Below are 144,179 nucleotides of genomic sequence, written 5' to 3'. Positions count from 1 at the left end.
TCCTGTTGGGGAACCATGTATTGTGATGTTTCCTTTGGATAAGAACCTAATTGTTGTTTTATATATCTGGATTTTTTCTCTCACAAAAGATTGTTAATTTTAGTGTGTTTTTGAATTTTGTAAAATGTGAATGAAATGTTAAATTTGATAAAAGTTGAGTTTCTCAGCTAAATTCAATATAAAAATAATAATAATAATGCTCGATTTCCTTAGTTCCTTAAAGTTGCACTATTAGGGCCATGCCTCTGCGAAATGTTACTGGAGCGGCATGACTCTAGTAGCAAACTAATGATGCTCATCAGTATCACAAGTTCAGGGTATATGACACATTTGACCAATTGTTACAACTTATTCACTTTTCCTGTTCTTTTCATTTTCCGCAGAGTCAAAGCTGACTGTGGGTGTAATGCTACTCTCTGGTTCAAGTGATTGTTCAAGTGATTTTGTGCAATTTATTATGTGCCTACAGAATTTCTCCCTTCCCCTCCTGCTGAAAATATTGTGTTATAGTTTATAAATAAATGTGTTGCCATAGTTCATTGAAGTTCCAGCTTAAAAACGTCCATGTTACCTGCTTCTGAAACCTCCTTCATCCAGAAGTCCTTGTTAGTGGTTGGCACTCTTGTTTATAAGTGTATACTTGCTGTACGCACATAGTCACATATTAAAAGTTTACTCCAAAACTGAGCGTGAAAAGCATATAGCTGTCTCTGTTTTGTAGTTCTACATATGCAGCTATGTTTATTTTGGGCCAACAACAAACCACCTTTGCATTCAGGGTCTTGTAGTCCTTTGCCCTGATATGTAGTGTACACCGTGTGTTAATGCATGCATCTACGCAGGGGTTTGTGCACACGCAAAAGTCATATTGTTTGTTAATTGTACAATTAATTCAATAAGATTGAATAACAGTGACACACAATTGTGCTACATAAGATGCAAATCTGTGGGTAACAACAATGTTGGCAGGAAGGCAGAATTGGGGCTCTATTGGGCTATTTGGTAGGTGTTTTAAAGTGTGTCCTTGCATCTGTTCCTCACACTGAATTCCTGTACAAATCAAGCATTAGCAGATGCAACCGTTGTGACACTTGGTGAGGCTTTAGATAGGCGCTAACCAGGCTCTGCCATCATATGCCCAGGTACTGACACCCTTAGCCAGCTGTTGCTGTCATGTGGCCAGGTAGTGCGGTTATGTACTGACTGGTAGCAAATGCCCATCCAAAACCTAAACAAAAGCCACATGTGTGGGCTTGTCAATACTTGTTTGCTGTTTGTTTTCTACTCTGGATGTTTCATTCTGTACAATTACCTTTGTAGAATGGAAGCATGGAGGCATTTTGCCACCCTTCTGAACATGAAGTTGGTACTGACCATCAACAGTGCTTGGTAATGTACTCTCAGCTTTCAAGAGGAAGCTGGCCGCATTTATTCTTAATTAGTGTGACAGTTGCTACACATGGTCAAGTACGCTGGCAGGATGTGCTAAAAAGAACTTTAGAAATTGTGAAATACTTTTCTTCAAAGGCCATGGCATTTCAAAGGGATAATTAGCATACAGAATCACAACAGCACAGACATTGTTTTCGGGATTGTGGAGTTGCTCAGGCGGTTTCATCCCTTCATTGGTGAGCACATAGAAAACACAAACATGCTGCCAATGGGAGCCCCTGATATCTTTCCCTAAATATTTGTGAAGAATCTATCACATTCATATGCATATCCAGACTCGTTTGACTGGGGTGGCCCAAGTGGGGCAGTGACCTATGCAGGGGTGGCATGAAGTACAAGCCCACACACACATAATGATCATAGTTTAGGATAATGGGGTGGCACCTGGGATGGCCAATCAGATTCCAGGGCTAGCACGTGCCACCCCAGGCCGCTCCCTAGATTCGTCACTGGTGCATTTCTCTTCAGATGTGTGGCATAGTAGAGTGCCATAGCGCAGGATGGATCAGCATCAAAGCGCTTCCTGGAGTGCCTCCCCATGCATGGTGACATGTTGCAGCCAAATCCCTGCAATGGGCAAGTATTCCCTCTAAGATGTCTGTGGCTCTCTTAGGATAACGCATCCAGTATGGCAGGGCAATACTCAGGCTTGCCTGGAAGGCTAAAAGGGACAGCACATGTTTGGTTTACGTTCCACGTCATTCCTAGTACCCGGTCGGTGTCAAAGTTGCTGAGTGCAAGCTGCCGGTAGTTTTTATTTGTTTTAATTGTAATGTATTTATTATTTGTTCACACCTTTTGCTGGGACTCACTGTGGGGATGCCTTGACTTCTTCTGAAGGCAGAGATCGCTTGAGTGTGAACTGCGTGTCTGACACTTGACTCTTTCAATGATGCTGTGTGTGATGTCTATGCAAGGAGCCAAGCTTTTCTTCCGCCACCGAGCCATGATAACACACAATGCGATGACACCACGTGTGATGCTCTAAGCCATATTACACAATGGACAGGTTAGAAAGCTTTGTTTTTTTTTCTTACCACTGTTTGTTGTAACATTCTGTTGCACTTCAGTGAAAGACGCACAGCTGCCTGAAAAGAAGATGCCGGGCTGCCTGCTGCATTTCACATCATCCAGTCTTGGAAGACAGCAGTGCTGGGAGCGATAAACCAATGTGATGACTGTAAGTGCAAGGCACGTGCAAGAGCTCCAGGGGCTGGCTACAGTGAGGACAGGGAGCTATTGCTGGCACTGGGCTCCCAGGGCTGGGGCACTTCACATAGAAACATAAGCGCCAATCATGTGTTCATCTGGTCATGGGTGGGTTACAGAGAAGAAGTGAACCGTGCAAAGAAACCAATACTCCGTGTGCCTTCTGCGTGAATCTGGGTAACCTGCGTGTCTCAGAAAGCGAGGCAGGGAGCCTTGCGAAAAGCTTCCTCTGCGTTATTGCAAAGACCTAAAGAGAAAGCCAACCTCACCACTGAATGCCAACAGTGTGTCCCTTGCACATTTGACTAAATGAAACATGTTGCTAAAATAAACACTGATATCACACGAGTTCATGCTCCTCAATGTTAGCAATGCATCCAGAAAAGACAATGGGGCACAGGAAAAAAGTAATGTATGCTGCAAGCCCAGCTGAATTCTATGGTTCTCTTAAGTGCTGAGTCTGAAAAGGGGCCGGGGATATAATGTTCCCGTATGATTGTTACCTTTGCATCATGCATATCCACAAAACGCATAGTGTAAGGGCAGAATCCAAAGTTAGTCAACAACTTCAGGCCTACAGTGAATCTCATCGGCTCCTGCACGACCAAAAACAATCAGGCGCCAGCTCAGCCTGAAACCCCACTGTGCCAGAGAAACAAGGCCCTGAAGTCCTCAGACAACAACACTCCTGCCATCCTCATCCTCTTTCACCTCAGAGTCAGCACTCCTTCCTGCTTGGCCGACCGCACGGAAGGCACTAGTCTTATATGTATGTCTTTCTTTATCTCCGACAGGAAAATTCAAGTTAGTTCTGGACACTTTCATAAGCCAAGTGGTGTTCAGCAAAGAGCAATAATCTCAATGCAGCTGTGCGACCTCAATATCCACAGCTCTGGTAGATTTTCGCACATGTGACAATGATATGCAGATTGCATTTAACCTGCAAGGCCCCACCATCAATCATCATTGCATCTCTGTGTGCCTCCTCGGGACACATGACCGGATGTCTCAAGGCATCAAAACCAGAAATCATCTTTTTCACCTCCTCCATTCTGCCTGAGCTGTTGTCTTTCTGTCAGCCCTCTCCGGGGATGCCACCTTCCTCAACTCACTGTGCTGAAAACCTTGAAGCCATCCTCACCAACATTCTGATCTTCACTCCTCAAATCCAGGAGATCAGAAGGAGATCCCATTTCCGGTTACCTGGCATTAAGAGCATCCTCTGCCTCCTAAATCTATCACAAAGAATGTGAGTGTCAACAGCTATCGTGCTATAACGCCTTGATTGTTGCAATGCCCTGTTCCGATGACTTCCCATATGTCTTCAACATTTGCTGGAAGTTGTACAGAGTAAGGTGTCCACACAGATGTTGGGCCTGAAACCTCATGATCACATCACATTGGGCCTTATTACGACCCTGGAGGAAGACCATGGTGCTATTAGCACCATGGTCCATGCCGGTTAGTTTCCGACTCTGCCATGGAGAAAGGGGCAATTACCACCCCATTACAAGGTTGACGGGCCGGTAATTCCCCCTTCCTCCATGGCCCTTCCCCATTCCCATTTTTGCCCCATAGGGCTCAATGGGAATGGGGAAGGCGCTAAGTACAGTGCCGCAAATTGCGGCACCGCAATTAGCACCAAGGTCCCTTTGCGGGTCCCTACTTTAATGGCTGGTCTACACCAGCCATTAAGGTCGGGTCCCGCAAAGGGACCTCGTAATTAGGCGCTAATTGGTTAACGGCGTCGCAGCCTTTTACAGCGCCATTAACCCATTAGCGCCTGGGTCGTAATGAGGCCCATTGTCCGTGATTCTTCTCCACTGGCTTCATGTTGCCACCTGCGTTAACTTCAAGTTTCGGTGCACCACTAGCAAAAGCTTTTGGGCTGCTGAAGCAACATACCTCCGGTGGGAGAGCAAGATCTACTCTACAGCTAGGCTACCCAGGTCTTCTAGAGCCAAAAAGATTGTCTTCCCTCGCTTCAGGAGGAAGAGGACCAGAGGTATAATACTGAAAGTTGTGTGCGAGGAGTGCACTTTGGAATGCCCCCAGAGTAAGGGTGAAATAAAATCACATACACTTCAGGATGTGGCTGAAGCCTTTTCTCTTTAAAAATGCCTTTTGACCCTGCACTTAGTCATGAGCCCTTGTCTTAAGTTAGATCCAGTTCTGCCTTCCACACTCAATCTTGGCATCTCTTGCTTTGCTCTCATGTCCTTGCCTTTTGCCCCTTTTGCCCATCTTTGATGTGACTAGGATCCTGATAGTTTCCGCCCTTGTGGTTGAGCCACCTACTACTTGCACTTCCTCCATTTGCGCTTGTGCTCTCCCATCTTCTATTGTACTTGTCCTTTGCCCTCACCTACAATCCTAGCCCATCTCTTGGACGCTGCACTTACTGATCTGAATTGCTTAGAAGATCTTCAGTCTGTTCCATCTTCGCTCACCTTAAAGGTGGCTTGAAGGGGCTGTGACAGTAGTCAGCGCCATACAAATCACCAATAAATAAATAAATAGCGTCCACTGCCTCAGACATAGACCAGTTCCCCTCAGGGCACAGTGACGTGCTTCTCTGTTGTACCTGAATAGACTAGTGTGCTACAGACAGACATGTACATTTCTGTGCAAACTGAAAGAACGTTGTACAAAACCTGTCCTCACAGTTAAGGTCGAACCGTTAAGGTGTCGTTATTTCAAACTAAATAGTTGTTTTTAAGTCAATGTTTTCTTTATTCACTTTGTTTCAATGTAAATACATTGTCTAAAAAATATAGGGCCTGATTCGCCAAACGTTTTCCTATGGAATTGCGCCATTATAAAATACGTCTATCAATCAGGCCCATAATGTCAAAATGCCCCCCCCCCCTGAAGAATCTTTTCCCAGCTCTAAAATCTCCTAAAGTAAATAGCTCATATTGGTATGTAATTTCCACAACGTATTAGAGTTGAAATGTTAAGAATGTATTATTTTTTTTAAAAAAAACCTTTTATTTATTTAGCTTGGCAGCACAGGAACAGGTAAGCAACATACAAGGCAGGTACAATACAGTAACAGTATGGATAATACAGGTACACAGAGTCAGCTTACAATTTGATCATTCACTTGGAGGGTATATACAGAGTGGGTGCGGGACTGGAGAGACAGCAGTTCAGGAGGGGGAACTGAGAGGAGGAGGGGAAGGAGCTGGAGATGTAGTGCCTGATGCAGTATCCATAGAGGATATATAGGATTGGAATTTTAGCCACATATCTCTGGGTCTTGAGTGAGTTGGCTGTAGCAAGGTTCAGGATTCTTCGGTGTCCAAGGCCCAAGTGACAACACTGAGCCACTGCGCATGAGTGGGTGGTGTAGGCCGAAGCCAGCAGAGTAAAATGGATCGTACTGCGAGTAACATGCAGAGGCCGGCAAGTTTTTTGGAATCTCGGCGGAGTTCAGGGAAGTCGTGAAAAAGACATCTCATTGGGGATGGAGTGATAGGATGTTCAAGAATAGTTGACATGGTAGAGCATACCAAGTTCCAGAATTGGGAGGGGCAGGACCAGATCATGTGAATATAGTCAGCGATATCATAGCCACATCTGGGACATCTTGGGGAGTGGTCATTAAGCATGTGATGGAGTCTGCTCGGGGTATAGTGATATCTATGGAACACCTTAAACTGAATTAGCTTGAAGCAGGAGTTGAAGGATACCCTGTGTATGCGTGTACACATATGGGCCCAGCGTTCGTCGGTCATTTCCAACCCAAGGTCGTTTTCCCATGCGTGTTTCAGTTTGGTGAATGCAGGGATAGATCTAGTTTGAACCATGGTATAGAGTCTGGATACTTTACCCCTCGTGGGCGTGGGGGAGGTTAGCTCTGCAATTGCGGGATCATCTGGTGGTATCGCTGGGAAAGTAGGGTATTTGTGTTTAAGGGTTTTCCGGAGAGACGAGTCCTGGGACCATATAGACGTTCTCCGTCTTAGGGACAATGGGAGGTCCGGCCACTCAATGAAGTTGCCCTGTTCAAGGATGTCTCGGATCAACTCATATCCCGCCTCGGCCCAATGGCGCACTATGAGAGGTGATACATGTGGGACCCCTGGGAGGAAGTTCCAAAGTGGGAGGTTGCCATGGAAGGGGTGGGCGGTACCTAGTAATTTCCATGCTTTAGTTAGGGCCAGGGACGTGCAAGCCACCGGGTTGAGTGAGTCCAGGACTGTCGGCATGGGTTCAACAACTAGGAAACGAATGTCCCGGTCGCGAACTGTCTGTTTTTCAAGCTTGATATGTGGAGGGGGGTCAGATGTGTTGAACCAATGTGGCGTGAATTGGACCTGCGCTACCAGCCAGTTTTTGAGGAAGTCAGGTGCACCGAAGCCGCCACCGTCCATTGGGGGTGGCCATGGTCCTGAGTTTAAGACAGACCACACCTGAGTGCCACAAAAAGGTGTTAATCGTGCGAGTCAACAATCGGTAAAACCCTTCACCTGGCCATAAAGGTATGTTGGTGAATCTGTAAAGAAGTATGGGGCAGCACTATCATCTTTAGTATCCCTAGCCTGACTGCAAGAGAAATTGGTAGTTTACTCCAGCCTAGTGCTCTTGTTGCAAGGTTCATAAGGTATTTTTGATAGTTTTCTTCAAAGACCAATTCGAAGTGGCGAGCTATTTCTATTCTGAGATAGGTGAATTTTGACTGAGCCCATGTAAACCCCAAAGTATCAAGGGGGAGGACGTGTGCAGTCTGTGAGCGGGAAGAGGTTGCATTTAGAGCAATTCAATTTGAGACCACAAATGTGTCCGAAGTGGATAACGTCTTCCAATATCGGAGCCAAATTGGTGGAAGGGGAGCGGATGAAGAGAAGTGCCTCATCGGCATACAAGGATACTATAACAGACTGGCCTGCAGTTTGTACGCCTCTGTGTGCATGGGATTGGCGTAGCATGTCCGCAAATGGTTCCATCACTATGGCGAAGATCAGGGGAGAGAATGGGCAGCTCTGCCTCGTCCCCCTGGCAATTTGAAAAAGGGGAGAGCAACGGTCCTCAGTGCGGACCCTGGCTACTGGGTCGGAGTATAGCAGTCTCACCCAGGAGAGAAAGGAGGGGCCAAACTTGCAGAGTTCAAGAACCCGCCAGAGGTACTTCCATGACACAGAGTCGAACGCTTTTTGCATATCGAGTGTGGCGGCTACTGCGTGAACGTTTGGGTTTATTCTGCTAATTATGTTGAAGAGGCGCCTCAGGTTCAAGGAGGTGGAGCGTCCTGGAATAATGCCTTCTTGGTCAGGATGAATAATGTGCGGCATGTAGGGGGCCAGGCGTAGGGCTAATAGTTTGGCATAGATTTTGACATCGCAGTTAATGAGCGAGAGTGGACGGTACGAGCCGCATTGTGTGGCGGGTTCGCCAGGTTTGAGTAAGACAGTTATTGTGGCTTCACAGAGAGAAGGGGGAAATTTGCCTGCCTCCACTGATTCCTCCCAGAGGGCTATCAGGTGGGGAAGGAGGAGTGATTTGTAGCATTTATAAAATTCAATTGGGATGTCATCAGAGCCTGGGGATTTCCCTGAGGAGAGTGAGTCTATGGCATCTGAGAATTCCTCAGGGGTAAATGGGGAATTGAGAGAGCCAATGGTTTCCGGGGAGAGTACCGAGAGGGGGAGGGCATCGAGGTAGGAGTTAATCTCCGGTATCAGGGCACTGTTTGCATTGGTATATGGGGATTCATAAAAGGAGAGGAATTCGGAGGTGATATCCTGTGATGAGGTGGCTAGGGACCCGTCGGGTCTTTCCACCCCAGGGATGTGTGGGGCACCAAGCTCACGACGGAGAAGCCTAGCCAGGAGGCGACCAGGACGTTCACCCTCACCATACTTCCTAGCGAGGCTAGGGCTGTCCAAGAATTTCAGCTCGCGGTCCGCCAGGGAGCGAAACGTGTCAAGTTCCGCGCCTATGGATGCTAAGGATTCGGGGGTTTGGTGTAGTGAGCATTGGGACTCCAGGGTCGATAGTGTGGACTCACTTTCTGCGATACTCTTTCGAATTGTTTTAAGGATACCATTTTCCTTGGAGAATGCTATGCCTCTAATGTAAGCTTTAAAAGATTCCCAGAGGGTGGCCTGCGAAGATACCGAGAAGTGTCAAAGAACTCTTCGATGGCCGTCTCCAATTCGGAGCTAAATACAGGGTCAAGGAGAGAGTGAGGTTTCATTCTCCAGTGTCTAGTCCGATCGCGGTCTGGGCCCCAGCAAAGGGTAATAGTCACTGGTGAATGGTCAGACAAGGTTCTGGGAAGGATTGTTAGGCAAGTCACGTTTTTTATCAGTATGTCAGACACTAGCCACCTATAGATTTGGGAGTAGGAGTCATGTACCGAGGAGTAGAAGGAATAGGAGCGGGAGTCGGGATAGAAAAGCCTCCATGCATCGACCAGTGCAAGTCGGGGCAGAGATGACAATGTAGTATAGGCTGCTTTGGTAAGTTGGCGGGGTCTGGAACCGGATCTATCAAGGTCCACATCGAATATTGTGTTAAAGTCCCCCCCCAGAGGATTGGTATTAGAGGGAAGCTATCAAGGAGGGATGTGAGATATACATAGAATTCTGGATCATCATTGTTGGGACCATAGATATTTAGCAGGACCACCTCCCTGTTCTGAAGGGAGCCATGGAGTAGCACATATCTGCCCTGGGGGTCGACCTGTGAGGATATGGGATTAAACTTAAGGCTCTTGTGAATTAGGGTCATGACCCCAAGCTTTGGGTAGAGTAATTAGTGAAGTATCTTTGAGGGCCCCACATTTTGGCTAATTTTTCACATTGTTCAGTACAGGCATGCGTCTCCTGCAGGAAAAGGATTCTGACCCTGCGACGTTCAGCCTGAAGTTGGAGTTGTCTCATTTTCTTGTAATTACCCATACCCCGCACATTCCAACTCATAAAAGTTAAGTTATCTTTGCTTAACAGTGTGGAAATATTCGTTGAGGATCAATGTTTGTCGCAGCGGTGACCCCGGTGGCTGACGGATCGGTCTAGCAGCCCTGCAGTACCGTCGGTTCAATATTGCCTCATACCCAACCCCCTCTGTGGACGCCAAGCCTTTTATAACATAACACCCAACATAACCCACCCCCACCCGCATCCCTCCCCCAACAAGAGAAATGATAACCCCATACTCCATTAACCAAATCCAAACCAATGGCATCAACGCCGGGGGGCCTGTGAACCGGCCTGGTGGCGATGCTCCGGACCAAGGGGCAATTTAAGGATAAACATGGTGCCTAACAGTAACGTCATGCGTAACTTGGAGAGGATTTTGTATGAATGGACATGGCACGGTCGTACAATGGTGAACCAATTTGTTCATGTTTGAGAGGAATAGTCTCACAGGTTGCTGACACAGAGTGGTAACTGGCTTTGGTAACCTCTCAACAGAGTGACGTATCAGTCGAAGTCGTGTAAAGAGAGATTTAACAAGGGAAGTGTTCATCGATTAACCTGGAGGCCTCTTCTGGGATTGTGAAGAAAAACACCTGGTTAGAGTGTTCAATTCTGAGCTTAGCGGGGTATAGCATGGAGTAATTAACTCCCTGGTCTCTCAGTCTCTTCTTTACCACCAAGAAAGTCTTGCGTTCCCGTTGAACAGCCACCGAAAAATCAGGGTATAGATGAATTCTTGCCCCCAACAGCAGTTCGCCCTTAGCTCTAGCAGGCCTGAGAAGGGTATCTCGATCACGGAAATTCAGGACCCTGGCTATGATGGGCCGTGGAGGTGCACCCGGTTTAGGTTTAGCTGTTAGAGCGCAGTGGGCCCTCTCTATCACGAACTGCGGGGAGAGTTTTGGAGAATCAACGAGTAACAGCAATGTGCGTTCGACATAATCCTCCATCGGCTCGTTGATGCTGTCCTCAAGAACACCAATAATGCAAAGGTTATTTCGCCTCGAGCGCGATTCAAGGTCCTCATTCTCCTTCTCGACTTCAAGGACTCGGCTGGAGAGCGAGGAGACTCTGCACGGAGGGAGCCTAGGTCGTCCTCAGTGGTGCTCACTGTCGTCTCAATCGCAGCCACTCGGCCATCGGTTCTCTCGATATGAGCCTTGATATGGTACCATTCATGTCATCCAGTTTACTATGGAGCGTGGTGAATCCCTCCCGAATGTATTCCATCATTTTCTGAGAGTCTATAGGATCCGAGGATGCCGAGCTGGACGGCTCCTGCTCGTGCGGATCCCCCACCGACTTTGACGGGGTCTCCGTGAACATGTTGATTGGACACTGCTTCTTTCCCACTCTCTTAGTCATGTTGCCAGATGCAGGGTGAGCACTGAGGCCCTGGGAGACAGTAGCGGTGTGGGAGCAGGTCGAAAGGGGAGAGTCACAGGAGGTGATCTGAAGGGCCAGCTGAAAAGATCCGGTCGCCCAGGGACCTCGGGATGACAGTAGAGTGCAGATTTGTAGTAGATGGTGGGGTCAATAGGTTAACATGGGCCGTCAGGGCACGAAGCCAGGGGAGTCACCCCAGTCAGCGGCAGTATGGACGCCCCAAGCGCTCAGTGGGTGGATGCCCCGGTGCAGACCGTCCCAGTGGAGGAGGGTAAAGAACAAAAGCCAAAGGACTATGATCCACAGCGGGGGTAAAGGAAGCAGTGTGCTCAGGGCATGATGCAGTTCAGTGAGATAGGGAGGTCACCCCTTGTACCGAAGGACAGTAGGGCCAGATGACCAAGGCCAAAAGTTGTAGATCGGTGAGAGGAGGAAGGGCACCCCAGATCAGGTGGTAGGAGGGCGGCGAGGGCCAGGAGCCACGAGTCACCAGACACTTAGGTGGAGCGGATGTTCCAGGTATCACATGTCGTGGTGGGGGGGCCAATCCAGCGCACCGCCGCCAACACGTTGTGAGGTTGTGGGCCGCGGGCCCTCGGTAGATGTATGTCGCAGGGAGCAGAGGGCGTGGGCCCACAAGGATGATTACTGTCCGGGTGATATGGGAATGGATGTTGTATCCCAGGCCATGGGCTGTGTAGGTTTCAGACTTCCAGACAAGTTCCGGGTGTGAAGTGCCCTTGTCAATTGGCGCACAACATGAATGGGCCCGTAGCCCGGGGGCCCTATGCCTCCGTAGCGGTGCCCGCTGAGCTGTGTTGAGGACGGGAGCCCCAAGCACCAAAGATGCTGGGGGAATGGGGGAGTGTGGCCCAATGGCGCAGGCGCCAGCAGGATTGGGCAAAAAATGCCGGCTGTGTCTCCAGAAGGGTGGCAGTCAATGGAGAAGTAGATGGCCCCCCCAGCAGAGTGGCCGTGGCCCCAGGGACTCACCGCAATTCCCACGGAGCGGGAGTGGCTTCCAGGTGTTGTACGACGCACAAGCCGCGAGAGGTCCTATGTCCAGAGTCCGCAAGGCGCAGGACAGCAGCACGCCACCCAGGAGGGGCAGCAGAGCAGACCGCTCTACACTCGGGGCGGACCTCCGGGTCCAGGGAAGGATGTGGGTATGGGTGTTAAGCTGGCACCTCCGCCCAGGGCACGACAATCTCTGTGGGAGAGGGGGAGAGGAGAGCGCCGTGCGAGCACGGCGCCCCTCCCCCACAGCAGGCATCTAATCCCCGGCGCTGGCGCCAAAGTCTGTGGAAGTGAGGGGCGGGGCGGGAAAGTGCCAGCTCATGGTCCGGCTTCTCGAGGGCTGGATATCAGCGAGGAGGCAAATTCGCAGCCTGGGGACCGGCCCAGTGTACGCTCGGGCACTTCAGCAGTGTGTACCCGTGGTCCAAGCAGGATATAGTGACGCACCACAAGAAGATTTGAGTAGAAAGGTGCCTCTCAGAACAGAGCTCTCGGTTCAGACGGCCATCTTACACGAGTGCAACAGCGCCCCTAGATTTTATTTTTAAACCAAAACGTACTTTACATTTCCAAATAAAGCAATGATGTATCTGAAGCATAGATGAATCTCTACTCAATTTGACAAGCGACGCTCCCAATCCTTTTATATTTTTGGTGGAGAGCCCAAGTGCATATGTGTAGAGAAAACCAAAATTCCTTACAATGGCCCTGATCATTAGGTTCTGTGACAGCCTGGGCGCAACAGGTGACACAACGCTAAGATCAATTGTTCAAAGGTTTATTCAAGAAACAGAAAACTAAGAAAGTAGTTGTGGCCAATGTCAATCACAATCTGTGTTTTAACGATACTAGCGACAGCAAAGCATCCCTGCCCGCTGAAGCCTTACAAGAGATGAACTTCGCACAGTAAGTCAGTTCTCCTACTTACCATAAGGAACGGTTCCTTGAGTTGATTCTCCCCAACAACATTACCCTGGAAATCTCCCCCATCTACCCAGTAACAGGGTATAATCATTTACTTATTGAATTTTTAATCCCGCACTCCATCCCTCCAGCTACTTCTGCTCCTACACCCAGTCCGATTTTGGTCTGCAACTCTCGCAAAGTAATGCATGAGCTGCTCAATCTCACCCTCTCCTCCCTTCTCAACTGAACTCTATCAGCTGACAATAGCCCAGAAGCTTTAGCCAACCTCTATCGGCAGAGCTTCTTCTGCATGATGGGTCAATATGCCCCTCTGAATCCCAAAGCTCCCAAACCACAAAAACCCACCAACCTCTGGTTCTCTGACAGACTTGTCCCACTGCATAGAAACAAGAGATCCCTTGAGCACCTCCATCAAAGAAAAACCTTCCCAAGTCAACTACTCCAACTTTGCTGAAGCCACTAAGAACTACAAAGAAGTGTTTTGTTCCCATGAGGCTAACTCATACAACACCAGAATTCCTAATGCCAATTCTAACTCCAAAGAACTGTTTTCCATCCTGCAAGAGTTTGGAAACCCTGCCAGTTCCAACACTCACACTAGGACTGACAAAAATGGTGCACGACCATTCAGGATACCCTTGCCAACAAAATCGATTTAATTTGAATCAAAATTAACGCTAGAAAAATCCAACTTGCCTTCAAAGCTTCCACATCAACCACCTCACTATCATCAAATCCCTTTAAACTCACTAAAACAAACCCTTTTTCCTTCTCTCAAGTCTATGAAGTCTATGGGCCTCATTACAAGGTTCGCGGAACGGGTTTAACGGGCTCCGCTAATGGAGGCGGACCCGTTGAACCCGTTCCGCAAAATTACGAGGTCCCCTCGTGGGACCCAGTAACGATGCCTGGTAAAACCAGGCGCCGCTACCGGATCCCGCGAGGGGAAGAGGGAGCTCACAACGGGCCGGTCGTAATAAGTGCGTTATTAGCTCCCTCTCCCATTCTCATTGAGCCCTATGGGAGCTCAGGTGGGAATGGGGAAGGTCCGTGCCCGGGTTCTCAGAGGGAGGAATTACCGGGCCCTCCAAACTCGGAATGGCCCGGTAATTCCTCATTCTGGGAACCCGGTAATGGAGCCGGGTTTGGTGGCAGCCATGGAGCTAATAGCTCTATGGCTGCCGCAAAACTCGTAATGAGGCCCAATGTCTTGGAAACCATGCAGGCCCTCAAACCCTCAAACTGCAAGGGTGACTCCGGTCCACTGCATATTGTCATGCTATGCGTGCCGCCAGTGTCACCAAGCATAACAGACTTTGTGAATACCTCCTTTAAGACCTGCATTGCTCACAACATCATTGAGTCTTCTTGGTTTACTCCACTCCTTAAAAAACCTTCTCTCAATACCTCCCTACCTACCAAATACCATCCCATCAACTCTGTCCCCTTTCTTCTCAAAATACTTGACCCTATCGCCTATTCACAAGTCCAACACTTCCTTGAATCACAGCAACTTCTAGGATCAAGACAATCTGGTTTCTGACCTATCCAAAGCACAGAAACAGTCCTGTTGGACCTTAAAATTCATTTGGACAGCATCCATGATGCAGGAAACCTTGCCATTCTCCTCCTACTTAACCTATCTGCTTCATTTGACTTGGTTGACCACGATACTCTCTGCCAACACCTCGGCTCTCACTTTCTATTCTCTCCTGGCGCTATTGCCTTGGTTAAATCCTTCCTTGGAGATCGCACTTCAAGAATCTGCATTGGGAATTCTAGAGCTGACCCCATCCCAGCGCTGCTGGGCGTCCCCCTAGGGCCCCACCTGCCCCCCCCCTCTATAACACATACACTAAGCCTTTATTTAACACCCTTGACTTGCTTGAAATCATTTAGACTAACTTTGCTGATGATACACAAATCCTCATCCCCAACACTGGAAACCACTCTGGAGGACACCATTAGCATTATCAAGATTTACTCCACCGTCCAGAATTGGATGGCCACTCAATCTCTGTCTTAAAGATGATAAAACTGAGTTGTTGATTTTGGGTTCCCCGTTTGCCTCAGCAAGCTTGCCACTGCCTGTTCCTCTTTCTCCATTGAGGGCACCTCCATCTCAGTCCTCAGACAAGTTAAAAACCTGGGGGTCCATCTGGACGCTGAACTGAACATGACCAAGCACATCAACGCCCTGGCCTCCTCTGCAGTGTACACTGAAAATCTAATTTCCCTGAGCAGGCAACTATTGTCCCCAACAAACTGTCTCACTCTTGCAAGAGCTATTATCATCAGCGAACTTGACTATTGCAATGATCTGCCCAAGGGCACCGCTGCAGCTAACTTAGCTAGTTTGCAACTCCTCCAAAACAAAGCTCCTTGTGTAGCCCAGTGTCTGTGCTGGTTTGACTATATTGCCGCCTCCTGGCATGAAGACAACTGGTTACCTATTAAAGTTTGCATTGAGTTTAAAACTTTGACACTAGCACATATTCCACCTACAATGTCACCCCGACGTACTTGAATAAGAGCATTTCTCAGAAACACTAGTCATGTGTTCTCCGATCTTCCAACAGTTGTGGGATGTTTCAACCCACTAGTCCAGGCCATGCAACCTTACTGTGCATTGCTTGCAGCAGAAACATCAGAATGGCCGCCGGAAAGCATGCTGCTCGCTAAAAATCACCAGAAATTGCGCAGTGAAAATCTGAAAAATAGGTCGCCATCCACTTTTGCCCATGCCAGGCGTAACACAGGAGACCACTGCCAAAACCCATCATTTGGCTGCCCACAGAGCAAAATCATTGCAAAGAAACACAGAACTGTTTTTAAAAAAAATCAATTTTTCCCTGGTTATCAAAATTGCAAAAATCATGGCTCACAAACCACACAAAATGATCCTACCTCCTTGTTGGGTGTTCCACATCATTCTACTGCAAGAATCCACATCAATACAATGTCAGCAAGAATCATATGTTATCAGAACAAAATCCACTTTTGGAGATACTTGATGGAAAGAAATCTGTCAAAAATGGGTGCAGTACCGTTACTCGCCACCGACAGGCGCTAGCGATCTCTAAATCTGACAGGAGAAACTTGTGTTTTCAAAGCTAAACATGTCAAAGAAGGGATTTCCATCAAAGGCACATAGAGTGCCACACATTGATTTCATGTTGAAAAAGAATGGAATTAAAGATATGTGTGCTTATTTTAAATTTATAAATGTAATTTTTTCACAAGGAACTATGTTACAATTGACCAAAAGGTAACCTGATTTAGCTAAAACTCCCAAGAGGCTTTCTTTCCCTGAGAATCTCCCACCTTGTTCATTCCCACCAAAAGGAGATGATTTCGCATTGGCATGTTAATCAGAAGGGGAGGAGATTTCCTCTGCTGCCCTGAGCTAGAAACAATGGGTTCCTTGAACTGAATAGGAATGCTAATTCGGGTGTGACTGACAACAACTACTCTGGCAGGAAGACAAGCCATGTGACCCTCTGACTCAGCCCATCTTTGGAGGCGGGCCAGACTGGAAATGTGGATTGAAGTTGAAGTAAATGTATGTTATAGAAAAATGCTTATAACAAATTGTACTGAACTGACAAAAATATGAAACTTATAGGTTGTTTAAAACTAATTTGGAATCTGTGCGATGTTCTGAGACTGAACGCCGGAAATTATTCATATTGTAGCCATTGTGTTTATGTTAAGAACATGAAAAATTACAGGAATATGTCCAGATGGGATGTGTAATCATGTATAAAAATTGGTGCAGAACTAACATTGAGAATCCCACCAAAAGTGCGAAAAAACTGTCATTTGTGAACTGAAACCCGTAGGAACATTGGACTTGAACAGAGACTTCCCTTAATTAATCTGTGATGTGTATATGTAATATTAACAAGTTGTGCATCTTGGAAATATGTTTTTTGGGGAAAATAGATTTCCTAAGTAAAAGCAAAGGGGACGGATTTCCTTTGGACCATAAACACAGTGTCACTCTGACACATATGACACACTGCTCCTGTCTCAAATCAGGAGAGGGGAAATTCTCTGACCTATCAGATCCTTAGAGGGTTGGGCATAGATAATCAGACTCCCCACCCACTTTGGAAATGGATGAATAGGGACTGTTGAGGACCCACAGACACACACTTTCCACTCATCAACTGATTCCTTGGCGAAGCACCCTGCAGGAAGATCCAGACTCCAGATCCAGACTCTAGAACCAGACCCAGAATCCAGACTCTAGAACTTTGAAGCAGAAAGGCCCAATCCAAAAAGCTGAACCCTTTTCAGCAGGCCTTCAGAATCTTTTGAAACCTGATTTTAACCCCTAAACTTCCAAGGGGCGCCAGAAAATCCAACAGCCTGGCTTAGCTGTTTTGCTGTTCTAGCTAAGAACCTCGTGCTAGAACCAAGATTGAGACCCATAGAGCAGAGCTGTACCCAGAACCAACCCGTCAGATCCAGTCCAAGAGGCTGCGCAGACCAGAGGGCCTTGCTGAGAGCAGAACCCAGTGCCTGAGTCCTGTCCGGTAGCGAGTGAAGTCCAAACCTTTGACCAGATCTTTGACGGGCCCATTCCAAAGCCATAGGAGTGAGTATTTAGTATGGAACTGTCCATAGTCATCTCTTAGTTTAAAGTAATCCCATTCAATCCATCTCAACCTATCCAGAACTGCATTATAGAATCTTGTGCCTATCCTGAATCCTTCTCATTATATAGTCTGTGATAATTGTGGCAATAATCATCTGTGCACTGATATTTTCTGAAGAAAGTCAAGTGTCCTGGCGCACAACAATCAGAGTGGAAGGCGCCCTGTTCAGGTGGTTGTCCCGTTGGGTATCTTGTACTTTCATAGCTCCTTAGTATTAGTCCATCTTGGTTCTAAATCTTTAAAGCGCATCTTTCATTTTGAATCTTGACTCTGAAATATCAAGTTTTATTTCTGTGTTGCACTTCTTCCTATCATTGCCATTTCTTGAACACATACAACGTATTCTCTGCTGGATTATTCTTCCTATTCCTACTCCTAATTGATTTAAGAGATTGTTGATATTGTAATATTACCCATTGCTGATCATTGTTCCTATTCATAAGTGTGATATTCAGATATTATTCATATTCATAAAAGTGTAATATATATATTGTTCAATTCTTCAAATAAATCTTTTAATTTGCAAAACAAACCTATTTCTTGGTTCAGTGAGACGGGGGAATTCAAAGAGAGGGGCGTTATATAAGGGTACATCATCCATAATTAAACGAGCTATTGACATAAAAATATATAAATAAGGGTTTCCAGTAGGCATCCCATACTAGGCATTGACTTAGTTGGAGTGCTGGATTGAAATCACTTACACACCACAGCTCTTATTACCCCACAGTTCAAAAAGGCTAGAGCAGGTGGTGTTAGCTTTGATGTTACCTCCCCCTCACTCTGGAACTCTTTACCCCACTCATCGGAGATGAAACCTCCTTCCACTATCCAGGAGTGGTGTGATGCCAACGATCTCTGCCTTAATGCCAGTAAGACTGAGCTACTCCTCATCGACACACCTGCTCCCTCCTTTCCTCTCGCTCTCTGGCGGGCCTCTGTTGGCCCTCTTCCTTCTCCCACCTGTGATACTAAAAGCCTCGGGGTCATCTTCGACTCCACTCTCTCCTTCTCTCCTCACATCTCTGAAGAATCTAAGAAGTCACACTACCAGCTGCACCTCCTTATAGGTATTCTTCCTTTCCTCTCCTTCCCCAGAAGCTCACTGTCACCAGAGCTCTGGTTCTCTGTAGTCAGGACTACTGCAACATCCTCTTTCTAAATCTGCCTGCTTCTACTCTCTGTCCTCTGCAACTCATCCAGAACAGGACTGCGAGACTTGTCCTTGGCCTCAAGCCCAGGGATTGTATCTCTCCAGGACTGAAATCTCTGCACTGGCTCCCAGTGGCTGTGAGGATTAAGTTCAACACCTTCTGAATTGTCCACAAGGCCTTCAGGGCCTGGACCCTTAATACCTCCAACTCTCTTTTCCTAAATATCTTCCTTCTCTAGCTCTGCCCTCATCCGCCTCCAACTCCTTTAGGGTCAGTTGCTTCTCCAAGCAACGAGTTGGTGGTAGATCTCTTTCTTCGGCTGGGGCCTCCCTCTCAAACAGCCTCCCTGCCTCCCTGAATCTTGAGGAAAACCATCTCCAGTTCCATAAGCACCTGAAGACCTTCCTCTTTGCTTGTGCTTTCTCTCCTCCTCTCCCCTGCTGAGCTTGTGACTGAAACTACACTGGCCACCTAGCTACCCTCTGATCTCAGGCCCAGGTCCCCTCCCCCACCAGCTGCACATCTGCACTGCCTCCTGGGCAACCCCTGCACTTGAGGGCTGTTTCTGTATCCACACAGTCCACACCAGTTCTTGTCACTTGGTGTCTGCACTTACTCCTGCACTTGCCACTAGCAGGCCACAGTTTTGCCTATTGTTTTATTTATTTTATTCATTCTTTACTGTTGATCCTATGTTTTGCACTGCCCCCTCCACTTTCCCCGCTCCCCTGCACTTGCGCGATCTCAATGTAACCTGGCCTAGTAAGTTCTTTGTCTTCCCTCTGTTCCCCCTACTTTGCCTCGTTGCGCCTTGAAACACATGTGTAAAGGTGCAATATAAATGTCATATCATATCACATCATCATATACTGTATTCAGGAGGTTGGTGAAAACCTGTCTCTTCAATAAATATGAATAATGACTCTTACCTTCTATCTACACTTACCTGCCACTACCATGCCTGTCACATATGGCTGTTACTTTGTTTTTAACCTGCCTTTTCTGTAACAAACGCTGTGATAACCTTGGGTTTGGAAGTTACAAAAATGTTATAAATATATAAATACAATTATCAGAACACAGCAAATCAACCTTCTCTGCAGGACCCGGATCTTTATTCCTTTCCTGTCACCTTAGGCTTCATCTCACTGGTGGGAAACACAAAGGTCATTCATAGAGTCTTTGGGCTTTTAAGTGCTCTGCACTTCTTTCTTGGCCGTTGAAATTGCTTGCTTGGCTTTCAAAGATGTTAGCAAGATGTCCCTCTGTCTTATGTTCCTCTTTGACTCCTTTACCTTCTCTCATCCCTTTTCCTATGATTTTCACACCTCTTCCACTCTGCTCCTTTGTAATTCATTCAACTCTCCCGCAGTGGTCGAAGTGTACAACAAGAAGCACTGGAACTCTGTTCCCAGTTGGACCTGCCCACACTCCCCACGAACCTCATCACTACACCCCTTGCCACGCACAATCCAAACCCACAAACAAACGCACCTGCTGTTTAAGGGAATGTTCACTGCAGTGGACTAAAAGTGCAAGTTTCTACTTCTTCCCACACTTTTATTTTAAAACGAAACCACTGTGGAATGGTTTATTTTTAAAATAAAAGTATAGGAGCAGTAAAAAAGTAGAGGAGCAGCGCTCCCACCCACTTCGACCACTGCTCTCCCCTCTCTCGTTCCCTGATTGTCTCTGCTACTCCTCCTCCTCTTGCCTCTTCTGTATCACCTTATCACCTTATACACCTGGGGGCTGGCACACAGTGGCAGTCCATACTTGCGCAGCCACATGCAAGCACTGACTGTGGCAGAATGCCTCCTCGTAAACCAGTCCTCTATAAAAGTGTCCTATGGTCAACGGACCACTCCTGGGGTGAGTCCATTCTCCACCATGGACGACATACCCGATTCCTATTATTTTCAACTGTATGAAGTTCTATATTGTCTTCTTGCATATTTTTATTTCATGATACTTAATCAGTACAACCACATCAAATGTTAACCAGCTGCAACATTTAAAACAGTTAGTGATTATAAAACCATTCTCACATTTCCTTGATCAATCGTAGTTACCAATTCTGCCCAAATTAATTAGGAATCATCAACAAAGTGTTCATCAGATCCCTTTGGTGCTTTAACTCCCCACTCTTAGACAGAAGAGCTCCAAATGTCCTAACATGTTCTAATACAACGGTATCTTTCGAGCGTAAGTGCAAATGGTTTTATCAACTCATGGAGGTCTAAGATCAGACGGCTACTTCAATTGAGTCAGTATTTCAACCCACTGGGAGTGAAGGCTTTCGGCTCCTGCCCTAGTAGCTCTCTGTACCTGTAAACGCCTTTCGGCCATAGACCATCTTATCAAGTCTCTATCCCAGTCTTTAAGTACCAGGGCAGTGTGGTTTTTCCACTTCATTGCAATCCGGCACTCCAGCAAAAACCAATCCTAGTCCTATACAGTTCCTGATTATTTTCCCATTCTCCAGCCTTGGGATTTTGCCCAGCAAACACACTTTGGGTTCTGTTGTCAACTCCATTCTGTAGTGTCTGTGAGTTCCCTCACTGCAGTCAGACATAAATATCGAATTGTTGGCCAGTCCCATACCATGTGTAGGTAGTTGGCTGGTTGCCCCGAACATCTAGGGCATTCAATAGGTCATTCATGGATGAACTTGTGCAGTCGCTCTGGTGTCAGATATACTCTGTGTACATATTTATACTGTACGAGTTTCAACCTGGCTTTAGTAGACACCTCCCTGACATATTGACAAATACGTTTCCACTTAGTGTCTTCTATGGTTGTGCCCAATTCTGTTTCCCATTTGTCCCCAGCCTTCATTATTTCTGGAGCATGTTCTGCTGGCAGCAATCTGTGCAGAGTAGTGACCCGCTTCCTCCATCCTCTAAAGCCTTGATCTTTGTCTCTATGCCCTGTCTGGGGTTTTTTCTGAGGAGGTTTCACCATAGTTCTGGGATAACAGTCATTGTTGAACGTATGAAAGAAATTGCATCCTCTGTATACTCCTTTTCACACAAAAATCTTGAAACGCCAGCACCTTACCGTCTTCGTATAGGTCGCCCACCGTCTTGCACCCCCTTTCGCCCCATATCATATGGGCTTGGCTTGTTGGCCCTTTGAATATGTAGTTCACCAGAGCAGTATTTCGTATGCTATTACGTGAATATTCTTCCTGCCTGTGTCCAATTTGGGCCAGATATCATGTATTACTCATACCGCATGACATTCTACGTTTTTATCAACAAATTCATTCTGCATTGAAACAATGGAATTTCTCCTAGTGAGTTTTCTCTGGCTATGGTTGGGACCTCCTTGAGCAAAGCAGACCTTAATCCTCCTCTCACATACATAAGGAGCCTTCTTACTAGTGTCTCAGGGGCTTGCCTGGGCTGCTGAGGGATCACTCTAGCAGGGGGTTCTCCCTGCTGGATTGGGATCCTGTAACTTGCATGCTTCCATTCTGGGATACCAGCTGGTGTTACGACAGGTAGTGGTGGCTGCCTGTCTGTGCAGATTTGTGACGTGCTCCCCTCTTTGTAGCTGGGCCACTTTAGGGCCTGATAATTTGGCAAGTTAATCTTCAAGTATTATTTCCTCGTCCCTACCAACTTCTTAGGCTGGCCATACTAGAACACCCAGGGGTTTCCAAGGTACTAGAAGGGGCCAATTATCCTAGACTGCGAAAACTGAGTAACCTCCACTCACAGGGCCTAAATCATGGAGTAGGTGATGCAACTTGCAACTTGGCCCCCATGGCCTCAACCAACAACATGGGATCTTCTCACAGTTTATTTATTTTATTGTGCATTTTTTAACTACTTATACAGTAAGTCAATTCTGTTTCAAAGTGACTACAGGGCAACAGGGAGGCAACATGGGATTGAAACAATAATACAGTGGAGGATAAAGACAAACCTACTATGCCTTGTGAGTATTTAGAATGTGCAAGTGCAGAGAGAACAGGGATAGTGGTAGAGGGGGTATTTGCTGGAATGACCATGCTTATGGGTGAGCAGGAGAAGAAGTGCATAGTATGGTAAGTGCTATGCTGCCTGATGCTGCATTGGGTAGATTAGTGCAAGCCTACAGGATGAAGGCTGGTGGGTGCCTAGGCAAGTGCTGCGAGGTAGGCAGAGGGTGGGGCAATTGGCTGCAGAAGGCCAGACCACGAAGGATACATAAGTGCCCTCGTCGCCAATCACAGCGACTGTGAGATTAGCAGAGGAGGGAAGAAGGGAAGGAGGAAGTGAAGGGGAATGTCTTGAGGAGTTTCCGAAATTTAAGGAAGTCCTGTTCAAGACATAGAGGAAGAGGGAGACTGTTCCAGAGGAGGGAGCCCACGAGATCGGCCTCGGACCCTCTGTTTAGATAAATGCTTTACACACAGAGAATTGGTGCCAGAGGAACTAGAGGGAGAGTATTTAGTAAGAGAAAGGTGCAGATACCATGTTCTCTGGCCACAGACAGCCCTGTGGATGATGTAGAGGGATTTTAATTGTATCTGTACAGCAACCAAGAGCTGGTGAAGACTATTTAGTGAAAGAGAGATGCAGTGCTTCGTAGGGAAGCATATGGCGCAGTCCGGGGCTTCAACCGCCACAGGCACTATGGATCTAAATGAGGCCAGAATTAGTACTTCGCTTGTGTAAAAAAGCAGGACTCAAATCAAGGGTACACGTGGGTGATCAGACTCCCGCCAATTTTTTCAGAGAGCAGAAGCCGCCCCCCAAGGAATTTTATAGGCGTGTGGACAACAGAAGCCTTGATTGTTTTTCTTACACTGATTTCTAGAACCATAGTCCCCAGGGTCACTGGCCAGGCTCTTCAACACTTCACCATATCACCTGATGCTACAGAGCACACAACTAAAGGTGACATGTCATATTACAGGACTGCATGTTCCAGGAAAAACATTGGTTTCTGTTCTTGGAGTTTAAAACATGCACACCTTTTAACATTTTCAAAAACATGCACATCTTTTAAAGTTTTCAAAAGACTATCATACAGACCAACCCTCCCGATTTAGGCAGGAGACTCCCGATTTTCCAGTGAAAAATATTGCTATTTTTCACAGTCTCCCACCTAAAATAAATGCAGCCACAGTGACTTTCTATAGGAAAATGTTGGTCTCCCGATTTCCCTGACAAAATCTCCCTCCCATGTGTGTCTGACTGTTGGCATGTATGGACTATTAAGAGAAAATATCCTCCCTTCGTTTTTTGTGTGTGTTGATTTTATGAAAGGCTAATTATATTTTTCCTGTGCAGTTTGTATGGTTATGCAAAGTCAAATGAATGAAGGATAGCACAGGGGCAACACTTTGTTCTGTAAGCGAAACCATGCAAAGCAACAGAGGTTTGAATCCTGATCAGTGCTTAGAAACCCAACTAAATAATGGTATTTGGCGTGTTATAAAAACACAATTAAATTAAATGAATTTTGCATATTTCACCTAGATATGCTATTTTCTGGTGACGGTGACTCCACATTCCATTGTTATTTTAATGAATCCCACACTTTTTTTAGGACTTGCCCCCTGGTAAAAAGGTACAGGACATGGAACTCCAGGGCCTAATGTACAGGTCTTTGATGAAACAAATAAAATGACACAGGTAGGGCTGTAGAGACATACAATTATTGGCCACAGTCCTCTGCGTGTATAGACTGCACCCAAAAAACCCTGCTACAGATTTTTTTAACCATATTCGTGAGCTTTAGAGCCCTTTGTGAAACACGCATGCAGTGGATGGGATGTAGATGACACCAAATAGTCAAACCAACTCAGGAAGATGGCAAAGCATTTCTGTTTTAATATCAATTGTCTAAAACAGGGAGTTACAATGGACATCAATGGAGGTTTGCTCCAGTCTCTCATACATTTCATTAAAAATTACAGTTATATAGCAAACATTTGTCATACATGATGTCATACTACGTGGCAAATATGAGAAACCTATGACAAGTTGTGATAGGTTCAAGGGGAACTTCTAAGTATACTTTCTATAAGGGGTTGGGTTGTGATTGGGTCTCTACTGTCAGGTGGACATCTTGTGCCCACCTCTAGTGCAAGCCATCTTCAACTTTATTAAGGACACGGTATATCATTGGCACTCAAACTATCAGGTCCTTCGTTATATGGGGCTTTACAATTGGTTAGCACGCTCGTGCCAGTCTGGACCGTTCGGCTCACTAGCAGCATGTAAGCTCATAACCCTGGTGCTAGGAGGTGGACTTGACTGCACCTCCCCACCCAATTAGGCCAACATCTCTCACCACCCATGCCTTCTGCAATGAATATTGTCTTTGAAATTGGCTTTGCAGTGTATTCTTGACTCTGTGTGAGCACTCACTATTGCTTGTTCTAGAACTCCTCGCCCAACTCTTTTTCCATCTTTGGCTCATGTGACAAAAGACTACGATATGGACTATTTTGCTGCATTTTGCTGCATTTAATTATCTTAAATGAATAAAACTTGGTACACATGGTGTTCTTTCATTTCACCTTAACAAGGAATGATTCAGCTTTGCTGCATTTAATTATCTTAAATGAATAAAACTTGGTACACATGGTGTTCTTTCATTGCACCTTAACAAGGAATGATTCAGCTTTGCACGTTCACCGCCTTCAAGAATAGATAACCAGTCTTGGCTGCTCCAGCCTTGACACCAGGTCTGACAGCTTCACTATTCATTTTCATGATCCCAGCTAATTCTTTGCTGCGACACAGCTCTTGATCCTTCTTTATCCGTGAGTCTGGGCTTATTAATTCATGACACCAATGTACAGTTTCTATACATTGGCAGATTCACCTGCAGTCTATTCACTACTTATAGCCAGCTTCTAAGATTCCTTGATCTGCTTGCATTGCTGCACTGTACAATTATTAAATGGCTTGTATTTTCTGCAGTGCTCTTCACATGTACAATTGTCTTTTCACATATGAACCTTTACTTGATTCTTTATCTCGTCGTCAGTTTCTATAAGGATCATGTATCTTCTTCAGCCAGTGTTCTCTGTGCGTCACACTTCGCTTCTTGTGACGTCACCAGCTCCATTTCTTATTCTTTTCAATATTCCTTTGGAGATTTCCTCCATTAGATTGTCATCTTTTCGGGAGTACATCTGTTAGGGTTTTCTTAATGGATACATTTTTTCAAAGATTTGCCACGGAATGGTCACAACTGCTGGTGCCAATCATGGCACAATCTCAGGCCTCCAACATACAAGTGGGAAGGGGCGGGACTTCCTGCAGAGGCATTCGGCTGCTCCTCTACATTTGCACATCTCTTTCATCCAATTTTCAGTTGTATCTCTGTGCTGTGTATTCACACCTGCTTTCTATTTGTCCTCTGGTTATTAAGAGTTCCAGTCCCTCTGATCCCTACAGTCTTTTGCATCTAAGAAAACTCTTAAAGACCATTGTCAAGTTTTTGAGCAAAAGCAATGGCAGCACAGTATGTGGAATTTCTACCCTCAGTTCTCGAGTGGGAATGAATGGTACGGTTCGCGAATGCAACGTTTTCCCAAGCATGTGTATTCAGGTACTTGCTCAACGAGATTCTTCGTGTCTCTGAAGACCCCTTTCAACTTCCATTATCGGGAAGAGGGGTGCCAACAATGCAGCAGTTCAGGCTGGGGAACAACAGACCGCTAAACGGACACCACTTTCAGAAAGCATGGTGCAAACTTGTACTCTTCTGCATCAGAATCCTGATCTGCAGTGCCTGCTCTCCAGTGTGGCAGAACAGGTCCAGAGGTAAAAGGTGGCCTGTTTGACAGCTTCTGTGACAGCAAAGTCAGTGCAGAGGCTGCCTTTAAGTTTGCCCCTTCTTTCCAAAACCAGAGTAATTAGAATAAAGAATCACCTGGTGGCAGGATAATATGTAAATATAATCCCTAAATAGGTATTACTATGGTGGATGATGGTTCTCGTAGTTATCAAAGTCACATATGTTTTGTACCATACCAGGTAATGTGGATTCCAGGAACCTGACTGTCTACATTCCAGTGAGAGGGACAAAAGACAAGATGCCTGCCTCTGTGGACTCTCTTAGCGGAAGGTGACTCCTTTCTGCCAGGTCCATCAGCTCACAATTGGAGATCCCCTGGGAGCCTGGTTTCAAATAGGGAATTTAATATCAAATGTTGGCACACAATAGGGGGTTGCACATCAGAGATCCTTTGAAGCTGCAAGCTAGAGAAGGGGTCTGGTTTAAGGCAGTCAGAAGAGACCCAGTGGGTTTGAGAAAGTGTTCTTCTATATTGCTTTTCTCTGGGCTTGGCTCTCCTTCTTGTCCCCACCACTTCATGCAACTTGGCATTTGGGGTATGACAACAGGAGGCAATGGTTACTTGTCTAGAGGATTGGGATTGGACCACTTAATGCAGGCTTACTTTCCTCCAATCCCCTGTTGCCTTTTACCTATAAAATATGGGGTCTACCACTTCCTCTTTGATTCACCTTCAAGGATTTCAAAAGAAAATCTGTTGACCCTATATGGAAAGCAGACCTTCAAACCAACACAGGATCCCGGTTAGCACAGCTGTGTGCTGCATTTAAAATGCATTCAACGCCCTTTGAACAGACACAGGGCCCCTGTTTGCACAGTTTTGAACTCAGTTCAAATTGACACCAAACCCCAGTTTGCACAGCTTCGAACATCAATCGAACCTGTATTGGTTGCGACAGCATGCAATGCACATCTTCTAACCACGGTTGACGCTCTTCAAACCAAGGACTTGTGGTGCTGCCATGTCCCTCTTTTCACATCTTCAAACCCCTGCTTGCAACCTTTGAATAGGTTCTATCGGCAAGGACAACACACAAAAGCCTTGATTGACGCTGTTGAACCACCCAAGAACCAGAATAAGGTACTGTTGAGAGGCCCTGTCAAACCGCTCCACTTTGGGACCACAGTGACTACTAAGCCCCCTTTTTGTGCCATTTTCTCAAAGACATGTCCGTTTAAAAGTGACATTGTTGCATTTCTTGCCCTTTTCCTGTTCTTCTTTCTTCTTTTACAGGGATAGGTTTCAGATAGTGTTTTTAATAGCTAGTTTCATGATTGATGTGTATGATTAAAGTATATATATGTTTATGGAATCTTGATTGGACATTCTTTTATTTTGAAACGTGTGTACTTTCGCTGTTTTTGGGTTGCTACTGTCTCACATTCACACCCCTTCTAAGTGAATAGACTTCCCTGTGCCCACTTTACCACAAAGGACAAAGGAGGTATATGTATTGGCTGAGTCGGTTTTACCTTTATGATTGGGATCCCTGTTGGCTTGTAGAAGAGTAAGGGCTGAGTAGGCAGTTCAGCCACTACTCACCCTTGCACTCCTGCAGAGCAGACGTCATTTTGTCACATGTGCTGAGAAGCATGCACAGGGAGAACTGTGTTTGGACAGGAGAGCGGGGGGAAGGGGAGCGGTGAGAAACATCAAGTCAGGAAAGGGTTAGGGGGCACTTGAGAAATAAGCGAGCAAAATAATGCACCTTGGGCATACTGGCACTGGAACTGGCACTCTTGATCCTGCACCTTAGCTACAAGGTGCCACCCTTATCTCAGCAGCAGCAAACGCACAGCACCCCAATCCTTACCAACACATACCTTGAAAATCATCACCATTACATCCACATGCTGTTTGAGAACAAATAAAGGACGGAAAATGCACATGTGGGATTCAAAAGAAAGAAAACGTGTTGCCTCTACTTTCCCTGTCTGAGAAGCAGACACTCAGATACACATCCCTGGTCTATTAGGTACAACCTGGTGCAGAAAATCATAGACATTAAGTAGTGAATTGCCTAACTGCTTTAGGGGTGTCATGGCCACAGATGCGTATGGATGGTGGTTCCACAACAATGTAGTGGGAAGGGAAAAGAACCTGCCAATTCTGTTAGGAAGTGTTTCTGTGAGCATGGAAAAGCCCACAGTGCAGTGCATTGTTATTAGTGCAGCGAGTCATAACATCAAGGACGTTCCATGCTAATGTAGATTTACTTCACAACAAAGATGTAGGCACAATGCAGACAATCTGTCAATCGCTTGTCACTGTGCATTCCTACCACTAAGTGGCATAACACACGTCAATACCCACAATTTCCAGTTAGTGACAACAGCTATTGGATCATTATTTGCAGCAGTATGATACCCTATGCACGCAAATCTGATCTTGCAAGTCCCACAAAGTAGCCAGTGTGGTGTGCTGAGGTTGTAAGTCGACATTTACATTTTCCTTAATCATACCACAGGCCCTGTTTGTCGATCTTGAGTCTCTCCGCTGTCAACCAGCAGGTACCTTCTTCTTGTGGTTAAGAACCCGCCTTGCGTGTTTGCTGCGGCAGGCGCCCAAGGAGCTCCAGGCTAGCGTCTTTGTGGTAAAACCTCAAATTAACTAACTCCAATATCGACTGAAAAATGTGTCCATAACTTGGGAAAACAACTACCATTGATGTATCACAGAGTGTCATCCAAATTAGTGAACCACCCCATGTAAAATACAATGGGGGGCATTGGGGCTGAAAGCAACATCATCTAGACTAGGTTTGGGAACGTTTTCTCGTGAGTGGACAGGTGATGTAACCCATATGGGCTTCTTGCTGCCATCTCACGATTTGTAACACTGCCAACCACATGCCCAATATATTCATTGGTAAGAATTGGTAGCAATTTCTCTCCCTCTAATGGAAACAGTGCAGCCTGCTTCAAGGAAGATACCTCCCTAACAATCCAAAAGAAGCTTTTGCCAATTATTGGGCTGTACCTCTCCCCATCTGCTATTGTAAAATCCGGCAACAACTTATCTTAAATAGGATTTCCGATTTGGTCACTAATTAGCTTCACGGCCCTCGCAAATCAGCATTTCATGGCCATCAGTCTACGGAATTGGCCCTCACGCACATGCCTAACTTCCTGACCTCTGTTCAACATTTTAAGCTATCTCCTGTCCTAATTCTACTGGGCCTCCCAGCTTCCTTTGTACAATTGGCCAATCCTCTCTTCTTGAGACCCCTCAGGGACCTTGGAACCCCAGACGCTGCTATTGACTAAGTCGCTTTCTCCCTCTCGCATCCATCCTTTTCTAGCTCATTGCACATTGAGACTTCTGATCCACCTCCCTCCTGTTAGTGTACCCTAAAGCATTGTCCTTTACTCCTTACTATTTACCCTTTACACCTCCTCCCTTAATCAACCGATCTCCTTCTTTTGAGATCCTCCACAACTTCTTTGAGAACAACTCAAAAATCGTTGTCACCTGCCTCTCTTTTACTCGCTACGTCCATGCCTGCATTTCTGCTTGTCTCTACGGCACTTTGCTGTCTCCTGTGCATTGTTGAATGCAGGATTATCCATTAGGACAAGTACACCAGTTTATGGGCCCCACTCCTTTTAGGGGCCCCGGGGAGGCAGAGGCCTTGATGCGCTGCTGCGCAATGGCCTGCGCCGCATTCGCATTCTTATAATTTGTGAGGTGGGGGGCCCAAGATGTTGACTACCTACGGGCCTCCACAGGGTTTAATCCGGCACTGGCATTATTCATCCAAGATTCTGGCAATCTACCTTCCTGCTTGCAATGCTATCTCTCCTTCCTTCTCTCATCTCATTTGTACCTGTCTTACTTTCCCCTCCCCTAAGGAACATCCTTGGGGTCCTTTTCGATAACTACCTTAACCTTCATAACTTTTATTTTACTTTTGCCTTGACTGTGGCGAGAATTAATCTGCTTAACATCAGGAAATGCTGCCATCTCCTTTCATACAACTCTGCCAAAAAGTGAAACTGCTCTTGGTACTCAGCCACATTCACCAATGGAGTGCCATCCTTCTCCTTGCCGCCCTTTATTCCTTCTCCCCACTTGACAAAATACTCAGCTTTACCACCCGGTCACTGTACAATCTTCCCCACTCTTCTCGCCTCTCTAAACACTGCCTCAGTTCCAGGGTACCTTCCCATGAGAAACCGGTCTCTACTTAAGACCCTACTCCATGTCTTTAAATCTCTGCATGAGGTTACACCTCCTCCTACCTAACTAACACAATCTTCTGCTACTGCGCTTCATGCATCCAGCACTCTACGAAACTCCCTAATCTTTCTGTCTACACCCATCCTGCTCTTCCTTTTGATTCCGCTCTTTCCCCTTTCATGCCCTGCACCACCGGAGCTCAGGACTTCCTGCTCCTAGTGTCGCTAGTACTATCCACGCCTTCAAATCTGTACTAAAGCTCCACCTCCTAAGGCTAGAAGGAGCCCTCTCTTTACTCCCACATTACCCCCAACTGCTCTTCCCCTGACTCCATGTCAAATATTATCCCCACCCTGTATATATACAGTACCTTACCAACTATGTCTGTCATGTGTATGTCCTGGTGTCTATCGCATCATCGGGTCAGTTTCTCATTAAGCTTCCAGCTAATGTACAGCACATTTCAGAATGACTCAGTTTACTGTTATTTTTGTTTCTGGACAAAACACCTTACATCCTCAGTAAATACAATTCCATAAAGTAAAATGGACCAGGAGCAGCCAGGTACCGACATGTTACCTGACAAGTTGTTCATGTTATGTTTTTGTGGCGTTCCTTAACTTAAGATATTCAAATTGCTTTTTCCACTTGTTCCACTTATGTCTAAACTAAGGCTGGCCCTCAAAATCCTATAGCCTTATAGACAATCACAAAACAATATGACATGTTTAGAAGGTTCTTCAGAACCTCCGCTGGCTTAGAGTTCTGGGAAACCAAACCAGGTGGGCCTGAAAAAGTTTAACACAAACGCCTAACCAAACTCTCATTTTTTGTAGGCTGTGCAGAAAGACTTAAAGTAGCTTGGGACAAAGTACAGTTATCCTAAGCTTGGTTTTATCAAGCAATAGACCATCCACATGGGTAAGTATTAAAATACGGTGGCAGCTCTTTACAACAATAATTTTACAGAGATGTGCATTTGCAAAGATGTGAAGCATCAAAGCAGTTGCAGCATTATTTTTTATAATGCACAAATTAGACAGATGTGTTGGGGTGAGGGGATTTGTTTGAATAAAGAATGGAGAGTGGGGTGTTCACCCCCATTTGTGCATTATAAATTAATTGTTGCAGATGCATACCAATGTAAAAAGCACCTAGGTAAAGAAATGCAACCAAAAATGCACTTATATGTTTAACCACACAGATAAAATAGAATACTACAAGTAAAGGTTGTGAATGAATATCGTTAGAGGTAAATACTCTGGGGAAAATATGTTAAGACAGTTTTCACTGGCCTTATAAAATTATTAGGCAACTCCAGGACAAAGTAACTTAACTTAATAAATCCAACCCTATCCTAAGAATATGTTTTCAAGGTAGGTAACCGGCTTTTGCTACTTTGGGGGAGTTTTGAAAGTCATTCAAGTTTCTCCCATAGGAAGCAATGGGATCAATGTGGTAGTGCTTTAGTAAGTGACAGTTGAAGTTATAGCTCAAAAGTAGGTTTCCTGCAAAGGAAGTGGGCAGCTCCAATCCTACTCATCTGGGGGGACCCTAAACAGTATTCGTTTAAGCAGGTTTCACCCACGGAGGGAAGGCTAGGGGAGCTGCAGAGAAGGACTTTATACCCAACGTCAGTGAATGGGTCTCAGCAAGGCTCGGACTGGCCTATACGGCAATAGGGCAATGGACGAACCAAAACGAAAAATGCAAGTGTGCAACAGTTTAGTTTTTTTGGTTAAAGTGGGTCACTTTGTTGGCCCATGTGGGCCAGTTGATGAGTTACTTCACCATGCGGCTAGTAATTTTGACCAGTGTTACTGAATACATATTCTTTAAATTGCACAATTTGCTTCACATTTTATCAAAAAACTCCCCTTTGAGTACTATTTAAACAGTGTCACAAAGGGAATGAATTACCATGTACTACTCTGGACCACTTTTTATTGGTGCCCAAGAAAATGTTATGCCCCAGTCCGACCCTGGTCTCAGCAGGACTTAAAAGCCGGCATGCTTACAGGGCCCTCAAAACCTGATCAGGAAAGCCAATGAGTTTAGTTATGTCTAGACCATTTGCAATGTCTGCTGTCACTTTCAGATGTGGAGGCTTCTAGTTTTCGAGAAAAATGATTGTCAAGTCCGGAGGTTCAGTGGTTCCGGTCTCCGTCAATGACCTAACAGTTCTGAGGATTACCAGGCGGGCCTCAGGCTGAGCAATAAAGAAGGATCCACAGAATGCCCTAAAAGAGCCAAGCAGTTTAGATGATGCCATGCAGGTTCGGCAGCAGAAAGGCACAGTAGCAAAGGCCTCATGCTCAGACAAGGCTCCTCTTCTGGGCAGAGAATGATTCCTAGGGCCCACAAAGAGAGTGCACTGTGAATTGCACAGCACCAAGGTGCATGAGATCCAGGCAACAGGAGTTATACCTTCTTTGGACTTTCCGGGTAGGAAGACTACATCCCCCATCAGCCTTAAGCGCATACAAGACTCGTAACAAGTCAGTCATCGTCCGTCTTCGGCGGCTCGGTGGGGAATGCTGGTCTACGACATTTTGGAAGTCCCAATTCGTTAGCCTTCTGAGCTCTACACCATTGTGTGCTTTTGTAAAATACGCTCCTCTCTTTCTTTCTGCACCGGACTATTGTGGGCTGAATCTCTAGGACGTGACTAGACACACACAAGTACTTAAGGGTCAGCAATCTATATTCTTCCATTGTACTCCCTTTTTAGGGAATCATGGGCCACTTCAGAAATAAATATTCCTTTGGCGGCTCAAAAAGCATAACGACTGGCTATTGTTAACAAATATCTATTACTTCAAATGGACGGGGCATCCACACCCTCTGTAAATATGGGGGCTGATATGGGGGGCACATATTGACTCCCAGCACTTTGATACCCGCCATAACCCACAGCAACATAATACTGCCGATCCATTGAGAACAAGTGGCTGAGCTAACAGAGATTTAAACCGTTATGATTGAGCCTCTAACTCAAGCAGACATAAAACCTCAAATCAACATCAGTCCCAATGAAACACGAGTGCCGCCTGTTAATTCTACAATCTCAGGCTATTCACTCAACCTGATTGATGGTCTGGACCTAATAATTGCCCTACTTAATAGGAGGTCCTTAAACAAACATACACTCGACATCTACGATTACCTCTCCCTTTGTGATCTAGATATTCTATGCCTTACAAAAACATGGCTAACAGAAACAAGTGGACCGATAATTGACATGGCTATCCCTGATGGATACTTTATCATCTGTAAAAACCGAGCCCTGGGCCATGGGTTGGTAGTGGCAGCCATTATAAAAAATGGTTTCAAGTTTTTTGAGAGGCCAAGTGCCTGTAACAATTGTGAGGTACTACATTTAAAACTCACTACAACTCCTTGTAGCTGTCTCAACCTGATTGTGATTTACAGCCCTCCAGGGGAAATGGCGGACTTTAATGAGGATCTGTCTCAACTCCTTAAAACCACAGATAGTCCAAACTGCTCTTCCCTAGAGGTAGGAGACTTTAATCGATGGCTCCATGAACCGAGGGACAAAGAAGTGGCCAAATCAGGTAAGATTCTGGTGTGGGTAATTTCTAAAAACCTGAACGTGAACATAAAGGACACCTCTCTATTCATATGGTCCGACCATTGCGTAATTAGTTTCAAAATTCTCTAAGAGGACATTCCTAAAAGAATCTCCAAATTCTATTAAGGTAGTGTATAATCGCAACTTTAAAAACATAAAATATGCCCTTGCAGAGCTGTCTTCATGACATTATGTCAACCATGGAAGGTTTAGATTCCCCTGAGATTTTAGCAGAGGCATTTAATAATTTCCTGAATTAAAATGAGGGACAAAGTTGGTGAGGGAAAATACCAATCACAAAAAGTGGTACAATCCAGATCTCTGCCTTTTAAAAAAACAGAAAGGGAGTGTGGATCAAACCTGGTTAAAACACCCCAGAGCTCTGAATATGGCAAAATAGAAGGTTCTTGAGCTGAATTATAAGACCATTATTATCGCACCAAAAAGAACTTCTTCAAGAAAGAAATATCAGGGGGCAGAAATGACTCTAAAAATCTCTTTGAGATCCTGAAACTTATTGAATGTCCCAAAACTTTAGTCCCTCCCACCTGCCCCATAGATCGGGACTGTGAGGATGTCCAGCAGGTCTTTGCAAATCAACTGAGGGTTGCCCACAACAAAATGGAAAATGAGCTGGGAACCAGCCCTGGCATCCAGACTTTGCCACCACTGATAGTAGAAATTATATGATATGATATAATATAGCATTTATAACGCGCCTATACACACGTGTTTCAATATAAAAAAGGACAATCTAAATTCTCGTTTAAACACATTTCGATCAATGAGATGGATAGAGTCTTGACTGCAATGCACCCCACCTCCTGCCGAGAGAATATTATCCCTGGAAACTGATACTGGACAATAAAAATGTCTTTATTCCATTTCTTACCAGACTGGTCAATTCTTCTTTTGACCATAGCTCAGTTCCTGAAGCCATTGAAGTTGTTACCATCACCCCGTTGGTTAAGAAGGCTGGTCTGGATCCCAAAGACGCAAGAAAGCTAAGGCCAATTACAAACTCACATTTTCTGTTGAAAATACTAGACAAAGTAGCCACCAACCGACTGTAGACCTCTCTAGAGTCACCTATCACAGTAAACAATCTGGTTTCTTAGCTGATCATAGCACATAGACTGCCTTACTCGATCTACAGACCAACATGCTCAAGATGGTGGACCAGGGGAAAACATGTCTCCTGGTCCTCCTCGACTTGTCTGCAGCCTTCGATCTGCTTGATCATAATTGTCTGATTCATACTCTATCTGATATAGGGAATTGTGCTCCTCAATCTACAGGTTGGATTAAATCATTTCTCTCCGATAGACAATCCTCAGTATGCTAGGAAATCGCATCATCAAAGCTAGCTCCTATTGTATGTGGCATTCTACAGGGAGCATGCCTTTCGCCTACACTTTTAGATCTATATGTCAGACCACTTTGTAATCTGCTAGAGACCCATGGGATCTCTTTTACAAATTGTAAAGAAGACACACAACTGATCTCGGAAATCAGTCGGGATCATGATATAGACTATGAATTTGAATGTCATCTATGGTGTCATCGAACACTGGATGACAGTAAATTGGCTCTGTTCAAAAAGAGCAAAAACAGAACTCTTGCTGTTTGAGAGCCCTCTGGCTAGAGCAAATCTAGGGAAGGAGATCTCATGCTTCAGCGTAAAGGATTGTTCCATCACTGTAGTGTGGAAAGTTAAGACACTGGGGGTCTTTCCTGATTCATGTCTTGATGCCAAAATCCAGACTAGCTACATCTCAAGAGAATTGCAACTATTACCTGAAACTTCTGAAGAACATTAACCCTTTTATCTCCGAGGCAAACTGCTCTTCTATTGCTTGTGCCATTATTCTCTCACGTCTTGTTTATTGCAACTAATTATTGGTGGGTGACAGCAAAAAATCTATGCAACAACTGCAAACCCTCCAAAATGATGCTCTTTGCATTGTTAAGGGTATTCCCAGACATGAGCACATATCAGCCAGCATGCAATCCCTACATTGGCTTCCCATCTCTGCCTGGATTTGGTATACAATGTTAATAACAAATTAATAATAACACATTTACAGATGTATTTTATAACGAAACATAAAATAACGAAAACATTTTGAATTTTATGTTAAAAGTATATGATAGGTGTGGGGTAAGGGATTAAAATGGGTGAGGGGTGGTGTTGGGGTGGGGTAATAAAGGTAGAGAAATTGAGAGTTTGGGGGCCCCCCAAATTAAAAGAAAAATCAAAAGGTTTTCGTTGTTTTTAATTTGTTATAACATTTTTCGTTATTTTTTAATTCGTTATTAACACATGGAACCCCTGGATTCATTTCAAGACAGCCTCTCTAGAGCACACATCCCTTTACAGCCAGGCGCCGGCATACTTGCAGGATCGTATCACCCTATACGAGCCCAAACGCCCTCTTCACTCCGCCAATCTTGGAAAGATTTATACCTACAGGTTCAAAAGGGCCAAGGGTCTAGGAAAGACTTTTCCCACACGGCAGCACAAGTGTGGAATTCATTGCCTCGCACCCTACCTTTGAACACAAATGCAAAGACCTTCCGCTAAACACTGATAACTCAACTTTTCATCTAGTACCTCTCCTCTGTAATAATAATCCTGTGGTTTTGATCATGAGGTTTCTCGCTGAGTTTTGTCGTACATGTTCGTACACATGTGTTTTTCTGCATGCAGATGCGTTAAAAGTAAATACAAAAAAAAGGTTTGGAATGTATGTTAGGGCGCTGTGCAGCCCCCTCACCTGTCCAAACCGGTTACACACAAAGGCACTGGCGGGAACCCTCATAGAGAATAGCCATATATGGCCATATCCCGCCACTACCTGGGAGGAAGACTGCCAAAGGAAAGCGAAGCACAAAGACAGGGCTTACACCGCACGGCCAGCCGTTCTGAGTGCGGCTGTGATCAAAAGGCTGCCATACAGTGAAAAATAAAAGGTCAACAGGAGGTAACCCAAAAGGTATAAAATAAAGGTACTTGTGTCATCAGCCATTTTGGTATTCACTTGCTAGGGAGAAATGCTCACACAGTCAAAAGAATTGGGGATCTTGGTTCCACTTCATTACCATCCAGATGATGCATATGGGACATAGCAAAGCAAGGTGCACCTGCATGGTTAGCCTTAATGACTCACCGGTGCCCCTAAACAAAGTGAGTTAAGCTGGGTAGTGAGGTTAGAAATACTGCAGTCCCAAAATCCAGGTCAGGGTCACATTGAAATAGATGGGAAAGTTGCAAAAAGGAAACATCTTTCCTAACAGACACTTAAAATACAGGATCATCCTGATTATTAACTCTTTGATAGTGAGCCTTCAGTTTCAGGATACCTCCTAGTATAGGGTTTTTGGCAGAGAGTTGAAATGCGGTTTTGTGGTTACCAGTGCTACTCATCTCTTGGGCTACTGGCAAGATGAGTTACAATTTGCTCCAGTTGTGCTTGGTATTGCCGTCTGGCACACAGGTGTTTGTTTCTTCCTTCATAGTTATTCTGGCAGGAAAAGCAGGTATTTGCTGGGGGTTGTTCCAGCTGAGCGTTCATGAGCACAGCTGGATTTAACCCATTTAACCTCATGAAAAATTGTGCCAGGAGGTCTTTTTGTTTTTAGATTATTTCTTCTGTCCGTTAAGGTACCAGACTATAAAGAAATCTGACTGAAGACCTTGATCAGGTACAGCGTGTCTTGTAAATTAGATCAAGTTGCAGGATCCTGTTCAAATAGAGACATGGACTATTCCTTCATCTTATCCATTCTGACTCTGGGTTAGAAGATGGTAGGAAGAGGAGGCGTGAGCTATTTTGTTTGCTTTGGCTCCTCCCTTCCTACACTTTCAGACATTACTGATGAGTTTGGCATTTTTGTGTAGGATTTCTGGGACTTCTTCAAAGATCCCATTAGTGATTCTCTGCTTGTGTTTTTATTAAGGATCTCTGGGTTTTCTGACAGAGTTTCAAGTGAGTGGATCTGCTGCTTTCTGGCCTGGCTTTGATGATATTGTCACCACTGTGTCAACTCCCAGAGTTTGTATCGGCTCTTATATTACATCTTTTGGGCATGCAAAGCAGTGCCACACTTCTCCTCCACTCTGTTTTTACAGACCGCCCTACTTGCACCCGTGCTAGGCTACCTCCTAAGCGGCTCACATTTTTCACTCCCAAATAAAGGTTGGCTTGCTTTTACCATTCATTCACCACATCTAATTATTTAGTTTGATGTTCCCATGCCATTAGGGTTTGTACCCCTCTCACATCCAATCATCTCAAACTGGGCTCCTAGGACTGTTTGAAGCTCCTTCTACTTGTATTATTATTATTATGGGATTTATTGAGCACTGGCCTAGTTTAGAGAAGCAACTTAGTGCTTTACACAGATATACAATAGTACAGATGCTTAACGGAGAGCTTTTCAGAGGTAACAACAGAACAGATATACTGTGGGAGGTGGGATACAGAGGGACACATAGGAGGGATGCAGATCCACAGGGTGGCAGGGATGAGAGGGGCGGACAGCGTCTAGCAAGTCAGGTGGCGCAGGGTGGACATGATGGCCTAGGTGTTGAGGAGGAGAGACCCCTTGAAGAAGTGGTTCTTGAGTTCTTTTCTGAATTGTAGGAGCAAGGGAGCAAGTCTCTTGCTGACGGGAGGAGGTTTCATAGACTTGGGACGTAGGCAGAGAAGGCTTGTTTTCTGGTCCTTTCCTTTTTTGCAGCAGCGACTTTCAAGTCTGCATGTGTCCTGGCATCTGGTAGTGCATTGTCTGGCATAAATGCTGAGTTTCTCCACGAGCTAGCTGGGTGATTTGAGGGTGGCTGCCTAATACATGATGCAGCAACACATGAAGGTGATTGTTGGTTGCCAGTGAAGGTCAATGAGGGTTGGGGTAATGTGGTTGTATCTGCATAGACCCTGATGAGGCATGCTGTCACGTGTAGGACACTTCTCAGGGGCACAAGGGAGGATGACAGGAGAATTTAAAGGAGGGCATTGCTACTTGCTGAGGGTGCAGTCATCCGTAGGGCAGATCCATTTGTCTCCTCTCCATTCTATTTAGCTGAATTCCTCCTCACCAGTACTTTATTTCATAAGTCCCTAATGGGATATCCATGAAACCTGTTGTCTTTTGTTTTGCAATAATATGGACAATATGTTACAACTTACTGTCTGCTGTGGCCACGCCATGCCGGTCGTGTGTTGGTGCCTTTAACCACAATGGTGCTTCGGTTTCATCCGTCGGTCAAAGTGGCGGTCCTTCTAAAATGGGAGGACGCCTTCCAGTACTGGAGGGTGGGCAGATGCAGGACGCAGCGTACAATGCGTAGAACACCATGCACACATGGAGTGTCCCGTTCACCTTGACAGCCATAACGTGATTGGGCAATAAAAGCCAAATGCGCCCTTCCCTTAATGCATCTCAACGCTTTGTCCAAGACCCTTGCTTTGCCTGTTTCCTGGCAATTCCTTCCCCTGTTCCTTGTGTCTGCATTGTGCCTTACTTCTGGTCTCCTGTGCCTGCTCCTTGCCTCTTACCTCCTTTGGACACCTGCCAGAGTCACAATCACCTTCAGGTTCAGTGCCTGCACTGTCTTCACGCCACGGAAATACCGAAAGGCGTGCCCGTGGTGTGAGGAGAGGGTACCCAACCACCTCCGAGCATCATCTCCCCAGATTGGGAGGTTAACTGTCTCTCCCACTGCACCTCCTACGAGAATCAAACCTGGCAGCACCTCTGCCAAAACATTGCAAGTATGAAGACCCAGAGATCAGGAATTTAACAGATTGAAACGCCAAGCGACCAGGCCAGACACGGCAACCTTACAGGAAGTCAGGGATAAATTGCACGAGTTGCGTCTTGAAATCACCACCCTTAGACAAGGAAATACCCCCTTATGGGCCGCGGTAGCCCAGGATCTCACTGTTTCTGCTTTCTGCAATATTGTGGCTCATACTTTATCTCTGAAGTTTGACAGAGACCCTTGTCGGCTATTGGAGTTCTGCAATCACTGTAAAATACAATTCCTGTTCCACCCAGCTAGAATCGGATATATCTTGAGTAACCTGGTCGATAATGCCCTGGCATGGGCTGTTCCTTTTGTCACCACCAACAGCCCAATCTTGACCAACTTCCAAGATTTTGAGAAGGCTTTCCTAGAAACTTTTCAGTCACCAAACTTGGCATCCAAGGACCACAACCAGCTGATGGACATCAAACAAGGATTGCAAGACCTGGTTCAATAGATTACCAGGATTCGCCAGCTGGTTGCAGATGCTCAATGGCCAGAAAGAACTCAGCTAACGCTGTTCCGGAATTGATTGTGGGAAGAGTACAAAGATGAACTATGTTCCTGAGCCCACAGACTTACCTTCATTGATTGAGCTCATCATTCGTATTGATCATCGCTTGACTGAATGCAAAGGTGAAAGAAGGCATACCTCTCTTGCAACTAAAGCCCCTCCTATAGAACTCCCAGTTCCTCTTGAGGTACAACAAGTAGAACCCATGCAGCTGAGTGCTATTTGAGGGCTGCTCTCTAAAGAAGAAAGACTTCAAAGACATACCCAGTGTCTGTGTTTGTACTGCAGGAGGTTGGGCCATTTTCTGAGTACTGGTCCACCATGCCACCCCAGACCAGTGGAAAACTGATGGGCTTGTTGTCTGGAGGGAAGACGACAGGCCAGTTGCATGTACCCCATCTTCCCACAGGAAACTCGAAACCTATGCCGGTTGCCAATTTACTGGTTCTGGAAGTCCAACTTCACCCTCCTATCACCAATTCATGCATCTCTGTATTGGCTTTATTGGATTCAGGAGCATCAGGAAACTATTTGGACATTGCTTTTGCCACTCGGCATGAGATACCCTTGACCAAGAAAGAGGTACCCGCTCAAGTGAAACTGATTGATGACTCATTGTTAGCGTCTGGCCCAATCAAACAACATTCTGGCCCATTGGATATAGCGTCTCTCAACATAAAGAACGACTGGTCTTTGATGCCATTCAGACCCCCATGTATCCTTTGATCCTCGGTCTTCCTTGGTTAAAGCATCATAATCTGCATATCAAATGGGCCACTCAGACCTTTACATTTAATTCACCCACATGTACCTCCTACTGCTGTGTACATGAAGTCAAAACTGATATTCATCCCGTTCCTACCACTATTCCTGAAATCTTTTTTTTGTGCTATACAAGGAGTGCTTTCAGAATATGCCAGTTTTAAGGATATATTCTGGGAACCAGAAGAAATACCTCTCCCTCCACACAGACCTTTCGATTGTGCCATAGACCTATTGCCAGAAAAACCTATACCTCATGGGCCTATATATTTGCTTTGACGTACCGAACGTGGCAAACTTCAGAGGTATCTTCCAAGTAGTTTCCTAAAGGGTTAAATCATGCCTTTGCATTCACTCGCAGGCACTCCATTGTTTTTTGTGCCAAAAAAAGAAGTTACATTGAGGTCATATATCGATTACCGAGATCTTAATGGAGTTAGCATATATGATCGGTACCCCTTGCCACTCATTAGTGATATGAATCCCTTAAGGATGCCAGGATATTCATGAAATTGGATCTACGGGGGGCTATCACTTGATTCGGATCAGACCAGGAGACGAATGGAAGAGCGGATTCAAGACCTCCCAGGGACATTTTAAAAATAGTGTAATGCCATTTGGTCTGTGCAATGCCCCTGCAATCTTCCAGAGGTTTATGTATCACGTCTTCTCGGTTTTCATAGGCTTAAGCGTTTGAGTTTACCTGGACAATATTTTGGTCTTTCGCTGTCTCTTGAGGAACATCATCTTCAGGTCACTCAAGTACTCCAACATCTTCAAGCAAACAATCTTTATGTCAAGGCCGAGAAATGTTCCTTCCACCAAAAGCAGTTGAGTTTCCAGGGATACATTATCTGTGATTCTGGAATCCAAATAGACCCCAAAAAAGTACTGGCCATCAGGAACTGGCAGAGTCCCTCCGACAGAAAAGCAGTCCAACGTTTTCTTGGATTCTCCAATTATTATCGGGACTTCATTGCCTACTTCGCACAGCTCTCTGTTGCCATCACACATGTAATTCGGGTCAATCAACCTTTTCTGCGGAATGAAGAAGTGGAAACTGCTTTTCAGGCCCTTAAAGAGGCATTTATGTCTGCACCCATCCTATGCCATCCTGACGACACTCTACTATTTATAATAGAAGCAGATGCATCAGAGAGTGCCATTGGTACCATTCTCCTGCAAGCAGATTCCAGCATCTTGACTGCACACCCCATTGTGTACTTTTCACAGAAACTGACACCCAGCGAGTGCAACAATGCCGTAATAGAAAAGGAACTCCTATCTATAAAATGGTATTTCAAACAATGGTGGCACCATTTTCAAGGAGCTCACATCCCGGTTACAGTACGAACTGATCAATGTAATCTACAAAGTCTACATTATCTACAGTGTCGGAGCAGCCGTCAAGCCCGTTGGGCGTTCTTTTTTTCCGAATATGAGTTCGATTTGACATACATTCCTGGATCTGCTGCTGAATTTCTCCTTCCAGACAAATATTTCATGTGAGCGATACAATCATACATGGATCGAATTTAAGAAATGATCACCTCTGATACCATGGTTCCTCGCCTTTTTCGGAACCCCTTCAAGAGGGGCTCTACATGGCTTACACAACTCCAGTTTAGCTGGTCATAGAGGAATTAAGGTTACAAATCAATTGATATCACGTTGCTTCTGGTGGCCTGGGCTGTCTGTACAGGTGGCTGTTTATGGTGGCTCCTGCCCGGTATGTGCTCAGGTGAAGACCTCAAGGAAAAGACCTCCGGGCCTGTTAAAGACCATAGAGAAGCCACCATATCCATGGCACACCATCGCTGTCGACTTTGTGGCAGAGCTACCCAGATCCAACAAGCAGACGTCTATCATGGTAGTCGTTGATTGTTTTCCCAAAATGGCCCATTTTATTCCCTTCTCTATGATAACTATTGCCACTCAGATGGCAACCACGTTTATACACAATGTCTACCGTCTTCATGGATTACCCAACATGCAAATATCAGACAGTGGTTCTCAGTTCATCTCTCAGTTCTGGTCCTAAATATGCAAGCATGTCAACCTGCAACACGCCCTTAGCTCCGGCTACTATCCTCAGACCGACGCACAAACGAGGAGAACTAATCAGACCTTGGAGCAGTACTTACATTCTTATACCAAAGCTACACAAGACAATTGGTCTCAATATCTGGATACAGCAGAGATAGCCTACAACAACTCCTGCCATTCGTCCATCAAACAGACCCCATTTTTTGTCACCTATGGTTATCATCCAAAGGGCTTTCCTAATCTGTTCATTTCCAGCGGTTTCATTCCATCAACTGATGAAATGGTGAGGCAGATACAAAGGATACATAAGACCACGTCTGACATTTTTCAGGAAACTAAAACCAGGCAAAAATCCCAAGCGGACTAACATCGGTCTATGGAACCAGAGTATCATACCAGTGACCTTGTGTGGCTATCTTCTAAGAACCTGCCCTAATGCAATTTACCTACCAACCTCACACCTAAGTTCCCATTATAAAACAGATTTCTGCTATGGCATTCTACCTAGGTCTACCGGCCACTTGTCGCATTCTCCCGGTCTTTAATGTCTCGTTGTTGAAACCCTATGTGCCGGATTCCTATGGAAGACTACCTACGCGCCCCCCTCCTTTTCATGTCGATAGCAGTCTGGAATAGGAAGTATGTTGCATCTGTGATTCCAAATTTCGGAGGGGCAGATTGTACTATTTGATTGATTGGGTTGGTTATTTGGCAGCTGACAACACATGGAAGCCTGCCACCCAGGTCCACGTTCCTCTGCTGATTCATCGCTTCTATACTCAGTACCTAAGGAAACCAGGAGCCCTCATGGCCTCCGGGAAGAGGCAGAGTGTTACGACTTACTGTCCCCACTGCGCTATGCCTGTCATGAGCTGGTGCCTATACCCACAATGGCGCTTCAGATTCCGCCGTCGGTCACAGAGGCGGTCCTTCCGAAACTGGAGGGCAGGCAGACGCACGAATCAGCATACGGCACGTAGAATGCCTTGCACACATGGAGCACCCCGGTAACCTTGGCAACCATAATGTGTTCGGGCAATAAAAGCCCAACGCGTCCTTCCTCTGTGTCTCAACACTCCATCCAGGACCCTCACTTTGTCTGTTTCCTGGTTGTTCCTTGCCCCGTTTCTTGTGCCTGCCTTACGCCTTACTTCTGGTCTCCTGTGCCTGCTCCTTGTTCTTACCTACTGGCTGGCTTACCCTTGGTTCTTCTCTTGCCTTGCTCCCCTCCTCCTTTCTTCCTCGCCCTATTATTTATTTAATTGCTTTTGGTTATACAAAGCCTTTGCAATGAAGAGAGGAAGAAGAAAACACCATAAAACAACAAATAAACAGGCCACTATGAACGTCAAAATCAATGCAATTAAATTTTTGTTAAAAATCTCTGTGAATGATATTAAAACGAGATTAAATCACTTGCAAATTGATTAATACACTACAAGAGAGATACATTTTTTAATAGAAATGTCCAATGAGAGTACAATTCTATTTAAAATTCTAGCCCAAAACCACTCAGTGCTTAAAAGACAATCATCATGTACAAAGCGACTGAAAAAGTGATTGCGTAAATCTGCCAGTACAGGGCGTGCTACGATCAGGTGAAAAGGGTTTCAACACTTGTTACACAATACCTACACACTCTGTCTGAGTGCAAATTACCCTGTTTTGCACCGACCACCTTTCTGGTCGGGAGTAGGATTAATTTGAAGTGCAACATGTCAAATCTGTGTTTCCTGGTTGGATGTTGAATAAGGTAAGAGGGCAGAGTATTAACATATCTTATCTCATATTTAAGATGATAAGATAGGTGATAGTTCATGGCTATATCTCTGTTCCAGATCCAGTCAAATTCAAACAAATGCCTTTTGGTATTAATTGATGGAACCATCAGTGCAAGTGGATCTATATGGTATCCTCTCATAATTTACAGGGAATCCTGTGCCCAATCTCCCAAGACGTTGCAGGAGCCTGTGAGTAATATTGTGCGCAAGTCAGCAATTAAGGAACTTTTGGGGGGCTGCATAATAAACTTCAATAATTGCAGTCTCCTCCAGTCGCCACGTGCCTGAAGAGAAGTCAGACCCATCTTGTGTCGGAGAACTGCAATTGTAGTGCCCTTTGGGAGTAGAAGCAGCCTCTTCGGTAACATTGATTCAAGTCTATCCCAATGATGTTGAAGAGGAAGTGTTGAGTATCGCCCCTACTCCAGTTGCCCCACTCCCAGTGCCTATTGAGTTCAAACCAAAGCATGTGATGTATGAAGAACAGTTAAATCAGCAGAGAACAGCACATGGGCTCTGCTCAGTGCCTATCAGTGTAACAGCACCTATTAATATACCGACACCTAAGAAAACCTGGACAGTAAGGTATCCGTCAAAAAAGCCATACCTACATTCTAAACAATATGACGGTTGTTTGAATAAAACATCCAAAGAACCAAAGAAGATAAGGTTGGAATATGAATGGTGACGTCATAAGAAATCGGACTGACGCACATATAGAAGATATAATGACCTGAGAATACTGACAAGAGACGAAATACCAAGGAGTTACCATGGATATGTGACTTCTTGAGCCCAAGGTGAAGAAGTTGATGTCAAGATGAAGAAACGTATGCCATATACATGATGATATTTAGTTAGTTTAAACGTGTACAGATGCAAGTAACTGCAAGAGGCAAAGAAATCGTGAGACTTGCTTATACTAAATAGTCGGTAGATTGCGGCAAGCGCCAATGTTTACAAGAATATACCTCAAGAAGCACTCTACGTATGAATGCCAGTCCACTATGCATATGAGCAGAATTGAACAAAGGTTACAAAAGGTCTCAAATGGAGTGTGTCGCAACAAGAAAATCGAGAATCGAGAGCAAAACTCTGCTAAGGATGACCATGCCAAGAAACCAAGGTCTTACCTGGCTGGAATAAGCCAACATTGGATACAATTGAGGAGAGAGGAGAACAGAGGATCCTGTTCATAAAGGTCAATATAAGCCACAGACGTCAGAGAACTGGTAGAATTAAATCAAATATACGAAAACACATGAAGAAAAGCCGATTTCATGGTTTTCAGTCACGGGACAAAGGTAGGTTAGAAGAGTGAAACTTTCACACCTACACATGGATCCCCGCCATGCCCGTACTCCTTAAAAGTTCTCAGAGCATAGAGCAGACAAAAGGCCAAACTACAAAGCAGTAATTGACACATGACTACTGAGGTGATAATTGATTGTAGCATAATTGGTGGGAAGCAGGGGGGCAAACAAGCTTCTCTGCACCTGGATGTTCTTTCTGCATGCTGACAGACGTAGATGGAAAAGTATGAGTGGGGTTGATGCCAACCCAATCATAGTGGATCATGTAATCTAGGGTCCTATAGTGAGTAGAGCCAATGGGACGTAGTACTTTTAGTGACGTTGATAGTGCCCATTTTGAAGGGCTTAGTTGCCGCACCTGACATTGATTATTCAATCCCCTCTCCCCGTTACCATATACAAATATAGTACCTATATTAAGTTACCTTCCTATAGCCAATCACGTTGCATGTTAGGTTTTTAGGATTGCCACATAGAATGACGTTAGGACGTGCGTAGCTTGTACGTCAGCAATGATGAGTTTTTTCTATAAATATTGTGTTTTTTCTAAAAGTAAGGAGAGCGAGAAGATCGAGCGATTGCTGATGTTTGTTGTACCACCTGTTTTATAAACCTGTCATTAAAACGGACTCACTTTGCCAAACTATTGATTTGTCTTAATTATTTGATGCATGAGTATGAATCTGCATCCCCATCTATCTCGAGGGTATTGCTACTCGTCTTAAAGGGCTGTTAGGAAATCATCCAGTTCAACTTGTTAAAAGACCTGTATCAGCCTCGTAAATCAAGCGTGGAATTAACTTTTGATGGTAGAGTCTCCAGACCGGAAGAGCCGAAACTGTACCATATTTTTTTATCAAAGGCTGATAATTCAAAGGAATTGAAACTGATTTTATTTTTCATCTTGATTAGTTCAAACTCCTATGTATTTGAAGCTACGAACCACTTCCAAACAGGTGCGGTTAATAAACCACTTAGGGTGCTGTCTCATTTTTTTGAGTAATTTAACATTAGTATTTTTGATTTGGGCACAATCAGTGGCAAGTTCAAAGATGAAAGGTAGGAGTTGATGGCTGTCAATGATCTTTGAAGGCTGATAGGGGTAAGGTCGAACAAGACTATGGGCCTCATTACAACGAGTGCGGCCACAGAATGAATGGTGTCGGTAAGGGACCAGCACTGTTCATTCCAGGCCGCCTCATTACGAGGTCTGCAGCGGGTCCCGCTGAGGACGTCTGATCAGCAGGACCTGCTAGCAGACCAGGATGCTAACAACGGGCCCGTCATTGACGGGCCCGTTGTTTGCATCCTCCCCATTCCCATTGAGCCCTATGGGGGCTCAAATGGGAATGGGGATGTACCGGGTCCCGGGAAAGGTAATTCCCTGTTCCTGGAACCCAATCCCGGAACCAGGTTTGGGGGTAGCCATGCCGCTAAAAGTGGCATGGCCACCTCCAAACACGTAATGAGGCCCAAAGTCATCTGCATAGGCTAAATAACTTATTTTTAGGTTTCCCAATTTTGCCAGAAATTATTTATTTGCCCCAGGGTCTTGCACAACTCATTAATGTAGATACTAAATAAGAATGGTGCTAGCACACAACCTTGACGCAAGCAACAAAGGGTGTTCATCCATCTAGATAAGTTATCATCCTGATCTAATCGAACTTTCACTTTGGTGTCTGAGTGTAAAGCAATTAGCATACCAATCAATCCAGGTGGATAGCCCAAATCGTGTAATTTTAGCCATAAGATAGAGAGATTTACTCGATCAAAGTCCTGAGATATTTCTAAAAGGCCACAGTAAATGATTCTCTTTTCATGAATTGCCTTAGACTGTAGTAGATGAATTGCAAAACAGTTGTGAGATGTATTCAGGCCAGATATGAAACCAGATAGGTATTTATCAATACAACCATTATTTACTGCCCAATGTTGCAATTCTCTCAAACTTAATGCCCCAAAAATCTTTCTAGAGGAGTCCAACAATTAAATAGGGTGATAGTTTGATGGAATCAACCTATTGCCCTTCTTATATATTACCAGAATCAACACCTTCTTCCAAGGGGGGGAAGCTCATTTGTCCTCAATATATCCTGGAAGGAAACGCTAAGGATAGCAGACCAAAGGTTGATATTATATTTCAAATTGGCATTTGCCAATCCATCAGGCCCTGGAGCATTTGAGGCTTTGCTCTTCTTGATCATGCTTTTCACGTCCGCTAGTTCTACCTTCATGTCATTCCACCAACAGACATCATAAGAATAGCCGTCTATGGCAAGCCCTGATTCACAGTATAGTTCGGAAAAATGGGCCTCCCAGCATTCTACTTTAATTGGTTGGGACTGAAGAGATTTCTGACAGATCGTTCCTTCACCCATCTCCAAAAGGAACTAGTGTCCTTTCCTATAATGGAGGCAAGGATAGTGGCAGACTATACCAAAAGTACCCCCGCAAACTCTGGAGTAAGAGCCTGAGCAGGCAGTTGAACCCGTTGTGTAGAAGATGAGTTCTTCCTGCCAAAATATCTCTCAGGTGTACAAACAAACACACTGAGGGATCATTTGACCAAAAGATGGGTTGGACCCACACCGGACAGCTGGCTGCAAAAGAAATGGTAAGTTAAGTACCAATACAAAACACAAGGAACAGTAAGCAGATCGAAGGCAACCGGTGCTAACCTGTATGCAATAAATAGGAGTTCCCCACAAGTGGTACAGAATTTCATTCTCAACCAGAAGTTTGCAAAACCTTGAATATAGTGATGACAGCAGGAAGATCAAAATACTATATGAACAGATTGACCCACATAATCAGTAAACACAATAAACAATCTGAGTAATCCTTGCCAGTGGGCAGTAGAGTTTGTAGACTGATGAAATGCTTGAAACAGAGTTGGCAATAATCCGGTGAGTCTTGTCTGTACCGACGGCACGAGCACACCTACTTGCAGGTGTTGAATGTGCAGTAGCAGTTCCTAAACCAATGGCACGAGGACACCTACATAATTCACAATAGTGCTAAAATGCGGAAGTCTCTAGTCCGAGCACTCGAGTCTCAAAATCCCAGAATGTTCATGGTAGAATGTCAACGAAGTGGAGGCAATTCCTGAGGATCGGAGAAAACAAGAGTTCGAAGGACGGTCCAGGTCTGAAATGTTCTGGCAGTAATGAGAGTCCAAACGTTAGGCGCTCCGAGTCGAAATCCAGCAACAGCAAACAAGAGCAAAAGTGCAAAACTTGAAGTAGCCCAGAAAACAGGCAATGGTCCAAAACAGAGTTCAAGGGTACGTAACGCAAGAGTAGACGCTGAAACCAAACAAATTCAGAAGCAGCGCTTCAGGGAATGGGTGGCGCTGTATAGAATCAGGCTGATCGGAGGAGTGCGGCTCCGCTTCAGCGACTAACGTGATGACAGGTGAATGGGAAACCAATGTCTCCATGGCAATCCCCAACGCACACGGAAAGACATGCTGCGCGTTGGGGAATTGCCATAAGTGCTCTTTACCCACCAATGCTTCCCTTGGCCTTTCTTTACAGTACATGGAAAAGAAGCAGCCTTAAGGAGATGAGGTATCACTGAATACGGGAACGCGGCGTGTCCTACGTGCACATACAGATGGTTTAATGACATCTAACTTCAGCATCTCTAATATGTAAAACAAAACAATGTCCCTTGAGCCAATTTCTGTAATTTCATTTAACAACCTTAGCATGTTCACTAGAACTTGTCGAAGATTTCTTCAAAAGTCTCAGGGATCTGTTAAGAGTACGCTTTTGTTCCAAAACTAGCTTATTGTACTTAAGTGTGTAAATAAGATACTTGTTTGACTGCTGAGATCTGGCTGGTTTGCAGGTATATACATTTCGAAGAACTAATTGGACTGCTTCATCATAAGTGGCAGGATTTAACAAGATATCCTCATTCTGTGGCCCCATAAGCAGAACACAGTCATTAAAGCATGAGGCTAGAACTGGCTTCCAGACAAGTGAATGGTTTTGTGGGTTTACATCTACCGGGATTGGAGGCTCAAGCTCCCTAAGGTAACATATATTCAAATCCAAGACCCAGGTAAGCATACTGTGGTCACTGGACTTCATACTAATGACTTTCATACTAGAACACTTCCAGTAGAGATCTTTTGTCGAAAAGATGTAATCTATGGTGGATTTCAAGGGGCAATTTTTCCATGTATGTTCCGGTGGAATATCTGGCAACAAGTTACCATTTGCCAAAATCAGATCCCAGGCTAGTAGTTCGATTTGATCTGAATACCTCTTTTCTTTGCTTGGGAGGAGGTGCCAGTCCTGGTCCATTGAGCGTGCCATTTATGATCCAAACATTTGCTGTTAAAGTCGCCCAGGACTACCACATCTGTGGATACAGCTACCGATGCTTTGAATGTGAGGTTTAACTAATGGGGATTTGCAGGCAGAATGGTGCACAAATCACGTTTTTTTGCCGCAAATAATCCATGAATCAGGCCCAATATCTCCAGTTTTAGGATTAAAATAAACATTAAATACATAACAAAGAGGAGGTTGTTTAACAGCCGCAACTTGGTGAGGGGAAGGAAGCAACATCACCAACTGGATATCTTCTCAAGAGGTTTCAACTTTGTTTGTGCATGGTAAGACCCAACCCATTCTTTAGTGCACAGAGGAGGCCCTCTGACGGCTGACCCAGTCGGCCCTGTGTTGCCTCAACAGAACAAACCGTATAACCATCTATGATCGGGAGACTTGTCAGCAAAATCTCCTGAAAACTAAGAAATTAGTAAGCCGCTAAATAACCAAAGTCAGACACCAAACTGGCATGGCTTCTGCAGTTCCAAGAGGCTATATAAAAGGATTCCAATCAGTGTACATTGGGTAAGGCAGGGCCCCCAGCATGTAGGGCCGATAGAATACTTGACCAGTCATATGTTAATGTAGGCTTAGAAGTTGACTGATCAAAAACCCTGCATGGGCCCTCCTTTGTAATGTTTACCTTTATTGTAAGGGACTGGGGGGGGCCCAAGTCAGCTAATAATGACGTACTCAAGCGATTAACCAAGGGCCCCCGCTCTGGCATTTGTTGACTTTGTTTAGACTCCAGGTAGGAAGGTGATATCACGTCGTGACCCATGGACAAAAGAGATTCTATCTCGGACAGGACCCATTCGAGAGTGAAAATACAGTTTAACCCAGTCTTGTTTGCCCATAACTACAAACTCAACAAGCGCTATATCTTTAGAAGACAATAGGCGTAAATTCAGTATTTCTGAAAACAGAGCCATAAAGTGTGTACGGTTCAAAGGATAAGACTATGAACTCGCAAAAACCTGTTTCAGGTATAACATGTGGTGCTCAGAAAAACGAGTTCTTACATCCTGGAGGGGTTTCTGTGCTGTCGCCCCTGTCACCTTGGGTTGCCCCAGACCTGTTTTCTGTCTAGGGGCCTGGTTTTTACAGTTTAGGGGATTTAAAGTGTCAAGCTTCCAATGATCTCCCGAGCTGGACACTTCTTGGTTTAAATTTGGGTTGTTTTGAGATACTACTGACAACCCCTTTACCTCCTCCAATTGAGAATGCCAAGGTAATGGAAAGGAAGATTTAGGTATTTGGTAAACTGGGGAGAAGGAAACAGACTCCCTTCAAAAAGTTGTTTCATCTAGTACAAACGTCTGAGGCATAACCAAATCCATCACCCTGATCGTGGGGACAGCCTGAAATATTTCTTTAGTAGACTGCTGAGTTGAGATGGGGAAGTCTTTGGTCTGAGGTATAACGGCTTCAAAGGAGGATTTGGCAGAGGTATGGGCTTTAAAACTGGCATTTCACAGGTTCAAAAGATGGGAATCAAAGCTTTAGTCAGTGAGATGATTTTAGGTCTGGGAGCCAGGATAGAAAGAGAGTCTTATGCCGGCGAATCTTCCAAGGACGTGACCAGTTTAGATAGAGGAGAGGCCCCTCCTAGCATTATTCTATTGTTATCAACTGGGTCTCCAATGCTTTCCATGTCTGAGTGGAGTGATAAGATACTCATGTTCAGGATTGCGCTAAGCGCTGCTGCTGGTTTAAAATATTTGTCAATTGGCCCCTCCAGGGAGATTTTTTGAAGGTTTTCAAGGTTTTTCTTCTTCCTTCGGCTTTCTTATCAGGGGATACCTGGACTTTACTCAGAGGTGAATATCAGCAAGGGCCGCTGACCTCACCAGTGCAATGGGGGACACTTTATGTTGTGTGCACTTGTCGAACAAGGCAGGTGGCTGCCATCCCACCAAAGATTTCTCAGAAATTGTCGAGACCCTGTCCGCCTTTGTTTTGAAGGGTTTTTTAATTTTTTTACTTCTTCTCCTGATGGACTAACTTGGTTGTGTTCATTGCTGAGTCCAGCATAATTACTTCATCTTGAATTATGCTGTTGTCAACCCAAACTCGTTGCCTACCATGCCGGGAGCCTGAAAAGGCCTAGGTCTGTGTATAACTGTTGCAGTTGGGGGGACCAAGCAGTTCCACCTCAGATGTCTGGTACAGATTTTGCTGAGGCATAGGTGAAGGTCGAAGAGGCAATGATTTTGACGGAGGAGTTGAATTATCTTTATTTCCAAGTATATGGGCAGAGTTGGACTCAAAAGCCATTTTAGATGCCAGAGAGTCAAGTTTTAGACATTGCCCCCAAAATTCCTCTGTTATCGTAGAGGAGCAGGGACATACCGCTGCAGGAAATCGCGTCCCCTAGCTCCTATATGTTGGAATTCTGAGAATGTGCCGTGTTTGACACTAGCAGTTTTGCCAATACCGCAGCACATATTCAAAAGAAGATACCAATTGAGACAACCCTATCGAATGTATCCCCGAAGAGATGACAATCTGAGGGAGGAACTCCCTGAAGGAATATGAAAAAAAACAAAAAGAGAAGATAGTGATGTCACACGAGACATGTGCGACTTCCCTGGATTTTGGCTGAAGAGGATGCATGGATCTTACAGAAACTAATGACGAAGTAAAGAGTCAAGTGAACTTTTAAATACAAAAAAGAAGATTACATGTGCATGAAGTGCTGCAGAGAATCAACTGTTGAATAAGTGTACAGATGCTGAAATGCAAGGTATATTAAGTCATTATAGAAGCTGGCTATACGTAGTGAATAGAATGCAGGCAGAGCCGCCATTGTACAGGAGCTGGACAACGGTGTCATGAATTTAGTTAGCCAGGACCCATGAAAAGAAAAGGCGACAATTGTGTCACAGCAGGAATAAGCTGAAATCGTGGAGCTGCATGGCGAGGCTGTCTGTCCTGGTATTAAAACCAAAGTAGTCAAGGTCGGTTATCTATTCTTGAAAGGAGTGAACGTGCAAAGGATGAATCATCTCCTGTTAATGTGCAAAAAAAAGAACACCAAGAGTGCCAAGTTTTATTCATTTAAACCATTTAAAAACCTGCAAAATCGACCAAATTGGGGTCTCCTGTCACGTGACCCAAGGATGAAAATAGAGTCAAACTTGGAGTCCTAGAAAAATGATAGTTAGTGCTTGCACTCCCATGTATTCTCACAGACAAGGATACTTTGCAAGGCCAAGTTCAAAGACAATCTTCATGGCAGAAGGCTTGGGTGATGAGAGATGTTGTGCTAATTGGGTGGTGAGACCGAGTTAGGCCCACCTCCTTGCACCTGGGACTGGGCTTATGTCCTGCTAAGTGAACTGAATGTTCCAGACATGGCACAAGTGTGCCAACCAATTGTAGAGGTCTGCATAACGAAGGACCTTATAGTTTGAAGACCAATTGAAAACTGTGTACTTAATGGTTTTAAAGATGACATGTTTTAGAGGTAGGTAAGTATTGTGCACCTGACAGTGGGCAGCCAATCACAATCCTAGGTCTTATGTAATGTATACTTTGATGTTCCCCTTAAGCCTATCACAATCCCTAGCAGGTTTTCTATTATTTACCAGGTAGTATGACGTTACCTCTGACGTATATTTTGTATAAAGTCCATATTTTGTGAAAAGATCACAAAGAGAAAATTGAGCGAATGTCCGTTGATGTTCGTTGTAACTCCCTGTTTTAGATAATTGTTAATAAAAAAGTATCTTTGCCATCGTCCTGAGTTGGTTCAGTCATTTGGACTCAGAGTTATTCTGGGAACCCACCCATTGCATGCATATTCCTAAAGGGCCCTACGCTCACTATGGTTTCGTAAGAGTTTGCCATAAGAGACAGTGGAAAATTCAGAGCGTGAAAGGCAGAACCTGGTGTATTAGGGATTTCTTGAAAGGAGATGTATGGTGGGGGAGAACCGCCGTGGTTGAAAGCAACAGGCAAGTAAAATTGGTTGCTCTGGGAGTCAGTTCCCTCGTATCTATGTGAGGTCGCCTAAAACAAAACCAGAGACAGAGACTGGTTTCTTTGCTTTGATTTACGTGTCTCGGAAAGGAATGATATCCTACGATCTTCCAGTAAATTGAGCGCCATAGCTTCTATTGGCAGGGCCACTGTGGTTGTGGGGTGAAAACCCTCACTAGACAAGTTCAGTATAGCTTTGTCCGAGGGAGAGAGGTGTTCCACAGGGAGCTCGATGTCTCCACTCAGCAGGTTCTGGGTGGACATGGCCTCAGCGCTGAAAATTACGTTTGTAGGCTTAGAAGATGAGGCTGAGCTAACTATCGACTTCTTTACTGGCGCTGAAATTGCTCCAATTCTGAGCGAATAGGGTTTCATTTAAAAGATCAGAGCATCAAATCTCCCCTGATGTAGTGGTTTAAAAGTTTGCAGGTAGTAATGATGACAATGTTCAAACTCACCAAAGAGAAGTCGCTGAGGTATCTGAGGGATTGTGTTCTTGTTGAGGGTTTGCTGGTCATGTAAGCTTATGAGAACGAGGTCCGAAGGCTCCTCACCTCACATCACCTCAGAGCACTGCACACTACTGCAGACCACGTCACCCATTCTCTGCGCTAGAAGTATGGGTTTTGTGCAAATCAGGTCACGCCTCCTCAAGGAAAGTACTGGAGAGAGACTCTGCCAGCAAAACAGGAGCAGGAAACGCAGGCACCGCAGATTACTTCAAAAACCACTTCCGCGATATGCTCCGCACTGGAAGTATAGGTTTTGTGCAAATCAGGTCCCGCCTCCTCAAGGACAGCAGTGAAGAGAGCGTTGCCAGCCAAACAGGAGCGGTACACGCACGCACTGCAAACCACTTCAAAAACCCCTTCCAACGCCCTATATTTCTCTCTATGGTTTGGCCCTGGCCCTCTGTCATTCGTTCTCCTTACTTGGCTCCTTCGGATACCTATTAGAGCCACAATCACCTTCCAGTTTAGTGCTTGTACTGTGTTCTTGCCACAGAAATACTGGAAGGCGAGCCTGTGGTGTGGGGAGAGGGTACCCAACCACCTCTGAGTATCATCCCCTCAGATTGGGGGGTGGCCAGCCTCTACCATTGTTCTACCTACAAGAACCAAACCTGGAAGAACGTCGACCCAGCACCACTGCTAAAACATCGCAAGTACGAAGACCCAGTGATCAGCTTTTTGACACAATGGGAGTTATGTGACTGCAGATGTATTGTGTCATTTGTTTTATTTACTTTTGAAGCAAAGGCACTCTGGTTCTGTATATTCTCCTCGAATTTAAGGACTGGCTAGGGGAAGATGATGACAAGGTAATGCCTTGATTATTTGTCAGAAATCTGTGTTACTCCATTTCCATCTTCCTTGTCCCAGTACTTACACCATTCCCTCCCACTCAATTAAGGCCTGTGCTGTGAAGGGTAGTTAATTTGGTATACTTACAGGTACCATGCTGAGCAAGGTGGCCCTTGATTGTCCTTTCCCAGTAAGGGGGTGAAGGCTGAAATAAACAAATTGGTTGTTTGTGTTAATTGGGCAGTGGGATGCATGACTAGGAAGGAGGACTAACTTCGACTGAGCCATGCCTGAGGGCAGGATTCAGCTTGCAAAGTGCAGGCTGACACCAGGTCTGGGATGAGTTCTTAACCCAGGAGCCATCCACCAGGAGTCATGAACAATACCAGTAAGTAATCAAGGCCTTTCAACACAGAAGACTACATGGAGGCAGGTGCAACAATGCCATGGAGATCTGTACCCAGTCATTTCTGTCGTGAGCAGGGAAGGTTGACACAGTAGCATGGAGCAGATTGGGCAGAAAGAGTGAAGAGAGTGGTGTGGGCTGAGACACTCAATCAGGGTCGGTGGAGACGGAATGGGAAGCAAATTTGACTTGGGCAGTCACAGTCAGCAGGTACGGCGGACAGAGCTGTGGACAGGGATGATGGCAAGCGAAAGTGTTAGCAGGAACATTCCAAGGAAGAGGAGCCAGCAAAGAGACTCCTTATGAAAGAAGGGAGCCGATACAGTGACATGGACAGAAGTGTGTGGGTTTTAGTACAGGATGCGGGCAAGCAAACAAGTGTGATGGGAAAGGAGCATGACAAATAGACAGGCCAAATACTCATTAAACTTCACCTTCAAGTAATGTTATGTTACTATGCTTTTCTACTGTGACCAATCGCCACTATGTTAGTTTCAAAGCTCTTTTCAAAGGGACTGGGACAGTGTCAAGGAGAGAGGCAGACAAGGGGTGTAATTAAAAAAGACCGGGCCAGAAACTCTCACAACAGGCCAAACACCACATTTGCATGGATGGACTCATATAGGAATTTTGTGCCACTCCTCTGCAACTGACAATGCGGGCCACTTGCATCAAGTGGCTTCATGGTGGCCTCATTGACCCAGTGGAACCGGCCAAGTAAAATAAATTCGATTGCTGACCGCTGTTATTTGCATTATGATTGCCTGTGTCCTTACTTAGGGCCCGATTCATGGAATTATCTGTGCGGAAAATAGGACACTTGAGTGCGCAAATGTGCGCGAATGCACCTAAGTCGATTCATGGAATCGAATGCGCAGGACTTTACCTGGACTTGCGTTGAGTTTGTGCTGGCTCAGCACATCTGTGCAAACCGTAGAGGTCCTTGCGCGAGAGTCCACGTAGTGTGTGTGCGTGGCTTGCGCAGAGGTCTGAGAAGGGGCCAGAACACCAAAAATGGTGAAGAACATGCAAAAAAGTGGCCGTTCTGAGGGACGGCCTGCAGACAGTCCCTTGCACGCCCATTATTGCCCAGCAAGAGACGTATTCATGGATTCGATCGCACAACCTCTCGGCCGGGAAATGGCCATGTAAGCCCTCCAGACGATCTGCCACCGGAAGGCAGGAGTAAGTACACTTGCACGTAGGGTATGCAGCACAGAGGTTGGGTTGAATGTCAGATTTCAGGTTGCGTGTATGCAACTGGGATTCCGATGTAACTTAGGGGTGCGTGTAAGCAGTGTAGCGGGTTGCAGGAATGGCTTCACACACAGATTTTCTGAGTTTAAACCAAGTTATGATTTTCCATACGCAGGTTGTCAGGGTTCCGGGTTGAAAGTTACGTAGGACCCTGCGCATGGTCCCTGAGATGCAAGTCTGCTTGTGGGGCACCCACAATCTGTTTGAAGGGTGCATGTATTTGCGGCCGCGGGAGCTCGCAAATGTAGATAATCTGTCAGTTTTTGCTTTGCGTGTGGGCGTGTCGGGGGCATTCCAGCCACGACTTCCAAATACGAGGGGTCGCCAGAGGAAGTTACAGTGACTGACAGAGTGCCAGCCGGCTACAGTGACGCTGTGGCTGGCTGACACTTCTGTCAGCTTGCCTGACCTAATGGCGGGCCCATCTGCCGTTGCGGCTGCGGGCGCATCTGTCGTTGCGGCTGTGACGGGATAATGCATCCCGCAATGTGGTGGGATGGGGTGAGGGGCCCCGGCACTGCCCCGGCTCAACCCCACTATTAAGAGACTGCCGGGGCCCGGCCCTGGCAGGCCCCGGGCATACTTAAAGCACTGGTTACAAGGAAGTAAGAGGCAGGCATAGCGCATCACCCCTCCCACTTGGGCACGATACATCTAACAGGCCTGGTAGTCAGAGTTAACTCTGGGGACTCACATTAGCCCGTGTTATACAGGGAATCGGCGCTGATTAATTTAATGTATTATAGTAATTGAATAAATAGACCTGCAGCCTTTTTCCTGCGATGCGAATGTAATCTTTTTCCAAGCGTGAGCCGTTGCTTGCAGAATCTGACCCAGAGCGCTCTGTAAATAACGTGGCCGAGAAACTCAGCCGTGTTATCCTCAGTGGGCCGTGTATAATCCTCGATCTGCATCCCAAAAAGTGGGGAAATAATAATTCAGCTCCATTGCCAGTCCACGGTCATTAAAAGGCGGGCAGCGCGTTAGAACGCTTGTACTGGCCCCCGATGGCACCGGGAGCCCATCTGTTCAACACGATTTCCAGCGCTGGAACTCATTACAGAAACTCAATTAGCCTAAGCAAGGGCAAAGACTCAAACAGCCGTCCTCGCTTAAAGCGGGAAAGTTATTAGATGCATCCGTCATCTTTTTTTCTGTCCGTCCTGTTTTTCTTTTCTTTGAGCTGTCGAATTGCTAATGATCTGTTTACGGTTGATAGATGGGGCGGAAAGGGATTTTGTTTCTCGTGCCATCCCCTCCCTCTGGCAGTTTCGCACCATAGGTACTGACTGATCTGATCCCCCACTCGGAGCAGGGAGATGCGGTAGCTGTGAAAATACGGCCTAGAAAATAAAATAAAGAATTCTAGGTCCAATTCATACTAAGCGATTAGTAGCGTAACAGCTCATTACCCTGCAAGAAAGCTAACAACAATTGATTTCTGCGATGTTATGGAGACGTGTGTCAGCTTGGGCACTCACACGGTGGTAGTGGGGATTGAAGCTGGGTTTTCAGAGCTCAAGCCTCAAGCCTTTTATTGTGCTCGGCCATGTCGGGCCAGAGATGTGACATGGGTTGGACCCAGTTTCCATTAAATGCTGCAGCAGGGTAAACGCGCTGCTAAGCATAGCGCTGACAGCCCACACTTGCAGCCCTTCCCAGTTCCCAGCATGTACCTTTCAACTCATTCACGCTCCCTGTATCCCACCCTTCCCGTACAAATGATGCTCATAGTTCCCCTGAATAAAGAGACTGGACCATTCGGCTGAGTGGAAGTTGACAATTGATCAGGCTTCATTGATCACAGGGCCAGGAGCTATCTTGCAGGTGATCCGTTTCTCCTACACACCTCAGGATTCTGCGCTGGGTGGGGCTTCCTTAGTCCTTCCCCTCCCCATCAGGGTCCTTGATGTCCCTGTTGGGTGGTCCCTTTCCCTCCCTAGACAATTCCCTCTCCCCAAAGCCACATATTATATATATTTTTTTAATGTTCCTTTTTGTTAATTTCCCAACTTTACTTTCATTTGCCCACGGTTTTCTTTTAATTTCCCCATTTTCTTTACCTTCCTCATTCTTTCATTCCCTTATCTTTGCTCAAACTCCAACCCGTTTGTTTGCCCAACTCTTCTCATTCCCTGTTTTGATTTTGCTTGGCCACGTCGAGGGACCTCAAACCTACGCCCCCCTAGACCCTAACAAAACGAGTTATTGGACTCAGATAAGCAAGAAATCACACTTACACCAATCATTATAAGAAAAACAAATGGCTCGTTGCAGGCCTTTTATTCACACCTTATTCGTACACACATAACTAACACATAACATATAGGGCCTCATTACGACCCAGGCGGTAATCTGCCGACATTACCGCCATGGCGTAATGAGCTTTTACGCCGTGGGCTGATGGCGTAAAGAGCACCACATTACAACCCATCGCGCACGAGCATTACGCCATGGCGGTAATGTAATTAACGCCATTGCGGAAAAGGCCCCTACCGGCATCGTAGGGTGAGCAAGGTGCACTTCCGCCACCGTAAGTAGCGGCCACCGTAATTAAAGCAGAACCGGAAATAGCGTCATCGCGGCGGAACAGGAAACAGCACGTCGGCCATCTTTAGAAACACAATCCATTGCCATCCTTCCGAACAACACCAGATCCAACCCTGACACCTGTCCCAACCAATCACCCACCGATCCAACCACCCAAAAATGCCTAAAGTTGTTAAGAAGGCATGTGACCGCCAGTGCCAGGAAAGATTTAGCCGGGAGGAACTCCGCATGCTTGCGGAGACCCTGCAAGACAACGCAGCTGTCGTTTTCTCGCCGGAAATGACCAGGCCAGCGATAGCAAAAAGGAAGGCCATCTGGGCCCTGGTGGCCGAGCGCGTCAGCGCGGTGGGGACCGTACCCAGCACCCCACAGCAGTGCAGGAAGCGCTGGGATGACCTTCGCATACAGGTCAGAGCCGTCATCTCTGCGAACCGCAACCTTGCCCTGGGTACTGGTGGAGGTTCGGAATCCCCACTAAAACTCCAACCGTGGGAGGAAATTTGTGCAACCACGATTGGCATGGAAGGCATTGAAGGCGTCGGAGGGATGGAAAGGGGAGTTCCGACATCAGGCGATGAAGGTAGGTGCCTCAACAAGACATGCCATAGTCACTGCAGTCCATTCATGTGTAGCACAAGGTTGCCCTAGAGTGTAAATGCAACACATTAGCTCCACACTGCCCATAGCCACACGCGAGCACCACCCTGTATACACTGCTGACACCCACATACCTGCATCCACATTCCACACAAAAAGGAGACAACCTGCATGGCCCTGCCTGAAATCTGCCTCATTTACTGACCAGAATCATGTCAATCATTGTCATTCCAAAGTCTGCAGACCAATCAATAACGCCCTCCCTCCTTTGCTCCACCACAGGCACAGATTCACACCGCGAGGACCAGGACACCCCTGCGACGAAGAGAGCCAAGAAGGCCAATAATACCATCCCTGCACCCTCAACCTCAGCTGCAGTGAGGCAGACCCCACAACGAGCAGAATCCACTGCAAGCAAACCGGACGGGCCACCGGCAAGCACCCCTGTAGGCAGCAGGCCAGCAGCAGCAGCTCCACCTGTACCAACATTGCCTGCCACAGAAGGCGCCGGGTCTGCGGCCAGCAGCAACATGGGTGAAACAGCTGCAATTGCTGCATGTTCAGACTCTGACATTGAGGAGCACGAAGTCAGAAGCCCCACTGACCTTCTACATTCCCCCTGTTTGTCAAACGCCAGCCCCCATGAGGATCACACACAGGGGCACACAGAGGAAGAGGAATGGCCTTCTACCCCATGCCCAGTCCTCAGTCCACAGGAGGGGAGCAGCCCCTCCATCACACCACCAGCACTGGGCATGGCCCAGCAGGGGCAGCAGTCCCTCGAGGACATCATAGAACGGCAGCAACAACTGTCCACGATGCTGACTGAGCATGCCGCGGAATGTGTGGGGGCTAGGGCAACCATTGAACAGGCCATGGAGACCCTAAGGGCCGAAGTAGCGCAGAGCACTGCCACCCTGAGGGATGCCATGCAGGCCATGTCTAGGGACATTTGTGGTGAACTTGCCGGGTTGCGTCGTGCGCTCACTGAGCTCACCCACACCCTACAGGACGTGCATGCACGGGGCAGGCAGGGACATCCTCCGCTGCCAGTTCTGCACAGAGCAGCCCCGTCCGACGTTCCGGACGTAACCTGTGCTCCACAGCCAGGGGTGCCCCGGGGGCCGGGAGAGGGGGCTTGTAACAGCCTGTGGCCACTGTCACAGGCATCTGTTGACACTTACATGGGGTGTGTTGGGGTGTGCAGGGGGGAGAGGGGAGGGGGGAGGGGGTGTGTTGGGGTGTGCAGGGGGGAGGGGGTGTGTTGGGGTGTGCAGGGGGAGGGGGTGTGTTGTGGTGTGCAGGGGGGAGGGGGGAGGGGGTGTGTTGGGGTGTGCAGGGGGAGGGGGTGTGTTGGGGTGTGCAGGGGGGAGGGGGGAGGGGGTGTGTCACGACGTTTTATGATTGAAATACACTTTTTGCTTTTCCAAAATGAAATGTGTGGACATTTTCATTGCCAATGTGTGCTTTATTGGTGTACAGTCCACAGTGTGCATGTCCCAGAGACACACAGTGCCCCAAGTGCAGTCTCCATGTGATACACACCAGCCGTGTGTGCTATAAGCAGTGGTCGATGATAGTTTGGCGCATTGCACGCCCCTCCTGTGCATCGCCTCCTCCATGGGGTGCCGCCCCATCTGCACCCTCCTCATCCTCATCGTCAGGTGGTTGCAGTTCTGCGTCAGGGGGCAGGGGCACATTCCGTCTGACGCACATATTGTGTAGCATGACACATGCCATGACGATCTTTGCCACCTTCTCATGGCGGTACAGGAGTACCCCACCAGACCTGCTGAGGCATCAGAACCGTGCCTTCAATAGGCCGAATGTCTGCTCTATGACCACACGGGTACGTGTATGTGCACGGTTGAAGTCCTCCTCATGCTGGTTCTGCGGGTTCCGGACTGGTGTAAGGAGCCACCTCTTCAGGGGATAGCCTGCATCACCTGTATGTAGGCGAGAATGTATGTGTCAGTCATGACGTCTGATCAAGAACATGATGTGCCACCATGGCTTGCATCCAACTGTTACTTTGGCTCACTTCTACATGCACTAATTAATTCACACAATGCAACCAGTATATGCTCATGGCTCCCATGGCCTGTTTTGCATGCCATCACCCAATGTATGCAGAGGGGTTGAGTGCATTGTGAGTGCCCATCCACTGTGTCTGTTCATGCCGTTTGGTTAGTTGGCCTGGCACATGTCCTGTGATGGCAATGCGCACATCATTGCAACATTGCTGTGGGCCTCATCATGACCCCAGTGAGCGATGCTGATGTAGACAGGGACATTTTGGGGGCCCTGCTGTCTGCGCAATGGTGTGTTGATGTTCTGTCCATCATGTTCCTCCTTCGTGGGCAGTTATGGGGGACAGGCCTATCGGTTGATGGTGTTTGGTGACGTGCATGTAGGTGCTTTTCATTGTTGACAATGTGGTCTGATTTGGTAGAATGCACTTGCAGATGGTTGTGTCATGGTTGGGACACAACCTCATTCACATGGTAGGGCTGCATACATTGGGTATTGGCTTTACTGGTGTTGGGTGGAGTATGGGTTGCTTTAGGGTATCCTCTGTCTCCGTTCTCTCTGCTACTCACAGCCAGGTGGAGTATGCATCATTCCCCCCCCTTTCAGCCAGGTGGAGTATGCATCTTCCCCCCCCCCTTTCAGCCAGGTGGAGTATGCATCATTCCCCCCCTTTCAGCCAGGTGGAGTATGCATCATCCCCCCCCTAACAGCCAGGTGGAGTATGCATCGGTACCTCATTCACCTACCCACTTCACATTTCCATGGTCATGACATTGGAATAACCGAGTAGCCAGGATCTTGGGCCTGCATGTCGCTCCATGTAGCGTGGTATTGTGGAGTTCCTCAGGACCATAGAATCATGGGTTGATCCGGGGAATCGGGCACAACAATGTGTGATGATCTTGTTGGAGTCACAGACCATTTGCACGTTGATTGAGTGGAACTGTTTCCGGTTGCGGTACGGTACCCCCATGGCACGTGGAACCACCAATTCCACATGGGTGCAGTCGATGGCACCAATGCAACCAGGTATGCCTGCTAGTGCATGGAAACCCACTTTGGTGTTTGCAATCTCCTGGGCAGTCCGTGGTAATGAGATGTGGTCGTCTGTGTGCTTGAGGAGGGCATCGAGCACTTGGATGAGTGTTCGTGAGAATAATGGTTGTGAAATGCCATGCAAGTGCCCCACTGTGTGCTGGTAGGTGCCTGTGGCCAGGAAGTGGAGTACAGACACTACCTTCAGTCGGGGTAGGATGGCGGTTGGAGTTTCTATCATGCTGACGATGTCGTTGTGTGTCATGTCTACGATGGCGGTGATGGTGTCCCGGTCCAAACGGTACAGGGTGTGGATCTGCTCAGCAGTGAGGTTGAATGGATTGGCTCTGATGCGTGGGATTGGGGCTGTCTGCGTGGTGGCACTGGCTGTGCTGGTGGGGCTTGCTGGGCCTGCCTTGCCCTCCTTCTCCTCCTGCGTCTCCTCTGTGCTGCCTGTTGTTGTTGTTGCTGTTGTAGCACTTGCATTGCTATCAGGTCCTCCAGCCCCAACATTGCTAGTCGTATTGGTATCATTGTGGAGTGTGACTGGGTGTGGGAAGGGGTGGGGTGTGCTCTTTTTGTACTTCCTGAGTCTGCATTGCCTTAATCTGTGCTGTTTCTGCGCACCTGTGGCAGCTGCATTCACTTTACATGGCCCTTTATGGTTGGTTCGCTATGGAGTAATTAGCACCATGCCGGTAAGGTACTTAACAGGCTGGGTGATGGCGTTGGGTGCATGTCCGCTTGGGTCGGCGTTTGCGTACCTTTCCGCCATGGCGCTAAATACGGTGTGGGAGGTCGCGTGCGTGCGCCCTTGGCGCAGTTAGCGGCAGCGTTAACTACGATGCCGCTAATGGCATCGTAGTTAACGGTCACGGGTCATGATCGGACCTGGCGGAAAACGATGGCGGTAACCATTTACCGCCATCGTTTTTCACTTAGCGCCAGGGTCGTAATGAGGCCCATAGTCATTTATCTATAAACATAAAGAAAAAGCATCACTGTTATAATGGTTGCAGCAGACATCTTCATCTCGGTCACATCAACACTGCTTAGTCCCAGAGCAGGTAGGCATGCAAGATCACTCGTGCTAACCGGATCTGGAGCAGAGCGTCCTCCCTCTCAGTGAGACTGCATCACCCAGAGGTCCAAATTCTAACTGCTTTTCCAAGAGGAATACCTCTTCTCTTTATGGGGGTGTCCCCACCCCTCTTAGTTGTGACTATCCTCAGCCGAAGAGCAGATCACAATCATAAAGGGCATACGGAAAAATCCAGCTAGAAGTGGAAAATGCCAGCTTCTCTTCCTTGCCTTCATTCCCTGTACCCCTTATCACTGCACCTGCAGAGCACTCTGACTCCCTTTCTGGTTCATCCTTCAGGGAACAATACAACAACTATTCTCCACAGTTAGTCTATTTGACATCATTATGTGACCTTGATTCTGCTGCAGAAATGCAAGTTTACTTACTGAGCCCACGAAAATGTAGGCTTTCATCGCCGTAATCGAAGTGAATGTCCAAAATGACCGCGCACCGGCGGCATGTTATTTTTAGCTTTTTCTTGCACATACGCACTACATTCCCCAATCCTCTGCTTTCCTCAATTCAGTCCCCTCCCTAATGGTGTGGAGCTTGCACAAAAACAATTCACCATGCGGCTTATAGTTTTGACCCGTGTTACTGAACCAATATTCTTGAAACCTACAACAATGAGTTAATCACGATATTGCAAATTCATCCCATTCACTGTAACTGGAAAATGCTGCATGCTGGATAGTTGCACCTTGCTTATGTGTGAACCTTTTACCATAACGTACGCCCTCCTCGTGCCCCCTTACAATATAGCATGCAGCATCTTTAAACTGCTTAATTTATAGGTGTTCATATTTAACCCAACAAGGCTTTTATGCAGCGTAATGCAATATTCTCAGCACACTATATAACTTGTATTTACCAAACCTGGTAACACAAGGATAACCTTTCCTCACCATATGTTTTGCTATCTGGGCAACCATATTATCAGCATGGAGATGATGAATCCCAGCTATCCCCGAGGGGAGAAGAAGGCCGAATTTACAGCAATTCAAGTGTGCAAGTCAAACTCTGCCGCGCACCCGATATGAGATGACTCACATATTCCCACATAGAACCGGAGTTTGGCCTTTTATTGCTAGAAGGGTATTTAACAGCTTAGGCAACCGCATATGGTAAAACAAGTGATTCCCATTCAATCCTTTCAGCATCCCAGAGTTTGTGGGGAGAAACAGTGAGAAGGTACACCCACAGGGCCACCAGAGCTAGAGTGCAAACGCAAGAAGCTGTTTATAAAACCTTTCTATGATTTTACTCTTCTGACCTGGGACAACAAATGGGTCCTGATTAAGGGCGGCAATGAAGGGGGTTGGTGCCTGTCACGTACAAGCTCCTGACTGTATTGCTCGCCAAGAGTGCACAGACAGTCATTTATCACCAGTGCAGTTGCAGAGACAATACTTTGAACGCAGATAGACGACAAAATGACTCACAACCACACGCACACTTAGAGAGTAAGTAGCACTTATACGGCTATTTAGTCATAATTAGACATACATAAGCAGTAAGTGATAACACAGGAATAAATCACAGAAAGGATAATAGGTTAGCAGGAATAAATCACCATGGGTGTAACTGAATCCCTCATCTCACCAGAAGCGGCTGGAAGACCCCGGTAACAGCCAGGCCGAGAGCACAACAGCCCACATGTATGTCAGAACAAGGTGTCCCCCCTCCGACTGAAGCCTTTGTGCTTATCCCGTCTGACCGTTGAGGGGTACCGCATATATGCACTCCTCAAAAAGGGGTGGCAATTTCTCGAACCTTCTGGCAATAGCGCTTGTGCATTGATGAGTGACCGTTGGTTGCCAGCTGGGTCAACTGACAGTAACCTCAAGGAGCAAAGCGCTTCCTTCTCCTAAAAAACGCCTTGGAAAACAGTTCTATAACTCATCTCAAAACCTTGGCGCGGGCATAGCAAACCACAACAAACCTTGTTATCAGGTACCAGCCGGCACCTGCGGATCTTAGCTTTCCCAGCACCGTGTCCTTGGCTGAGAAAGGCCTGCATTCCAGGCCCAGCAGCGAATAACATTGAAAACATGTTTTTTCGCAAAGCAAGTGCAGCTTTCCACTGAGGCGTGGATAAATATCCATTATGGCTCTGAGCGCCCCCAGAATGCACTGCGCACCCGCGCCATGTTTTAGCTTGAGCATCACAATCCACCCTTGTATATTTACCTTCCATAGCCCAGTGGCATAGGAGCCGGTCTTTGAAACCGACGACATTTTAAAACCAAGTTGGGAATGCATTGAACACAACAACAACAAGCTATTATGATAGCTAATATAATACAAATGCAAGCAAAAGCGTAACGCAGTGTACCCCCAGTATCAGGAATCCATGAAAATAACCAATCCCACCAATTCCCAGTATGATCTTGGGACACTTGAGAAATGAGATCCCTTAAACCTCGAATATGACTTTCAATGGATCGTGAATGGTCACTTAGATTGAAACAACACATACCTTCAACTGTGTTACAACCTAAATAATGCTTCAGCAATAGATAATCAATGGCAGCCCTGCTTTGCAAAGTTTCTTTTCTAATAACTTTGCTATCAAGGAGTAACTCTTCTAGTGCTTGAGAAGTATGATTGAGTCCTTTTACTACTAAACATGCTAATTTGATTAAAGATTTGGAACCCCGAGCAGCTAAACCCCAAACTCCCACTAATGAAAGGGTTAATGCTAGAACCTCAGCCTCTGATAGCAAATGCACATGTGAATCACAATCGGGGGATAGACCCACAGACTCGAAAGTTGACCTTTTGCATCAAGATATTGCTGGGTGTAAAGGGAACATCATTAGTCCTAATCCAGTTAAGGCACATGGACCTCCGGAAATGTTAGCTGGAATGTAAGTGTATGTGATGTTGCCACAAGAAAAGAGACATCCTGTTGGAAGTTTCACATGTTTCAGATGACTGGCAGCTATCACTGTATGATTGCAAAACATAGGGCCTCATTCCGAGTATGGCGGTAAGGGATACCGGTCACCGTTAACGAGACCGGTGCCGGTAATCCCTTACTGCCACATTCCGAGTTCCCTTTGCGCCCTCATCCTCATCCTTAACGCCTGCTTTTAGCAGGCATTAGGGACGAGGGCGCAAAGGGACATTTTAGCCAATTACGGTGACCGTACAGTACGGTCACCGTTATTTGCAATTTCCCCATTCCCATTGAGACCTATGGGGGCTCATTTGGGAATGGGGAAGGGCCCTGGGGAATGGGAAATTACCGCCCAGGTCAACTCAGAATAGGGCAGTAATTTCCCATTCCACCAGGGCGGTGCCGGTACGGGTCCGGTGCTGACCAAGGCGCTACTACCGCCATTGGTTAGCGCCAGACTCGGAATGAGGCCCATAGTATTATTCACAATGGTACATGTGCTTGGAACTCATGAACACAACCATCTCTCAAACACAGTTTGATTTTTCTGTTTGGTTAAATTGAGCTGTTGGCATTTGCCAATTTCTTTTTGCATTGCAGGTCATAAGGTAACACACATCGCCTTGAGTTACATTGTAGGTCATAATACGTGTGAAGTTTCTCCATTTGCGATCCGTTTCCTGGCAAAACCTGCAGTACTCATAGACGGAAAAGGATTGCCTGATATCGGAAACTTGAACCAAAGAATCATTGTGCATGACGCCGAAAATGTGCTTTAGAACTGGAACTGGCGTCGGCACCGCTACTAAGCAAGTAGTCAGTAAAGCTTCAGCATTGGGCACATCAGTGAGGCAAAAGTGCGTAATGTTGAGCACCTGTTGTGCCAGGTATGTCCACATATTCTCCGTTTGGGTGATCATTGGGGAATATTTTTGCCATCCTGAAGACGCCTCTTGCATAGCTGGCATCAATGTTGTTTTCGCTTGCACCTGACGTGTTTGCCGCATTCCACAAATCCATGTCTTCGGTCTGGCTGGCTTTTCGACATCGGCATAGGGCTGCTTTTGGACATCATTGCTCATCATCATCGGTTTGCCATGGATCGCTGGCACAGATGTGACATTTTTCAGTGGTAGCAGCATGCCGTTTGACTCTCCTGAACGGAGTCCATTTAGTCCCACAATTACACCAGCCAGACACAGGATCTACAAGGCAAACCCAGAAAATAGATATCAGTGTTGAAAATCACTCTCATAGGTAACATTTGCCTGCGGGCACATACTGCCATTTCTTTCTACAGGGCTCCATCACTAAGACTACTTGGTCTTTGCCTGATGCAATAACATCTGCAGGCACTGATGGGCCACTTGGCCTTTCAACCCACACCTTTGCACCCGGTACCATACTGTCTGAAGAGCCAAAACCACGATCCCCACAGATAGTTAACACTGTGGGAGGCTCCCCCTTTTTAATCATGAATAACTTAACAGGAATGATAATTAGTTGGGCCACCCGATCGCCCTTGTGGATCGGTAGCAATTGGTCCTCACTATTCATCAAGATGATTTTGATCTCGCCTTGGTAATCGGCATCAATGACCCCTCCCAACACTTGAACTCCCTTCAATGCTAGGCCAGATCTAGGGGCAATCCATCCCATATGCTCTGGAGGAATTTGTACCCCAATCCCTGTTTCAATTACAACAATCCCTCTTGGCTCCAATCTGATTTCCTAATGGGAATGGAAGTCTACCCCTGCTGACTCTGGAGTTGCCCGATAGGGAGCTAAAGAACCCGGGGTAATTTCCCAGTACAATAGGGTTTCTCTGACTGAATTGGGTTGAATGTGTAAAGCAGGAGTCATTAGCCGCATCAAAGGAGTTTCATGATCATTCACAGGCCTATTGTTTAGCACTTGCACCGCATCAAACACACGATCACGCCAGCCTGCCAAACTGCCATCTCCAGATTTGCACAGCTGTTCTTTCAACAAACCATTCAACCATTCAATTAATGCTGAAGCTGCAGGGTAATAGGGCACGTGGTAGAGCCATTCAATACTTTTTTCCTGACAGTACTCTTGAATCAATTTGCCTTTGAAGTGTGACCCATTGTCACTTTGAATCTGCAAAGGCACTCCGTAATGCAATATGATCTGATCTAACAACTTAATGGTGTTCAGTTGTGTGGCACGCTTGCACGGCAAAACCATCATGTATCCCAAGTATGTATCCACAATAGTACATGCATACTGACAACCTTTACTGATTGGTAGGGGACCCTCTTCGCAACGTACCATGGACAATCTGAGAGATAGGCCTGTGCTGTTGGTGTTGGCACACTGAACATTGCAAAATGATTGTCTTCACTACCTCTAAAGGAATACTGATTCCTCGAGCTTGTGTCCACCTGATATTAGTCTTTTCTCCAAGGTGCCCACATTTCTGGTGAGCCCACTTGGCCAAACCCTCTAAATCGTCTTCCTGAGCCTCCGCATCCACAGATGAAATCTTGGTGTGTTCATCTGCAACAGAATTAAACAAACGTTCTAATGAGTCTGTAGCACAATGCGCGTCCACATGATACACAGTGACTTCACTTTGTGATAACATTTCCGCAATATCTTGCCACAGTTCTTTTCCCCACAACTCTTTTGAATGAATCTTCCACCCATTCTTTTGCCAGGCTGGCAGCCACACCGCCAACCCATTCGCCACTGACCATGAATCTGTGTACAAATGAAATCGACCAGGGGTCTCTTGTTTCAATGCTTGATAAACTGCATAAAGCTCTGCAAAATGGCTGCTCTTCCCTTTCCCCGACGTTGTCAAAATGTTTTTTGTCTTGGGATTGTACGACACCGCTTTCCAGTATCGCTCGGTTCCCACATATCAGGCCGAGCCATCCGTGAACCAGGCATGGTCTGTCTGCTCCACGGTCAAATCGCCATAAGGTACTCCCCATTTCACGGGAGACTCGGGTTTTTCAGACACTTCCGGTGGTATGTAATCTGGGGGTGGTATGTTGCCTACTTGCTCATGTAATTTTGCAACCCCACCCTTCCCTGATTTGGCTCTGTCTTGAATGCACCATTTCCATTTAATTATGCTGGCTTCTTGAGCATGTCCTATTCTATGTGTTTTAGGAAAGCTCAGCACCCATTGCATAATCGGTATCTCTGGCCTCATCAATGCATCATGGCCCACCGTCATTTGCTCGGTATCAACAAGGGCCCAGTAACTTGCCAGCAACTGCTTCTCGAACGGAGTGTATGAGTTACCAGCATTGGGCAACTTACGACTCCAGAACCCCAATGGCACATGTTTCCTGTCCTGTTTCTGCCACACACTCCAGTTAGCGTAATTGTCTTGTGCAGACACATTCAATTCCACTTCACCTTCCTTTAATGGCCATAGATCAAGCACCTGCTGCGCGGTGTCTTTCACCAAATCAAATGCTTTCTGCTGCTCTTCCCCCCAGTGAAAATCATATTTCTATCGTGTCACTTTATAGAGGGGGGCCAGTATCTGCCCTAAATGGGGAATGTGCTGTCTCCAAAACCCAAACAGCCTTATGAACTGCTGAGCTTGCTTTTTGTTCATTGGAGTGGTGAACTGAAGTATTTTCTGTCGGGCCTTCGGCACCATTTCTCGATGCCCATTATGCCACTGAATCCCTAGGAATATCACTGTCTCAGCTGGGCCTTGAATTTTGTTCGGGTTAATCTCCCACCCTTCCTTCTTCAATCCTTCCATAATAACGTCTAACTGGTTTTGCACACTGCGCGCATCCTTGCCCTGAATCAAAATATCATCAATGTAGTGAGAGATTTGTATGTCAGGTTTACACAGTATATTGTCTAAGTGCTCTGCCACCAGCCGGTGACAGATAGTCGGGCTATGTATGTACCCCATAGGTAACCTTGTGAAGGTATACTGATGCCCGCTCCAAGAAAATGCAAACTGCTCTTGGCACTCTTCAGCAATTGGCACAGAGAAAAATGCATTGGCTAAATCTACCACTGCATACCAAGTCCCCTCAAACCTTTGGGCATTCTCAATCAAGGTAATGGCATCTGGGACTGCGGGCACTAAGGGAGGTGTGTGTTTATTCAACTCACGGTGATCCACCGTCATCCTCCAGGCCAGATAGGATTGTTCCACGTGGTAGTAATAGGGCGTAACACACCCGTCCTCCACATAGGGCCTCATTCCGAGTATGACGGTAAGGGATAGCGGCCACCGGTAACGAGACCGGTGGCGGTAATCCCTTACCGCCATACTCCGAGTTCCCTTTGCGCCCTCGCCCTTAACGCCTGCTTTGAGCAGGTGTTAAAGTCGAGGGCGCAAAGGGGCCTCCAAGCCAATAACTGTGACCGTAATGAACGGTCACCGTTATTTGCATCTTCCCCATTCCCATTGAGCCCTCTGGGGGCTCATTTGGGAATGGGGAAGAGCCTTGGTGAATGGGGAATTACCGCCCGCCAACCTTGGAATGGGGCGGTAATTCCGCCATCCACCAAGGCGCTGCCGGTCCGGGTACGGCGTCAACCAAGGCGTTAATAGCGCCATTGGTTAGCGCCGTACTCGGAATGAGGCCCATAGTGTCTGAAATTTCCTTGTGCCCCCCAGGAATGCGCTATTGCTTCATTGCTACCCATTTGGTTGCCACAGGCACCTGTACTGGGGGCATCTTCAATTTGCCTATGGTAATGGGTGTGCAGGTCAATGCACTCACCCCAAACTGGTACGTTTTACCTCCAAGTCCCAAAGCCAACCCTTCTAGAATGTCAAAGCCAATTATATACTCAGGTATCAGGACAATCAACACTTGGTATTTCTGCCTAGTCAAATTGCCTACTTTCATCTCCACTTCAGTTTGTACTGCGGGGGTCTCCTTTCCCCCCGAGACCTGTAATAGTAAATTGTCTGCCTTTGAATCATGCTGGATTTCCATGAATCAGAATCCACAATCAGAGAGGCCTCCACCCCGGTGTCTATCAATGCTCACACCCTTTGATATTTCCTGGCCCCCAAAGAATCTTAACATTAACATGGGGCCGCCTATCAACTTTTATGCGAGCAGACGCTGCCGGACCCTGGCCGTAACCCTAGTCAAATTTTGAACGAGTGCGACCTGACTCTGCCTCTAGCATTGCACTTGCCACCTTCCTCAAATCAGCGTATGTTGGCTGGTATGGGGAAGGTGTCCCCATAGACCCCTCTTCCTGTTCTTCCTCAGGAGGGGCAGAAGGTGAGGTGTCCCTCTGGGGCTTAGTCACTACCTGTTTCTTAACCTGTTTGTAGCGCTCCTTGGCTGCAAGCCCTCTCTTTTTGTATAGTTCGTACATGACCCTGGTTTCAATGCCATCAATTTCTTCCTGTGGCACCCCCTCTTTTAACAAGGCCAAAAACATGTCCTTTCTGGACACTCGGGAGTCTCGCCTATCCTGCCTCCTGCCTTTGTTTCTTCTCTCACTACACCCCTCTCTCTCCCGTGGCTTATCATCACTCTTGTCCCACTCCCCTAAATCTGCCAGTTGTCGAATGGCATCCACTACCTCATCAGTGGGTTTGCCCGTCATACCTACGAGCAAAGTCATAATGTCACTTTTGTATGCGGGGGCAGTTCTGATCACCATATTCCTGGTTGAAACTGAAAGCGGTACGACCCCCATGTGTCCTGGTGCATCTACGTGAATTGCCTCTTTCATGGCCTGCTCTCTGACCTTTTGGACCACTTCTTTCAAAGTATGCCACTTCTTTTCCTCACTGGGCCAGTCTGTGGTAATAGGATACTTGCGATTACATAACTGGGCTGCTAGTTGCAACAAAGACACCTGTGAAGCTTGCCCATTCTCATCGGGGGCGGCCCTGCCCTTAAGACCTCCTGTACACTGGTGTCATTTGACAGAGGCAAAAAGCGCGGTGAGTCTGTGGCATCTACCAACAGCCCTGCGGCGCCCCCATCTAGCAATCTCACCATCCATGTCAATAAAGGTTAGCCTGACTTTTGCCTCAAACGAGTAATGATTTCCCTAACCTCCTGCTGAGTGTAATCCTCCAGCGTGGTTAAATCCACAACCCTGCCTGCAGGATCCTGTGGGTGGGGTCCGGGACGCTGTCTTCTAACAGGCTTAGCTGCCACTGCCTTTTGATTAAGTTCTGCTTTGGAATCTGACTCGCTTGCCGAGCTGCTCTCTGGGCTGGTTGAGTCAAAAAATGTCTCCATCCCACTTATCAGGGTCCCAATCCACACCTGCAGTGGCAATAACAGCTGCCACTTTCCTTTGGTTGACCCATCCCCGTCTTTTCCTGTACTTGTAGCGGGCTACTCTGACTGCTGCCCTTTCTGCCACAGCCTGATATTTAACAGCTTTATCTTTGAAAAGTTTTATTTGGATCTGCTGCATCAATGCAATCTGCTTTTCTGCAGCCAACTCTTTTTCTAATCGCAAAATATCATTTTTCATTTCCACATTTTTTTGATGTAGCTTTCGGTAGGCATGCAGGAGGACCCAACCCCGCCTACCCAGGGCGGTGCATTCCTTTCCCGTCTCTACTGAAACCTGTTGTAAACAAGATATTACATCTGACGGATCAATGTCTCCCAATCCGTGAACCCATGTTTCACTTAGCCCCGGGCCGCATGCCCACACCTGGGCCAATTTATCATATGGGCTCTTAGCCCACCCTGGAATTATAACATCAGAACATTACATTCACCGCCAGCGGGAACACTCTTTTTCCTGAACAAACTATTCATCATTACAGTAATGTTCAAAACCTCTTTATATATAGATATTTTTTCCTTTCCACACTGCAGTCACTCGCGCAAACACACACACACAAAAAAAACAGATTAACACAGTCCAACACTCACTGCCAAATAACTTATGCTTGCAATGTAAGCAAAGCCTATCTGCGTTCAAACAGATTCTTTAATATTTGGAGCAATTCATCGCAAATATCCCATCCTCGTCGCCAAAAATGTATTGCTCGCCAAGAGTGCACGGACAGTCATTTATCACCAGTGCAGTTGCCGAGCCAATACTTTGAACGCAGGTAGATGACACAATGACTCACAACCACACGCACACTTAGAGAGTAAGTAGCACTTATACGGCTATTTATTCATAATTAGACATACATAAGCAATAAGTGATAACACAGGAATAAATCACAGATAAATCACAGAAAGGATAGTAGGTTAGCAGGAATATATCACCATGGGCGTAACTGAATCCCTCATCTCACCAGAAGCGGCTGGAAGACCCCGGTAACAGCAAGGCCGAGAACACAACAGCCCACAGGTATGTCAGAACAAGGCGTCCCCCCTCCGACTGAGGTCTTTGTGCTTTTCCCGTCTGACCATTGAGGGGTTCCACATATATGCACTCCTCTAAAGGGCTGGCAATTTCTCGAACCTTCTGGCAATAGCGCTTGTGCATTGATGAGTGACCGTTGGTTGCCAGCTGGGTCAACCGACAGTAACCTCGAGCAAAGCGCTACCCTCTCCTAAAAAATGCCTTGGAAAACAGTTCTATAATTCATCTCGAAACCTTGGCGCGGGCATAGCAAACCACAACAAACCTTGTTATCAGGTACCAGCCGGCACCTGGGGATTTCAGCTTTCCCAGCGCCGTGTCCTTGGCTGAGAAAGGCCTGCATTCCAAGCCCAGCAGCGAATAACGTTGAAAACGTGTTTTTTCGCAAAGCAAGTGCAACTTTCCACTGAGGCATGGTTAAAAATCCATTATGGCTCTGAGCGCCCCCAGGATGCACTGCGCACCAGCGCCATGTTTTAGCTCGAACATCACACTGACTTAGCGGGGAGATCCCCATTGGTCACCCCCACCTCCTGCAGCCAGTGTCTCACAATCACATCATGAAATAACAACGGATAATTTTGTAAGGGCATTTGGAAGAAACAAGGTCATCGTTTATTTTGGAGCAAACAATAAAAATGGGACGGTCCCAGCCACATATATTACATTACAATCAGGGTGAACCATGTCATCCCTGTCTGCCAAAGGCACAAGAGGACTACGATTCTGGTTACTACCAGTCAAACACTGGTTACTACCACTGGGACAAGAGACTGACTCTCAGCAGCCCCGCCTTATATGTGTCCCCCCGAGCCTGCACAGAAAGTCATGCCCTGGGGGATGCCTCTTCCACCTCCACTGGGGAGGAAGAGTAGAGGCTGACCATCCCCCGGAAGGTGGCTGCCAGAGGGGACAGCCCGCTATGTAGGCTGTCCCTCTAGTGCCCCTGCAGAGGTCGGTCCGCCTCTGAAAGGCAACTGAAAGCTTTACCAAGGTAACCGAGAGACTGTCTGCTGTGCCCAAACCTTGCTGGTAACACGCCCACAAAATGCCTCATTTGGCAAACACTGACACAGCCAAAGTGACAAAACTCACAACTGAATTGATCCCAACATAAGATGGTGAATGCACCCGAACACCAAACATAGCCGGACCCACTAGAGCCACCTGACAATAACTTCAGGGCCAGCCATACCCTCGCGCCAGTAATTAACCAGGCTGGGTGAGTGCGCCCAGAAGGGAGACCCGCAGCCACCGAACCAACCTGCAAAGGAAACTGAGAGCTGGCGCTGCTGTGCTACCCGCCCATCACGTAAGTGTTGTGCTACTGGAGTGGGACTGCAACCTCACCTATCCACTAGTCCAGCTCCATTTGTCCCAAGCAGTGACCTGCTATGGGGATTAGGGGGGTGAATGAACCAGACAAATTAACCCAGTATTTCATTCAACCAACAATTACCATTTTGTACCTATAAAAAGCCACAGAGACCAATAAAAGACGTTTCCACCCAGTCTCGAACCGGGGAACCTTCGCATAGGTGAACTTGATGACAACCCCACTGCATAATTACTGGGTAGATGTCCCCTTACACCTTCTGCCTGCCTTCCAAGAGCGGATGCGTCGCGCCCCCTCGATCCGCATAACAAAAGCCCCAGGGGCTCCGACAACTTTCTCTGCAAACATATGCTGCCCTAAAACTGTTGTCATTGACCTCAAATTCGTAAATAACTTTTACCCTTCTTGCCAGGGGTCAAGTCCTAAAAATTAAAGTGGGGGGACTCAGCAACAAACGTAATGGTATGCAACATCGCCAGAAATTAGCATATCAAGGTGAAATATGCACATTGCATTACATTGGCTATGCATAACCACCCAAATTGCACAGGACGAATGGCATTTGCCTTTCACAAAATCAACACACACACAAAAACAAGACAGGCTATTTTCATCTAATAGTGTTTTTGAAAACGTTAAAAAGTATGCATGTTTTAAACTCTAAGAACCAATACAAAATATTTTCCCTGGGACTTGCAGTACCAACATGGGATATTTCACCTTTAGTTGCTTGCTATTTTTCACCAGTTAATATAGTGCAGTTGTCAAGTTTCTGTCCTGCAAGCCTAACAACTGTGGTTTGATCCCCGAAGTCGACTTTAGTTCATTCAAATAGGTCATCCAATGTTTCTCTTTTGGGGGGGGGGTGACTCTGAATAAAGTGGGTGGACTCTGCCCGGCCCTGCGTGTACCCTCGACTTTAGCATTGCCTCTTGCAGTCCTCATCTTTTCCATTCGCTTGCACTTGTTCAAAACGTGCATTTATCTTTCTCAATAAATAACCGTTGGTGAGGGTGCCCGTAATCCCAACCGCATATTATTCACTGCAGTATACAACCGGACGTGCTAGAAAATTCCTGCAAATACGGCATCGCCCACATTTCAGTAAGCCCCACCTTACTTGCCAGTGTGCACTCACGTCCAAGCGAGAGTACGAAGGGGAACCGTTTGAAAAATGGCATTTGCGCCTTAGAACAACATGGCTGCATATGCATAACTCGTTCATCTACAATCCCCGCTGAAGAGCCTCCTCTGTCACCATTTATATTTGAACATATACCAGTTACAACGCAAACCTCAGGGCCTACTTAGTGAGTGGAAGTGAAGGGAGCCACTGTTAAAACGCTTCAAAAACAGCCCACACATGACTGGCCTAAAGGCAATGTTGGAGAGTGCAGAAGCTAAATTATCTCCCGGCCCAGCCCGGCCCAGCCACAAAAGCAACCCCTCATCCTGGTAACCAAGACAAACCTAATGAGTGCCAACGCAGGGCACAAGCTTTCCTTCTTCAAAAGCACAATGCCCACATCACTCTACCTCACCTTAACTTCTTCTGCATCTCTCCTCCGTGAAGCTAAAAAACAGTTGAACGGTCGCACGCCAACAAGGTTGCACGTAAACAAGAAAACGTTGCCCTTCCATGCATCTCTCCAATCTGTGGGAGAAGGACCAAAGAGGGTTCTCCTGTCCGCCTTCTTCTTGCTGATAGATTTTATCCATCAGCTGTGATATTTGGATACTGTAAGGATATTTGGCGTGTTACAGCACAGAGTACAGCACTACTGCACAGGTAGCAATTCTTTTTTGATGCAGCACCACCACATGGGTGTGGTGCATTGCTATATGTGTTGCCAGATTAACATGGACATATAAGTAAAGACAGGCTATTCAGTCAAAAACGATTTTAACATATAAGATGCAAATCTATTTTTACAGTTAAAAGCACACGTGCACATTCAAAAATGCACACTATTTTTCACCTGAAATGCCTATGGTGCAAGAGACACTTTTGAAAATCAATAACTAACCTTATTAATAACTAACCTGACTAATAAAACTGCATTTAACATAACCCACTAATAAAAATGTGTCTCCACTGCAGAATTAGGCCTACTCTGAAAGTGAACTTTTAAACGCACATTCATTTTTTTCTTTTTCTCTGCTGCTCTGTCCACATAACTCAGAAGCAAAGCGCTCGAAGGAACAGGAAATCAGTTGGTTACAAATGGTTACTGTAGAAATGAGCCATTGTGTAGTGAGGGAGGAGATGGCATGATTGATTCTGATTGGAGCAGCGTCATAGCAAGTATCATGCTAGAGGCAGTGATTAGAGTTTTGCTGGGGGAGCTTGAGGAGAGGGGGAGGACAATCGAGATTTGGCAGAGCTGGGAGAAGGACCTGTTTCCTGGCTGAAGCATTCCTGCTGCAAAAGCTGAGAATTCCAGGCAATAACCCTGGTTTGAGAACGAAAGACGCTTGTTTTCACTGGGGTTAATCTTCAAGGGAGCCAAATTCAGAAAGAACAGCTGAAGAAAACTCATGCTGAACAGATAAGGTAATTACAGAAGTGTGGGTGCTGAGTGTGTACGAGAATATTCAGTCAGTGTAGGAAAGGAGATTCCTGTGCTTTACTCACATGTTTAATGTTGCAAATTGAGTTCTTGTCTCCGCCACTCTCTTTTCAGTGTATCACAGACAATGCTGTTACTGTGCTATTTTATTTATTTCTGTAAAGAGTGAGATCGTGTTTAAATGAAACTTTTATAATACACAAAAATATTTGAAAGCAGACAGGTGGTGTGTTTTATATTTACCAATACAGTGCTGATGATGTGGGGAGATGTTTAGACAGTGCAATTGTAGCTAAACATCAAATTTGGCTGCAGCCATGTGCACAATGTAATTCAGTATGAGCAATTATAACTAACTGTGTGTGTTGTAGTTTGTCGGAGGTCTATGAGTCGGCAAAAAGGGAGGCCCGGGACATAGTTCACTACCGTATATAAGAAAGTGAAAATACCACATGATAGCTCGCTGCCGTAGATAAGACAGAGAGAAATTGCCCATGGTAGCACACTAAAAATGAAAATGTGGTGTTCCTGAAATGCAAGCCTGAGGTCTCTCTAGTGATTAAACGAAAAATCTAAACAAAAATAAGGGGTTCTGGATATTGGGGCCACAAATAAAACAAGGGAATTATGCTCACCAAAATACCACCAACCACGCATACCAACCACGCATACCAAATACGCATGTCTGTGTGCTGAAATAATGCATGTCCACTGTATTATTGTTGTACATGGCCCAATCTGAATACAAGGAGTGATTGTTGCTAAGTTATTTTTCGGCGGCAAGAAAATACCGTCAGGCCCCAAATCTCCACAAAATACCCTACAATACCGAGGCTTGAGACTCATTACTCCATCTTCTCGGGTTGAGTATGTAGTCGTGGGTTTGTATTCTTCTTGGTCTGTGTGGTATTGTCACAGTAGGGCTGGTTTCACAGGGTCTTTGCCGTGATGGGCCGCGGGAAGCAGTCGAAGGGGTTTGCAGTGGTGACAGTGCGTCTTCTGATCAGAGGGTTCAGGTTCGGATCCAGTCCTTGGCCGAAGTTCTTACTCAGATTCGCTAGATGTGCATCAAACATCTTGATGTCCAGCTCTCTGTGAAGGTCTGCAATCCTTGTGAATATTGGAGCTCCAGACGATTTCCGCAGGGCCTTGTTCTGGACTATCGGAAGACTCTTCTGGTATCGCTCATGGCAGGTCATCCATGCTGCGGAGGCATATGTCAGGGTAGGTCTGATGATTGCCTTGTAGATGTTGATCTTTGTCTGGAGGGGGATGGACATGGTCTTTAGGAGTTGGTACAGCGCTGCCACCTTTCCTGTTGCCTTCTGCTGAGTATCACCTAAAATAGTCTGCCTTTTGGCAATGCACATTAAAGGGAACCCATTTTATAATAGCAGTGTGCCACTAAAAACGAATTTCAGAATGTCACAAAGGGAAACCACATTCTCAGACCTAGTGCAATATTTAGAGGCAAAGTTGTTTGCACATGGGACTTGGTCGTCGAATAGCACGTTAGAATGGCGTGAACGCATTCAGGGTGATGTGCAGAAAGAAAAACTAGACAATATTTTTGCAGAAGGCAGCATAATTCAGGTCTGCCTTACAAGATTATTGAATGCAGCCGATAAAAGTGCAGAGAAAGACTGTTTAATACGGCTATGCGGCAAAATATGGTTTATTTTGAATAAGTCCCTGCGAATGCAGGAGAATGATACTCAGCTAATTAACACGTTAAAGACTGAATTAGATGGGGCAAGTAAAAATCAGGAAATGTTGAGAGCAGAATTGGATGTATGCCAAAAGACATGCAATTAAAATGCAGAGACTTTGATGCTCAGTTATCCAAAAGCAAGAAACAATTTGAGGATAGTGAGTAAGAGTTGGTACACATAAAAGCCTTATTGGACCACATTAGACAGGATAAAGATGAGGTTGTTTCAGAAATGCAGATTTTACAAAAAGAACATTGTGAAAAAGAATGTGATCTCCAGAGTGCAGATCAAGAAATGATTAAAATGATTCAAGAAAGACACAAGAGAAATAAAGAGTTCAATGAATGCCAAATGCAAATGTGCGACATGCAGGAGGTGATTAATAAGATGAGTGATGAAAACAACTATTTGCAAAATGAAGCAAACAGACTCCTTAAAAAGTGTAAGGACTTAGAACAGCAAATGTGCATTCCCAGGTCCCAGGAGAGGCGGCAGGGTACCACATTCAATGGAGTGGAGGTGAATTCTAGCTCTGCCCAAAGAGCTAGTGCTCCAGTGACTGGGCCGGTGACTGAACTTGGTTGCAGCGCCCTTGGGGGATTTGATACTCCCATTGGGGGCAGCCACCAATCTCATACACCTGAAAACAGGATTGAATCACACAATAGTGCAATTCCATGCATTGCAACAAGTAGCCCCATAAAAATAATGAAATCCATTAAAGCCCTGATCAAACCATTTAAAAAGGGAGGTGAATGCTGCATTGAGGATCACTTAGAAGCGGTGCATGCCATTTTTAAAGCACTCCAGATACCTAAGGAACAGTACAGACAATATTTTAATTTAACTTTAGATGCCCCGACGGCCAGCATCATAAGGGGATTAAATGAACAGCAGAATATGACCTGGTTGGAGTTTGAAAAAGAAATTAGGCGTCATTTTTCTCCTTTTCAGTCATTGCAGGAGGCAAAGAAAGTCGCTTACACAATTACTGCTGGACCTAATACATCCCCTCGCCAATTTTTACAAGACTTAAAAAGAGCATTTTCACGCTTTGATGTATCTTTTGACTCAAATTCCAATGAGTTTAAAACTGCATACTTCTATGGGCTACAGAAAGACATCATATCCCAATTGGTCCGTGAATTTGACCGTGACAAGTCCCTTGAATGGATTGTACATCAAAGCACAAAACTATATGAGGTACTCTATTGTCAGGGTAGAGAAAGTGATAAAATGAAAGATACTAGACCTAAATCTAAAGAACCCTCAGCCACAGTAATGGAAATCAGGTCAGCCAAAATGTCCCTTGAGTCTGCTCAAAGCCAAGGTAAAAATAATGTGGCACCTGAACAAAGGGGTAATCAACAAAGATCGCCATTTCCTGTACCAATGTTCCAATCACATGATCCTAGTAATAGAGAGAGCTACATCAGCCCTAGGTATTTAGGGGACAGACCCCGGGTAGGATATCGGCCTGATATGGCAGGTCTGAACAATAACCAGAGACAAAATCAAGATCAAAGAAATGATGGTCCCTACCAGTCATTGGGGACACAGAGCAGATTTGATCCCAACACCATGATATATGGTAATCAGGATAGGCCCCGATATGTGGATCGATTTACTGATAATGGAAATCAACCTAGGGGCCAGTACCCACAATCTGAGAGACAGGACATGAGGCAAAACGTGAACTACAATCCACGTCAGTACAATGATTCCCCACCAGGGGACTATAATCAAAGGATGGGTGCAACCAGCTCCCCTCCACAAATGAATGAAGAGTTCAGAAACCATCCCAACCGACATCAATCACCTGAGAGGTATCAGAATAGATCCAATCAGGGGGAAAACAACCAATATCGACCTAGGCCACAGTAAGAGGATCCTAGAGAGATCGAAAGGTTCCAGTGCCTTGAGGCCCAAGTGAAAATGTTAGCTGAGCAAATAGGAAAGCTCTGTACAGCTCAAAAACAACCTTCCAAAGAGGGGGCTGATGGCCAAAGCAATGACCGGCGGGGGGCTTCCGAAAAGTGACTAAGTACTTATGATAACTGCAGTGCAAAAATGACAGATTGCTCTGATATAATTTTGCATAACGACTCTGAGATGCCTAATGGATTAAATGTGAAAGTGCCAGTAAATGAACTTGTGACAGAAAGTGCAAATACTTCTAAAAAAGAGGTACGGTTTAACCTAGAGCTAAATAAAACAGTAAAGATTTGTACAAATGAAAAAGAAACATTAGGAATTCCAAAAGAACAAAGGGACAGATTTAAGAAAAATGACTCATGCATGGGGAATACCAGTGGACAGGGAGTAAGTGGGGATGCTATAGCTCCTTCCCTGGGCAAGCAAAACAATGACCAAACACAGACAGAAAAAGGAAATACTCACAAGGAGGGTACAAGTCAATCACCTGAAGAATTCTTTGAGCCACATATTTTTGAAGAGGCTGAAAGGGCTGGTATCACACTAAATGATCACAAATGCACAGAATTAAAAAATGACAAATTGCTGAATGATGTTGTTACACATGTTCAGTTGGAAGGTTGTAATGTGGTCTCTGATGTTACCCAGATGGATGGGCGAACAGTGGCCACACTCCAAAAAACCTCTGATCATGGAGAAATGAATAAAGTCTCTCGCGCTGAAATGGTAAAAAGGAGGGAAAAATGTCTTTCCATTTACCAATGTGTTTAGCCAAAAGTGAAAAAGACCTGAGAAAGGTGAGCCCTGAAATCAGTAAGAATTCACATTTTTATGTGTATTAGAGGAAGTTGAGGACAGATATTATGCACCCATCACTGTAGAAGAAAAATGCCACACCTTTGCTATGATTGACACTGGCGCACAGGCCACAATTATGTCCAAGGAGCTGGCAAAGAGTATCAATGAAGGGAGACCCCCACAGAGTCAGATCACAGTGAAGGAAAATGAAGGCCCAGTGCATAACTTTAATGGGGAGGAGGTGCCCATCATAGGTGTAACTGAGGTTGACATAAAAATAGGAAAGCACAGAATGAAACAAGAGGTATTGATCACATCTATTTGTGAAATTCCATTTCTGATGGGGACAGATTGCCTGAAAAGATTGTCTCCTCTAATAGATGGGGTGAATGGAGTGCTGTGGTCCTTAACCAAAAAACCATTGAGGCCTAAGAAACTAAAATCACAAAACAGCAATATAAATGAATGTCACACCGTTGCCAAAACAAATGATGCTGTGGAGGTATATCTCCAGAATAGCTGCATACCTAGTGTCACTGTTATATTAATGTGTCAAGACAAAATACAGAGCGACAATGAAAAAGTACCTGTACAAATATACTTGGACCCAAGGAAAAATTGGCAGACTGCCATAGATGAGCACACATTACGTTTTTATTTAAAAGAGAAAACATGCAAACAGAATATTGCTCCTAAAACAGATTCAGAAAAACACATTACCACTCTGGCAGAAATACACATGGAAGATGAGCAACCATGGGTTCATGTTGGTATAGATGACTATTTTAAAACAATAAAAGCCACTTTAGCGCTTGGACATGAAAGGAATTTCATTAATGAGAAATTGTTGCAAAAAATAATGGAGATGGAAGAAATCCTGAGATTTAGGATTAAAAACCAATATGTTTCTGGGTTGGACAGTCCAGACTTTGAAAACCGAATTGCAGGCAGATGCATGCTTAAAATTAGCATTGGGCAGAAAACAATTTACCATAATGTATGGATAGTGAGTGGAGCACAAAATGAATTATACATGGGCAATGACATCATGCACAGAATGTGTATGGTGTTAGATTTCCTTAATCAAAAAATATGGTCACGCCTAGGTGGTCCGGCACCTGAATTTGAAGACAAAAGAAGGGCTTATCATTGTGCACAACTGGTTCCTTATGCAATCGAATTGCAAATGAGGAAAGATACTATTATTCCTGCATTTACAAAACAGTTTGCAATAACACTGAAATGTAAAAATGGACAGCAGATGAAAGGCTCTGATGCATTTGTATGCCTGAATGAATCTATAAAACATCAAGGCCTGTATTATGAATACATTCCATTGGTAGACATTGGTGTTGGATCTGTAAAAATTATGGTAAATAATAAAGGTTGTCAGGATATTCATTTAGAGGAAAACTCCCCATTAGGAATGGCCATACAAAAATCACATTATACGGCAGATTTAAATAACATGGTGATTGGAAATATTCCTGAAAAGTATGTAGATGCCAAGGGTGAGTTGCCAGAACACCTGGACTCTCAGCCCAAAGGAATATTTAAAATTCATTCTGTGTATCCTTATGATTCAAATGAGACAGTGTGCTGCCATCAAGAGGATTGCATAATATTTAATTTAAATGAAAATGAAACAGAAAATCAGCCCATTGAAGTGGAAGCTGATATGCCAAAATATTTAAAAGTGGCAGCTTTACAAAAAGACACAGCCACACAGTTAGAGGAAAGCGCCGAGATTCCCTTACCAGAAGATTTTCCAGAATTTTCCAAAATGGTAGAAGAGCAGATCTCCTTAGCGGATGCGTGTGAAAGCAATGAGGATAGGGACAATCTGAGGGAGATATTTATGGAGTTTAAGGATGTATTTGCAAAAGATGCTTATGATTGTGGTTTAACTGATTTACATGTGGCCACACTACCAGAAGGGTGTAGCAGAAATCCAGTGTTTGTACGCCAGTATAGACTACCACTGGCATGTTTAGAATAATTGGCAGAGATTATTAAAAATTTGGAATCGCGGGGAATCATCAGGCCCATTCATAGCACATCCAATACACCTATTTTAGGTGTGTTAAAGCCAAATGGTCAATGGCGGCTGTGTGCAGACTTGAGAGAGTTAAATAAAAGAGTACCAGTATCTAGATGGCCACTGCCATTCATTGATCAGGGCCTAGCTCAGGTACATGGTTCAAATGTATTTACCACATTAGATCTCACCTCTGGATATTGGTGCGTGCCATTGGCAGAGGAGATACAACATTTATTTTCCTTTACATTTGACAGGACTCAATATGCCTGGCTTAGAGCTCCGTTCGGGTACATCAATAGTGGGAGTGAATTTGGCATATTTTTGAGAAAGGCCATGCCGGATGCAGCGGAAAGAGGAACAATAGTTTATGTGGACGATGTCCTGATAAAAAATGAAAGCCTGAAAAGCCATTTTGATGAAATAAGACATGTACTTGGCCAATTGCAGAAAGCAGGCGCCAAAGTATCTTTGCAAAAAGCACAATGGTGCAAGAAAAAAGTGAACTTTCTAGGGCATGAAGTGACTGAACATGGGCTAAATCCACAAAAGAAGAAAATAGAGGCCATACAAAGATTAAAAGATCCTAAAAATGTGAAAGGAGTAAAGAGTTTATTAGGGATGACAGGCTATAACAGAAAGTTCATTGAAAATTATGCAGAAATCACTCAACCTTTGACTAAACTGCTTAAACTGAATACTGACAGGAAATGGGAAAAAGAGCAGTCTGATGCAGTGGCTAAATTAAAGGAATGTCTTGTAAAGGGTTTAGCATACCCCATAAAGGGCAGGGATTTCTTTATAGAAATAGGTTTTCTGAACATTGTATGTCAGCAGTGTTATCACAAAAACACGATTTGAATCACAAAACCATTGCATATGCAAGTAAGGCATTTTCCCAAGTTGAAATGAAATTTAATGAATGTGAAAAGGCCCAATTAACCACTGTGTGGGCGCTACAACATTTCCGCCCCATTGTTCAGGGAGAAAAGGTGATTATTGAAACAAATCATCAACCTTTGCAATTTTTAGAGAGTAAAAGAATTAGATCAGGTAATCTAGCGCAATCCAGAATCACTTCATGGACGCTGGCAATACAAGGTTTTCCCGTAGAAGTGAGATATGGACAAAATAAAAAGAACCCAATTGCTCAAGGGTTAGCTGACTTACATGACTGTGCAGCTGAACAAATACCAAATGAAATGGAAGTGGAAACTAGTTTGCAGGAATTTGAACAATCACCACACAAAGCTTTTGATGAAAAAACATGCAAGGATTTGCCAACTGTATATGTGGATGGTTGTGCTTTTCACATTGAAAATGACAGTAATAAACAATTAGTGGCAGGAATAGGAAATGTCTGGTTGAAATGTGAAGGCGTCCCCAGTATAGGGATGAGGATTGGAGATAGGAGCAGTCAGGTGGCGGAATTGGCAGCCATTTATAAAGCAATTGCTACTGCAGTTGATAAAAAGTTCAGTGAAATTGTCCTGGTGACTGATTCTGACTATGCACGGAATAGCTTTGTGGAGTATTTGCCTGGTTGGAAAGCAAGAGGCATGGTTACATACAACAAAAAGCCACTTAAACATGGAAAAATGATACAAGCCATAGACAAATTGGTGTCAGAGAATAATTTAACAATATACTGGAGAAAAATTTGTGGGCATTTAAAAACACCAGGAGAGGATAAGGAGGGAAATGATAAGGCAGACCACCTGGCTAAGATTGGGTCTGTGATGGGAGAATTGCTACCTATTGATTATTTAATGGGTGAAACACAAATTGATGCAGTCACAGGTTCTAAAGCACCAAAGGAGGTAGATTAACCGGTGGTGCAGTGGAGTCATGACACGCCAGTCCAAGATTTGATTGAGGCACAAAAGAATGATCGAATTTTGGGAATCTATTATAATCATTTGATAGATCCTGAACAAAATTCATTAACAGAAAATGATTGTATGGGAAAAGAAGAGTTGAGGGTGCTATTAAAGAACAAAACACAAATTAGATTACAGGATGGACTCATGATTAGAGAGTCCATAACAGGACAAATACAGTGGGTAGTATCCCTTTCATTCAGAGGGCTAATGCTACACCATGCACATGATGCCATAACTGCAGGCCATAGAGGTTCACAAAAAACATTAGAAATACTAAAAGATTATGCTTACTGGCCACATATGTCCCAAGATGTGGAATTATATACTAGAGGATGTCTAGTATGCGCCCAATTTAAACCTGCTTCACCAATGCATAGAGCACCATTGATGAAAAGAGGCCTAACTCTCCCATGGTCAGATTTGCAAATAGACTATGTAGGTCCTTTAAAAAGGTAGAGCAGGGGAAACCGTTATATTTTGAGTGTGGTATGTTTGATGTCGAAGTGGATTGAATGCATTCCTGCACCAGATTGTAGTGCGCAAACAGCAGCCACATTGCTGGTGAACCATGTGTTCTCAAGGTTTGGGTTGCCACAAAGAATTGAGTCAGACAGAGGAAGTCATTTCACAAGTACTCTAATGAGTAAGGTATGGCAAATACTAGGTGTGAAAAGGAAACTACATATCGCATATCGGGCAGCTTCTTCAGGTACAGTTGAAAGAAGCAATAGGTCTGTTGTGGATGTTTTAAAGAAATTTGTGGCAGAAGCAGGTTCCTGCTGGGATTTACGTTTACCGTTGGTTTTGATGGCAATCAGATCAACTCCTGCCAAAGCAACAGGTGTTAGCCCCTATGATGTCTTGACAGGTAGGAAAATGATGTTACCACAACACCTACTATACAGAACACATGAGCAGACACTTGTGAGTGCATCCACAGTTCATGAATATATTGATGAACTGAGGAGGCATTTGCAACATGCATTTACTTTTGTGCAGAGAAATCTGGAAAGAGCTGCTGACAGTGCAAAGTCTTATTATGACAAAAAGACATCAGTAAAGGAATACAGTGTAGGGGATCAGGTGTACAAGTTTCATTTTGGAAAAAGTAAACAGAAAAATTCTAAATTTCTAGCAGCCTGGCAGGGGCCATTTCGAATTATAGATAAGGTCTCCCCTGTAGTTTATAAAATTTTGAAAAATGAAGGTGACACGGCAATAGAGCAGTTTGTCCATGTAAATCAAATCAAACCATGCCATCCCAGACATGAGATCAGGCAGCTTGAGCATGTAGAAACAGATAAAGTCCCTTGAACACAAAAAGAGAAAATAAATGGGTACAATCAGGAGGCAGTGACATAGAAGTTAAAAAGTTGATTGTTATAATGGCACATAAACACTGTAATATATGTAAAAATATTTAATAAATAAATAAATAAATAAATAAATAAATAAATAAATGAATAAATAAATATATATAATGGAAGCTCATGGTTGGTGTGCAGAGAGAAAATGTATTAAATATTGAATGCTGTTTTATGTGTGCTTGTTTTCTTTTTTACTTGTGTTTAATTTCAGGAAAAAAAAAAACGAAATATTTTTACCAAGCATGTTTTATTTTTGGCAAAAGGGTGAAGTTAGTATTGTGCTATGTACTTAATTTGTTTATTTTCTATTTGATTTAGAAAATTATCATTATTTGGTCGGAGGTTCCGGGATCAGAGCCCACGGGAGACGATGGAGTCCTGGAGCCCACGTGGACGGATTCCGGGAAAGCCCCAAAGAGGGGTGAAGACCAAGGCTGCAAAGCGATCAGCATTGAAGATGATACCGATGATATGGTTAATGATGATGATATTTGGAGGGATCTTCAAGAATACAGAAGCACAGGTTGTCATTGAACCTGGACCAGCATCTGGTATCGCGGTGGAAGAGGCACCAGGATTCATCATGAGTGATAGAAGGATGATTTTCCAAAATATATAAATACCATTGAATCCTGAGATTTTGATTGAAAAACACTTGAACAATACCGGAATTAAGATTGAACAGACTAAAGAGTGGCTGGAAATAAGAAAAGAGGACTCTAAGCAGTGAATAAGAGATATATTAACGCAATTGGAAAAAACTTTCGTGAATTCAGCAGACATTAAGAAGAAGAGAGGAAAGAGAGGTGCGGTGATGCTCGCAATATCATTGGTAATGTCTATAGTTGGAGCCATAATAGGTACCACAATATCAACAGCCAATTCTATTTTGGTAGGAACACTGAGTACTAAAGCGCAACAACTGAGTATTGACCTAGAAATAATACAAAAAACATTAGATGGAATTAGAGGGGGACTGGATGAACAAGTAAGATTCATAAATGAAACTGCAATCATTCTAAATGAACAAGCGGATGTAATGCAACGGGCGACTAAAATAATACTTAAGCATGACAGAACTTTAAATGAAATATTGAACAGAATGAGTCCTGTTGATAGACTATTAACGAATTACATGAGAGAAGTTCAAACAGCAGTTTCACAATTGATTCAAGGACATATCCCCTTGTATTTTGTTTCGCAGGATATTATTCGTCAAATGATAGAAAGATTGACCAGGAGGGAAATTGATATAATACAGGTAAAAATTGCATTCGAAATGGGTAATGCAATGCCGTTATATGTGGACTTGGAAAGACTAGAGATCGGATTTTTGCTATGCATCCCATATGTAGCCCCTGAACTTATTTACCAAACGAAGTGGGTACACAACGTGGGATTTTGGCAAGAGGACACATTTATTAAGATTAAGACTCCAGAAGTGGTGGCATTTCAGTCATGGGAACCTGAAGTTTATTTAATACCAAACCTGGAAACATGTGTAAAATTTAAAGAACAAAATTATATGTGTCCAGGTAAACCGTTTGTTCCTGATGCCACAGATGCTATTTGTGGTTTGAAATCTGACCCAAATATATCAGAGGGATGTGAAGTGATTATTAGCAATATGGGGAGTGAAGAAATGGCACAGGCTAAGATAGTCAGAGGTAAATGGTTGGTCAGCACCTGTTTAAAGAACATGGCGGTAGTACATTTAAACCATGGAACATACGTGGTTAAACAGGTGAAATATAATGTTTTTTATTTACAGGTTCCAAAGGATACAATTGTGTCAATTGGGGGGTTAACATTGTTTCATGTAACAAATGATGTTTGGGAAAGCCAAGTGGAAAATATCGATTTTTTTCAAAGGGATACTTTTCCAATAGATCCGGATGTGGAATATTTATTGAATCACAAAGAAAGACATGTTATAAAAATGAATTTGAGAAAAAACAATATTACAATTAGAAATCTGGGGATAATAGAAGTGGAAAGATTTAATTGGGGAACCTGAGGGGAACGCTCAATAGTGGGTTTGGCTGTCCTGGTGCTAATCATGGGTGGATGGTTGATTGTGCTATCAGTAAAAATGAAAATGTTACTGATTTTACTAGCTACGTCAGGAAGAGAAAGATATCCCAATACACATGCATTTTAAAAGAAAAAAAGAACAAGTTGTTTTTAGGAATTGGCTTGGATCGTAGCCAAGTTCTAAAAACAAAAGGAGGGTATATGTAAGGATATTTGGCGTGTTACAGCACAGAGTACAGCACTACTGCACAGGTAGTTTTTTTTTTTTGATGCAGCACCACCACATGGAAGTGGTGCATTGCTATATGTGTTGCCAGATTAACATGGACATATAAGTAAAGACAGGCTATTCAGTCAAAAACGATTTTAACATATAAGATGCAAATCTATTTTTACAGTTAAACGCACACGTGCACATTCAAAAATGCACACTATTTTTCACCTGAAATGCCTATGGTGCAAGAGACACATTTGAAAATTAATATTAATAACTAACCTGACTAATAAAACTGCATTTAACATAACCCACTAATAAAAATGTGTCTCCACTGCAGAATTAGGCCTACTCTGAAAGTGAACTTTTAAACGCACATTCATTTTTTTCTTTTTCTCTGCTGCTCTGTCCACATAACTACAGGAAGCAAAGGGCTCGAAGGAACAGGAAATCAGTTGGTTACAAATGGTTACTGTAGAAATGAGCCATTGTGTAGTGAGGGAGGAGATGGCATGATTGATTCTGATTGGAGCACCGCCATAGCAAGTATCATGCTAGAGGCAGTGATTACAGTTTTGCTGGGGGAGCTTGAGGAGAGGGGGAGGACAATCGAGATTTGGCAGAGCTGGGAGAAGGACCTGTTTCCTGGCTGAAGCATTCCTGCTGCAAAAGCTGAGAATTCCAGGCAATAACCCCGGTTTGAGAACGAAAGACGCTTGTTTTCACTGGGGTTAATCTTCAAGGGAGCCAAATTCAGAAATAGAACAGCTGAAGAAAACTCATGCTGAACAGATAAGGTAATTACAGAAGTGTGGGGGCTGAGTGTGTACGAGAATATTCAGTCAGTGTAGGAAAGGAGATTCCAGTGCTTTACTCACATGTTTGATGTTGCAAATTGAGTTCTTGTCTCCGCCACTCTCTTTTCAGTGTATCACAGACAATGCTGTTACTGTGCTATTTTATTTATTTCTGTAAAGAGTGAGATCGTGTTTAAATGCAACTTTTATAATACACAAAAATATTTGAAAGCAGACGGGTGGTGTGTTTTATATTTACCAATACAGTGATGATGATGTGGGGAGATGTTTAGACAGTGCAATTGTCATTTTCAAGGTAGCTAAACATCAAATTTGGCTGCAGCCGTGTGCACAATGTAATTCAGTATGAGCAATTATAACTAACTGTGTGTGTTGTAGTTTGTCGGAGGTCTATGAGTCGGCAAAAAGGGAGGCCCGGGACATAGTTCACTACCGTATATAAGATAGTGAAAATACCACATGATAGCTCGCTGCCGTAGATAAGACAGAGAGAAATTGCCCATGATGGCACACTAAAAATGAAAATGTGGTGTTCCTGAAATGCAAGCCCGAGGTCTCTCTAGTGATTACACGAAAAATCTAAACAAAAATAAGGGGTTCTGGATATTGGGGCCACAAATAAAACAAGGGAATTATGCTCACCAAAATACCACCAACCACACATACCAACCACCATACCAAATACGCATGTCTGTGTGCTGAAATAATGCATGTCCACTGTATTATTGTTGTACATGGCCCAATCTGAATACAAGGAGTGATTGTTGCTAAGTTATTTTTCGGCGGTAAGAAAATACCGTCAGGCCCCAAATCTCCACAAAATACCCTACAATACCGAGGCTTGAGACTCATTACTCCATCTTCTCGGGTTGAGTATGTAGTCGTGGGTTTGTATTCTTCTTGGTCTGTGTGGTCTTGTCACAGTAGGGCTGGTTTCACAGGGTCTTTGCCGTGATGGGCCGCGGGTAGCAGTCGAAGGGGTTTGCAGTGGTGACAGTGCGTCTTCTGATCAGAGGGTTCAGGTTCGGATCCAGTCCTTGGCCGAAGTTCTTACTCAGATTCGCTAGATGTGCATCAAACATCTTGATGTCCAGTTCTCTGTGAAGGTCTGCAATCCTTGTGAATATTGGAGCTCCAGACGATTTCCGCAGGGCCTTGTTCTGGACTATCGGAAGACTCTTCTGGTATCGCTCATGGCAGGTCATCCATGCTGCGGAGGCATATGTCAGGGTAGGTCTGATGATTGTCTTGTAGATGTTGATCTTTGTCTGGAGGGGGATGGACATGGTCTTTAGGAGTTGGTACAGCGCTACCACCTTTCCTGTTGCCTTCTGCTGAGTATCACCTAAAATAGGCTGCCTTTTGGCAATGCCTCCCCTCCCGTTGCACCCTAATGATGTGCCTCCCCCATATGTCCCGGGGCAGCTGGGTTCAGAAGCCACCCACTCACCTCCTCTTGGGCTGGGGCCGGGCTTGGTGGGCATTCCCTCTAAGGGGGGGCACCTGCCCAGAAGCCGTATGCAATGGCGCGGCCACCTAGCAATCTTCGCACAGGAGAGTCAGACTTGGGCATACAATTGTCTCGGGTCCAATGAAAAAATTAACCCACAGTTGCAAAAGTCAATTCATTCCTTTTGAGACAGACTGTTTGAATAGTGTCCCAGGGGGAGTTTTTTAATAAAATGTAATGCAAATTGTGCAATTTAAAGAATATTTATTCAGCAACAATGAACCCAACTATCAGCCAAGTAGCCTTTTGCGTTTTTGGTTCGGCATTGCCCTATTGCCCCATAGGCCAGATCGAGCATGTCGCACAGGCATTTATGTCACCCCAGGTCTAGCGCCATTTTGAGTTTGAGGCACCTCCCTTAAAATTGGGAACATTTGATATATTAGGGGAAAATGGCACCTCTAGAATACTTCTACCATAGGCATCCATTCAACTGCCTGGAATTGGCTTATTGTAACCAGGGCCAAGCCCTAAATAAAAGTGTGGGCACTCATTAAAATACACAATGGGATGTGATGTCACCAGAAATTAGCATATCAAGGTTAAATATGCACATTTCATTCAATTGGCTTTGCATAATCGTACACATTGCACAGGACAAATGGCATTTACCTTTCAATAGAGAAGATATGTTCCTCTAATAGTGTTTTGGAAACAATAAAAGGTGTACATGTCTTAAACTCCAAGAATCAATACCAATGTTTTCCTTGGAACACGGAGTCCTGAAATGTGACATTTCAACTTTATGTGTTTGCTACTGCATGTCACGTTATATGGTGTAGTGGTGAAGTGTCCGGCCTGCATATCTGGCAATCGTCCCGGGTCGGCACGAATTCAGAAAAGACAGCAAATGTTGTCCATTCTACACAGGACCTTTAAAAAAAAAGTGGTGATGGCATCCACTCTCTGAAAGAATTGGGTGTACGCCGTCCACCCACGTGTACCCTTGTCTGAGCCCTGATTGTAACAGACGCACGTGTTGATGAGAGGCACAGACATACCTAGGAGTGGGTGATTTAGTTCAATTCCACACCAGTGATCCATAATGTGAGAAAAAAACTGCTGCTGTGCCATTACCCCATGCCTTCTTGCTAGTCAGATTTCTCATGTAATTGAAGTCAATTGACCTCACAGCAGGGCTCTTGCCAAGGGGTTCTGCTCTTGGCCTCCCCACTGTCGCCTTTATTCCCCTGGTGTTGTAGGTCCCCAGACCTTGCCACCGCCCTCTCTCGGGCAGTGGTGGAATTAGCCAAAAAATCAACGAGTACTCTGGCTGCATTCAAAAAGCAGGAAGTAGGATGGTGGGAGCAGGGTGGGGGCCGTGAGGTTAGGTGAGGTAGGGCAGGGCGGGACTTAACCTATGGATTGCCATCTTCATTGGCCATTGTTGCATTGCTCTAGACTAGACAGGAATAATAACAAATGGCCCTAGAATGAATAGATATATACATCTTGTCAGAATTAATGTATTCATTGGTGATTGGCGCTTTTACGATTAATTGTATTGTATGTATGACTTGTATTATATATATGTAAAGTTTATTAGGAACTGATGACAATAATAAATAATAAAAATAATACGGTAACAGCTAGACATCTGTGATCCAAAGGTGCATGCAAATTAAACGAGATACTACTTGACACACATAGATGGAGAATGGGAACTTATATTCAGAACCTCCCACGCTTGTGAACAGCAGCTAATATATGCATGCGGTATAATACAATAACAGACACCTCTGCAGCGGGCGATTGAGAGAAAATGAGTCCCAGTGCCCTGCTGAACTCAGGCAATAAAAATGTTAGATAGACGCTATCACTCTGCACCGACTTACAACATGTTTATGGATCAGGCATAATTGTTGCGGGTACTGTGCGCGTGTACAAAGTTCTGAAACACCCAGCCAGCACGTGCTTCGACCCACCGGATCTTTCGCTAGGCAATAATGGTGCTTGTATTGCTCCAAAAATGAAAAGTCCGGTGCACACTAATTGCGACTCAGAAACCTCAAGTGATCGGGTGTAGTGTGCAACAATAGTACGTTGTCCCCAACCAGAGCCGGCCTTAGAGAGGGGCAAGCCCTAGCTGGAGTTGTGGGAGAAGGCATGGCAGGCAGCCTTTTAGTGTAAAATGTGTAAAAAAAAAAAGTTGCCCATACTGGCCCGCCCGCTTCTGCCCCACCCCCAGGGGCGCGCGGTGGGCGAGGGGGGGCACTATTTCACCCAGGGCGCTGCTTCCCTTAAGGCCGGCCCTGTCCCCAACTAGTGTCGGATAGCGCAGAAAGTCTGATAGCTTGCGAACCTTCCAATCTATGCACCAATGAAAATGACAATGCAGATGTACTCCAGTGATGTGTGCGGCACTGGTTGCTTGGACTTTCAGCGTCCTGCTCACCGTCTGGGCTGTACTATTTGACACACATATCTCGTTAGAACGTCTTTAATAGTGTTATTCTGTTAATCATCATTTACACTAAAAACACAATTACAAACAGTAGAAACATATTGCGATGGGCATTAAATTAGAACTGCAAAGGGGGCATAAACAGGGACTCTAGGTAAAAATGTCATTTTCCTACATATAGGGGGCTGTGTCATGGAATTATTTGCGCCGAAAAACTGGGATTTGTGCGCCATTCTGCTCGCAAATCCCTGTATGACAAATGGAGATTTACGGGCAGAATGGCGCACAAATCCCTGTTTTTCGGCGCAAATAATTCCATGAATCAGCCCCATAAAGTTCAGGAAGTCAACCCAGCAATGACAGGTGATGCTTAGTGTACATTTTAAATTATTACTGCACCCTTGTCTCTTAAGAAATGATTTTATGCATAAATCAAAGTAATTGGATGAGACAGAAATTAAATACTTTGGGAAATCCGTACCAACGCACTATGTAGTAATCATCTGGCTACATTCATTTGAATTGTATATAAGCATTGACAAACAAAACAGTTTATTGTTTTGTGTAGGCCTTTGCAGAGAACTGCCATATGTTATGTTATGTGATGTTAATTACACTTATGATGCTCCAAAGCCAACAGGCATCCAGGCGCCGAAAGACAGAAGTAGTTTCAAACAGAGCTGGAGTTATTCTATTCAAACAATATAGTCTTCAACTGTTTATGAAAAACAAGGTGGTTTTCTGTCAGGCGCATCTGTATCGGCCAGGTAGTATAATGGTATTACCTGGCCATTAGATGGAAGAAGCTGGAAAATTGTGTAAGTACTCAGCATATTATAGCAATGCCTGATTTATGGCTTTCCAATGCCTATAAACAACCAAAACTGTTCACACTATAAATGTTTGTTTAAACAGGACCAGAGGTCAGGGAACAGATATAAATCAAGTGGTTGAAGGCAGACTTAGTTGAAACATTTGTATTACACCAGTAGCTCATTCACAGATGAAATTAAGAGATTAATCCCCATTAGACAAGCTAGAAATAACATGGGAGACCAAAGTGTGTTGGTACTGCTTCATATAGCCAGCTCAAAGAGATCCCAGGAGGATGTGTTTAGAGGCAGATGGGTACCAGTAGTGGGATGGGACTGGCCATAGGGTTAAGCACAGCCATGGGCAGTCAATGGGTGGGTAAATAAAAATAAAACAGCCTCAGGATTAAATAACAGCATAACAGGGCACAACAAAGAGCTTTGCTCATTCTGCGGTGGGGTAGTACTCTGGGCAGCCCAAGCAACTTCGGTGCCTTCAGCAACAGCAGAGGAAATTAATGGTGGGTCTGCCACAGCCAATCCGCTGTGCTAGAAGCTCGGTGCACTGACTGGCTGCAGAGACTAAACATCTGCCTGTCAAATCAAGTGATATGGGACTAAGGGAGGACCAGTGCATTAATCATGGAATTCTAGGTGACATACTTCAGGGGCCCTAACAGAGAAGACAGAGGGTGCACCGTTTTGTCCCTACCATCATTCGATCTGCCCAATTGTAAGGATGTCTTTTTTTCAAATAGTGTGAATGTAATTCTAAGGACTGCATTTTTTAATTTAAGTCAGAGTGACGTTAAACTATTTGCTAAGGATCACACACTTTGGCTAAACAGGCAGTGTACCCACTGTGCAATTTAGGCGCTTGACCACATGCCTTCCAATGTTTACTTTGTACACACATTTACATTTTGGATTTCAAGCCCTGTAATAATACTGTTTTATAGAATTTACTTGCAAAATACACACATCGCATAGTAAAGCAACACGACAACTGGTACATCTTTACAGCAACATATTGAGCCAAAAGAATTTCATTATTATTTGAAAACTTAGGAACCGAAATGGAAAATAAGGTGAGTCTGAATATTCTCCTATGTAACAGCAATGCATGCGTTCAACGGTTTAAAAAAACACAATTAAATAAGTTGTGTAATAAACTCTGGCATAGAGATTCTCTGTCTCCAACTTCCACCTCACAGTAGTGCATGACCAGAACTATTTGATTATCAACATGGAAGCACATTTATTAGGCATGAGTATCCACACGTCTTCAAATGGGAGATTTATTGCGGTTACATGTCTTTCCATCGAAATGTTTCTATCGATGGTTTGTTCCATCAAATCATTTCCATTGAAAGATGTTTCATCGAATTCCCATACATAAAGTGCAAAGTGTTTATGTATTAAAACCCTTTCATCGAATAGTTTTCGTTATATAAACACTTTAAAATTTTTGCATGGAAAGTCTGTGAAACATGCATAACATTATAATGTTACAGGGAGCTGTCCAGTGCTGAAATCTATAAAGTATTTCAGCATTGGCCAACTTCCTCTAACTTGTGATGTTTATTGTTTATAGGTTCCACCCAAGCCCCCCCAACCCCCACGGGTCCCCACAAACTCCCCATCCCCATTTTCAATATTTAACCATTGTACAGTGCTGAAATCGATAATGTATTTCAGAACTGGACAGCTCCCTCTACTTTGTGGTGTTTATATTTTATTGGGGGGGTCTCCCCCAAACCCCCCACAACTTCAAGGGGTCCCCTCTCCCTAATCCCCCCACCAACCACCATTCCTCAACCCATTGAATTACCAACAAAATTAACCCTTTCCATTGAATTACCAACCCAAACATCTATTTTAAAGGTATGTTTGAGTTGGAAAACCATTGAAATTCATTCAATGAATATGCTTTTCAATGGAAAAGCTTTTCAATTAATGAATTTATAAATGGATGATGATTCAATGGAAATAAATAAATTAGATGGAAAGACTGCATACCATTTATTGCGTTACTGCCTTTAACTGACACAGATTTTAGCTAAAGGTGCAATGAGAGGTCTTTCAGTTGGAAATGGCCTATGCCGCATAAGAAATGCTCTGCTGCTGTTGACAAAAGAAAAGTGTTACCAAATTCATAAAGGTGATGGCTTCAGGGCCACAGATGATCTGTGTGTTTCAGTCTGGCCCTGGCAAATGGGCAGTGCTTTATCATCCAAGCAGTGCGGGTTCTACATTTCCTTGGGTTTCAGGTGCCTTTGAACTAAAGGTATGCTATTTAACAAACAAATGAACTAATGGTAAAGCATATACCAATGAAGCAATAGAACCCGAGCGTCGGGGGCATTACCGGTAATGCCCCCGACGCGAGGGTTCTATTGCTATTAGTACCCCGGCCTGCAAAAATTGCGTGACCGGGGCACTAAAAGCTTTTTTTTTGTCCCGAAATGCTGCAGCGTTTCGGGGCTGGAGCGTTTCGGGAGAAAAAAAAAGAAAAAGAAAATGGCCACCGCCATGGAAAGGGAAAACGGAGTCCGTTTTCCCTTTCCATGGCAGCCATCGGGAGCGGACGCGCTGGGAACACAAGTGTTCCCAGCGCGTCCGCTCCCGAAAAAGGATAAAAAGAAGGTAAGTGGGGTTGGGAGGGCAGGAGTGGGACGGTAAAAATATATATTTTTTTTAAAAGTACCTGTGTCCCCGGCGGGGGACGAGGGAAGCCTCCAGCCGTGTGGAGGCGCGGAGCGGGGCCCCGCTCCGAGTCTCCACATGGCTGAGGCTTCCCTTGTCCCCCGCTGGGGACGTAGGGCCAAGAAGGTAAGTTGGGAGGTGGGTGGGAGGGAGGGAAGGGATTTAAAAAAAAAAAAAAAGGACTTACCCGAGTCTCCGGCGGGGGGCGAAGGCAGCCTCTCAGCCACGGGGAGGCTCGGAGCGGGATGGCCCCGCTTCGAGCCTCCTCATTGGCTGAGGGGCTGCCATGTCCCCCATAGGGGACAAAGGCCGTGGAATCCCGACGGAGGGATTCCCGGCTGGGTAGGACCTGGCGAGAGCCATTTAGAATGTTTGTTGCATTCTGCTTCGCTCTCGCCGGGTTACTAATGATTCATATTACACTTCCACCTCTGCTTTAAGGATTCATCTCACCTTCCAGGATGCTTCCCATCTTCCAACCACCCTAGAAACAACTACTTCCATGACAATCGTTAAGCATCCTCTGCGCCTGGTGCTCTGGGTGAAGCACATACAATGTAAAGGATGCTACCTTTTTGTGCCTGTTCGGGCCTTATTGGGCAAAAGCGTAGACTCCCTATCCGTATTTCACTTGCAAAGTAGTCCCTATGCAACGTGTCTTCTCCCTCCAAAGCCCATCGACACACTTGCTAGGGTTCAAACTGCCAACCACTCATGGAAGCCCCAGAAAGCTACCCTAGCGAAGCATATCAATATTTCCCTTCCAACAAACTGCCAAGCACTCATGGAAGCCCCAGAAAGCTACCCTAGTGAAGCATATCAATATTTCCCTTCCAACACCCACAGACCACGTGCACAGGCACTCTCATGCTGATCAGTGCTTGCTCTGCAGTCGCTCAAGCCGCTGAGATGACTGGTGGCCGTGATGCCCTCTTTAACATCAAAAAATGGTTTACCCTGACACCCCCCCATGTTTCTGATATCCTCCTATGGCCGGCTACTGCTTCCAACATGCAGGAAGGGCAGGAGGATGAGTGGCCATCATCCACAGGTGTGATTAGGCATGGTCCAGCATTCCCTTTTCCAGAACAAGCTTGTTGAAGTCACTCACCTGCTAGTTCCCTTTTTCACAAAAGGAATCCATCACATTCCGCCTCATCCACAGATCACCTCACACTGGGGACTCTTTCATTGACAACATGTCCAACAAATGTTATTTATTTATTTATTTGTGCATTGGCTTAACATACACACCTTTGACATAAATAAATGCATAAGATACAGATTAAACATCTAGCTTAAAAAGATAAATACTACCTCCAATTCATTAATTCCTTGGTTTTAAAACTAGGTGCCATCGAACCCTCCAAACACAATTAAAATGTTCTCTTATAAAAAGAAATTTACAGAAAAACGTGTTATCCAATTAAGCCTGTGTGTTTTCAGCCTTAAAACCTTAATTATATGCATAACTGACCACCCCTCAAAGGTCCGCTGCCGTATGAACTGAGCTCCCTGCCATTCACCACTGTACAAGGTTACCCCGAAGAAAAACAGGACACAGGTCTCATGCTTAGAGGGACAGTCTCTCACTATATGCTTAAGAGTTTCTTTTACTTCTTCGTCGTTGCACAAGGTGCATGCAGCTGATCTGAAGGGATATCCTTCTTATTCCTGATATTCAGGGTTTCTCATGTTTGCAACAAATTCAGCCTGAATCTCAAACTGACCTCTGAGTTTAGAATTAGAGAATGTATCCAGGTATTTAGGCAGTGTGCCCCATTGTTTATGTTATAGTGCCAATTCACCAATCAGCTTGTATTTGTTTATTGCAGAACAGGTAGCTACTGAGTCCAAGTGCCACAACCAGGGTTTAACAGTGTGCATGGCCGCCTCCAACTGTTCATTTGTGCAATTCAGCTCTTTTTAGACTCGAGCCACACCTATAAGCCCAACTCTCCACAAATTCACAATCATTTAGTAAAAGTAATGTATTTAGGTCACCGAACAGGCAATCCTGTGGTGGGAATCAAATTTTCCTGAGTAGCAGGAGGGCATTTCAACAACTCTAGTTTTGAGAGATAGTAGACCCAATTCAAAATGTATGGTTACTGCCAGGAGGTTCTGAGGCAAACAAAGCACCTTCATTCACAGGCCTGTTTCAAGGGCGTCAAACATATCCCAGTCGAGTTCCAGTTGATTTTCCATGCCATGAATTAACTTGGGAACAACCTTGGAGTTTTATTATTTAACGACTGGGATTAATGAAAATCTCCCATATTTGTGGATCATTTTCCTCATTTTATTTGCATTTTTTTGTTTTATTTGTAATTTATAAAGCTCTTTAAAACAAAGTGCATTACATAGAACCGTAATCAGTACAATAAAATGAAAATGCAAGTTACAACATAAGAATAATCAAAGTCATACATCAGATTGGAGAAGGTAAGTCTTCAAGGAAGCACAGAATTGAGAATGTGAAGTGATAGAGTGGAGAGAAAGTGGAAGAGTATTCTAATGAAAGGGAGCTAACAAAGTAGAAGAACGAACATGTAACTGAGCACACAGCGGATGATGAACTGGGAGTATAAATTGAGACTGAGAGCAGAGTGAACGAGCAGGACACTAAAACAAAACATGAAAATAGAGATAGGCACAAGGCCATAAAGAGATTTAAAGACAAAGAAAATTGAATTTAAGTCGAGAGTGAAATGAAAGCCAACCAAGAGCAGAAAGAGAGGTAGCGATAGTATCGCGAGGAGTAAGAAGATACAGAAGTCGAATAGAAACGTTGAAAACTGATGAGAAACAGAAAGGACAAAAAAAGCAGTGGAACAACAAAAAAGTAGTGACAAAATAAGTGAAGAAATGAAAAGTTGAATTGCGTCAGAAGTTAAGAAAGGACAAGCTTTTTGAATATTTTACAGATGGTAACGACAGGCGCATCAAGAAACAGAGATACAATGAGTGAAATATAGGACTGATTATAGATAGAGCCCCAAGTTACGAGCTGGAGCTGGGAGGAAGGAAACAAAATAAAGGAAGGAGGAAAGGGACAAGAAATTGTGTTTGCGGGTAAGAAAAGAACCTCAGTTTTACCAGAATTTATAACAAGATAATGGTCAGACATGCAAGAGTTAATAGCTAAGAGACATGCCGAGAGTTTATCATCAACATCAGATGTAAAACAGGAGAAAGACAAGAAAAGTTGCGTGTCATCGGCATAAAAGTGATGGGATAGACCAAAAGATGAAATCACTTCAGCCAACAGAGGAGTATAAATAGAAAAAAGGAAAGGGCCAAGAACAGAACCTTGAGGAACTCTGTAAAGAAGAGGAAGTGCATCAGAAGATGACCCAGCACAAGATACTGAAAATGTACATTGGGATAAGTACGACTCAAACCAAGGGAGAACAGAACCAGAAAACCAAACAGGAGAAAGAGAGGGCAGTGAAAGAAGGTGGTCCACTGTGTCAAAGGCTGCAGACAAATGCAAAAAGAATAAGAAGAGAGGAGTGTTTAGAATAACAAGCAGAGAGTAAAGAATCAGAGACGGACAGAAGAGCAGTTTGGGTAGATGAAAAGGCTAGAAACCTGACTAAAAGCCAGGAAGAATGGAATTATTGAAGACAAAAGTAGAAACTTGAGAATAAACTAAAATTTCAAGTAATTGAGAAAAATATGGCAAAAGAGAAATAGGATGAAAGTTAGAGGGAAGGTGTAGTATCTAGAGTATTTCCCTGCACTGGGTGCACACTGTGCAGACAGATTGTAGTGATGTCATCCAGAACCTGATGGGACATCAAGGTTTCAATTGTTACAGTTGAGATCTTCAGGATGGGAAAGCTTACTGAGAGGATGTGTTCTACCTAGCTCCTGCCTCAATTAACTAAGCGTACCCTTAACTTACAATAAAGCTTCCTGCTTTTATATATATTTATATGCCTCCAGTCTCCTACCTGATTACTGATGCTTCTCCAGTGCCTTAGATACTACAAGTGGTGACGAAGATGGGATCAGAAGGTGCCTGCTTGTAACCAGATAAATTTGTTGATGAAGTCTACTGATCCCAAGATATGAAGGACCCATTGGAGAATGTGCTGTTGATATATATATATATATATATATATATATATATATATATATATATATATATATATATATTCAATGAAAAAACTTTGTTAAAGGGACGTTATGGTTAAGTTGCGCTACTAAAAACCTATGAAATTCAGTGAAAAAACTTTGTCAAAGGGACGTTATGGTTCCAAGTAAAACCGAAAAACCCTTGAAATTCGCCAGTTATGGTAAGCTAAGCAACCATAACTCACGCCACCACCGTGCGCTCCTAAGACTAACACCCAGGACATCAAAGATGACATCACAAATGTCATTGATGACATCACTGATGACATCACATGTCTGGCTCAGTCTTTTTTCTTTTGCTGACATATCTAGGCCACATGGTTTTCTTCAGTAACAGTCAGAAACTAAAAATGTTATTTTATTTGTAGACGTATCCTTCAAGTAGGTTCTTACAGTAATTCCCTTAGAGTCCAGTCACATCATATGAAACATATACATACGGGAAGACACAAGCTTGACAGACAGCAATCCTTTTTGTGCATAAAGATAATCAATAGACTTATGAGCACTTTCTGATAGTTCTGTTGTTTTTTTTTATGGCTGTACTTTCCCTGTACATGGTCATATTTGTATACATTGTACTCACACTACTTTCCTTAAGGTCCAATCACATCAAGTGATACATATACCTAGGGTAAATAGCAGCTTTTAAACAGAGCAATCATTTATTTGCATGAAAATAATCGGTTAAATTATGAATTGTTTCTGCTACTACTTGTGCTTTTTTGCTAACTTCACTTTCCCTGTATATACCCATATTGGTATGTGTTCTTGTGTCTTTGTGTTTTGTCTATAGTAATGCAATTATGTGATACATGTGTTTTATTAGCTACTTATTACATATTTCACAGTACACAAAAATCTATTAAGAAAACAATTATCATTTCATTATTCAACATATTAACATTACGAATATTATACCTTCATCTTGTGCGCTGCACACAATGTTATGTTTCTGTATGAGTAGCTTAGTATACTAGATAGAACCCCATAATAGAATGCTATTTATATCAATGCATCGTTCAATGCACTGATTAGGGTATGATATTTATCTCAATGATCCTTGACACTTGTTTCGCAACATTATAATAAGAATCCCTTGTACACATATTTCATGAAAAGTACATACAAATGTGATGTCATCAGTGATGTCATCAATGTCATTTGTGATGTCATCTTTGATGTCCTGGGTGTTAGTCTTAGCAGTGCACGGTGGTGGCGCGAGTTATGGTTGCTTAGCTTACCATAACTGGCCAATTTCAAGGGTTTTTCGGTTTTACTTGGAACCATAACATCCCTTTGACAAAGTTTTTTCACTGAATTTCATAGGTTTTTAGTAGCGCAACTTAACCATAACGTCCCTTTAACAAAGTGTTTTCACTGAATTTCATAGGTTTTTAGTAGCGCAACTTAACCATAACTTCCCTTTAACAAAGTTTTAACTTAACAATAATGACTTTCACTTTATATACATATCATATGGAACTGACTGAATCTCTTCTACTGTACTTGAAGTCCGCGAACTCATTTAATGTTCACGGACATGTTCGAAGAACATCACCACTACCTAAAAACTCTGGGTGGGTATGTTTGATTGTTATACCATAACATAGGAACATTTAACAAATTCAAAAAAAGCACACAAACACATTATATGTACTAATACATAAGAAATGTAACCCATATATACAACACACTAACCATTCATTTAAATGCACTATGTTCTAAAATGGAATATACCACAAGAAAATAAATTGGCTTCCAACATAATTACCTCACAAACACGACAGAACTGAGAACAAGAGCAGACCCACTGAGTACATAGGACATATCTTACCTGAAATAGTAAGTGTACTTAATTTTAGTCATATATTTATAAACATTCTGTATTAGATAAAAAAATATATTATCTTTTTTTTTTTTCTCTCACAGAAATGTCTAGTACTCTGGAATGGCTAGAGGAACATTTCCCACATGAGGAAATGTCACAAGATAGTGAAACTAATGGTAAACACTTTATAATATAAACCATTTAATTATTATTATTTTGTATACAGTTAACATATATATATTTTTTTTGTACAGAGCATACCAAAATAGAAAATACTTCAGAAAAACCTGTTATGGATAACACTTTTCACAGTATAGAAGAAAAAATGGATTTATTGTTGACTAATTTTAATAATTTAAAAACTTTTGTTGAAGATCATTTTAAACCAAAAACCTTGTACCATTGCCCCACATGTACTTGTCCCTCCTCTCCATCTCCCAGTCAATTATCCGCAAACCCTCTCCATAACCCAAAACATTTTGATGAGACTTCCATCCCTTCTTCACCTAATAACAATCATGATGAAACCCCTAATTCTCCTGTTTTTGTTTCTGTTTCTGCCTCACCTTCTCTGTCATAAATGATTAATATATGTTAAATAAAGTAACATTTTTATGTTGTGTTGTAAATAGTTTTTTTTTTTTTTTAAAACAATGTAGGTGTCCGCGGACAGTGCAGGTGTTCTGAAATGTTCGTAAATAAACGAAAATGGAGGTGTCCTGAAGAACACTATACCTGTTCGTACTGTTTGCTAGAAAGATGAAACTGTTCTAAGAACACACGCAGTGTCCTGAAATGTTCGTTTCACGTGTGACACAATTTTAATTAGTTCAGGACCCGAACAGTGTCCTTAGAACATCAACGCGCATGCGCTAGCCAAACTCCGTGCATTTGGTGTCCTGCGGACATGCGCTTCCTTCGCGGACTAGTTCGCGAACGGATCATATGACCACGCCCATGCTGATCGCGTGTTCTGAATGCGGACACTGTTCGGGTCCCCGAACAAATTAAAAGTACATTTTCAATTAATTCATAATATTTTTCAATAAAATCTCACCATGGCACAAGTCCCACATAGTAATCCTGAGTTTCTACATACCTTTTGAAACTTTTCAAACTTTTTTTTGTGTTTGATCTGTCCGCGGACAGCGCGCATGTCCCGGACCGCGCACAAGCACCCCTATGAAAGACCACACCCTAGAGCTCATTCTTATTGTGTTTCTGGCTTTTCTACAGAGCACAGCAAATTTTGCTGCCAACTGCAGATTTCCATCGCATCTTTGATGGCATCCCTTGCTGCTGAACTGCCACCTGGTGCTGCACCTGCTTCAGAACCACCCCCACCCCCTCCACCACCACCACCTCCCCAATGGCCTGAAGAGGGGAACAGGAGTGAGGATGCGGAGGAGGAAGAAGAGGATGATGAAAATGAGGTAGAGGAAAACCCTACTACCCGCACTAGGCGTGAGTCTTGGGTGTGGTGGTTATTTACCATTCATGGGAATGTTCCTAAGGCTCGTGCGAACCGTGTTACCTGCAATGAGTGCAGTCGCGGGAAGCCACGGTAAGAACGAAGCCACATTTGTCTCTGCGCAATTCGTGAAAATATCACTTGAGAATTAGGAAACATGTCCATAACCTTCCCAAGTCCTTCTTTCATAGCAAATTGCAAACAAATTCCAGTCACATGTCCAAAACTATTCCCTCCACAATGAATTACAATTATGTCTAGATGTTGCTCTGTCTCCAAAGTAGCACAGAGAGGTAGCAAGTCCAACCACTTCATTCCACGTACTCCATGCCAGTGTACTTCCACATGTGGGAGTCCAAGATCTACAGCTACTCCACAGCTTTCTGCATGCACCTTCAACCAATGTATCCACAAATCTCCCAAAATCCAAAAAATCTGTTTTCTGAAACACACAGCCATAGCTATCTTTTGTTCTCTCAGCAAAATGAGTATCTGAGAAACTCTCTCCTGGCACAACACACCTACTAAACTTTCCTGACCAATCCCTTTCAGTGCTTATTCTCATTTGCATGACTTCTGAACCCAAAATCCCCGGATGTAACTCCTGATGTCCGCGAACTACCGCCATGTCCGCGGACATATCGTAACATGTACAGCCCTTCTACCATTTCCACTTCACTCTCTCTGCCATTCCCTCATTGAATGTAGCTAAGAAATCACATGACCATGCACCAATCACATTCAAGACCTCTACATCTAACTGCATCATCATAGATCAGCACTGCAAATGTACTGTGAATCTCTCTGAATACAAGTGTCATATCATTGGCAAGCACCATCTACCAGAAATACTGTACAAGTCTCCAGGATTTCTACTTGCAGCTCCATGCATATCCATATGCATGAACACAAAATTCAGGTATGCATATTTTCTGTACAGTAGATGAACACATTTTCAAACAGACTTTTAGCTTGTGTAATCTGTAAAATGAATTTACTGTATTTTTTTCAATTTCCTAAAATCAACTTTCACTTATAAACCTTTATACTATTTACTTTCTTTATACACACACACTCAAATCATGTTAAACTAACATTTTTTAAATGAAATATATAGACTACATATATTCAAACAAAATTGCATGCAAGCACAATCTATGTTTAAATCTTTAAAAAAATACTTAGACAATTTCATATTTTTTTGTTTTTATTTATTTATTTACTTAATTACTTTAATTTAGACATGACATTGAGGCGCTATTACCTAGAACAGCTTAGTTAGAGAAATAGTGGTATTCACTGGTATATTATAAATTTCACAAGACATAGTAAAGATATTTTTTTTTGCTACAGTTAGTCATTCAATACAATTTGTTCATTAAGAACATATCATATGTACTGAACTGATGCAATGTATCTTATGTAAATAAATTAGTTTAATGGTTTTAAAGAAGGCACTGAAGATTTCAATTAAAAAAATCAATATCTAAATTAAAAACAGCGCTATATACAAACAAAGCTACTAATTTGAAGCTTTTACAATTGCAGTGAAGACCAGTCTCCTGAAAAGAAGCAGCCGAATTCGAAGAACAAAGAAGAACTAAGAAGTTACCTGTTAATTTAAGAAAAAAGTAAGTAGAATATGACCATAATATTTGTATTATTAATCAAACATACTATAACGTTAATACTAGCTATTTCTGTGCCTAAAAATAGAGATTGTGTACCATTTTGTCCAAAAATCTCCATGTCTTAAACAGCGATTTACAGCCGGAATGGCCCACAAATTCCTATTTTTGGACACACAAATTACCCAACTGAATCGCTACAATTTTCATATTATAGAACAAACAACTGTTTTAATTGTATACATTAGATTTACTATTTGTACTTTTCCACACCACTAGCTTACTTTTTTTTTGTCATCCGAACCCCAGTTTAGTAACACATAAATTCAAGAATACCTATACCTACTAGTTGTAGTTCCCAATGCACAATCACACACCATTACATACATCTTTATCATCTTACTCAAACACTCATGCACCCAGCACACATACATTCCAGAACACCCCAACCCATATCTTCTTTATTTATTTCAACAGACCCTAAAGAATGCCTACCAAAAGTCAAGTCCGTAGAAAGCAACGCAAAAGTAGAGCAAATGAAAATAAAAGTGTCCAACATAAGCATCCATCTCTAGCAGAATTTGTAAAAAAAAGTTGAAACAAAACAGCTAATACAGTCATTTAGTGAAACACAAGAAGTTTCAAGTACAAAAACTTTGCCTCCTCAATCAAAATGTAAAACAAACCAAAAAACAATTAACAGAAAATCAGCTATCACTAAAGATAAAACTACTTCTTCAAATTTTAATATAGTGCAAAGTAAGCATACCAAGAAAAGTATTTTAGCCAAAATGTACCGTCACAAAGTCCTTCAAAATCTTATAAAAACAGGAGAGAAATCAGGTTCAATGCTTAAAACCTATTGTAGGAAATTAATCTTAGAAGCGTTGATGGACAGTGCAATTCTTCTCAAAAGAAAGTTATTTATTTTACTGTTAAACAAAATGAAACCACTAACAAAACTAATAACTAAATTACAAAAAAGACTTCTCAATAAGCGAAATGTCAACAGAAAGAACTTCTTAAGTATCTGCAGAGGTGAATGGAATCACACTACGAGCACAAAACCATATTTTAATGAAGAAGCGTACAAACAAAAGCAAACAAATACAATTGCCATACATAGCAGTGGTCGAGGTTATGAAAAAGTGAATAATACCATAATGGAACAAGAAGTACTTCTTACAAAAATATGCCCTGAAAACTTAGAATTACCCCTCCATTCAACTGAATCAGAACGTCTAGTGTACAAATGGCCATGCACGTCAATGTGTAACATTCCCAAACATTGTTTCAAATCTTTACGCCAATTCCTCAATAAATATGTAAAAAGCAAAGACAAAATTAAAATTAAATTACTGCAAAATATGGATACCTGTCCAGTGCGCAAGTACACAGGACTACAAGGACATTCATTGGCCTGCATTACAGGACCTACTTGTAAAACCACTTTCCATGATATCAAAAGGATATCAACACATCATTCAACTATAAGAAATCTAGTCTATAAACTGTACTATGCTAAAAGTCCTGCTTTAGCACTAGCAAAGTTAAATAGCATCCTTCTACATGGTACAGCAAAAGACCTACTTAAAGAAATTCACTATATCCAGAAAAAATATTTTGGAAGTGAAAGCCATTTACAGAATGAAATAGCTTTAAACCAATTAAGCAACAATTCTACACATGGCAACCTTTTGCTAAACACATACAAAAAAGAAATACTAAAATTTAAAAGTACATCAGCTGAAGTACCAAACCATGTATATGTATGTTGCCGTAGAACTTTTTATAAAAGTAACACACAAACTGTAGACCTATCATACAAAATAGAAGACAATGAAGATTCTAAATTATTTGAATTAGCTCTCTACCTTGTAGCAGAAAACAAATATGAAATAACTGAGCCCTTAATACTTTGCAGTTACTGCACTACAAAACTTGACAACAACCAAACTCCTTCACGTGTTATCCCCAGTACCAAAACCCCTACAACAACTTAATTTATATGAGAGCATCATAATTCAAACAGTACACCCATTTCAAGCAATAATACACCTTCAACCAAAAACAGCAAAATTACCTCCCTCTGAATTGGTAAAAGGCATTCGTGGAAAAGTTGTTTATTTACCATTAGATCTAAAAGAAAATGTGCATACTCTAGGAGTGCAACGTCCAATGCAGCAATGTTTAATTATCTTAGTAAATGGAGTACCTACAAAAGACAAAAAAATATGGCAACAGCTGGTAGATTTATATAAAGTTAGACAAGCCTTCCAATATCTTAAAGAGAATAATGGATATTACAAAGAAATTAATATTGAAGAAAACTTGAAAGATACAACTGAAATAATTCAAGAAACACAAGCTGGTCAATTTGAGCTACTAGATCCTGCTACAATATCAAATACTTTAGACCATTATACAATTCATCCTTTGCACTCTAATGACACCGTAGAAGATGTACTGGAAACTTACCAAATGTGTCAAACAAAAGGATCGCCAATCAGCATATGGGAAAAAAGTATAGAAGCACATGCTTTTCCTCTATTCTTTCCTACTGGCAAAGGAGGAAGGTATGATGATAGACCTATTCAAATATCAGCTTCAGAATACCGCTCATTACGGATGTATTCGGAAGATCCCAGATTTAGACAAAATGTGGAATACATATTCCACCTACTCTTTGAAAGTGAACTAGCAACTTTAAGTTACGGAGTTGCACACATATTAAAATCAGGATCACACTTTCAAAATATGACAGGTACACAATTATTAGAAAAAGTGCAACAAAAGGATGAGGTTTTACAATCAAATATTACAAATCTATTAGCAAATATGCATGGTACTAAAGAGTACTGGTTTCAACGTCATGGAGATGTACGTTGTATGATCAGAAACCTTGGCCCACCCACTTGGTTTGTTACATTAAGTTGTGCAGAATATGCATGGGAAGATTTACATGATTTCCTACGCATATCAAATAAAAACAAAACAAACATAGATATACTAACACCTGGAGAACTTTGTTCTTTGGATCCTGTTAATGTTTCAAGATATTTTCACCATCGCTTCATTGCTATGCTACATTTTATTTGTAATAAAACTGTTCCTCCCCTTGGAGAAGTGCAACACTTCTTTTGGAGAAAAGAATACCAAGCCAGAGGAGCACCACATATCCACATGCTTTTATGGATTAAAGATGCTCCTAAATTTGGTCAAGACAGTGATGCCACTGTTTTACAGTTTATTGAAAAATATGTCACTTGTGAAATTCCATCAGAAGCCACAAATAGTGATCTTCCTGCACAAATTTTACAATTTCAAAGACACAAATGTGGAAAATATTGTCGTCGCAAATACAAAAACAAAGGGAAATACTACACCAAATGCCGATTTGGTTTCCCTAGACCATTTACAAATACAGGTCAAGTGAACAACCTCATGTCTTCAGTTAGACATAGTGTTAAAGGTAAGTCACCTAAAAATACATATTACATAAAAAGAAAAGAAGAAGAAAAATATATCAATAATTATAATGCAATCATTGCCCACTTATGGAATGCAAACATAGATGTGCAGTACATTGCAGACAATTCTATTGCAGTTGCACGATATGTCACAGCATACTTAACTAAAGCAGAAAAGACAGAGCTCCAAGACCTCTGGAATGACCTGTCATCAGATAAAACAGTATCTCAGAAATTATACAGCTTGGGCATAAAAATGCTCACCCATAGAGAATGTGGATCATATGAAGCAGCTGATCGTTTACCTGGTACTGCATTGTATGGTAAATCTGAAAATATAGTATGGCTAAGTCTTGGTCCAGCTAAATCTAGAAAAAGAGTTCTAAAATCATATGAAGATATAGAAACAATAGCCAAACATGATCCCAACAGCCAAGCCTTTTTAAAAAACAATTTATTGGACACATACTACCCAAACAGAACTAATACTTTGGAAAACATGTGTCTATACCACATAGCCCAAAACTACACATACAAAAATAATATGAAACCTGATGAAAAAAAAGGTAAATATAGAGTGACAAACTGTGAAGGCAGCTTAGTTAAACTCACTAAACCAAATTTAATTAATCATATCAAATTGTCATTAAAGACTCCTCAACATAAAGAAGTATATTACATGTCCCTGCTACAATTCTTCAAACCATGGAGAAAAGAAGAACGATTACTAGATAACTATGACTCATATGAGGATGCTTTCAAAGCAAATGAAAGCACTATAACTGATGTAAACTTTACACAGTACAAAACAATGTTGCACAATGAACAGCAACACGAAGAAGAACTCCAAGCCCAACTAGATAAGGACACTCCTGACAGTAGTCAACCTTCTGTAACAGGAAGCCAAGAACCACTGGGAGAACCACTAATAATAAATGAGGCAGAATTAGCTATGATAGAAGTAGAAAACACCATGGGCCTCATTACGACCCTGGCGGATGGACCATGGTGCTAATAGCACCATGGTCCATGCCGGTAACTCTCCGACTCCGCCATGGCAGAATGGGGAATTACCACCCCATTCCGAGGTTGGCGGAGTGGTAATTCCCCCTTCCGCCATGGCCCTTCCCCATTCCCATTTTTGCCCCATAGGGCATAATGGGAATGGGGAAGGCGCTAAGTACGGTGCCGCAAATTGCGGCACCGTACTTAGCACCAAGGTCCCTTTGCGGCATGGTTTTTAATGCCTGCAAAAAGCAGGCGTTAAAATCACCATCCCGCAAAGGGACCTTGTAATCAGGCGTTAAGGGCCGGCGCCGTTTACGGCGCCGTAAAACCCTTAACGCCTGACTCGTAATGAGGCCCCATGTGTCAGTATGAAGATAAGGAAGACTATACTACAATCAAAACTAAACAATGAGCAAAGTAGCATTTTTCAAGAAGTAACAAAACAAATTGCACATGGTGTAAAACATGTAAATAAAGAATGTTCCTGCCATAATTATAAACCTATATGACTGTACGTCAGTGGTGAAGCTGGTTCTGGCAAAACATTCCTAATCAAAATCATTAGTAAGTTCCTTCAACAATTGACAAACAACAAACTGTCAGCTGTTGTCACTGCCCCCACAGGTTTAGCTGCCTACAACATAGGTGGTGTTACATTACACCGATTACTACTATTACCAGAAGAACACCAGAACAAATTAGACTATTACAAACTTTCTGCAGAAGCTGCAATGGAATTACGCAGAGTATTGAAACAAATGAAAATGCCACTAATAGATGAAGTGAGCATGGTCTCCATCCTGATGTTAGCTTTGATTCACCTCAGATTACAAGAAGTACTCAAAACAGACTATGAAGAGCTCTTTGCAGGAAAACACATTATTGTTTTTGGAGATCTGCTTCAATTAACACCAGTAAAAGGTGAGCCTATTTTTAAAACATTAGGACACAAACTCTGCTGTAAAACTGTTGGCAGCATTGGAAATGTCAACCTTTGGCAACATTTCCAATACAGAGAATTAACAGAAAACATGCGGAAATCTGCAGATCTCACTTATGCCAACATTTTAAAAAGTACCAGAGTTGGTATACTTTCTAAAAGAAGCAGAAGCAATATTGAAAACCCGGCACATTAATGCACTTTATGGTGATAATGCATGTGCTACAGATGTTATGGAAAAATGAGCCCACACAAATGTCAATTGTATGGCCTTAATGCCAACTCTTGCAAGCTGTTTCAAATTCAATGAAATCATGCTAAGTAAAGAAATGCAACCAATCATGGAAATTAGCGCCACAGACAAACTAGATGTACATGGTATGACCCTACCCATATGTGACCAAGCCACAACAAGACTAAATAGTTTAGAAAAATCAATCTCAAACACAGCAGGCTTAGAAAAGATATTAAAATTATCCTTAAATTGCAGAGTAATGCTTAAACGTAACCTTGACGTGGACCAAGGACTAGTTAATGGAGCACTGGGTACAGTTGTTGGCTTTCAAACATACCCACGCGACAACAAAATTCAGTTTGTCAATATACTCTTTGACAAACTTTCAGAAGTAAAAAGGATAGGACGCTTAACAGCTAGATTCCTTCTCTTCAAAGATATGTATGTACGTAGAGAACAATTTTCTCTAACTCTTGCATACGCAGTCACGATTCATAAATCACAAGGTCTTACCCTAGACAAAGCAATGATAGATATTGGTAACACAGTCTTTAAAGAAGGCATGAGCTATGTAGCACTATCACGCTTACGTACACTTGACGGTCTATTTCTAATCAACTTTGATGCAAGTAAAATAAACGCTGATATTCCTTGCATTTTAGAATACAATAGACTTTGCTCACTATACACCCCCCACCTAAACACATATTCTGTTCCACAAAAAGTAAAACGTTATAAAAGAAAAATAAATCAAACAGAAATGCAACATGATGTCCCTGCAAATCCTCCAAAGAGAGTAAAAGAAACTAATACTTCATCAAGTACCACAAGCAAAAAAGAATCAATTAGGGAAAGTAAACCAGGTACTTCTTTAAAGAAGGAAGACAAACTCCAAAAAAAGCAGTTAGATACAGAACTACCTGGACCATTTAAATTCTGAAATATAGTTGGTGTAAGTTGCTACGCAAATGTAGCAATGAATATTCTATTTCAATTACCACCAATTGTTGACAACATTTACTTACACAGTACAGACCCATTGTGTTTGCAAATGTTAGTACTTCACAGAAATGCAGCAAACAATCCTGACAACACGTATAGTGTTTATGGAATAAGACAACAATTGGACTACTGTGCTGGAATGGTGAAATTCACTATAAACTCACAGGAAGATCCACAAGAAATTCTAATGTACTTACTACAAGTACTGGAAAACAAAAACATACCTATAAATGAAATCTTTTAGATTTCATACATGTGGAAACATACATGTACTCTCCGCAACAATGTGACACAAGAATAAATCCCCAATGAACTCTTCATATATATATCAATACCAAATTGTGAATCCATTCCATTTCAGCGACTTGTACAAAATGCAAACCATGGTAGATTATGCTCTACCTGCAATTCAGATAATCGCTCCACGTTAGTAATACAAACACATAGTAAATACATAATACTAATGCTTCTACGTTACAATGCAGATGGTACCAAAAACAACTGCAAGCTGACTGGATTCACACATGGTCAAATATCACTTGGTAAGAAAACCTTCACAACAATAGGTATAATCTACCACGCAGGAGCCACAACCAATTCAGGGCACTACACTGCATATATAAAAAAGAAATGTGGATGGTTTGAATGTAATGATAGTACCATTACTCTAAAGCAGAGATTACCAGGAAATCTTACAAACGCTTATTTGATGCTCTTAAAACCAAAATTTGATAACTAAGCTGTATTTAAACCCTAAGTAAACTTGTGTTAAAAAAATATAAACTGTTAGAATACTCCAAAAGCTATCTAATTGCTCAAAGATTCTACAACAACTAATCAGATAAATGAATACCACTAAATTAGACCAAAAAATACACAGTTAGAATACGCCAATTGGTATCTAACTGTCCGAAAATTTAGCAATATCCAAATAGATAAATCAATACCACTAAAATATATAATAAAAATACACAGTTAGAATACGCCAATTGGTATCTAACTGCTCCAAAATTTTATAATATCAAAACAAATAAATAATATGTTACTGCTCCAAAAAAATACAACAAGCCAAAGTATAAAGCATTAGCCAGAAACAACAAGTGAACACTGAAAACAAACAAACAAATAAACTGTAGCATAACAGAAAAAGGGTTTTTTTTAATCCAAAATTGATTTTTTTTCTCCCACAGACCTAATGATTCTAGCAACAAATACAGAAACTGAGCAAATAGCACACTACTCTGATTTGTAATCTACTAAATATGAGGGTCCAAAAAAAAAAAAAAAGTATATTGATTATACAATGTAATAAGTCATTACAAAATACTAATACTAACATGCTATTTTCTTTTATCACAGAAATTAACAAGAAATACATGTACTCCGGTTACTAGACCAAATAGTAAGTATACAATAATAAGGAGAACCATAGCAGCATATCACATCCATAGTATCTAATACCTTTGTTCCTTATACATTTGTTTTTCACCCAAAGTTATAAGCAAATATGAATGTGATATGCTGCGGTGGTTGTTGCCAGGGCATAGACTCTATGCCCTGGCAACAACCACCGCAGCATATCACATCCATAGAGTCAAACATTTCAACTATGGTCTATGGAAACTTTTAATGTCTGCGGACATTATGAGTGTTCTTAGAACACTTTCGACTTGCCAGCAAACAATACGGACAGCGTTTTCAGGACTCCCCCTACGAACATTTCAGAACAACGCGAGTGTTCTTAGAACACTTTCAACTTGACAATGAAGAATACGGACAGTGTCCTCAGGACACCCCATTTTGTTTATTTGCGAACATTTCAGGACACTGCGAGTGTCCTTAGAACACATTCAACTTGCCAGCGAACAATACAGACTACGCCTTCAGGACACCCCCTACAAACATTTCAGGACACCGCGAGTGTTCTTAGAAACATCTTCAGAACACCCCCATTTTGTTTATTTGCGAACATTTCAGGACACCGAGAGTGTTCTTAGAACACATTCAACTTGACCGAGAACAATACGGACAGCGTCCTCAGGACACCCCCTACGAACATTCCCCGGACACCGGAAGTGTTCTTAGAAGCGTCTTCAGAACACCACCATCTTTTTTATTTGTGAACATTTCAGGACACCGCAAGTGTTCTTAGAACACATTCAACTTGACAACGAACAATACGGACAGTGTCCTCAGAACACCCCCATTTCGTTTATTTGCGAACATTTCAGGACACCATGAGTGTTCTAAGAACACATTCAACTTGACAGAGAACAATACGAACAGCATCTTCAGGACACCCCCTACAAACATTTCAGAACAAACTGAGTGTTCTTAGAACACATTCAACTTGCCAGCGAACAATACGGACTACGCCTTCAGGACACCCCCTACGAACATTCCAGGACACCGCGAGTGTTCTTAGAAACATCTTCAGAACACCCCCATTTTGTTTATTTGCGAACATTTCAGGACACCGCGAGTGTTCTTAGAACACTTTCAACTTGACAGAGAACAATACGGACAGCGTCCTCAGGACACCCCCTACGAACATTCCCGGACACCGCGAGTGTTCTTAGAAGCGTCTTCAGAACACCACCATCTTGTTTATTTGCGAACATTTCAGGACACCGCGAGTGTTCTTAGAACAGATTCAACTTGACAGAGAACAATACGGACAGTGACCTCAGGACACCCCCATTTTGTTTATTTGCGAACATTTCAGGACACCGCGAGTGTTCTTAGAACACATTCAACTTGTCAGCCACAACCCCCATTCATATTTGAGAACATTTCAGGACACAGCAAGTGTTCGACAACGTCTTCAGAACGCCCCCATTTTGTGTATTTGCGAACATTTCAGGACACCGCGAGTGTTTTTAGAACATATTCAACTTGACAACGAACAATACGGACAGCGTCCTCAGGACACCACCATTTTGTTTATTTGCGAACATTTCAGGACACTGCAAGTGTTCTTAGAACACATTCAACTTGCCAGCGAACAATATGGACTACGCCTTCAAGACACCTCCTACGAACATTCCAGGACACCGCGAGTGTTCTTAGAAACATCTTCAGAACACCCCCATTTTGTTTATTTGCGAACATTTCAGGACACCGAGAGTGTTCTTAGAACACAACCAACTTGACCGAGAACAATACGGACAGCGTCCTCAGGACACCCCCTACGAACATTCCCCGGACACCGGGAGTGTTCTTAGAAGCGTCTTCAGAACACCACCATCTTTTTTATTTGTGAACATTTCAGGACACTGCAAGTGTTCTTAGAACACATTCAACTTGACAAAGAACAATACGGACAGTGTCCTCAGAACACCCCCATTTTGTTTATTTGCGAACATTTCAGGACACCATGAGTGTTCTAAGAACACATTCAACTTGACAGAGAACAATACGAACAGCATCTTCAGGACACCCCCTACGAACATTTCAGAACAAACCGAGTGTTCTTAGAACACATTCAACTTGCCAGCGAACAATACGGACTACGCCTTCAGGACACCCCCTACGAACATTCCAGGACACCGCGAGTGTTCTTAGAAACATCTTCAGAACACCCCCATTTTGTTTATTTGCGAACATTTCAGGACACCGCGAGTGTTCTTAGAACACTTTCAACTTGACAGAGAACAATACGGACAGCGTCCTCAGGACACCCCCTACGAACATTCCCGGACACCGCGAGTGTTCTTAGAAGCGTCTTCAGAACACCACCATCTTGTTTATTTGCGAACATTTCAGGACACCGCGAGTGTTCTTAGAACACATTCAACTTGACAGAGAACAATACGGACAGTGACCTCAGGACACCCCCATTTTGTTTATTTGCGAACATTTCAGGACACCGCAAGTGTTCTTAGAACACATTCAACTTGTCAGCCACAACCCCCATTCATATTTGAGAACATTTCAGGACACAGCGAGTGTTCGACAACATCTTCAGAACACCCCCATTTTGTGTATTTGCGAACATTTCAGGACACCGCAAGTGTTTTTAGAACATATTCAACTTGACAACGAACAATACGGACAGCGTCCTCAGGACACCCCCATTTTGTTTATTTGGGAACATTTCAGGACACTGCAAGTGTTCTTAGAACACATTCAACTTGCCAGCGAACAATACGGACTACGCCTTCAAGACACCCCCTACGAACATTCCAGGACACCGCGAGTGTTCTTAGAAACGTCTTCAGAACACCCCCATTTTGTTTATGTGCAAACATTTCAGGACACCGCGAGTGTTCTTCGAACACATTCAACTTGACAGAGAACAATACGGACAGCGTCCTCAGGACACCTCCTACGAACATTCCCCAGACACCGCGAGTGTTCTTAGAAGCGTCTTCAGAACACCACCATCTTGTTTATTTGCGAACATTTCGGGACACCGCGAGTGTTCTTAGAACACTTTCAACTTGTCAGTGAAGAATACGGACAGTGTCCTCAGGACACCCCATTTTGTTTATTTGCGAACATTTCAGGACACTGCGAGTGTTCTTAGAACACATTCAACTTGCCAGCGAACAATACGGACTACGCCTTCAGGACACCCCCTACGAACATTTCAGGACACCGCGAGTGTTCTTAGAAACATCTTCAGAACACCCCCATTTTGTTTATTTGCGAACATTTCAGGACACCACGAGTCTTCTTAGAAAACATTCAACTTGACCGAGAACAATACGGACAGCGTCCTCAGGACACCCCCTACGAACATTCCCTGGACACCGGGAGTGTTCTTAGAAGCGTCTTCAGAACACCACCATCTTGTTTATTTGTGAACATTTCAGGACACCGCGAGTGTTCTTAGAACACATTCAACTTGACAATGAACAATACGGACAGTGTCCTCAGAACACCCCCATTTCGTTTATTTGCGAACATTTCAGGACACTATGAGTGTTCTAAGAACACATTCAACTTGACAGAGAACAATATGAACAGCATCTTCAGGACACCCCCTATGAACATTTCAGAACAACGCGAGTGTTCTTAGAACACATTCAACTTGCCAGCGAACAATACGGACTACGCCTTCAGGACACCCCCTACGAACATTCCAGGACACCGCGAGTGTTCTTAGAAACATCTTCAGAACACCCCCATTTTGTTTATTTGCGAACATTTCAGGACACCGCAAGTGTTCTTAGAACACTTTCAACTTGACAGAGAACAATACGGACAGTGTCCTCAGGACACCCCGTACGAACATTCCCGTACACCGCGAGTGTTCTTAGAAGCATCTTCAGAACACCACCATCTTGTTTATTTGTGAACATTTCAGGACACCGCGAGTGTTCTTAGAACACATTCAACTTGACAGAGAACAATACGGACAGTGACCCCAGGACACCCCCATTTTGTTTATTTGCGAACATTTCAGGACACCGCAAGTGTTCTTAGAACACATTCAACTTGTCAGCCACAACCCCCATTCATATTTGCGAACATTTCAGGACACAGCGAGTGTTCGACAACGTCTTCAGAACACCCCCATTTTGTGTATTTGCGAACATTTCAGGATACCGCAAGTGTTCTTAGAACATATTCAACTTGACAACGAACAATACGGACAGCGTCCTCAGGACACCCCCATTTTGTTTATTTGCGAACATTTCAGGACACTGCGAGTGTTCTTAGAAGAGTTTCAGTTTGCTTGCGAACAAAACTCACATATTGAGTCCTCAGAACACCCCCCATTCAGTTTATTTAGAACATTTCAGAACACCCGTGATGTCCGCAGACAAATCGAACACAAAAAGAACGTCTAACACATAAAAAACACAACTTTCATCCTATCTCATACACTCCCACCCTCCCCAAACACTCCTACACACCAACACACTCTACTAAATACAAATTTTGAACAAAGTTTCACTGCGCTGTCCGCGGATGACCGCGAATCCAAGATGACGGGCGCTACCGAAAATCTGACGCGCTTCACGCTCCAGGCCGTCCAATCAGCGAACACGTTGCATGTCCGCGAACATCACGCAAGCCGATTGGCCAATCAGGACACTGTCCGCGGAGCGAACAGGGAAGTGTGTCCGCGGACCGAACACAGATATCACTAATTTTTTTTTACCTACTTTTCGGTCATTTTAAAAAAAACTACTGGACGGATTTTCACCAAATTTGCAAAAGCACGCTTTCGGGACCAAGCTGCTGCTCCAGGTCCAAATTTGGTGAAAATCCGTCCAGCGGTTTGGGCTGTAGACGCGAGCAAAAATGTTTTCCTATTCAGTCTATGGGAAAAAAAATAGTTTTGGGACCCCCCCATAACCTTCCCCCCCCCCCTGGACGAATCCTCACCAAACTTTGCACAAATATTCAGAGTGACTCAAATACTTCTTTTGCAAAGTTTGGTGAGGATCTGTCCAGGGAGAGCGAAGTTATAAGCCGCCCAAAAAGTGCTCTTCCTATGGAAACAGCAACTTAACCATAACTACATGGCCACTACCGTGGCCATGTAATATATATATATATATATGCTGGAGAACGCCTGCTGATCTGAAGGTCTGCTGTATCCTGACATGATGAGCCCAGGAGAAATGAAGCCTGCACTCAGAGCCAGCCAGCTGCCCATGGAGATGTCCCAATAAGTTATCTGTGCAAGGTATAAGTCCTGTACAATTTGTGGCAGGCAGCCAACACGCAGAGTCTACTGTAGATGATGTTTATTTCCAGACATAAGGTACTGTGATTTTGGTTGGGGCGTTTGGACAAGGGTTAATAAGGGCTGCATTGAAGGCGTTTTTACAGCGAGCGTCTCAGGGCAAGAAAAAGATTGCAATCGCTTGGTTGATGCTGCAATGGTTCAGGGCATATGTTCCCTGTTCCTGCTGTGCTGCGCGACCGCCCATATGACTGATGAATTTTGAATTTACAGTGACCATTGAGTGCAAGGCAGCAGTCCACAGTAGTTTATATTCAAAGTACCGGAGATCTGCTCTCCATGAGCGTCCGTGTCAAATGATGACGTGTTAGAATGTTGCTGAAAGTTAGCAGAGCTGCAAACGTTTGAATGAAGCATTCCGTGTCGTTAAAGTATGACATTGATGTTTTGGAGATACGTGATGGAAAAACTTTTGAGGAATGGCCCCAGCAATGTGGGCTGACGTCTTGACGTATTTGGAAAGACCGAAACCATGTATACTCACTTCTGACGCAGGTTCTTTTAGGAGGAACCCAATATGTGCAGTCTGCGCATCAAAAAGAATCGTTCCAGTCAATGAATGTTTGGTTTCGGTGTAATAACAATCTTGAGTGCTTATGGACGTCTCTGTGATGCATGTTTTCTCCGGTGATCCGTGGATATGGACACATTATTTATGATGTTGCTGGTATTACAGATTCATAGTTTACTTTATTTTCAGTCCGGTGCCGCTCATCGAACTATGTTGCAGCAATCAGAGCGTGGGTAGCACCAGCAATGCTTTCCCTTCCGTGTTGAAGTGAATAATTAAGGTACTGGTTCTGTGTATTCTGCTTTAATGGGTGTTTCAACGTGAAATTCATGGACGTTTGCGAAGTGTTACATGTGTTTTAACTGTTTAAGTGCAAGTTAGTGTTTACTACGCACTGATTTCTAAATCCATTTTTGGATGGATTATCTTGAAGACTTGTGTTTCAGTTCATACATGTATGTTGCAATATAAGCTCAGTATCATTTTAAATGCTCTATGCGTTTCTAAACACAATGTTTATGCGATGTTGCAATTTAGATGCAACGCATGTTTATTTCTTATGGTTACGCATTTTGGGACTGCCATAATATAAATGAATGGTGTGTGTGTTTCTAATTTTAAAGGGTGATTGTATTGTATTGCATGCTGATGTGCTAGATTGGTGTACTTGGCTGGGAAGGTGCACAGTCGATTTGATGTTTCTTCGAGGCGCATGGTGTATGTATAATATTATTTACTTAAACACCACACAACAAACAACACAAGAAGAAAAATGAAATTTTGTTTAGTGTTTAACAATTTTGCAGGAATTTCAGGGTGAATATATGGACTGCATTTATGGACTACTTATATGGACATGAATCTGCTCTGTATGTTTATTATTTAAAGAGCAATGATGATGCTGATGAACATGATATTACATGATATAGCTCAGTATATGATATGTTCAGTAGTCAGGTGATGTATGGGTCTGCGTGTAAATGATGAATAATTGCCCATATGTTTTGCCCGTATGCAAAAGATGTTATTGCACGGGAGTTGGGCCTATATGTGAGCATGCTATGAACGCATGCGTATTACTAATATGATTTCTTTTGAACCGGTACATGTTGGCCTTTACTTTCTTGCAAGTTTGAATGCATTCCATTGTTTGTTTGAGACCTGTTTACTCTTGGACGGACATCTTGATCAGTGATGTCTGTCGCGGTGTTCTTTTCCACACAATGTTTTCTTTCCCAGTTGCGCTGTTTACATGTGATCTTTGTTTAGTTTGTATCTTTCCTAATTTTTCCCACTTTTATATGTTTTCTTCGAGGCAGTGGGAGTGTGGGTGTTGATGGTACAAATGGAGGATGCAAATGACGGGTGTTTCTTTGGAGAGAATGGGGGTGTGATTGGTTATGGTTGTGATGTGGTCGGATGTGTTGATATATAGTTGATGGTTTATCTTGATCTTAGTTAGTGTTTTCTGACGGGTGTGTGAGTACGCAGATGTGCTGTGGGTGTGGCAGACCCCAGTCTTCATGTGGCAGATGAGGAGGAAGGTGATACGACTTGATGGATGTTAGTGTGGTAATGATGGAAGAAACGAACAAGTGGTGTGTAGTGTATTTGGTGGCTTTGGATGTTAGATACGTGAATGTGGTTTACGCTTGGATAGTTATGAATGTGGGTTGGTTGTTTTATGGCAGATAAGGTTGATCCTATGGTAGTTTCAGAGTGCCTGTTTTGCAGTTCCTGTTTGTGTATTACATTCCGAAGAAAGGGAGATGTGTAGTATCTAGAGTATTTCTCTGCACTGGCTGCACACTGTGCAAACACTAGATTGTAGTGATGTCATCCAGAACCTGATGGGACATCAAGGTTCCCATTGTTACAGTTGAGATCTTCAGGATGGGAGAGCTTACTGAGAGGATGTGTTGTACCTAGCTCCTGTCTCATTTAACTAAGCTTACCCTGTAACTTACAATAAAGCTTCCTGCTTTTATATATATATGCCTTTAGTCTCCTACCTGATTCCTGATGCTTCTCCAGTGCCTTAGATACTACAGAAGGCAAGGAGCTAAGGAAGGTTTCTTTAGGATAGGAGGAATAGAGGCATGCTTGAAGGAAGAGGGAAAAATCAAAGTAGATGTACAATTTTAAAAAGAGAGGTAAGATAAGAGACAAGAGTGGGATAAACTTTAGGAATGAGCGATGAAGAGATCAGATCAGAAGGAGAAGCAGTACAGTGGGCTTGAATTCGCAACAAGGAAGTCTCATTATTAGAAATTGGAGAAAAGGAGGAAATAGTAGTGTTAGGATACAAAGGAGAGGAGAAAGTAAAAGTAAGAGAAGTGGAAGACTCAGTGGCCGCCGGGGGAGGCCACCTTTGAGGAAAAGCAAGTTCAGAAGCAGACAACATAGAATTACGTGAGTGGTCAGGAGTAGGAGGAGAGAGAAGGTGTGATAGAGTTTGAAATAATCATCTAGGATGGGTTGATTGAGTCTGCAGAAGATCAGAGAAATAGGAACATTTAGTTTAGAGCAGAACTCCATCATAGAGTGCGTGATAGGAAGAATAGGAAAGGTGATTCCCCTTAGGTACATAACTGTCCCTTATAGCTTGCAAACTACTCAGAGTTGCTCCCTTATTCTTCCCTTCAGAGATGGGTACACCCAGGTAAGGGAATTGTTACGTAACCTCCAGGGGTTCATTATCCAAATACTTTTTGAAGCTTACTTTCTTTTTGCCACAAGATAGTCTCATCAATTGGGTTTTAGGATTAACTTTCAAGCTATCTATCTAGCTTGGCATATCCATAAAGTGCATTAAACATTCTCTGTAGATCAATTTGTCTCTAGTGAGAATGTCATCCACATGTGAGAGTGAGGGGAGTCAAGAATTACAAAGCCTAGGAGATGCCATAGAGGCAATCTCTAAAGCCATACCAATGTCTGAGGTGTACACATTGAACAAGCAGGGGACCAGCACACGCCCCTGTTTGTGCCCCGGGTTGTATCTACCTGTTTCAATAGTGTTACCTTACTATCGAGTCGCATCTGCAAACTGTGTTGGTGTGGGGGTGTACTAAAATACTCCGTAGGCTCTGCTTTAGCCACCTACCTGATAACTTCCTCCACAATCTATTTCCATCCACTGTGTCAAATGTGGACGAAAAGTCTATGAAGCCCCAAAAAATATTAAATCAGTTAGGACGCTGGGTTGTATTATATAACATATTTAGAATAGTCATTTTTAAGGTTGTGTCATACCTAATAAATCCCAGTTGCCGATTTGATTTCCTTTTCCCTTTGGCTACCTGTTTGCTATAAGTACGAGCATGGAGACAAACCTGTTCCTTTCTCATGTTTCTCGTGACTCCATACCTTTCTTTAAGGTGTGTATGTATCAGAAATGGAGAAAGTACTGCCTTTCTCTGCTTCTCATCTATCCTATGAAGGTCATAACCTATCAATCTGTTGAGTTTCTTAGTCTGTTGCGAATTGCATGTGATCCTGCTTCTGGCAGAATTTACTGTTAAATTAATGGGATCCTGGATCACAAGTGTACCCAAAGTCTGCAGTTAACATATCATTGTGGCTATACTGCATTTTCCTCACAACAAAATGTATGGCAATTATGGAATAGGGGTGCTCTCACGCAAAAGTAGTCAGTTCAGGATGACTGGGTCCCCCCATGCCATGTTTTGGCCCATTCAAGTCCCCTGGCACATTTTCTTTTTTATTATTTGTTTATGGTTTTAGAAAAACATTTACAAAACATTTTTTGGAAAAAAAAGTACAGTTCTTAATATACAAGTAAAACACATTTAGTTAAAATTCTTCCATTTTGCTTTGCAATGCAATTATCTCAATTTTAACCATACAGTTCAGTTTCCAATTACAAAAAATTATAGTCCAAACAGTGTTCTTGATTCATGATACATAAAGCATCAATTAGTATCATTCATTAGCACCCCACATGGTATTATCATACAGAATTGACAGTATAAAAGAAATAAAAAAATTGATCATCAATAAATTTGTCTTTATATCTAATATATGCAATTCTATGATTTTATGGGCCCTCTCAAATGGTCAATTATGTGAAAACATAACATCTCACTTGGGGCTAAAGTGCACGGGGTAAAATTAATAGCTATGATGAATTATCATAGCATATCAACAAAATTATTAAAAAAGGACCTGGCAAAGCATCAGCTATATTAAAACATAACATCTCTCTAAGAGCTGAAATATAAAGAATCAATGTGCAAACGCTAAAAATGACTTAATTAGTTCATCACAGTCCTCCAACAAAGTTAATTCTAGGTTACACCCTGAATCTAAAAATCTGAAGTTAATGTAACTATCAAGCTTAAAATTCCCTATCACATTAGTTCATCCAGTATTAAAAATATATCACAACAATATTGATGTTAAGTGCAAGAGCGTCAAATGCAAAATATTCACAGAAGGATTGTCATGTTTAAGGAAATAAACCACCACAATATTGAGGTTGTGTGCAAAATCGCAAAGTGTAAAAATTTCCCAGATGGATTATCATGTTTGTGAAAAAAAATGTAACACATATATTTTCTAAATAGATTTTTCAGGGATTCCCAATGTCTATATCAGAAATACTATCACAATGCTCAAAAGACTGTTATATCAAAGGTTCTATAATCATTGTGTTGACAGTATCAGTTCCACTTCTATTATTCGCAGGAGGTGTACCAAAGCAAAAATAAGCGGTTTGTACTCCCCCCCACATCATTTGTGTCCACCATGATTCTAAAGCATCCACCCAGGCGGAGTTATTAAATCTGCTCAGCAATACGGTTCTTTGTATTTTAAAATGCAGGCATTCAAGAACTAAATGCTTTATTGATTCTCTAGGCTCATCACAAGTGGGAAATCGACATATTAGGGAAGAGGCTTGTCCTTTTTTGAGGGACCAGCAGGCCACCCTTTCTCATGTATGAATCTGATTTAATTTTAAGCGTATGTATGATGCACAAGAGGAGTGGCATGGAAATGAAACTATATACGCACAGCACAGATATTCTTTCCTAGTAAATTTGGCATAATCCTTGTACATGCTGCACTTGTTCAAATCTTCGAGTGTCTGTATCTAATCTCTCTCATATAATTTCTCTTTTACATATGCTGATCGAATGCAGACACCTAGATCATTGAGCAATAAATTAATTCGCTTGGTATAATCAAGAAAGGATCTCAGACCAGAACCCATCAACATTTCATGGAGTAAAAAATAAAGAGAATTTTTGGGAGGTTCAAGAATTTTTGCATAGTTGCAGAAAGCCCTCCACTCACATCTACTATCAATCCAAATTTGTGGCAGATAACACAGTTAGGGACCAATAAAGCCAGGTGTATAGATTTCACAAGGCTACCTTGAAGTGTATTAAAAAAAAATATTCATATTGCACAAGCAAATGTCCATGCAATATAGTAAGATAGGTTCAACTTTTTTGTTGAAAAACTCTAGTAAACGTAGGATGGAATATTTGCACAATTTAGCGAAAATCACCTTCATTTGGGACAATAAAGGACAGGCTTTCCCTTTCAAAATTTTGGACTAGTTTTTCAGTGATGAACAATTGCTTAAAGAGTACCCAAGATATGTTAGATTTGAGCAGATATCTATACAGCCAGCATCTATCATCCAATTGAGTGGTCTAATTTTCATACCCGCTGTATATATCATTATCTTCATTTGGGCCACATTGGGCCTAAGATTATGTGCACCAGCAAAGTCCTCGAATGCACATAGCTTGTTTTGCAGTCCATATGGAGTAGAATCCATAAGAATAATATCATCTGCAAATGCAAGCCAGTGAATCCGAAGATATCATCCTCCACCCATAGATTATCCACATCGCTCAATTAAATTAAATAAAGTGCCAGCTAAATTTCAGCCTTGTTTCAGGCCTACATACATGGATATAGAAGCAGTGGTAGAGCCCTCATCGGAGATCCTCACTTTATATGATGTGTCTATGTGTAATTTTAAAATCCCAAAAATTAATTCATTGGGAATCCCCATTTTATGCATTTTATACCAGTGGGTGTCTCTGATGACAGTATCAAAGGCCGCTGACATGTCAATAAAGGCCATGTATATTGGGGTTGCATGTTTCAGTTTGGTTTGTGCCAATATATGTGACATCATGCTCATTCCCCTCCTAAAACCAGTTTGATACTTTGAGAGAATATCGTGGGCAGCTATGTGTTTCTGAAGTTGGTACAAGATGACGATGGAGAACACTTTTGCAGCTGCATCAGTTAGTGCAGTCGGACAGTAATTATCAGGGGGGATAGGATCCCCTTTTTGTAAATGGTCACGATGATGGATGTCACCCAGGACTCCAGAAGAGAGTTTTATGCCAAAACAAGGTCAAATTTGGCTTTCAAGATTACCGCCCATGGGGATGTATCAGTTTTGTAAACGCACAGGGTAATCCCATCCGGGCTGGGGGCCTAAGACTGATCCAATTGACCTATGGCCATTCTATATCCTGTCAACTTATCTCAATGTGAGGGATCAAACTCTTCTTGTTCAACATGAAACATATATCCTTAAATTTCTTACGAAGACTAAATGTACTTAAAATATGCTCCTTCCAGATTACTGCTGGAATGTCAGAACGACATAAAGTACTGTGTGAAGTACCAGATTTTTTAATTAGTGCCCATATTGGTGCCCATATCGCCTTGGTGGTTTTTTTTTGCATATGTATTTTAACATATCAAGATTCACAATGTTGTGGTGATCAATCTGAAGACTTCCGGACCTATTTAAGTTTGTATTTTCATTTTCCTAGTGGGTACATAGATTCCACCTATACCCAAAAATGTATGTGCTGCTCTCAATTTTCTATTTTTGAAGCGTTTTAATAATTTTACTTTATAATTGAATTAATGTATGTGAAATACACCACACTTACTTGTGTTGGATTTCTGCTGCTTCAAGGATTGTGAGACATTCCTAGAAACCAATTCCTCAGTTTGAATAACAGAGGAGCAAAGTAACATTTGATGTTCCAGGTTTTCTAATTTTTAGGATACCAGAGTAGAGATCTGTCGGGGAGAAGCTGGATCCCCCCCCCCCAGGGCAGTGGGGGGCCAGCAGCCATACCCTCACCAGCTATGGGAGGCCCCAACACCTCCCATATGGCCCCCAGAAATGCAACAGAGTCCCAAGCAGGCAGCAGCATGTTTTCAAATTGCATTTATTTCTAGGCAAAGAAAAAAGAAAAAAGCCAAAGGAAAGCACAGAGCATCTTGCATCGCGAGTTCAGGCGCCGTCTCCCCCGGAGCTGTCTTGCAAGTAAGTTTTATAATCACACTGCAGGCTGACCTCACAGAATTGGATCAGCTCCCAGAAACCTATCTCCTCCTGTTATTGGCTGCAAAGTGGTGGGTTACATATGTAGCCCTTATAGAGAGCCTGATAATTGGATATTAACCTCCTGCGTCAGTGGGTTGATTTAGCTGTGCCAGCCCCCATTACCTAATTCTAATCTTGTTGCAATGTGACTTTGTTCCCATAACTTTTAGCTGAACAAGCAGTTTGCACCTGGGCTCTGGCTTGTTACAAGTCATGTTTCAATGTTGTGCGTGTCCTTGAGAAAATGTCTTTCTTTCCCAGAAAGAAAAAAAGCACACTGGGTTGCCGTGATTTATTCGCATTTGTGGATAATTAAAAAATGTCTGTCTGCAGAAAGCAATTTTATCTTGAACTTGCGGCCTTGGCAGTTCGAATGTTTTGCGAGGAGTGTTGATAAGGCTCCCGCAGCCAGTGTTCAGTGAGTGAAATGAACTTAGCTGTAATTTTCCTGAAACATAGCTTTACACTGTGCATTTAGACCATGTTAATTCATATAGGCATTTGCAAGCCTTTAAACAGGGATTTTTGTGTTTGTAGATTCTGATATTGCAGCATTGATTCTAATGTAGCATGGAAGTTGCACTGTTGGTGAAGTGGGTGTGTTTCAGCATATTTGTCACCCATGGGTGCGCTGGGGCCTGGTTCAAATGATAAGTGCGCTCCTTGTTCTTCCTGTTGTTCTTTTATGTATGCGCTTGGGGTGCGGGGGCATGGATTTGGTCTCGATTTTCCCTCTTCAGATCAGTTGGCACATGCCAGGATTCCATCGCAATGAAATCATGGCTGTATCCCCTTCCACATACTCCAGTTGTGAATTAACTGCATACAAGGGGATCAGAGATTTGATCATGAGCTGTAAAAATGCATGATCGCTACGATCTATGTCAAAAATAATAACAGGATCTACCAGCTCCCCCAATTAATGGGAGACACAAAAAAAAAATCAATCATGGATGTTGCCATACCTCTTCTCCATGAGTATTTAGGGCCATCAATCCATAGAGAGACAAACCCTAAATCCCAGTCTGATATGAATGAAGCCCATTTCCTTCCCCTGGATTTAGCTAGTAGTTTCGCAGACTTAAAGTGATCCACCATCAGTATATTTTGGTTAGCTAAACAATCTGAATTAAAATCCCCACCAAAGATTATGTCACTGGTCTCATTTCGTATTCAGGCACTTTCCAAAATCAGATCTAGCTCATCAAACATAGACTCTTGTGATATCTTCATGGGATGCCAATACAATGTTATTAATAAGATGGACCATGGGGGCTTACCCTCAAATTTCACCTCAAGAGCCAACATAGAAATTGAGGAGAAAAGCAGTTCACCAGAACACAACATTGATTTACACAAACTTATTGCTAGCCCACCTTAAGGGCAACCCATCAATCCCTTTTCATCATTAGTACAGTACATTGTATACTCTGCTAACGTAAAAGGTTCCAATTTCATGGTCTCCTGAATGAATATCACATTCGGACGACCCCCAGGAGGAAGAGAGCTGGACCAACTAACAAGATTCTGAAAAGCACACAAATTCCAAGAACAGATGCTAAATTTGTTTGCATGAGTAGGCTATGTTGGCCAGGGTTGCGGAATTTGAGTTCAATACTGACTTAATCAGTGGTTCCACCCAAGACCAATCTCTGATGTTACCAGCCATAGTCAGAAGCTGCGTAAAGGTCATACATTGTTTTACAGTTCTAGTGGAACCTGCATTGTTGCGGCTTTCTTCCATGCCCATTTTAGGGGGAACAAAATTCACAAATTCCTGCGTATCTATTTCACTGCTAAAAGAGTGTAATTCAAAACCCAATTCCTGCAATTCCTCTCTATGTAAACATATGAGTTTATAAATTATTGAAGACATGAGATAGCTAATCATACGTTGATTGTTAATACAAGGTAATGAGATCCTATCAAAGTCACTCAAAACGAGGTTTCTCACAGCTGGAATCTGTGAAATTATGTCCAACATTACAGGACGGTTCATGTGCTTGCTACCCAGACTATTCTCATTCCATACCCAGCCAATTATATTAACAGCATTGTGGGAGATTACTTTGGAATCACATACTTCCTTACAAACACTCCCCATTACGTATAGATTTTTCAAATCACCAGTGCTAGCAGGCGGATGCTCATTCTGGCTGAGCCCTCAGTCCTGTCCACAGTTAATTTATTGTTAACCTGTGGCACAGGTGCACTGGTATTGAGAGTGGCATTAGTTGGTATGTCTTGCTGCATGTTTCCCTGCAATAATACACTCAAATTCTCTACAGTAATCGATCCTTCAATAATATGGGAATTTGAAGGTCCCGATCAGCGGGACATGCGTTCGACAAAGTTAGAAGCTCTCTAAGAGGGAAGAATGAGGAGGGTCCTTTGACCAAAACACGCTGCATATGATCCTCCAACATTTTTACATCTGGTATCACATTTCCTATGGTATCTTCCATATAAACCTTTCCTGGCTGACTTACCTCAGCATAAGCCATTGACTTCAGTGCCGTATCGTATGACGCATCAGCCCTAGTGGACATCCCATCCTGAAGGGTTGGAGCAAGTCCATTATCATGATTGCTTATTTTCAGGAGATCTGTTTTCTGTCTAGCCTCTATTGGGAAAAAATCTGATAACATAGGTTGGGCCATTTCTTTCACTGACAACTGGACCAGAGGGGGAGCAATTTCTGTACACATTACTGCAGCATTAGAAGCGCTGCTCATATCTTGCACCCTCTTTTTAACACCTTCATAATTTTTCCTTTTTTTGTCACCTCCAACCTAATTAGTTCGAGATCAGTCATATGTTGCGTTTTATCATTTAACTGCAGATGAGAACGACTTTCCTCACTCAATTGGGTCAGATCAATTATCACATTCTTTCCACAGATGTCAGTTATCCGCTTGATGTTAGAATTATTGGATTTAGGTATGGAGGAAGGTAGATTTTTAGTTTTTTTAGATTTTTTTTATTACATTTCCATTGATTTATTTCTTTTTTCTCCCCGCTTTGCAGCTCTATTCTGCAGTTTTTTATGACGTTGTGACAAAAAAAGGACGAATTCTGAGGCGAGCCAATCATCTGTTGTTCCATTGTTTCCTGGTCCATAATGTTCATTAATAGCATAGGGCTCTCTAAAAGTGATCCTTCAATCTGACCATTTGACCCCTTAGGACCTGAAGCCCCCCCTCATACTTCGGCTGGAGGGAATTTGTACTTTAATATCCTTTAGATCCTGATTCATAACTCCCATTTCATTTGTGAGTCGAGTTACTGCTGCCAGAATCGGACTATAATCAACAAGCTCTATTGAATTGGTTGGTTCATTGATAATTGGAATGTTAATATTTGCAATAGGTGGGAAATTCCCTTCTGTAATCAGGGGTTCCACAGTCTTAGTCATTGTTGATTGGTTTGTATTTTGTCTGGTGGTGACAGGTGGGACACAATACAAACCTACCTCACGAGTAATCTTGTCCTTAAGACACAACGTTTCCCCTGCCTTAATGAATCCCTCTAAATGATTCATTTTCGAGAGACTGTCAGCGATGGACCCCTTGATTTCGCTTAAGTCTAAGAGTGTCAAATCATGGCCCTTGTCCAAAAGGTTGAGAATTCTAATTAAAACGGGAAAGGAGTACAACTCATCATTCACCTGTGATCCAGGATGTCCCGCTGTATGAGGCTCATTTTTAAAGTTTTCATATGGATTTTGCGAGTCAGATGAGTCGGCCTCATGTTTTACTGAGGACTCCCCAGCATGCGCAGGGGAGAGCGAGGAATTTAATGGCCCAAATCCATCACCCCTATATTCTTTACCTGTGGAAATAGGGGAGAGCTTGCAAGATAAGTTTGGCAAAGGGAAATAAACTTGGAGAGGCAGTCCATGTCCTCTCTGTCTCAGTACCCTCGAGGCGGTCGTCACTCTAGGGGAGTTAACAATTGGGTTGTCTCTTGAGTAGAGGCTAACCTCATCAACCCCCCTTGAGCGTAGCCTATATGGGGTAACGGCTCAGAGGGACAAACAAACATGTTTGTGCAACTCAGTAAGCACCACCGGTGATAGGATAGAAAAATCATCCAGGACTACAGATTTAACATCAATTCAGTTTAAAGATCTACATCTATAAAGGGGATGTAACTCGTTCTCAACTCCAGAGCATCTCACAGTTTTTTCCAGATCATTCTGCTCCCTCATGGTGTACAGCTTGTCCTGAGCCTTAGCGCAATGTATGTTAGTAGCATTGCACAATGTCCCAACATCATGACCTAACAGTGTTTCCCCTGTTGTAGGCCGGTTTTCAACAGCATTACCAGCAGGAAGAGGTAGTGCAGCATTGACACATTCCTTGTAGCATCACTTGCTCTGCAGCATTACTTAAATCTACTGGGGTGGCATTAAGCGCAGGATCCATGCTTGTTGGCTCAATGCATCTACCACTACGCAGAATTGCCCCATCCGCCATAATGAGCACAGGTGCAGTCAAGGTCAAGCTCTTAGTAGTTCGAAGAATAAACAATCACTGCAAATTGTTATCAAATTATCAGTTTACGAGTCACTTTCTATTCACTTAATTTGAAGGTAAATCATTAAACCCACACAGAAAAATTATTATATTAAATCCAATGCAGAAACCACAACTTCAAACGTATGTAGTACGTTATACGTTCTACGTAGCCATAAGAGGTGTTACAGAATTAACATAATGGGCATAGTTCATGTTCCAATGTGTACACGTAAAAAAAACTCTCAGCCACGTGCTGCGAAATCTGATACATTTTCTGAGTAGAAAAACCAAGACCTGCGCCCCAAGCCTCCAGCCTAATAGCTCAACAGCACAACAGTTCCATGGCACTTCGGATGCGCGCACGGGATGCGCGTGCACCTAACTATGTACAGGTTTTCTGGGAGGGAGGGGGGAGGAGCAAAGGCTCGCAATGAATCTAAAAAAAAAAAGAAAATAAAGGTTTTCACGTGTGCTACGTGGTCTGCACAAACTACTGTAACAGCCCAGGAAGAGCCCAACAAAGCCCAAGCCAGGCCAGCCCAGCCCACGCCCAGCTCACACCCAGCCCAGCCCACACCAAATCCACCAGGCCGTGTGTGCTGCACGGAACACAGTGAGTTTTGTATAAACAATAAGTCCACTATTGTAATTACTTTGGTCTTAGCAGTCCATGAAAGTCTGGGCAGCGTTTCGCCTCCGTATGAAGCAGCAAGCTTTCTCTTGTCCTTACAGCACAAGGCAGCAGGGCAGCAGTAGAGCAGGGGTTCAGCAGGGGTCCAGCTCAACAGCAAAACACTTCTATGGCACTTCGGATACGTGCCTTGCCATTTAAAATGTGGAGGTCCCATTTCTGTAAAAAGGTAGCCCATATGTGGTCTGTCTTTGTGTCAGCAGTCAGTGCCCCCAAGTATCTTCCTCATGTGTCCAATCCCCTTTTATGTTCGAGGAATTAAAATCTCTGGCTGGCAAAACCAGCCCTATGTTCGATTCCATTAGCCAATCCTCCATTATTTTAGCCATCTTATCCAAAAATCCCTGGATATCGTACTTCATAGGAGTCCACTAAACATTCATAATTATGATGTCATAGGCAGCAAATCTGTATTCAGCAGCCAGCATCCCCTGCTTTTCGGTCCATGTTCTAGTGGACCTTGCCCTGAAAGAATTTCCAATTGCTGGTAAGTGCCCACCCGATGGACGGCTCATCCTATCCCAGTTAGCAGGCTGAAAAAAAGCCTGATTGCCATCAAGATAAATAGGTTCTGCAGACTATGTTCATGATCGAATATTCCCCTAGATGCTTACATAGATCAATATTTGGACAGAGCAGTCTATGGCCTTTTGTGTTCCATCAGATACATTTCATGCTATGGTTCCGGACTAAAGCAACTGAGGCAGGCACTTTCCTTGAGAGGGCCACTTAACAAGGGTCCCCTGTAACCAGGACCTATCCAATGTATACTTCTCCCCATTATTATAGTTGTTGACCACCTTCTCATTTAGGTCGCACCCCTGGACATTGGTACAATACATGAATAGACCATTTGACTCATCAAATGTAAGATGAGCGTATCCAGAGAGCCGAGCCGGATTAATCTGCGGGCTGCATCCCCCGGCCCCCCATAAAAGGGGATATACCATAACCCTTTGAATTTAAATCCTCAGAGTCAGCCAAAATCATGTCACGGATAGCCCTTGATGGTATTTCTAGAGTGACCAAATCCATCTGGTCATCATCGATGAATTCCACCAATTCGATGTTACGTGATGAAATGAGTCTCAGTCTTGGTAATTTGTATAGTAGGGCCAGGACATTTGATCTATTTAGTAATGGCTTAATAGTGTCTGGCAGTATTAACTCCAGAATAAGCCTGGGTGCCCTGTATTTTCCCTTATTGTGATTCCTATTAGGTATGTCTCTGGTTTGAACAACTGCCCCCCCACCCTCCACAGTACCATGAGGGTTTTTTAAATTTGTGTAGGGATGCTAATGTTACCCTTACTACCACCCCAAGTATTGGAGGAACTCCGACCGATGCAGTTTATCATCTTCCTTGTATATAGCTGGGAATCCTTCCTCTGCATATCACGCATAGACCTCATTGGCGGCAGCTATTTTTCCCTTGTCACAATCCAAAGATCCAGGAGCCTCCTTTGTACTGTTGGGTTATTCCTCCCCATCAGAAATATCATGAATAAATATGTTGTCATCGTCTTGACTAAAAGAATGATGGGTGCATGGAGTGACCAGTCTATTTTTGTCCTCTAGACACCTCCAGCAGGAAGGAGGCTTTTGCTCATAGCTTTTCTCTTATTCTTAGACGATTTCGAATGAACAATGTTTTTCATAAGGGCCAACTTTTCCCATACCACGTGGAGTGTGAGTGCTTTCTACAGGATTTCCTATTAGGATTACATTTCTTTTTTTTTTTTTCTTTTTCACATACTCCAGCTATCCTGAAGAAATAAGTTCAATTGAGGCTGGAATAAGATCACATCGGTCTTCAATTGTATCTCCACTCGGTCTGTTGACCTCATTTTTGGCAGGGCCAGATGTGGATACCCAGTCCTCCGTGATCACCTCTGCAATACAAGAAACAGCCTTTGTGAAACCGTATATGCAATCACATAGCCCGAATAGTATGAATAGTATGTTGGCCAGAAGCGAATCGCATCAGGTGACAAACATTGCAAACCATTAAACCTGAATGTGACCATTGAGAGTCCATTTTGTAATTGCCTGCCATTTTCTTTTCTGTAACGCTTTGCAAATATATTCTGTGCTTTAGATCCACACACGGTACAAAGCCACAGCTTGAACTCTGAATGCTAACCTAGGCAGGAATGTGAAACTCTGCAGAAATCCATTGTTTTTCTTATTCGGTAATGCCCCAGGTGACAGCCTGTCTTGAAGGCGCTGTTGTAAAAGGTAGTTAAATGAGAATTATATGCCACTAACGGTGCTGCTTCATGAAGGATGGTATTTTCTCTGCTTCAGAACTGTCTGACCATTAGCCTATGAGCGCAGTGAACAGATAACGTTAGTTGGAATGCCTTCCTGCTAGGACATGATATCCTTCCCTGTGCTGATGACCCGTGTTCCCCATAACAGAAAACTGTCTCTGCAGCCTCGGCTAGAAACACTAATGTTTAGACTGAATGACGTTCCTGCATAACTGTCAATTACCGAACCCTAGCTTGTATGTCACGTATAGGGTCAGACCGAATAATGCTGTAGAATGATGATGTATTATGTATATATATTACTGCTTTACAGCTGTTCGCTCTCTCTCATCTCACGGTGTCTGTGAACATACGTCTTGAGGCGTTGAGACCTGGTCGGCCGACTGAGACACTCTGAAAATAAACCAGACTTGTTTGGGAAACGAACCTCACGACTGGCATGTCAGTAGTATATGGTTATTGCGGCTTTATTCCATATATGGTTTTACACCTTCTCAATGTCACCCTCCAGTGGGGTTATGGGATTTTGCAAGTTAGTCAACGGAGGAGGTATTAAGGCCCTTCCATCAAGTGCAATACACTAATTAGTTTGGATGGTGTTTTGGAGAAGTCTATGTTGCTTTACTTCCACCAGTATGTTATCATATAAATGGACAATCAAAGATAATACAATATTCAGGGCAGAAATTGAGGCATGTCCCAGGTTGGCTAACTCACCAAGGGCAACTGGGCCAGGGGAGGGGGGGCTTAGGTCTGTCATGGGAGATGTTACGTTAGTATCTAGCAACTAATTCCCTAAATTGTCCTTAAAGATGGCTGTTGTATTGGAGGGTGAGTAAGCAGTGGTGGGTACTTCAATAGACATAACCTCCTCCAGATATATGGCACCTGGCACCACCTTATCTGAGTCGACCTCCACCATTTGAAATATTTCTTCATCTTCATAACTTTCAGAAAGGATAAGACTTAACCTCCGTGATTTCCCTGTTTCAATTGTTTGCTGACTGTTCTCCTCCTCCAGACTCATGCATTTTCTTCCTACATTGCAGGGTCATTTTAACTGAGGCACTCCTTGCAGGTGAGAGTGATTTTTAATTAGACATATAGTAGGTGAATGTGGCAGCCCATCCAACTCAGGATTCATCGGCTCATTCGTTTTACTACGTAGTTTGTACAAATGAGACCTAAAGTACGTAGCCAGTTTATGCAAAAGAAGTTGTCTCTATGCCATGGTTTAAGTAAAAGGGAGCACCTTACCATGCAGCAACACTCCTGTGGCCTCCTGCATGCAACTGCATACCCCAGCCGCACTCTGCTACAGCGCTCCATGCTGGCATCAGTGTTCTGGGCACAGGAGGCGTCACACCAATTGCAACTCACCTCTGCCTAATTAGCACACACCATTGATGTCTTTCTTGGAGATTTTAACATCCCTCAGTCTACTGCTGACAATGACAATTGAAGCACATTATTCACAATGACCGCAAAAAGCAAATTCTGCTCACCAACACACACAACAAAGGCAACACCATAGACCCAGTCTTTACATCATCTCATCCCATCACCTGCAGAGACCCTATCCCACTCGATTGTTCAGGCCATGCCACATTACCACTGTCGGTCACGTACTCAAGCACAGCCCACAAAGATCAGGCGAAACATTCCCTTATTCAGTACATCTTATTGAAAACCTTCCTTGTCAATGAGATGGAAGCAAACTGTGCATACTTCCCAGCCAAAGGGAATGCCCCAGTCATCCTAGAATCGTTTAACAACTCTGATATGAATTTAGTGGACACTCAGACCCCCCTAAAAAACAGTCATGCTAAGATCAAACCATTTTCCCCTTGCTACATCGCCAAGCTTGCCTCCAACAAACGCTCAATGAGAGCACTATAGACACATTGGCACAAAAATCGTCACCCCAGAGATTTCACCAACCTCAAATCTCTTAGCGCCAACTATGGGATTCTGATTTATAATCCCAAAGCTGCTTAATACTACATAAACACACCATCAGCCTCCAACAGAAGCAAAGCCCTCTTCAAAGCACCAGACCCAAGGTGCCAGCAACTCAGAAAAACATTCAACAATGCTTTAAGTGAAAAAATAGACAAAATCCAATGGCTCATCGGATCAATCTACCCATCATTAGCTTTTCCTGCATCCCAGCATGCACATTGCCGCTCTGTACCTAATTCTCTCCACTGTCAACCCCATTCTCCTAAAAATGCTCTACCCTCTCAAATCTACCTCTTACTCTTACAACATCATCCAAGCTTCTGTCATTAAACAATTGACGGGCTCAGCACCCAATGCACTCCTCAGCATAGTTAATGCCTCCCTCACTGAAGGGTAATTCCCGGTCATCCTCAAGATTAGTGTCATACAACCTCTTTTGAAAAAACGGACCCTAAACTCAGACTACCTGGCCAGCAAACTTCCCATTATGAACCTCCTGTATATCTGCAAATATATCTGCAAAAATCCTGGAAAAAGTAGTCACTACACAACTACTCACCAGATTCAAATAACTACACCACTACACTATCAGTCAGGGGTCAGCTCCAAGTACACCATTAAAGTAGCCACCATCCAGGTGGTGGATGATGCCTGCCAAATCACAGCGAATGTCTGATGTGTGCATATCAGATGATCGCAGTGAGCCATCTACTTCGCCTTAGCACCGCAGGGCACTAAAGAAGCTATTCAGCTATTATACCGAGGACCCTCCAGTGCTGCACTTCTACGCCTTGATAAAGACCCCTGGTTGAAACACGTGTTGGTTTTCTATCAACATGCAAATGTACCAACAATTGTTTGCAAGACCCAGGCAACCTATTGCCCCTTAAACGCCTCAATAAAACTAAGCAACATGAAAATTCAACTGTGTCCGGCAGTGTTTTTGTGAGCGTACACACAGGCACTACCCTACTTTATGACAACAGTCACATCCAGCACCACTAAAGCCAGGGTTACAACCCCAGCTTTTCAAATCTTATGTAAGACTTGTTTTACAGAACACTTTGGGTAGTGGCTGGACAGTTTTGAGGATATTTTTCATTGGCTTCTTAGCTAGTGCTAGTTCCATGTGGTTGCTCTGTCAGTTCAGTGTAGAATCTAAAACTGGTTTTATATAACTCCCTTGGTAGTGCCTGGGTAGTTTGAGGATATTTTTCACTGAATTCTTGGTTAGTGCTAGTTCGATGTTTTTCCTCGGTCAGTGCAGTGTAGAATCTAAGACTGGTTTCACATAACTCCCTGGGGAGTGATTGGGCAGATTTGAGGATATTTTTCTTTGACTACTTTATTAATGCTAGTTTAATGTTGTTCTTCTGTCGGTGTAGCACAGAATCTAAGACTGTTTTTACATAAATCCCAGGGTAGCGCCTGGGCAGTTTTGATGATATTTTTCAATAACTTCTTGGTGAATGCTAGTTCCATGTTTTTCCTCAGTCTTTGCAGTGTAGAATCTGAGACTGGTTTTACATAACTCCATGGGTGGTGCCTTGCCAGTTTTGGGGATGTTTTTCACTAACGTCTTGGTTATTGCTAGTTCCATGTTTTTGCTAGGTCAGTGCAGTTTAGATTTTAAGAACTGTTTTGCACAACTCTCTGGGAAGTGCCTGGGCGGTTTTGAGGACATTTTTCACAGACTTCTCCATTAGTGGTAGCTCCATGTTGTTCCTTAGTCAGTGTAGCGTAGAATCTAAGACTGGTTTTACATAGTTCCCTGGGTGGTGCCTTGCAGTTTTGAGGACATTTTTCACTGATTTATGGGTTAGTGCTAGTTCCATGTTGTTCGTCGGTCAGTGAAGCGCAGAATCTAAGACTGTTTTTACATCACTCCCATGGTAGTGCCTGGGCAGTTTTGTTGATATTTTCCAAAAACGTCTTGGTTAGTGCTAACTCCATGTTTGTCCTCGGTCGGTGCAGCATAGATTGTAAGACTGGTTTAACATAACTCCCTGGGTAGTGTCTGGGCAGTTTTAAGGATATTCTTTCACTGACTTCTTCGTTAGCGCAAGATCCATGTTGTTCCCCGGTCAGTGCAGCGTAGAATCGAAGACTGTGTTTCATTACTCCCTGGATAGTGCCTGGGCAGTTTTGAGGATATTTTTCACTAACTTCTTGGTTAGTGCTAGTTCCATGTTTTTCCTAGGTCAGTGCAGTGTAGAATCTAAGGCTTGCTTTGAATAACTCTCTGGGTACTATCTGGACAGTTTTGAGGACATTTTTCACTGACTTCTTTGCTAGTGCTAGATCCATGTTGTTCCTCGGTCAATGTAGCATAGAATCTAAGACTGGCTTTGCATATCTCCCTGGGTAGTGCCTGGGTAGTTTTGTGGAGATTTTTCACTGACTTCTTAGTTAGTGCTTTTTGATGTATTTCCTCGGTCAGTGCAGCGTCAAATCTAAGCCTAGTTTTACATAACTCCCTGAGTGGTGCTTTGGCAGTGTTGATGATATTTTTCACTGACTTCTTGGTTAGTGCGAGTCCCATGTCCTTCCTCAGTCAGTGTAGTGTAGAATATAACACTTTGTTTACATAACTTCCTTTGGGTGTCCCTGTGCAGTTTTGATGATATGTTTCAATAACTTCTAGAATAGTGCTAGTTACATGTTTTTCCTTTTCCTTGATCAGTGCACCATAGAATCCAAGACTAGTTGTATATAATTCAATGGGGAGTGCCTTGGCCGTTTTAATGATCTTTTTCACAGACTTCTTGGTTAGTGCTAGTTCTATGTATTTCCTCGGTCAGTGCAGTGTAGAATCTAAGGAAGTTTTTACATAACTCGCTGGGTAGTTCCTGGGCAGTTTTGATGATATTTTTCTCTGACTTCTTGGTTAGTGCTAGTCCCATGTTTTTCCTTGGTCATTTCAGCGTATAATCTACAACTGGTTTTACATAACCCTCTGGGTAGTGCCTGGGCAGTTTTGAGGATATTTTTCACTGACTTCTTGGTTAGTGCTAATTCCATGTTGTTCCTCGAATCTAAGACTGGTTTTATGTTACTCCCTGGGTAGTGCCTGGACATTTTTGAGGATATTTTTCTCTGACTTCTTGATTAGTGCTAGTTCCCTGTTTTTCCTTGTTCATTGCAGCGTGGAACCTAAGACTGAGTTTACATAACCCCCAGGGGAGTGCTTGCGCAGTTTTTGGGATATTTTTCACTGACATCTTGGTAAGTGCAAGTTCCATGTTGTTCCTCAGTTGGTGCAGTGTAGAATCTAAGAATGGGTTTATATAACTCCCTAGGTCATTCCTGGGAAACATTGAGAATATTTTTAACTTACTTCTTGATTAGTGTTAGTTCGATGATTCTCCTCAGTCACTGCACCGTATAATCTAAGACTAGTTTTACATGACTCCCTGAGTAGTGCCTGGCAAGTTTTGAGGAGAATTTTCATTGACCTCTTATTTAGTGCTATTTCCATGTTTTTCCTCGGTCAATGCAGCATAGAATCAAAGACTAGTTTTACATAATTCCCTGGGAAGTGCCTGGGCAATTTGGAGGCTATTTTACACTGACTTTTTTGTTAGTGATAGTTCCATGTTTTTCCTTGGTCATTGCCACATAAAATAGAAGACTTGTTTTACAGAACTCTCTGGCCAGTGCCTGGGCAGTTTTGAGGAGATTTTTGACTGACTTCTTGGTTAGTGCTAGTTCGATGTTTTTCCTGGGTCAGTGCAGCGTGGAATCTAAGACTGGTTTTACATAACCCTCTGGGTAGTGCCTGTGCAGTAGTTTTAAGGATATTTTTCACAGACTTCTTGGTTAGTGCAAGTTCGATGTATTTCCTCGGTCATTGGAGCGTAGAATCTAAAACCGGTTTTACAAAACCCTCTGGGTAGTGCATGGGCATTTTTGAGGATCTTTTTCACTGACCTCTTGGTTAGTGCTAGTTCCATGTTGTTCCTCGGTCAGTGCAGCATAGAATCAAAGACTAGTTTTACATAGTTCCCTAAGTAGTGCCTGGGCAGTTTTGAGTCTATTTTTCCACTGACTTCTTTGTTAGTGCTAGTTCCATGTTTTTCCTCTGTCAGTGCAGCATAGAATCAAAGATTAGTTTTACATAGTTCCCTGAGTAGTGCCTGGGCAGTTTTGAGTCTATTTTTCACTGACTTCTTTGTTAGTGATAGTTCCAGGTTTTTTGTTGGTCAGTGCCGCATAGCATCTAACACTTGTTTTACAGAACTCCCTGGGTAGTGCATGGACAGTTTTGAGGATATTTTTCACTGACTTCTTGGTTAGTTCTAGTTAGATGTTGTTCCTCTGTCAGTGCAGTGTAGAAACTAAGACTGGTTTTATATATCTCCCTTAGTAGTGTTTGGGCAGTTTTGAGGAGATTTTTGACTGACTCCATGGTTAGAGCTAGTTTGATGTTTTTTCCTGGGTCAGTGCAGTGTAAAATCTAAGACTGGTTTTACATAACTCCCTGGGCATTGCCTGGGCAGTTTCTAGGAGATTTCTCACTGACTTCTTGGTCAGTGCTAGTCCCATATTTTCCCCGGTCAGTGCAGCATAGAATGTAAGACTAGTTTCACATAATTCCATGGGGTGTGCCTTGGCAGTGTTGAGGATATTTTTCACAGGCTTCTTGGTTCGGTGCTAGTTTGATGTTTTGCTCAGTCATTGCAGCGTACAATCTAAGACAAGTGTCACATAATTGCCTTGGTAATGCACAAGCAGTTTTGAGTATATTCTTCAATGATGTCTTGGTAAGTGCTAGTTCCATGTTTTTCTTTTTTTGGTCAGTGTACCTGTCAAGATCTTCACCTTCTGTTTCCATTAGAGACGTTGCCTGAATTCTCAAGGTCTGACAGCCACTGGGACCCCGATTGGCA

Source organism: Ambystoma mexicanum, chromosome 1p (genome assembly GCF_040938575.1).
Source record: "Ambystoma mexicanum isolate Mex_15411 chromosome 1p, UKY_AmexF1_1, whole genome shotgun sequence".
NCBI classification, from domain to species: domain Eukaryota; kingdom Metazoa; phylum Chordata; class Amphibia; order Caudata; family Ambystomatidae; genus Ambystoma; species Ambystoma mexicanum.
The sequence above is the reverse complement of the archived record's forward strand: the minus strand, read 5'-3'. Positions refer to the sequence as shown.